Source organism: Budorcas taxicolor, chromosome 6 (assembly GCF_023091745.1).
Source record: "Budorcas taxicolor isolate Tak-1 chromosome 6, Takin1.1, whole genome shotgun sequence".
NCBI lineage: Eukaryota > Metazoa > Chordata > Mammalia > Artiodactyla > Bovidae > Budorcas > Budorcas taxicolor.
Window position 1 is genome coordinate 112793852 of NC_068915.1, and position 143864 is coordinate 112937715.

At 48.4% G+C, this 143864-nt stretch overlaps 3 protein-coding genes across 3 annotated transcripts; all 3 read left to right on the forward strand.

Moving 5' to 3' along the window:
* The first annotated feature begins 758 nt into the window (after positions 1-758).
* Positions 759-60694, forward strand: LOC128049769 (epididymis-specific alpha-mannosidase-like). The gene is made up of 20 exons (XM_052642082.1): positions 759-896; positions 4318-4464; positions 7341-7446; positions 16248-16420; positions 16801-16889; positions 17662-17839; positions 29421-29619; positions 32701-32891; positions 44094-44232; positions 45089-45222; positions 46808-47082; positions 52516-52707; positions 53197-53449; positions 54550-54660; positions 54738-54930; positions 55651-55794; positions 57856-57863; positions 58385-58489; positions 58829-58949; positions 60597-60694. Exons 1-20 carry the CDS (start codon positions 759-761, stop codon positions 60692-60694), a joined length of 2994 nt encoding a protein of 997 aa, XP_052498042.1.
* Positions 60695-72954: 12260 nt separating this feature from the next.
* Positions 72955-75073, forward strand: LOC128049593 (MORF4 family-associated protein 1). The gene is made up of 3 exons (XM_052641842.1): positions 72955-73003; positions 73123-73556; positions 74056-75073. Exon 2 carries the CDS (start codon positions 73160-73162, stop codon positions 73541-73543), a length of 384 nt encoding a protein of 127 aa, XP_052497802.1. The 5' UTR covers positions 72955-73003; positions 73123-73159; the 3' UTR covers positions 73544-73556; positions 74056-75073.
* A 41603-nt stretch (positions 75074-116676) lies between these two features.
* On the forward strand, positions 116677-118090 carry BLOC1S4 (biogenesis of lysosomal organelles complex 1 subunit 4). The gene has a single exon (XM_052642135.1). It carries the CDS (start codon positions 116708-116710, stop codon positions 117359-117361), a length of 654 nt encoding a protein of 217 aa, XP_052498095.1. The 5' UTR covers positions 116677-116707; the 3' UTR covers positions 117362-118090.
* The last annotated feature ends 25774 nt before the right edge of the window (positions 118091-143864 follow it).

Genomic DNA, 143864 nt, shown 5'->3' on the forward strand with positions numbered 1-143864 from the left:
GGTTAACGTATTGCTGAAGTCTGGCTTGGAAAATTTTGAGCATTACTTTACTAGCATGTAAAAATCTCATGGACACAGGAGTCTGGTAGGCTACAGTCCATGGGGTTGCAAAGAGTCGGACTCGACTGAGCGACTTCACTTCACTTACTAGTCTGTGAGATGAGGGAAACTGTGCGGTAGTTTGAGCATTCTTTGGCATTGCAACCTCGGGTTGTCAGGTCCTATTTGTGGGAGCCCACTTTTCTCCTTAAAAGGGAAATTACAATTGCTATTGCGAGGCTCAGTCTGGGGTTTCATGTGAAGGAGAGTGTATCACGGTGGGCGTCTTGGTGGTGGCAGGCCCCACACTGAGTATCACGTTTTGCACGGCAGTGTCAAGGAGCCAGTCCAGTGGGTTGGGGGCAGGGAAGGGTAAGATGCCCAGTGGGAAATACTGGGAGAGGCCTAAGGGAAAGGCATGAGGACAGGGGTGAGGAGAGCCAGGATGGCCAGAGGGAAGCTGGCTGTCCCCCCAGGGGAGGTGGCATTTGGGGTTTGTCTAAAGGTGGATGGTCAGGAAACCACAGATGGGAGCAGAGCGCTGCCAGGCAGTGAGCAAGTGCCACCTGCCTGCACTGCTCAGGTGACACCATCTGTGTGGGTGTCACTCCTGGTTTCCTTCCCACTGCATCCACCAAAGGGTGTGGCCCAGTCAGCTGGCAGGAGGCCGGACCCTGCAGGCAGGCAGACGTCCTCCAGCCCCTGAGCTGGCCGAGGAGATGGAGCCACGGGGCTGGCTGCCTCTGCTCCTGCAGTTGGGCCTGATGTGGCCCCTGGGGGCTCTTTCTGAGCCCCGACTGAGGGTATTTGTGGTTCCCCACAGCCACATGGATGTGGGCTGGCTGCACACCATACAGGTAGGTGCCCCAAGTGACCCCTGAACACCTCTTGAAGCTGCAGTTCTTTTTCCATCTGGACTCCAGAGTGGGTTTGTGTCCTGGGTCTCTGCCATCAGGAGTCTCAGCCTGGGATCCAGCACTACTGGGCTATGGACTGGCTGAGGGCTTCCCTGGTGGCTCGGATGGTGAAGAATCTGCCTACAGTGACAGAGACCCAGCTTTGATCCCTGGGTCAGGAAGTTCCCCTGGAGAATGGAATGGAAACCCACACCAGTACTCTTGCCTGGAGAATTCCATGGACAGAGGAACCTGGCGGGATATAGTCGATGGGGCCACAAAGAGTTGGACACGATGAGCAACTCACATGGGCTGGCTGTGGGCAGGGGTGAGAATGTGTCCCCTGCTGCAATGGGTGGAAGGTATTCCTCAAATATTCCTTGAGTGAACGAATGAAACAGAGCAGAGGAAAAGAGGTCAGGACTGATTTCCATAAGTTTCTGGGGCAGGTAACTGAAATGATTACCCAGGCCTGCCCAAGCTTTTTTCTGGAAGGAGGAAGGAAATAAGTGAATACGACCACTCTGTGATCATGGATACAATACTTTCCATGAGACGTTAATAAGTGAGGCACTCATTTTAAAGGGAGTTGGGCAGCAAGAGGCCCTGAGGCTGAAGGTTGAGTCTGGTCCCGGGTCACTGGGCAGCTGCCAGGGTCCAGCCCTGGTGGCTCCAGAGTGATTCGAAGGTGGGGACAGAGTCGGCATCCTTGGAAATAACTTATTTAACTACAGATAGAAAGGGATTAGAAAATTAGCAGAGAAAAAGAGGCTGAATAACTTGGTTTACATGGAATACCAATCACCATCTACGTGGGTCTTCCCATTCTCCCAAAGGAGAGGAGGCACTGAGGCCCCTCCCCCCGGTCTGATCTTAGAAGCCCAGGAAAAATTAGCAGGCTTGGTGGTTACCCATGCACCAGACGGGAATTCGGCCAGAAAATAGCAGGAGAGAAAAAGAGGCTGAATAACTGGGTTTACGTGGGATACCAATAAAATTCCAAGACAAGGAATTTGCACCATCTACGTTGGGCCACCAGCGCCACTTGAATATCGGAAGTGCCCCTCCTTGGGCTCCTTCTCACGTGGGCTTGAAAGCCGGGACAAGTAAGTAGACATGGCGAGCACCCACGCTCCAGATGGGAATTCAGCCAGAAAAAACGGGGAGCTAGAAAGAATGACACAGGGGGATCAGTCTTTCTGGAAACTGATCCAATTTCTTTATTTTGGGGTTTGCTTATATACCTTTTGTTACACATAGGAATGAATACAGAGTCATGCGGGGGTCAGCAGTCCTGACCTTTATCAAAATCAGGTGCTTTAAATAAAAAAAGATCTTAGGGGTTTTACATCATCTTCTGGCCATGAGGCCTGCTGACATTTTACAACCCTTTCTTTCTGATAACCAAAAAACTTATTTTTTCCAAGGGTGTTTTTTTCTTAAACCAGGCACCACCCTCCAAATAAAGTTACATTCCTATAGGGTGAGGGTGTAGTGAGTTACAATCAAGAAAGGAATTTATTTAACCCAAGGTTAAATTAATCTTAAAGGTTAATACTTATTTCTCCTATATGCTTAAAGGTTAATACTTATTTCTCCTATATGTTAGTTATATTCATCATAAGGGCAGGGAATATGGAGATTTAGCAGCAAACATCAGCCCAACAAATGAAAATCCTTTCACCAATGTTCCCCTTATGATCTATTTAGTCTTAAGATAGTGATAAAGTTACATTTTTACATAACAAGAACACAGTGATTTATAACAAAGTACAGTGATCTATTACAAAAGAGAAAATTCATTAACTCAAAAAGTCCAGTATTGCTAACCTTAAAAACTACTATATTTCCTTTTCTATATTCCAAATACATTGATTAATATATTCCCAGGTGCCTAAGGATATGGAGGCCTGGCGGCAATCATTGACTCAACAATGAGAAAAGCCCTATGCTAATTAAGATTCTCAAAATACTCCAAACTCTCTGTGCTGTTTATGGTTGAGAGGTAGTAAACAATCATGTGCATAGTGGCAGGAGTATGGATAATCCTGTCACACAAGCTAATTTGCTAGCAGAGAGGTTTGACCTGAGACACCCTTGTCACACCCAGGGCAGGGAATTAGCAGCAATTATTGGCACAACAAATGAAAAACCCTTCACCAATATAATTCCTAACCAACCCACTATACTAATAATTTTTAACTTCCCAAAAGAATTTGCCTTTAGTAAGCCTAAAACATCTCGTGCCTCTCAAGTTGGGAGGCTGTAAACAATCACATGTGGCCAGACAAGGCTATACAGGTGGGCTAGATAACCTTCAGAGGAGTTTGTAAGTTGAAACACTCTTGTCACTCCCAGGAATTTTTATTGACTTGGAGCTGCACGTTTACTCCTTCTCTGAGAGAACTGGTGGGGAACAGCCCCCCATAAAGTCAGGTGTAGGCGAGAGCATGAAACAGTAAAGTAGATAGACTCTGGTTTGGGGGCAGATGCTCGGGAACAGGGGGTTTCCTGAGGCTTGATCACGCCTTTGCGTATGCCAAGCCTCCTTCCTCATGACCTTTGCCGTGGGTGGAGTTCCTCATGCTGGCTCCCAGCAGGGAGCCTCTGTGGGTGGTCACCCACCTGTGTGTGGAACTGCTGACATGCAGGGAAGCATGCTCGTCACCCCCAGTTTAGAGAAGGGACACTGTAGCCTGGGCTGGGGTGCTGCCCAAGTCAGCACCCATCGCCGCCTTGCCCGCTCACCCCCTCCCAAGGCTCCTTGCATTCCTTTATCAGCATCTCTGGGAACCATGTTGAGCCAGCCTGATCCAGATGGGAGCAAACAGAGCTCCATCCTGGGAACTCCCACCCTCAGGGTGCAGGGGTAAATCGATCCAGAGAGATGCTTGAGCTGTCAGCTCCTCTCAGCCTCAGCCCTTGACACATGCTTCCCCATCATTTCATCCCAAGAAGGCCCATCAGGGTCCCTGGACCTCACTCCCAGGGCCCTGTTGTCGACTGGTCTGTCCTCCACGGCAGGAATGGGCAGCACGCCCCTCTGGGCTGGCCCGGGGCCTTGGCTGGACCGGCACAACCGTCTGTCACATAGAGTGTCTGTCTCCTCATGACGCTCCTCAGGGGCAGGCTCCCATCAAAGGGGGTCCGCCTGGGTCCTTGTCTCAGTGCAGGGCTCACCATGTGTCCATCAGAGTGGACACCAGGCTCCCTTGTTTGAGGAGCAGGGGCAGCCGATTGCAGGGCCTGGACAGGCTTGGGGGGAGCGCCAGTGGCCCCTGGACACCATGTCTCCCTGGACGTTCCCCCTCGGTCCCTGGTCCACGCCCTGTGGTTTCCCCCACGGGTCTGGAGTGATGGTCTCTCCCCCTCCCCACCCCAGGAGAGCATGCAGGCTTATGTCACCAATGTCTACAACTCCGTGGTGGAGGCACTGACCCTTGAGAAGAAGCGCAAGTTCATCGCCGTGGAGCAGGAGTATTTCCGGCTGTGGTGGGATGGCGTCGCCTCGGACGGGCAGAAAGGCCGGGTAACGCTGCCCTCAGGGCGTCCTCACCACGCAGATGAGAGCGGATGCCCTGGGGGTCCTGGGGACGACCCTTCAGGAAGCTCCTAGGTTGTGCTCCATGAGTCCGGGGGGGGGGGGGGAGGGGGGGGCGGTGCTGCATAAACCAGGAGGCCCCAACCTGGCGGGGCTATACCCAGGGTCCATTTAGTACAGGTTTGTGGTCATCCCCTTGCCCAGGGGACAGGTTTGTGTTTGATCCTGCCTTTCTGGTTTTTCCTGAATAACTGAAGCTCTGGCAGCCGAGCCAGGCACTCAGGTGGTGTGAATGGGGTCACCTCTGACACTACGCGCTCTGGGGTGACCCTGTGTCCACACCTTCTGACTTCATTTGTGGATCTGGGTGGCCCCCATGGGCACCAGAGCCCAGGACCTGCCAGGGGTGAAGGAATCCCTGTGGATTAGCCTCTGGGGCTGATTAACTCCATATCACAGGGGATCAGAGGCCCTGGTCCATGGAGGGGCAGCCTGGGGCCAGGTCCTCCCCGGTCCCTGTGTGGTCACAGGTGGGGCAGGCTCTGCAGCTGCTGGTCCCACATCTGGAAGCAGGAGTGACCTCCTTCCTCAGAGAGGCTGTGCCCAGAATGTGCCCAGGATGTAAGCACCTAGGGTGCCTGGGGCGTGGTCCCTTCCAGGCATCACCTGCCCTCAGAGCAGTCACTGATGGTAAAACTCAGAGGCCCAGCCACCTGCTCAAGGCAGAGAGCTCAGACGGTGAAGCCAGATGTCCAGCAGTTCCCCAGAGGGGACGTGACCCTGCAGCCTGTGGAGCCGAGAGGATGAGCCTCCCATCTGATGGGCTCTGCCGTGGGCCAGGTGTGGGCTCAGGTTTGTATAGGTTACTCAAGTGACTCCTCCCCACAGCCTGCAAGGTGAGGACCCTTATCCTACTGCACAGAGCTAGTCCAGGTTCAGAGAGGGCAGGCATCTGGCTCAAGGTCACACAGCTTATACCTGACAGGTGGGTTCTGGGTCAGTATTGTTAATCAAAGCATAGCTGTCTGGTGTCCCCTGGACAGTTCTTCCTTCTTTACATGGACAACCCCAGGCGCAAACTACTTAATCCTCCTCTCACAGCTAGGTGTGCTGGCTAAGACCTAGACAGGAAATTCAATAATATGTCCCTGAAAGTGAAAGTGAAAGTGAAGTCACTCAGTCATGTCCGACTCTTTGCAATCCCATGGACTGTAGCCTACCAGGCTCCTCTGTCCATGGGATTTTCCAGGCAATAGTACTGGAGTGGGCTGCCATTTCCTTCTCCAGGGGATCTTCCCAACCCAGGGGTTGAACCCAGGTCTCCTGCATTGTAGACAGACACTTTACCGTCTGAGCCACCAGGGAAGTCCCTGGAAACTAGCAATTTTCCGTGAGTTGTGTGGGCTGACTCCAGGTCCTGGATGGGGCCCAACATGAAGCAGGTGCACATTTGAAACAGTACGCAGCAGGTGTCATTCCACATTTCTCAAATGAACGGTCTGCAAAGACAGTCCTTTCAGATCAGATCCACGCCACAGTCTGCCAGGAGCATGGTGTGCTCAGTGTCACGGTCTCTGACTGTATTTATGCTTCTGCTCTTCCCTTCTTTCATGGATATACTTTATTTTTGTACCATGAGGTCTGTGGGTTGTTAGCTCCCTAGTTAAAGTAAAAAGGAAAGCAACTCAGTCATGTCCAACTCCTTGCAATCCCATGGACTGTATCCTGCCAGTCTTTTCTCTCTGCTGCTAAGTCACTTCAGTCGTGTCTGATCCTGTGTGACCCCACAGACGGCAGCCCACCAGGCTTCTCTGTCCATGGGATTTTCCAGGCAGGAGTACTGGAGTGGGGTGCCATCGCCTTCTCCGCCAGTCTTCTATGTACATGGAATTCTCCAGAGAAGAACACTGGAGTGGATAGCCATTCCCTTCTCCAGGGGATCTTCCCAACGCTGGGATCAAACCCGAGTCTCCTGCATTGTAGGCAGATTCCCCACCACCTGAGACACCAGGGAAGCCCAAGAAGGGATCAGAGTCACATCCTCAGCACTGAAAGTGCATCCTACACACTGAAGTCCCACGAAATTTCATTCATTCCTGCATTCTAAAATATTTGCTAGGCAGGCATGTGCCAAATGCAATTTGAAGAGCATTCTACAAACGTACTAGCCTGAAACCATAAAAAATATGAAACAGAAATGCTCAGGAAGTGTTGGAAATTAGAGGATAAACTCCAGTATTCTTGCGTGGAGAATCCCATGCACAGAGGAGCCCAGCAGGGCACAGTCCATGGGGTGGCAAAGAGTCGGACATGACTGAGAACCTGAGCATGAATGCATGCTCACGTTACTAATGTGAAATAGCCTGAGTGGTGATCATTCTAGAGCAGTTGCAATGATCTTTTTCTTTCAAAAATGACCTGAACTATTCAGATAAAGGCATACAGTTGCTAACTTGTACTTTCAAATGGCTTAGAAAAAACTTACTGTGTGTAATGACATGGGGGAGTGTTAACATAAAGAGCTAAAAAATATTAGCAATGAGATAATCTGGAAAAGGATTTATGGGAGTTTTTTGGTACAGTTCCTGCAAGTTTTCCATAATCTTGGCATCATTCAAAAGCAAAAGCTGTGAACATATGTACCTGTGTATACGCCTGACGAAGCAGCAGCCAGGGACGGGTGCTATTCTCGGAGCTGGACGCAGTGCTGACCAAGACAGACAGCGTTCTGCTTTTGCAGAATAAATGAGGCTGTGGAGTTTGAAGGAAGGACCATGAGATGCTATGGGCATGTGCCCAGAAAATACAACTGGCTCAGCCTGGGAGGTGTAACCTGGCCTTTTCTCTCTGCCCACTATGCCAAGGTCCGCCAGCTCGTGGCCGAAGGTCGCCTGGAGTTTGTCCTCGGAGGCCAGGTCATGCACGATGAGGCCGTGACTCACTTTGATGACCAGATCCTCCAGCTCACAGGTTCGATTACCCTTTCCCAGATCAGGGTCCCTGTGGCCTCCTGCGGGGCTGGGACTGGGTGTCTGAGCCCTCGTCCTGGAGTCCATCTTCCCCTCTCAGCAGGAGACTGACCAGTCAGCACTGTGACTGCTGGCGCCATGCCCACGTGTGCCTGAGTGCAGGCGCTGAGGGTGTGGATTCTAGACGAGCCAGCCTGGCTGGTTCCTGACTCTGCTAACTCCCAACCCTGTGACCCTGGCACATGATGCAGCCTCATTAGGGCTCGGTTCCCTCCTCTGTGAAAGTGCTTGATGGTGATGGAAGATCTACCTTAAAGGGGTGTCATCGAGATTCATTTCAGCTCAGTTCAGTCACTCAGTCGTGTCTGACTCTTTGCGACCCCATGAACCGCAGCATGCCATGCCTCCCTGTCCATCACCAACTCCCGGAGTTCACTCAAACTCACATCCATCGAGTCGGTGGTGCCATCCAACCATCTTATCCTCTGTCTTCTCCTTCTCCTCCTGCCTCCAGTCCCTCCCAGCATCAGGTTATCAAGATTAAATTGGGATAATTCCAAAAGAGCACATAGTGTATGGGGTGTGGGTCCCTAGTAAATGATCAGTAAAGGTCAGATGCCATCTCTGCCATCACCTCACCCACCAGCAACACCACCAGCACCACCACTAATAGCTCAGCACATCATTGCATCACTTCTAACACCAGCACCTCCAACACCATCACCATCACAACCATACCACCAACATCACTATCTACACTTGCACCACCTCCAAACCAGTGACACTACGACCACCAGCACCACCACTATCACCATCATCCCCTCCATCACCACTCACACTGGGGACTAATGGGCACATTCTTCTCCATTTAACAAATGTTCTCTACACACATCACCTCACTCACCACTAAAGGCAGGGTGTGCTGGGGGCATCATGGCTTTCAGACTCCTCTGCAGAATAGAATATAGAATAGAGAATACAAGCAGAACAGAGAATACAAGAAGGACACAGAGTCAGTGGATGAGCCAGGATTGACTGCAGTGTGTGCTGAGCTCTACCCACACTCACTCCACTAAAGAGGGACTGTGTGTAGGACATCACGATCGTATTGGGGTTTCCTTTCCTCCAAATGTGTTCCTTTTTATGGCTGAGTAATATTCCATTGCATATATGTATCACAACTTCTTTATCCATGTCGACAGATATCTAGGCTGCTTCCATATCCTAGCTATTGCAAATAGTGCTACAGTGAACATTAGGGGTACATGTGTCTTTCATTATTAGGGTATAGGAGTGCAAGGGATTTCAGTTTATTAATTTTAAATCCCATAACTTTACTATATTCATTGATTCCCTCTAGTAATTTTTTGGTGGCATCTTTAGAGTTTTCTCTGTATATTATCATGTTATCAGAAAACTGTGAGAATTTTACTTCTTTTCCTGTGTAGATTCTTTTTTTCTTCTTCTTCTCTGATTGCTGTAGCTAAGACTTCCCAAACTATGTTGAATAATAGTGGCAAGAATGGGCACCCTTGTCTTATTCCTCATTTAGAGGAAATGCTTTCAGTTTCTCACTGTTGAGGACAATGCTTGCTATGGCTTTGTCGTATACGTCCCCAAGTCCGAGGTCAGGGCGGTGGCCGAGAGGAGCTACCCTGCGTCCGAGGTCAGCGGTGGTGGCCAAGAGGAGCTACCCCACGTCTGAGTTCAGTGGCAGACCAGAGGAGACACCTCACGTCCGAGGTCAGTGGCGAACGGGAGGAGCCACCCCGCGCCCCAGGCCAGGGGTGGCGGCCTGGAGGAGTAACACAAGGAGCAGTGGCTGTGCGGGCATAGGAGGGCCTAGAGGAGCTATCCCATGCTGAAGGTCAGGAAGGGCGGTGGTAAGGAGATATCCCTCGTCCAAGGTAAGGAGCAGCGGCTGTGCTTTGCTGGAGCAGCCGTGAAGACATACCCCACGCCCAAGGTAAGAGAAACCCAAGTAAGATGGCAGGTGTTGCAAGAGGGCATCAGAGGGCAGACACACTGAAACCATACTCACAGAAAACTAGTCAATCTAATCACACTAGGACCACAGCCTTGTCTAACTCAATGAAACCAAGCCATGCCCGTGGGGCAACCCAAGACAGGAGGGTCATGGTGGAGAGGTCTGACAGAATGTGGTCCACTGGAGAAGGGAATGGCAAACCACTTCAGTATTCTTGCCTTGAGAACCCCATGAACAGTATGAAAAGGCAAAATGATAGGATACTGAAAGAGGAACTCCCCAGGTCAGTAGGTGCCCAATATGCTACTGGAGATCAGTGGAGAAATAACTCCAGAAAGAATGAAGGGATGAAGCCAAAGCAAAAACAATACCCAGCTGTGGATGTGACTGGTGATAGAAGCAAGATCCGATGCTGTGAAGAGCAATATTGCATAGGAACCTGGAATGTCAGGTCCATGAATCAAGGCAAATTGGAAGTGGTCAAACAAGAGAAGGCAAGGGTGAACGTTGACATTCTAGGAATCAGCGAACTAAAACAGACTGGAATGGGTGAATTTAACTCAGATGATCATTACATCTACTACTGCGGGCAGGAATCCCTCAGAAGAAATGGAGTAGCCATCATGGTCAACAAAAGAGTCCGAAATGCAGTACTTGGATGCAATCTCAAAAACGACAGAATGATCTCTGTTCGTCTCCAAGGCAAACCATTCAGTATCACAGTTATCCAAGTCTATGCCACAACCAGTAACGCTGAAGAAACTGAAGTTGAACGGTTTTATGAAGACCTACAAGACCTTTTAGAACGAACACCCAAAAAAGATGTCCTTTTCATTATAGGGGACTGGAATGCAAAAGTAGGAAGTCAAGAAACACCTGGAGTAACAGGCAAATTTGGCCTTGGAATACAGAATGAAGCAGGGCAAAGACTAATAGAGTTTTGCCAAGAAAATGCACTGGTCATAGCAAACACCCTCTTCCAACAACACAAGAGAAGACTCTACACATGGACATCACCAGATGGTCACCACCAAAATCAGATTGATTATATTCTTTGCAGCCAAAGATGGAAAAGCTCTATATAGTCAACAAAAACAAGACCAGGAGCTGACTGTGGCTCAATCATGAACTCCTTATTACCAAATACAGACTCAAATTGAAGAAAGTAGGGAAAACCGCTAAACCATTCAGCTATGACCTTAATCCAATCCTTTATGATTATACAGTGGAAGTGAGAAATAGATTTAAGGGCCTAAATCTGACAGATAGAGTGCCTGATGAACTATGGAATGAGGTTCGTGACATTGTACAGGAGACAGGGATCAAGACCATCCCCATGGAAAAGAAATGCAAAAAAGCAAAATGGCTGTCTGGGGAGGCCTTACAAATAGCTGTGAAAAGAAGAGAGGCGAAAAGCCAAGGAGAAAAGGAAAGATATAAGCAGCTGAATGCAGAGTTCCAGAGAATAGCAAGAAGAGATAAGAAAGCCTTCTTCACTGATCAATTCAAAGAAATAGAGGAAAACAACAGAATGGGAAAGACTAGAGATCTCTTCAAGAAAATTAGAGATACCAAGGGAACATTTCATGCAAAGATGGGCTCGATAAAGGACAGAAATGGTCTGGACCTAACAGAAGCCGAAGATATTAAGAAGAGGTGGCAAGAATACACAGAAGAACTGTACAAAAAAGCTCTTCACGACCCAGATAATCATGATGGTGTGATCACTAATCTAGAGCCAGACATACTGGAATGTGAAGTCAAGTGGGCCTTAGAAAGCATCGCTATGAACAAAGATAGTGGAGGTGATGGAATCCAGTTGAGCTGTTTCAAATCCTGAAAGATGATGCTATGAAAGTGCTGCACTCAATATGCCAGCAAATTTGGAAAACTCAGCAGTGGCCACAGGACTGGAAAAGGTCAGTTTTCATTCCAATTCCAAAGAAAGGCAATGCCAAAGAATGCTCAAACTACCGCACAACTGCACTCATCTCACATGCTAGTAAAATAATGCTCAAAATTCTTCAAGCCAGGCTTCAGCAATACGTGAACCGTGAACTTCCTGATGTTCAAGCAGGTTTTAGAAAAGGCAGAGGAACCAGAGATCAAATTGCCAACATCCACTGGATCATGGAAAAAGCAAGAGAGTTCCAGAAAAACATCTATTTCTGCTTTATTGACTATGCCAAAGCCTTTGCCTGTGTGGATCACAATAACCTGTGGAAAATTCTGAAAGAGATGGGAATACCAGACCACCTAACCTGCCTCTTGAGAAATCTGTATGCAGGTCAGGAAGCCACAGTTAGAACTGGACATGGAACAACAGACTGGTTCCAAATAGGAAAAGGTGTACATCAAGGCTGTGTATTGTCACCCTGCTTATTTAACTTCTATGCAGAGTACATCATGAGAAATGCTGGACTGGAAGAAGGACAAGCTGGAATCAAGATTGCTGGGAGAAATATCAATAACCTCAGATATGCAGATGACACCACCCTTATGGCAGAAAGTGAAGAGGAACTAAAACGCCTCTTGATGAAAGTGAAAGAGGAGAGTGAAAACGTTGGCCTAAAGCTCAACATTCAGAAAATGAAGATCATGGCATCCGATCCCATCACTTCATGGGAAATAGATGGGGAAACAGTGGAAACACTGTCAGACTTTATTTTGGGGGGCTCCAAAATCACTGCAGATGGTGATTGCGGCCATGAAATTAAAAGATGCTTACTCCTTGGAAGAAAAGTTATGACAAACCTAGACAGCATATTCAAAAGCAGAGACTTTACTTTGCCGACTAAGGTCCGTCTAGTCAAGGCTATGGTTTTTCCAGTGGTCATGTATGGATGTGACAGTTGGACTGTGAAGAAGGTTGAGCGCCAAAGAATTGATGGGTTTGAACTGTGGTGTTGGAGAAGACTCTTGAGAGTCCCTTGGACTGCAAGGAAATCCAACCAGTCCATTCCGAAGGAGATCAGCCCTGGGATTTCTTTGGAAGGAATGATGCTAAAGCTGAAACTCCAGTACTTTGGCCACCTCATGCGAAGAGTTGACTCATTGGAAAAGACTCTGATGCTGGGAGGGATTGGAGGCAAGAGGAGAAGGGGATGACAGAGGATGAGATGACTGGATGGCATCACTGACTCGATGGACGTGATTCTGAGTCAACTCCGGGAGTTGGTGATGGACAGGGAGGCCTGGCGTGCTGCGATTCATGGGGTTGCAAAGAGTTGCACACGACTGAGCAACTGAACTGAACTGATGCTCCTTCTATGTCTACTGTCTGAAGAGTTATAATAAATAAGTGTAGAATTTTGTCAAAAGCTTTCTCTTAATCTACTGAGATGACCAGGGAGTTCCCTGGTGGCTCAGAGGGTAACAGCGTCTGCCTACAATGGGGGAGACCCGGGTTCGATCCCTGGGTCGGGAAGATCCCCTGGAGAAGGAAATGCCACCCCACTCCAGTACTCTTGCCTGGAAAATCCCATGGACGGAGGAGCCTTGTGGGCTGCAGTCCATGGGGTCACAAAGAGTCGGACACGACTGAGTGACTTCACTTTCTTTCTTTCTTTCTTTCACTGAGATGACCATATGGCTTTTATCTTTCATTTTGTTAAGATGGCATGTCATATTGATTGATTTGTCTCTCCTGTAATGGTAATATTCTGTATATTGGAGAATCCTTGCATCCCTGAGATAAAGTCTACTTTATCATAAAGTATGATCTTTTTATTTTGTGTGTGTGTGTGTGTGTGTGTGTGTGTGTTTTTAAAGATTTTATTTTTACTTGATTTTACTTTACAGTACTGTATTGGTTTTGCCATACATTGACATGAATCTGCCACAGGTGTATATAAGCTCCCAATCCTGAACCCCCCTCCCACCTCCCACCCCATATCATCTCTCTGGATCATCCGCGTGCACCAGCCCCAAGCATCCTGTATCTTATATCGAACATAGACTGGCACTTCATTTCTTACTTGATAGTATACATGTTTCAATACCATTCTCCCAAATCATCCCACCCTCTCCCTCTCCCTCAGAGTCCAAAAGTCCGTTCTATACATCTGTGTCTCTTTTGCTGTCTCGCATACAGGGTCATCATTACCATCTTTCTAAATGTGTTGCTCGATTCAGTTGGCTAGAATTTTGTTGAGTATTTTTACATCTGTTTTCACCAGTGATATTGGTATGTATTTTTCTTTTTTGTGGCATCTTTGTCTGGTTTTGTTATCTGGGTATGGTAGCCATGTAGAATAAACTGGGATGACTTTTTCCTGTGCAATTTTCTGGAAGAGTTTGAGCAGGATAGGTAACAGCTGTTTTCAAAACTTTTGACAGAATTCACCTGTGGAGACATTCTTTTGCCCTGGGTGTTTCTCTGTTGAAAGATTTTGTGAATACAGTTTTGGGAATCTGTGCTTGTGACTGGCCTGTTCATATCTTCTATTTCTTTCTGCTTCAGTTTTGGAAAGTAATATTTTTCTAAGAATGTGTACATTTCTTCCATGTTGTCCATTTTATTGGCATATATTTCCTCATAGTAGTCTCTTATGATCTTTTGTATTTCTGTGTTGTCTAACTTCTTTTTCATTTTCAGCTTTATTGATTTGAGTCTTTCTATTTTTTTTTTTTTTTTTGGATGAGTCTGGCTAATGATTTATCAATTTTGTTTAGCTTCTCCAAGAATTGATTTTTGTTGTACTGATCTTTGCTATTGTCTATTTCATTCCTTTTTCATTTATTTCTGTTCTGATGTTTATGATTTCTTTCCTTCTACTAACTTTGGGGGGTTTTGTTCTCCTTTTCTGTTGCTTTAGTGCAAAGTTAGATTGTTTGTTTGATGGTTCTCTTGTTTCTTGAGGTAGGCTTGTCTTGGTATAAACCTCCCTCTTAGCACTGCTTTTACTGCATCCCATGGGTTTTGAATCACTGTGTTTTCATTCTCCTAGGTCTTGATAAACACTCTTGAGACGTTGTTTCAGATATAATATCGCTATGAGGGGGTGGCAGTTTTCCCAGCAGCTCAGAGGACAGGACGAGCTAAGTGTGGGCAGCAGGCTCTGGGGATGCGAGCTCATCCCCTCCCTGAAGTGACACTTCCCAGCTGGGATTCTCAGCAGAGGCCTGGAAGAGAGGTGGGACACAAGGGGGTGTCCCCAGCCACCCCATCCTCTGGGAGGGAGCCCAGCTCAGGTCACATGGGGGCTGGGGCTCCCCTAACTGCAGTGACAGAAGCAAATGTCTCCAAGAGGGAAGGACACGCCTGGGACAGTCCTGCGAGGACTCTGCTGTCCTGGTTGTTCCTGCCCCAGCTCTCAGCTTGTGCCCACCCCCTCCCCCTCCCAATACCAGTAATCCCCTGTCTCCTGGGTGCCCCTCTGTTCCACTGCCCTGCTTCTCTCTGACTCCTCCTCAGCAGAGTTAAAAACTGCTTAACATTCTCCTGAGGAGGAAGGAGGCAGGTCTCTCCAGCTGAGGCGGAGACCACAATTCCAGTGTCCCCTTGGCCTCTCAGGCACCTTGGCCCCTGCACTCTGGCCCTGCCCTCCATTACTGGGCAGGGATCCTGACCTGGTCTTTGTGCTCATTAGGACGCTGGCTCAGCTGCATGAAGGTGACTGAGTGACAAGGACTCGAGCAAGAGGGAAGGTTACTTCTCTCAGCACAGGGCTGGGGCGTGGAGTCCACACTGCGGGCTGTTCTGGGCCTTTGGGGTCACTGCTCCATGGAGCAGTGAGGCTTCCAGCAGTGGCTCTGTTTTGCTCGGCCACCCTATATGGTGTCCCTGCCTTCCTTGCGAGGCTGAAGGTGCCTCACTCCCCTGAAATACCATATCAGTTGGGAAGGGGAGGGGAATGAAGGGAAGAGGGCAGCGCATCCTCGAGAACGTGGCCCTGAGCTACCCTCATCACTTCTGGGCACAGCCACTGTTCAGAACTCATCACGTGGTCTGTCATCGTCAGGAGGCAGGGGAATGCAGTTTCCTGCCAGGAGTCTATTACCCTGTCCTAGTTAGGAGGGGCTGTGTGGTTCTGTTCCTAAAAGGCAGAGGGGAGAGTATATGTTGTACAAAGATTAATTGTTTTATGCGTTAATCACCTGTTCATCTGGACCTCAGGAAGGTTTTCTAACAGTGTTGAGAAAACCTGAGGTACACTGAGTTGTCATTAAGATATTTACTGCTTCCTTACAAAGAAGGAGGAGGATTTAGGGACTGATTCTGCAGCCCACTGATGTTTCTCATATTTCTTATATCCTTTCCCACATGACCACAGAACGGCTGCTACAGCTCCAGTCATCAGGAAAGGAAAGGGGTACAAGGGGACATTTCTTGCTGAATCTTTTTAAAATAGAAAATGTGCAAAGTGTTGCCCTGAAACTCAGGCCGGTTAAGCCCATACATCTTTTCAGCTATAACTATTTGCATGCCCACTTCCAGTTCCCACAGAGGTGGAGAAAACAAGAATCGGGCAGAGGTGGATGTTCTTTCCATGACCTGTGGGACCAGTGCTAAGTCATCCCTTGGGTCTGGGTCAGTGTTCCCTGATTGAAGCAAGGATTCTGAGTGTGGAACTAGGGGCCAGCAAATCAGCAGCCATCAGACCTGCCCCCCTCAGGCAGATGATATGGGGACAGGATGTGCCCTCCACAGATTGCTGAGCCCCCATCTCAGACCCCAACCCCTAGTCTTCCCCCTCTTCTGCAGCTGCTCCTCCCTGGCCTCCTCTGCTTCCTGAGCCCCCTCTGCTGTTCCCACTGGTCCCTGAGTTCTCAGAGCCCACCCCAAGGCCAACCACCTGGCTGTCTCTTTGCAGAAGGACACAGCTTTCTCTATGAAACATTTGGGGTCCGGCCGCAGTTCTCCTGGCAGGTGGACCCATTTGGCGCATCCTCCACAACCCCCACCCTCTTGGCCCTGGCAGGCTTCAATGCCCACGTCATCTCCAGGATCGACTACAACCTGAAGGAGGCCATGCAGGATAACCGGGTGAGTGGTGAGCGCATCTACTCATCCACTTTCTCATCGTCAGAACTGCTGCACCTATAGTGATCCATAACGAGCTCCCCATGTCTGGGGACATTCAAGCCAAGTTACAGACAGCCTGGCTGGCAGGCCCTGGCAGAGAGTCCTGCCCTGAGGAGGGTCAGATGAAGGTGCAGAGAGGCACCGTCTGGAGGGCCGATTCCTCCGCCTCCTGTGGCTTTGGGAGGTCAGGGGGAACACTGAGGAGGGGGCAGCAGAGGGGGATCTTGACCTGAACCCCTGAGGGCAGCGGGGGCGGTGAGGAGACTCAGGCAGGACCTGGAGGGGGGGAGCCAGAAGCCACGTCACCCCTGGGCACTCACTCCATCCCTCTGGGTTTGCAGCAGCTGCAGTTCGTGTGGCGAGGGTCCAGATCCCTGTCGGCGCAGCAGGAAATCTTCACACATGTCCTGGACCAGTTCAGCTACTGCTCGTGAGCACCCACCTTGGGCCAATCCCCGTCCCAGCACCCTCCCTGGACCACCTCAGCCACGCCCTTCATGGCCAGCCCTGAGGGCACGCACTGAGCACCCATCTTACAGAAAGAACAACTGAGGCCTGGACACCCAGCCAAGGTCCCGCAGCAGCAGCTGTACAGCAGCTGCACTGGGCTCTGGAGGCAGCACCAAGGCCTCCGTGTCCTCAGTCTCCCTGAGTCTGAGGATTTTGTAATACTGCCCTGTCTTTATATAGAACTTTATGATTCTGTTCATCACGATGTTTTTTGCATTATTTTATTTGAAAAGTGTGAAAATCTCATTATATTGTTACTGAGATTTTTACAAGTGCAGAATTTTGTGTGAAGGCAAGTATCTCACTTGCCTCATTCTGGTTGCAGCCCTGCTCAGGGTTCTTGGAATCAGAATTGAAGGGCACAAGGATGACCTGAAGAATGAGTGATCACATGAATTGCTCCTGATCCACGTGGAGGAAGTGGGGCCCGGAGGTTGTGGGCTCCACGGAACAGCTGAAAAAATACGGGCTTGTAGGGTCATGTGCCCAAGGTCCTGCAGGGCTGAAAGGTGACACCTTCTGTCCACATAGCTCTCATCTGCCCACTGCCCTCCACCCTCTGATGGGAGACAGAGGCCCCGAGCAGGGTCTGCAGGCACAGTTGCTCTGGCCTTGCTAAGTCCTCCCGGCCTCCTAGGCCTCGGGCTGCTGCCTTTCTCAGAGCTGGTCCCTAACACTCGTCTCTCTCTCAGTGAGGGATTTTACTGGGATGGTGACCCAGTCTTCCCAGGCCCACCCACGGATGGCCTGTACCCCAGCATGGAAATCCCCGTCACTGAGGACACCATCCCAAGCTTTTCCAGTCTCCTGGTGAACAACGTGTTGGCTCGAGCCACCTGGTTCCGGACACCACACGTCCTCTGGCCCTGGGTAAGTGGGGGTCCCTGGCCCTGATCGCTCAGCTCTGCACAAGGGCTGCTCTCACGTGTCTGAGCCCAGCAGCTGGGGCCACCCCAGGACTGTGTGTCCTGTTCTAATCAGGCCCGTGTCCATCCAGGCAGTGGGCCATCCCAGCCCCGGCTCAGTCCTCCTTCCCTGCACCCCGAGTCCTCACCCAGTCTACCAGCTCCTCGCCCCACCCTGGATCACCCCAACAACCTCTGCCTCCCGTGCAGCCCCTCCCCCACGCAGGCTCCAGCCTCTCACCAGCTCTCCCCTCCTTTCTCCTTCTCAATGCTGGGAGCAGAGGCTTCGGCCTGAATCCTGGCTTCTTGCTCAGGGGCTGTGAGACTGGGGACACTCTGAGCCTCACTTTCCTCATCTGTGAAATGGGGATGGTGACAGGACCTGCTCCATAGGCTGGATTTGAGGTCAAGTGGGAAAGACACCCCCAGGGGACAGTGCCCAACACCCAGTCACCATTGTTGTCACAGCTAAACTATATGGAGCACCCCCTGTTTTATGGGATGTGTGTGTCTCCCCCATTTTCTCTGCCCCACTGAGCGTAAGGGCAGGGCCTGTAGTGTCCTGTCTACTCATAAGGGACTGAGAACCAGAGAGGTTAAGGAATCTTCCTGAGGCCACATTGGTACTTAGCAGGGCACCTAAGAAAGTGGAATTTGTGCTCAGAGCCGTCAGAAAGCCACCTGTGCATGCATTCAGCATACTGCGCATTACATCCTCTTGAAAGGTTGTTGTTGAATTACGCCGCCGGGATTCTTGGCCCCCGGAGGAGAAGAATTCAGTCCGGGGCCAGAGACGAGGCTTGATCGCTCAGAGCTTTTGTGTAACAAAGTTTTATTAAAGTATAAAGGAGATAGAGAAAGCTTCTGACATAGGCATCAGAAGGGGGCAGAAAGAGTACCCCCCTGCTAGTCTTTAGCTGGATGTTATATAGTTATCAGCAGTCTGTTAATGAAAGAAAGGAATGTCTCAAAACTTAGAATGGCACCAGGCCCCTCACCCATAGGATGTATTTTGGAATAATCTTGGCTCCAAATGGTTCATCTTGGGCCATAAAAGGATTAACTTGAATCTTGAAGAAGGGCAGAGCACCATACAAATAGTGTCGTTTGCATAGATTAGAGGAACAGTATCAGGATATAACATCAGAGTTTGGGGTAAATGCATAGTACATTAGCATAGCCTAAGATAAACATTTCCACAAGAAAAGGCATTTGTTAACTTCAGGTGAAACCAGCTGTCATGGCAACACAGAATTTTAAGAGAAACCTCCTTTTAAATTTGTATAGAGAAGGAAAAATATCACTACTTTGTTTCCTCCTGCTGCTTAAGAGAGAAAAAAATGTCTGACATTTGCAGGCTATTTCCTCCATTTGGAGACTTCTGGCTTTCCTGCCTGTTACCCTCTCACTCTGACTTGTTTCTCAGATGGAAACATAACTTCTGACCTCCGTCAAGCATTTAGCCTACCCTGCAGCCCCTGTCTTTGGATCTACCCATATGTTCTCTCCATACATGACGTTATTGTCCACGTATTTTCTGTTTTCCTTTAATTCACGTATACCTGAGACCATATAGTATTTCATCTTTCCTTGTCTGACTTGTTTCCTGAGCTTAATGCCCTGAAGTTTCATCCGTGCTGTTGCAAACAGCAGGATTTCCTCTTTTCATGCTGAATAATACTGTGTACGTATATGACATTTTCTTGATCTCGTCATCCACTGATGCACATGTAGGTTGATTCCATAGTTCTTGCCGATTATAAATACAGCTGCAATGAACATAGGGTTGCAGAAGTCTTTTCAAGTTAGTGTTTTTGCTTTCTTTGAATAAATACAAAGAAGTGGGATGACTGTGTTAGGACCAAACTGAAGCCAGGACAGGCTCTAAGGGGCAGGCTAGGCCTGAGGTTTAGTCTCTAGGAAAGCTGAGGCACTGGGAACTCCTGCAGGCAGTGTAGTTCGACCAATCAGAAAAAAATCCCCGTAGCCCCCCACCCGCGCCAAACCTGAGCCAATCCAGATAGGGATGCGAGGTTTAAAAGTCCCACACGCGTGTACGGTTTAACCAATCAGCTATGCTGTTACAGGAACAAAGAACCGTCTGTATAAAAGTAGATGTGATTCAGAGCTCGGGGCTCTCATCAAGACTCCACTGCACTGGATGAGACTTGAGCCTTAGGTCGAGCTAGCAATAAACCCCTTTATGCTTTTGCATTGCTGTGGATGTCTTATTCTCTCAGTTTTGGGGACTCGGACACTGGGCATAACATTTGGGGGCTCGTCCGGGATCCCATTAACTGGGAAGAATAACACTCTTCCGGCAGAAGGGGTTTCCTCACTAGGAGGAGAGATATCTAAACACCGCTGTTAGTTCTGGTTAAGACCAGCATAAGGCCAAGGCCCGGCGTCGTGCTGGGGAGGCGGCTGGCTCTGTGGACGCCTTGTTGGGTGCAAAATCTATCGTTATTTGTGAAAAAGCCGAGACTGACATCCTGACCACTCGGGGTACTCAGGGGCCAGCTTGCCTGCCAATGGACCAGACCCAGCGTCCGCAACCGGGACCCTTTTGTCCCTGGTCTCCTCCTGACGCGGACAACTGGCCAGAGTGCCCCGACTGATCAGATGCCTCATGACCTGCAACCAGGACTGGAAAAAGACGTAATTTAAGGGACTGTCTCCAACATGGCTGGAAGGACTTTTTTATCAGGAGAAACTACACTACACCAGGATGAGAAGACGACGACATCAGAGGGAGACAGCTTCCCCGAGATGCTGGACCTGATTTGTACGATCATTTATGTTTTCTTGACTTCTTAGACCTTTGCATATAAGTCAAATGCTTTTCTATCATAGGCCTGATCCTATACTAGTTTTAAAAATCAATCCAATTGTTGGGTTTGTGGCCAATTACCTGTGTCCAGTTCTGGGTTACCTTGGTAAATTTCTCTTCTACCAGACTCTAACTGGTTGGCCCTGAGAAAATTTACTTAAAAAATTATAGTCATATTCAGGTCACTATGGTATTACTAGATAGGATCCCCTCACCAGGCCAATTAATAATGCCTGCTCTGACTCTGGATATAAATTTGAGCTTTTTCTACTACCCAAGCTCAATCAGAACAAGAAAAGTTTCCACAAAGACGGAAAAAATCTCCCACAATTATGGGATGGATTTATATAGATAATACCAGGCTACAATAATTTAGGTTTAAAGTCTCCTCTGTTGAAAAAAATAAATAAATAAGTAAATCATACTGAAGATAATCAGTCTAGTAACACTAAAAAACTGGGCTATGTGCCTTATAGATGGTGCCAATATATAGTTTCCCTGGAAGATAAAGATTCTACAGGACAGACTAAGTCAGATGACCTGAAGATATACTGGGCTACATCTAATGAAAGTTCTTAACATAAGTCTTACTTGTGACTTTACTAATACTGCTGGCTATGTTATTTGTATTTCCCCTGTCTTACAAAATTGCTGTTTCTTACACTGTCAAATGTGTGTATGAGGCCTCTAATAGAATAACATAGTCCCATATGAGATCGATGATGGTAACAGTGTAACTCTAGATATGGCAAGAAGCAACAAGAGGGAATATTTTCCTGGACCAAGAAGCTAATAAGACAGGTGGTCCAGAAAATTTTGGATACTGTTTTATGGCCTAGTCCAGTAACAGCACATTGAGTGGCCTGTCAACAGAATCTTTACCAAACCTGAGAATGGACATTCTCAGCACCATGGGATAAAATGATCATGAAGTGCCCCCCCCCCCCATAATCATGGTCAAGTTTATGAGCAAAAAGGGGCTCTGCCAACTGAAGACTGACACTCGCTATCTGCATCTACAAAGATTAAATCATAGCCGCCGCAACAGCCAACTTTCAACGCCCCTAAAAAGAGTTCAGGGTGAAAATCAGGAATGAGGCACTCTGTGCTCTGAGAAAAACTGGCAGAACAGGCCATCAGATAGTTAGATCTTTTCAGGAGAAGATTTTATGAGTCCCAATTCTTGCATCTTCTCATATCTAGAGAAACACTGACGTCATTAACAGTAAAATCTGCTTTGGCTATTAAGAAATAGTTTACAATTAAAAGTCAAAATAGAGTAGCTACGGTTCAGATATCCTGGAAAATAACTAGGTGATGGTATGGGTGTACTTTCAGATTAGAGCCTGTATTGCTCCAAGCTGGGGCAGTCCTATGCCCCATTTGGACAGGAAGTTATCATTGTCATTGTTGCCTAGTTCCCTAAAATTAAAACTGAGCGGGACTCTGTGGGGCTCTCGAGTACAGATCTGCTCTGTGTTCTCCATTTCTTATCTATAGGATATAGACTTTGTTCAGCCTCCTTGGCCTGAATCCATGAAAGCATGGATTCAAACAATTGCTAATCAGGAAAGGGAGGGGATACAAAAACAGAAACAATCAAAGGTTGGTACAGCCTCCAGACAGAGTCCTGGTTCCTACTCAAAGAAATATGCATAACAATGTCTTTGAGCCCCCACCCAGGTGGAAGATGGTAACTTCAGACTAAACACAAGATTCTTGGAGCACTGCTCTGTTGCCTCACCACCAACCAATCAGAAGGGGTCACAAACCCTGTAACCCTCACCCCAAATGTTGCCTTCTGTTTCCGGGGACCAGAGATGACCATCCTGTTAGGTCTCCTGTTTGGCCCTTGTCTATTTCATCTCTGAGAGGGGCCAACTAAATTGCTGCAACTACAAGGGTAGGAGCTGGTTTCAGATGTGGAAAACCCCAACTTAGATCAGGTAGAGAGACTTCTGCTCTGCTAGGCAGGCCTACGCCCATGCACAGCAGGAAGAAGTTACAGGAAAAAGAGACCTCCACCCCAATTCCCAAAAGGTATCTTGAGTATAAAGTCTCTCAGGGGGCCTATGTGCTGTGTTAGGGGAAGAACATTGTTTTTATGTGAATCACTCAGGGGTAATCAGGGAGTCCCTGGCCAAGATAAGAGAAGGGCTAAATCAGAAAAAAAAAAAAAAAAAAAAAGAAAGAAAAGAAAAATGTCTCAAAATTTATTTGAGTCCTGGTTCCAACAGTCTCTGTGGTTAACAACGCTAATTTCCACGCTGGTGGGCCCTCTAATAGTGCTACTATTAATACTTACTTTTGGTCCATGCATAATAACTAAGCTTGTTGCCTTTATAAAAGACCGCGTCAATACGGTCCAACTGATGGTACTGAGGCAACAGTATCAGGCTCTGCCCCAAAATAAAGAGGAAGATTCCTCTATGTAGCTGAAGACAGGGGGGAATGTTAGGACCAAACTGAAGCCAGGACAGGCTCTAAGGGGCAGGCTAGGCCTGAGGTTTAGTCTCCAGGAAAGCTGAGGCACTGGGAACTCCTGCAGGCAGTGTACCTCGACCAATCAGAAAAAAATCCCCGTAGCCCCCTGCCAGCGCCAGACCTGAGCCAATCCGGGTAGGGATGTGAGGTTTAAAAGTCCCGTGCGCGTGTATGGTTTAACCAATCAGCTATGCTGTTACAGGAACAAAGAACTGTCTGTATAAAAGTAGATGTGATTCAGAGCTCAGGGCTCTCATCAAGACTCCACTGCACTGGATGAGACTTGAGCCCTAGGTCGAGCTAGCAATAAACCCCTTTATGCTTTTGCATTGCTGTGGATGTCTTATTCTCTCAGTTTTGGGGACTCGGACACTGGGCATAACAACTGAATCATGTGGTAGCTCTATCATTAGTTTTTCAAGGAACCTCCACACTGGTTTCCATAACTGCTGAAACAATTTACTTTCAAATCAACAGTGCATGAATGTTTAAATTTCTCCTTATCCTGATGTACATTGGTTGTTTCTTTTCACTTAGACAATAGCCATTCTAATAGGTGTGAGGTGGTACCTCTGTGTGGTTTTGATTTGTTCAGCATCTTTTCCTGTGTCTGTTGGCATCTTCATGTCTCCTTGGACAAATATCTATTCAGGACCTCTGCCTATTTTTTTTACCTGGATTGTTTTCATTATTACTACTAATCTTTTTTTCTTTTTTAATGGAAGTCTTTGAAAAGACCAAACTTATTATTTTGGTCTTTTATTTATTTTTTTTTATTTTACTTTACAATACTGTATTGATTTTGCCATACATCAACATGAATCCACCAGAGGTGTACACGTGTTCCCCATCCTGAACCCCCCCAACTCCTCCCTCCCCATACCATCCCTCTGGGTCATCCCAGTGCACCAGCCCCGAGCATCCTGTATCCTGCAATGAACCTAGACTGGCGATTCATTTCTTATATGATATTATACATGTTTCAGTGCCATTCTCCCAAACCATCCCACCCTCTCCCTCTCCCTCAGAGTCCAAAAGACTGTTCTATACATCTGTGTCTCTTTTGCTGTCTCGCATACAGGGTTATCATTACCATCTTTCTAAATTCCATATATATGTGTTAGTATAATGTATTGGTGTTTTTCTTTCTGGCTTACTTCACTCTGTATAATAGGCTCCAGTTTCATCCACCTCATTAGAACTGATTCAAATGTATTCTTTTTAATGGCTGAGTAATACTCCATTTTGTATATGTACCACAGCTTTCTTATCCATTCATCTGCTGATAGACATCTACGTTGCTTCCATGTCCTGGCTATTATAAACAGTGCTGCGATGAACATTGGGATACATGTGGCTCTTTCAATTCTGGTTTCCTCAGTGTGTATGCCCAGCAGTGGGATTGTGGGGTCATAAGGCAGTTCTATTTCCAGTTTTTTAAGGAGTCTCCACACTGTTCTCCATAGTGGCTGTACTAGTTTGCATTCCCACCAACAGTAAGAGGGTTCCCTTTTCTCCACACCCTCTCCAGCATTTATTGCTTGTAGGCTTTTGGATCACAGCCATTCTGACTGGTGTGACATGGTACCTCATTGTGGTTTTGATTTGCATTTCTCTGATAATGAGTGATGTTGAGCATCTTTTCATGTGTTTGTTAGCCATCTGTATGTCTTCTTTGGAGAAATGTCTGTTTAGTTCTTAGGCCCATTTTTTGATTGGGTCGTTTATTTTTCTGGAATTGAGCTTTAGGAGTTGCTTGTATATTTCTGAGATTAGTTGTTTGTCAGTTACTTCATTTGCTACTATTTTCTCCCATTCAGAAGGCTGTCTTTTCACCTTGCTTATAGTTTCCTTTGTTGTGTAGAAGCTTTTAATTTTAATTAGATCCCATTTGTTTATTTTTGCTTTTATTTCCAGTATTCTGGGAGGTGGGTCATAGAGGATCCTGCTGTGATTTATGTAGGAGAATGTTTTGCCTATGTTCTCTTCTAGGAGTTTTATAGTTTCTGGTCTTACGTTTAGATCTTTAATCCATTTTGAGTGTATTTTTGTGTATGGTGTTAGAAAGTGATCTAGTTTCATTCTTTTACAAGTGATTGACCAGTTTTCCCAGCACTGATCTATATGTGTTCTTACATACTTTGTGTATTATACCTTTTCAGATTTATGACTTGCAAATGTTTCTTTTCATAGGCTGTCTTTATTTATGAAGTTTCTTTGCTGTGCAGAAGCTTTTAGTTTGATGTAGTCTTACTTGTTTATTATTCTCTATGTTCTCTTTCCATGTGATGTCAAATCCAAAAACTCATCATCAAGATTGATGATGAGGAATTTACAGTGTATGTTTTCTTCTGGAAGCCCTTGTAGTTCCAGGAGTTACAATCAAGTCTTTAATTAGCTTGACTTACTGTTTGAGTACCATGTCCGGCAGTGGTCCAACCTCATTCTACACCTGAGGATGTTCAGTTTTCATAAGACCATTTCCAGTAGAAGATGTCCTTTCCCCAGTTTATATTCTTGCCCTTTTGCTTTAATGTGATTACCATATACACACAGCTTTATTTCTGAGCTCTCTATTCTATCCCATTGATCTATCTGTATCTTTTATTGTCGGTACCAGACTATTTAGATTGCTATGACTTTGCAGTGAAGTATGAAATCAGGGTGTACGATGCTTCTGGTTTTGTTTTTCTTACTAAAGATTGCTCTGACCACTCATGGTCTTTGTGGTTCCCATAAATTTTAGGATTGGTTGTTCTGTTTCTGTGAAAAACGTCATTGGAATTTTAAAAGGTTTTGCCTTGAATCTGTAAATTGCTTTGGAAAACGCAGCCCTCCTCTTGCAGTCATGAGCTCAGAATATTTTCCCACTTAACTCGTGTCTTCCTCCATTTTGATCATCACAGCGTCGTCTAGTTTTCAGTGTGTAGGGCTGTCACCATCTCCGTGAAACATATTCTTAGGCATTTTACCTTTCTGATGGAACTATCAAGAGGATTGCTTCCTTCACTTCTCTTTCTGATGGTTTGTTGTTAGTATGTGGAAACACTAGTCAGCAGGTGACTGTGTCTGTTTATGTTCTATCCTGCAACTTTACTGCTGTTATTCACTTAAGATTAATGCAGCCACTATGGAGAACAGTGTGGAGATTCCTTTAAAAAAACTGGAAATAGAACTGCCATACGACCCAGCAATCCCACTTCTGGGCATACACACTGAGGAAACCAGAATTGAAAGAGACACGTGTACCCCCGTGTTCATCACAACACTGTTTACAATAGCCAGGACATGGAAGCAACCTAGATGTCCATTGGCAGACGAATGGATAAGAAAGCTGTGGTACATATATACAATGCACTATTACTCAGCCATTAAAAAGAATACATTTGAATCAGTTCTAATGAGGTGGATGAAACTGGAGCCTATTATACAGAGTGAAGTAAGTCAGAAAGAAAAACACCTATACAGTATACTAAAACATATATATTGAATTTAGAAATATGGTAATGATGACCCTGTATGCAAGACAGCAAAGAGACACAGATGTATAGAACAGTCTTTTGGACTCTGAGGGAGAGGGCAAGGGTGGGATGGTTTGGGAGAATGGATTAAAACATGTATATTATCATATGTGAAACGGATTGCCAGTCCAGGTTCAATGCATGATACAGGGTGCTGGGGGCTGGTGCACTGGGATGACCCAGAGGGATGGGATGGGGAGGGAGGTGGGAGGGGGGTTCAGGATGGGGAACACATGTACACCCGTGGTAGATTCTTGTCAATGTATGGCAAAACCAATACAATATTGTAACGTAATTAGCCTCCAATTAGAATAAATAAATTTATATTTTAAAAAATTTTAAGATTTGTCTCTAGGGTTTTCTATAGTCACTATTTTTATGACATCATTACAGCAGCCATTAGTGAGAATTTTATTTCTTCTGTTCTGATTTCCATGCTTTTTCATTACTAATTGCTGCAGCTCTGATTTATAATACCACATTAAATAAGTGGTGAGTGGGATCATCCTTGTCTTTTTCCTGATCTCCTGGGAATAGTTTTGCCTTTTCTTCCTTGAGTTGGTGTTAGCTGTCAGTTTGTCACATATGGCCTCTACTATGTTGAGGTAATTTTCATCCACACCCACTTTGAGGAGAGTTTTTATCACAAATGGAATTTGAATTTTGTCTTATGCCTTTTCTGCATCTGTTGAGATGATCATATAATTTTTATCTCACATTTTCTCACTGATTGATTGAAGGATGTTGATCGATCCTTACATTCCTGGAATAAATTCCTTGCATTTTGCTTTATGATGATGCAATATCGTCTTCAATACTGTTGATTTTGTTTGTTATTATATGTTGAGGATTTTTGCATCTATGTTCCTAGGATACATTCAGCTATAATTTTCTTTTCTTGAGGCTTCTTTGCCTGGTTTGGTGTCAGGGTAATCTTGGCATTGTAAAATTATATTGAAACCTTTCAGTCCCCTTCTAGTTTGTAAAAGAGACCAAAAAGGATTTGTATTCCCGAATCCTTGATGGCAATACCAGACCAGCTTACCTGCCTCCTGAGAAATTTGTATGCAGGTCAAAAGCAACAGTTAGAACCGGACATGGAACAATGGACTGGTTCCAAACTGGGAAAGGAGTAAATCAAGGCTGTATATTGTCACCCCGCTCATTTAACTTATATGAAGAGTACATCATGCACAATGCCAGACTGGATGAAGCACAAGCTGGAATCAAGATTGCCTGGAGAAATATCAGTAACTTCAGATATGCAGATGGCACCACTCTTATGGAAGAAGTGAAGAGGAATTGAGGAGCTTCTTGAGGAAACTGAAAGAGGAGAGTGAAAAACCTGGCTTAAAACTCAACATTCAAAACACTAAGATCATGGCATCTGGTTCCCATCACTTCATGGCAAAGAGATGGGAAACAATGGAAACACTGAAGGACTTTACTTTATTGGGCTCCAAAATCACTGCAGATGGTGACCGCAGCCATGAAAATAAAAGATGCTTGATTCTTGGAAGAAAAGTTATCACCAACTTAGAAAGCATATTAAAAAGCTGAGACATTCCTTTGCCAACAAAGGTTCATCTAGTCAAAGCTATGGTTTTTCCAGTAGTCATGTATGGATATGAGAGTTGTACCATAAAGAAGGCTGAGCACTGAAGAATTGATGCTTTGGAACTGTGGTGTTGGAGACAACTTTTGAGATTCCCTTGGACTGCAAGGAGATCCAACCAGTCAATAGTAAAGGAAATCAGTCCTGAATATTCATTGGAAGGGCTTTTCTGAAGCTAAAGCTCCAACACTTTGGCCACCTGACGCAAAGACCTGACTCATTGGGGAAGACCTTTATGCTGGGAAAATTTGAAGGCAGGAGAAGGGGATGACAGAGGAGGAGATGGTTGAATGGCATCACCAACTCGATGCCATGAGTTTAAGTAAGGTCTGGGAGTTGGTGATAGGCAAGGAAGCCTAGTGTGGCGCAGTCCATGGGGGTCTCAAAAAGTTGGACACAAGCGAGTGATTGAACTGACTGAATAAGGATTTGTATAAATTCTTCAACATTCGATAGACCTCGGCACTGAATGTTGATCTTTGCTTTCTTGAGAAGTATTTGGATCCTGGCTCAGTTTGGTTCTAGTATCCATTTGTTCAGGCTTTCTATTTACACATAATTCAGACTGGGCAGGTTATATATTTCCAGAAATTTATCAGTTTTTCTACTTTGACATCTTTCTGAGGATGGGATTAAGGTCAGTAAATTCAAGCAAGCCATTCTGCTTTTTATTCTTGTTTAGTATCTTATCATAATCAAGCTTATTGATAACTAATAGCAGTGCTGGGATTCAAGAAATTGTCAGGAAATGGAATCTGTCAGACACAGAAAACCAAAACCTAAATCATCACACTTATGTGGAATTTTACAAAACCAGTCTCATAGAGAAAGAGATCAGATTTCGGCAGCCAAAGGTGGCCCTGGAGAGTGTGCAGAATTGGGGAATGTTGTGAAAGGGTACAAACCTGCAGCTGTAAGACAAGCCAGTGCTGGGGAAACACCCTCAACATGGCAGAGAGCAGACACACCCAGCACAGGGCCCGGGATCCGTGCCCGCCGTGGGGAGTGCGGGTGGTCATGGGGATAGGAGGGGCTCTCCCCGTGCAGGCTGGGCTCTGCACCCAGAAGGGCGTTGCTTCTGTCCCCGGGCCTGCAGGGATGTGACAGGCAGTTCTTCAACGCCTCACTGCAATTCACCAACATGGACCGTGTAATGGAGGAGGTCAACAAGTTCACATACCAGCACGGCATCTCGGTGCAGTACGCTACGCTGGGCAACTACTTCCAGGCTGTGCACGCTTACCAGCTCTCCTGGAAGGTCCGAGACCACCAAGACTTCCTGCCTTATTCCTCAGGTAGGAGCCTCTGGTGGGGGATCAGGGAGGGATTCGGTGCCAGGGAGGAAAGGGGCCCCCAAACTCAGTGCCTGCTCAGGCCTCTGCTTGGAGCCTGCTAGGGGCCCTGGGGGAGGTACAGGCCCTGACCCTCCTGCCTGACGCCCTCCACACTCTGCCCACTTCCTAGCTCCCAGAGCCTCTCACGGGGTCCACACGCAGCAGGTCCCGTCTCTGCCTTTTATTGCAGTGCTGCCGGAGGACTGGCCCGTGCCCACCTCCTCTTCCTGCAAAGCCCCAATTGTCCTGTAGTGTCGCCTCCTCTGATCCCCACGTGGTGCTTGTGGTAAAGAATCCACCTGCCAATGCAGGAGACGCAGGAGATGCAGGTTGGACCCCTGGGTAGGGAAGATCCCTCAGAGGAGGAAATGGCAACCCGCTCCAGGATTCTTGCCTGGGAAATCCCATGGACAGAGGAGCCTGGTGGGCTACAGTCCGTGGGGCCGCAGTGTCGGACACGACTGAGCATGCATGCATGCATGTCACCTCCTCCAGGAAGCCTTTCCTGACCTTAAGTCTCGATCGGCTGTCTCCTCTTCCCCTCAGGGCCCTGCTTTTCACCTATTGCCACAGAGGCATTATTGGGGGACCTTGTCTCCCACAAGCCTGTGTCCTGGAGACCAGGACGGGTTTGGCTGTGGCCGGCAAGGCTCAGGGTGAAAGGTTGTGGACTGAGCCTTGTGGTGGGTTGTGTGCACCATGGAACCATTCTGTGTCAGGAAAGCGGGGACGTTCATCTTGGTTAGCGCATCCAGTGTGAGAATGAAGTGAGATGAGGCGAGCCCTTAGCCTAGTGCCTGGGCCAGAGCCAGAGCTCAGCAGATGCAGCTGTTAACACTGACAGCAGCATCTCCATCCTGGGAGGCCAGGTGCCATCCTGGACATGCTGTGGGCACTCCATGCTGAGGAAGCTAGCCCGGGGCCTGATGCCCTGAAGGAAGCCCAGCATCAGTGCCTCTTCCCTGTCCAGCCCCACCCACCTCCAAGCAGACCCTCTAGAAGGTCCAGCTCCTCTATCTGTAAGCCAGACAGGAATTATTCACACACAGCCTCCCACTGACAGCTGGGGAAACAGAAATGCCCTCCACAGCCCAGTCCAGCCCTTGCTCAGGGCATCCACGGGGGATGGTGTTGGCCAAATTATTGAACATCTGATACCCTTACTGCAAAGAATGCCTGAAAACCTTGAAGAATCCTTGTTGTCCTGCTCCCCTTTTCCAAAAAAAAAGAGGAGCTGAGGGGTATCAGCATGGGGGGACCCCATGAACCAGGGCAGCCCAGGGACCCTGAGCAGGCCCTACCTCCCAGCCAGGTTTGCCCAGCCATAGGTCCACGGTGGGATTACTCAGCAGGACAGGTCATTTTAGAAGGGAGAGGTGAGGTGTCTGTCTCCATGGACAGTTAGGAGACCCAGGCTCACAGCAGCATCCACTGGCTGAACATCCTCCAGGGGACCAGGGTGCCTGAGCTGCGCCTCTCCAGGGCCTGTCCCCTGCCCACCCTCACCATTCAGCAGGCACAGTGTCTCAGCAGGGCTGGCCCCAGGCGGTGACTCAGATGCTCACCTGGGTTGAGCTCGCAGCTCCTGCCCCCACCGGCTTGGGTGGCTTTGGGTAAGTGACGTCTGAGGCTTGGTTTTATCATCCATAACATGGGTTTTCAGAGGACTGGAGGGACGCTCACATGGCAGTTCAAATACAACCTTCTCATTTCCTTCCCTTCCGAAGAGACAGCAGGATGGGCCTCCAGCTGCAGGGCTGGTTCCGGGCTGGGTGCCACCCTGACTGCCCCAGACCTGGATTTGCAGTGCCTCTCTGGCCTTGATCTTCTGCCTGAGTGGTGAGAAAGGGGAGCTATATACCTCTCAGGACACTTCCCTTAGGACCTCATCAGACTAGGGGAGGGCTGGCTCCTGGACTAGGTGAGAGGGGCTACAAGAATGTGGGTAGGGTTCCAACTGAGGTGGATGAGACACTGCTGTGTGGGCGTGGTCACACTTGAGGTGGGAGGAGATAGAGAATGTGGGCCTGGTTACAAGGAGGCAGGAAGGAGTGTCTGTGTCTGGGTGGGAAGGTATGCTGAAAGGTCCAGTGAAAAGCAAGGTGGGTGTGGCCACTTAGCCTTCCTCTAGAAAGGCACCATTTAGTCAGAGACTAAAGTTCAAGGAGGAGACTTGGTCCTGATCTGAGTGCAGGATTATCTTGGTAGCTTGGTCTAGTTGGGTCCCTGCTTAGAGCTGAGGCTGTGGTGAGCCGGTGCCTGACCTGTGTGCTCAGCTTCCGGGAGGAGCTGCGGAGGGCTCCTGTGTCTGGCCCCTCCAGCTGTAGCCTTTCCTCAGTCCTCCTGGCTTCCCTTCCTTGTCTAGCCAAGGTTCTCTGAGGGAAGAACAGAGAATGGAGGCACAACCCAGGCTGGGGAGGAGGCGGGAGGAGGGAACAGTCAGGAACCCTGAACCACCTGCTTAGACACATCCCAGCCCCAAGGTGCTCAGACTCTCTCCCCTTCCACCAGCCTCACACTCTGAGTCCAGGGTCAGGACAGAGGCTCCAGGGCTCTCCCAGCTCCCACCCTGCTGCCATCCTTCCCTGTTGAGCATCCAGAGAGAACTGCTGAAATGCATGCCTTCCAGGACCCACTTTTTCTCCAGAGGCACACAGGGGCTGCCAGCACTCCAGTTCTTCCCCTCTGGGTCCCTCAGCCCTCGCCCTCATCCCTCTCCCTCCTCCCCTGAGGTACTCAGGGCCTTTCCCCACAGGCCGTACCAAGGGTTCAGGTGCACACTGAATTCTTGTCATCACTGTGCTTCAGCGCCCGGACCTCAGCCCAGCCTGACCCTGCCAGCTGCGCAGCCATCCAGGGATCTTGTACCATTGCTGACCTGGCTGGACCAGGAGCCCTGAGATCACTCCTCTGCCCTAGGCTGTGTCCCTGGGGACCCAGGCAGATCTGTCTCTGACCTCATCTTCCTCAGCATTTCCCAGATGAGGCTCAGGGGCCTCCGTGGGCAGGACCTCACACCCACTACTGACCTTTTGCTTCTAGAAATATTTCACGCCTGGACCGGATTCTACGCCTCCCGAAGTGGTCTCAAGGGGCTGGCAAGGAGAGCCAGCGCTCTGCTGTACGCCGGGGAGTCCATGTTCACACGCTATGTGCTGTTGGCTCCCCACCGGTTCCTGGACCCGGCCTGGGGCCTGCAGCAGCTCCAGCAGCTCCGCTGGGCGGTCTCCGAGGTAACTCAATGCCTCCCAGAGACAGGACAGGATTGGATCCTGCTGGGCTGTGTGCTTCTCCCTCCCTAGGTCAACACACCTCCCAGTCCCTGGTCACTACAGGTCCACTTTACAGATGAGAATACTGAGGTCGCCTTGGTCACAAGACTTGTACATGTTGAAGCTGCCCCAAGGCTAGGACCATGGCCTGCCAGGGTTCAGCTTGTGGTTCAGTAAGATTCAGAGCCGGATTGACCCAGAGGGGAAAGGGCAAAGTGGAGTAGCACTGATGTCCAACGATCCAAGGCTGGGCTCAAATCTCAGCTCAGTTCTGTGACCTCAGGCTACTGAGTTTCCCTCTCTGAGCTTTGTTGCAGAAGCCAGTACTTGAGAAACCAAGCACCACACTCAGAGAGTTGGAGAAGTCAGGTTTACTATGCTGGCAGGCCTGGAGGAGTTAGCGCTCTAAGCTGTGATCCCCAAACAAAGGGGTTACAGAGTTTTTAAACATGGACAGGAATGACTCTGTGGGTTTGCAGGGGCTGGGAGATTGCAAAGAGCAGGACAAGAGTGAGTGAGATAAGATCCAGTTCCTAGTATTGTGAGTCCCCACTTTCTGAGACTACGTGACCTGCGTGATCCAGACTTTGCAAGGAGCAAGCTGAGTTACAGAGGCAGGAGGAGCAGGAGGTTATGTAAAACTTGAACTTATCCTCTGCATTCCCCCACCTGGTGATGCTTCTATCATTCATTGTAGAAAGCATCATCTCGTGTTTTGGTAGGATATTCAAAGCTCCCCATTGTTTAGGGGGTATATTGAGCTATTACCATTTGTAACTTTATGGACTCAATTCTAGAGGTTATGAGCTGGGTAATAGCACTGAGAATATGAGGGCCAAACAAGAGTGCCACAAAGAACATGAAAAGAGGACGGGTTTAAGGGAGAAGCCATGATGTCCAGCCCCATATGTGGTTCCAATGACCCCAGGAATTCGCTCGTTCCTCTCTCTTTTTCATCTTTCATTCCCTTAGATATTGGGCTGTGTCCCTGACTATTCCTGGTTGGTTTACATAAAAGCAGCAGTCTTTGTTCAAGAAGAGGCAGAGTCCTCCCTTTTCAGCTGTTAGTAAATCTAGTCCTCTCCTATTCTGTAAAGCCACCTTAGCCAGAGAATCTGTTTGGTCCTGTAAAGCCACTACAAGATTTGGCTGCTCTCTCAATGTTGTCTGTGAAGTCCTTGCATAGTGTATGGTAGGAGGTGGTTGATGAAACAATTCCTCCTGCTCCCGTACCTATCCCAGGAGTAATTGCCAGACCAGCTAGTAGAGGTATAGACTGGATGGCTCTTTTTGACCATGTCTTTGCTGCCAGAGGTAAGGTGGAAGTCTGGCTGTTAGGGGCAATATTCATCGGCGGAGTGAGGAAAGCTAAGATGCAGATACCCATCCAATTGACTGGTAGGCATAAGTAAGCATCTGTCCCACAAAGAAAAGGCCTTGATGGGGGCAGCACCATATTGTGTTTGTGGGAGGATGAGTGGGCCACTCACCTTTTAAAGGTTGATTACATTGGTCCCTGGCTAAATTGCCTACAGGTTCAGTTCCTGCATTATTTGTAAAGCATTCTGGAGCCTTTTGAGTTAACTCAGTCGTCCTTAAGACTGGCCCTTGTAAGGGTGAACACATGGGAGGTCCCATGGCTGTGGCATTAGTCAATGGCATGGCTGTGGCATTAGTCAATGGTACTGGTGGAGCTAAGCACCGTGGCGCTCCTTAGGATAAGCAAAGCCAGCAATCCCTGACCAGCTGGAGGATGGTGTCTTTGAGAAGGCGATGGGTTGCATTGAGAACCTGGTACAGACGAGGGTCTAAAGGGGAGTTTACTCTGTAACCTGAGTCATACTGAGAGCCTGAGTTTTCAGGGCAAAGTCGGTCTGTGATTTTGTCTGTCTGCATTATGGTTGCTGTCCAGTAGGTTTTTCCATTTATTTGCAGACACACCTGTTCTCTTTTATTACGTCTGTGTGGTGTTTGTGGGTAAAGGGAGGCATGGGGGCATGATGGCAATGGCATGGTATCATGATACCCCTGGGGCTTGGACCACCTGGGAAAGGTAGCAGCAATGGGGGACATGAATGGAGAACATTTTGGTGCCCAGGCCTCTGGATATACGTCACATGGTTAAGAAGGCAGTAGGTGACCAACCTATAGGATTGGCTATCTATACATTGTTCAAGCTGATGATTAAGGAAGCAGTTTTTCAAGGGTTGACTGTAATGTTGACCGGTGCGTGATGGGTAAGGAATGGCACCATCTGTTACAGCAAGGGACAGAAAAAGGTTGCAAAGCAGCCTGCACATAACAGATAACTGAACACTAGCAAAAGGTTTTCTCCCCATCTTTGGGTTGTCATGGCTATAGCAACTGAGCCTATCGTGAAGGGGGTCAGCTATACTGTGAGTGATTTAGTTAGTAGGGAGAATTGATCATAAGAGACGTGATCTCTGAGGCTTCCCACTCAGTGAGATAACAGACAGCCAACTGCAGCTTCTGACCCAAATCCCAGTCCTGGAGTGCGACTGAAGCTAGTCCTGGAGTGAAGAGCACAGCAATAACTCCAATCAGGGATAAAGACCAAGGTTGACAGTGAAAATCCATTGATATTTTGATAGCCAGATCCTCAAGCTTCCACCGGGGGTGACCAGTCAGCTGTCGGAGTGTGGCTGGAACAATCCTCAAGCTTCTGCTGTGCGTTGACTAGTCAGCTTCTGAAGTGGCTAGGGCAGAGCTCAGCGCCCTTTGTGGGTGAGGGCCACTGTATTTGGAACCGACCTTGAGGGGATTTTCAGAGTCCTGAACTGCTTTCCAAATGTCCTCATCACAGGAAGCCACTGCTTGACTCTGGTGTGGGGGATCCAAGGGATGAAGTCTGTAACTTTAAGAGCAGTAAGGGTTGCCAGGACAATAGTGGGAGGGCCTGCCCGATCTTGTGGAAGTGGTTCTTTTTCCAGTCTTTAACCCATAGCTCATCTTCGGGCTGATAGAGATGAATCCAATTGCCTGAAGGGATGGGGGTCCCTTCTAAGCTTTCTTGGGCTATATGGTGGAAGACTTTTCCCAGAGCCTGGATGTGTCAGTACACCTCCAGGTCAGCTGGTTGTTGGGGGTTTCCCTTGAGTTTTCCTATCACTGGGGGCATTTTCCCATATAAGATCTCAAGGAGAGAATTGCCTGAGGACCACAAGATACATCTGACTCAGACTAAGGCTAGCGGCAACATGTCGACCCTCGATAACTGAGTCTCCTGACAGTGTTTGGCTAATGTAGTCCTGAGGGTCCGATTCATGTGCTCAGCTTTCCCTGAGCTCTGTGGCCTGTAAGTGGTGGGACCCTTCCATTCGATTCCCAGTGTCCTGGATAAAGTTTGCATTATCAGACACAAAAGCTGGCCCATCGTCAGACCCTATGGAGCGAGGCAGCCTGTATCTCAGGATTATGTCTCTTAGTAGGGCCTTGGACACTTCTTGTGTCTGTCCAGTGCGTGTGGGGTAGGCTTCAGCCCATTCCTAGTAGGTGCAGACTACCACAGGTAAATACTAATAACCCCTATACTGCTTGACTTCAGTAAAGTCCACTTCTAGATCTTCAAAGGGCAGAGTCCCAACAATCTGCACCTCTGGGTTAGGGCTTGGTCCTTGGCTGACGTTGTTTTGTGTACAAATCACACCTCTAGTACTGATCTGGGCACACAGGATCGGGAGCTTAAAAATGAAACAGTAGCAGCTCAGTAAGCTCTCCAGCACAGTTTTTCCTAAATGAGTTGTCTCATGATGTTGTTTTACCAGCTGGACTGCATGATTGCTGGGGACGAGTCTTTGGTCTGGGAGCGCCCACCAGCCCGCCTTTTCTTTCATTCCTCCATCATTTAGAGCCCATTGGTCTTCTTTCTTCGTATATCTCAGGTACAGAGGCATTTCTGGTGCCAAGAAGACCTTAAAGGTGGCCTCAGGGCTGACTCTGGGGATCGGTTGGGTCGCTGCCTCCCTGGCTGCCTGGGCAGCCGACCAATTTTCCTTTGCTGATTGGATCAGTTCCTCGCTGACGGCCTTTACAATGGATGACTGCTATTTGGAAAGGCTTCCAGACTGTGTCTAACAACTAAAGGATTTCTTTTTTGTTTTTAATCTCCTTTCCCCTGCTGTCAATAGTCCCCTTTCTTTATAAATGGCTTCATGTACACGTAGAATATCCAAGGCATACCTTGTATCAGTATAGATGCTGACTCATCTCCCTTTGGTGTGCCTTAGCACCTGGGCGAATGCCCGTAGCTCAGCCCGTTGTGCTGACCACCCTTGTGGCAAGGCCTCAGCCTTCACTTTCTCGGCAGTTGTTGTTACGGCAGAGCCTTCTTCGTGCTGCCTTTCTTGGATGAAACTGCTTTTGTCAGTGAGCAGTTCCAGTTCTGGGTTCTGGAGGGGAAGATCCATCAGGTCCGGCCTGCTCGAGTGAATTTCATCTGTGACCTCCTTGTAGTTATGGTCGGGGGTTCCCACTTACACAGGTAAAATGGTGGCAGAGTTCAGCGTCCGCACAGTCTCGAGTTGTACCTGTTTGTTTTCCCAGAGCTGTCCTTTATAGTGAATCATCCTAGAGTTGGTCAGTCACTTATGGCCCTGGCTGTTCATCAGGGCAGTAACAACATGGGGAACCTTTACTTTCATATTTTGTCCTAGAGTAAGCTTATCTGCTTCTCTGGCCAAAATCACAGTGGCAGCTAATGCCCGGAGGCATGGTGGCCATCCCACATTCGCTGGACCCAGTCGCTTTGACAGGTATGTGGCCGGGCACTCCCGTGGCCTAACTGTTTGTGTGAGGAGCCCCACTGCAGTGCAATTTTTCTCATGTACAAGGAGGTTAAAGTCCTGTGTCACATTTGGCAGCCCTGATGCAGGAACAGTGGTCTAGAGTCTCTTTATCTCCTTGAAGGTCTTTTCCTGTTAAGGTTGCCACTCCAGGGGGTCCTTACCACTCTGTTGTGGCTTTCAACAAAGGCTTGGCAATTTCAGAGAAACTCAGTATCCAGATCCAGCAGAATCCAGCCCGAGGAACTCACGGACTTCTTTCTTGGTGTTCTGCCGAGGTAGTGAGCAGATGGCCTGCTTCCTCTCCGGTCCCAGTGCCCGATGCCCTTTTCAGATGGCAATCCCCAGGTACTTGACTTCCTATATACAGATGTGACCTTTTCCATGACATCTTGTACCCTGTGCTGGAAAGAAAAGTCAACAGGGATTTGGTGCCTTTCCAGCAATCCCCTGGGTGAGACTGGCTAGCCACAGGACATCCACATACTGGAGCAGGGTGCAATTGAAAGTTTCTCTGTAAAAGGCAGCAAGGTCTTCAGCCAGGGCTTTACCAAACAGGGTAGGTGAGTTTTTGAAGCCTTGTGGCAGTCGGGTCCAAGTCAGCTGTGTCTTCCTCCCAGTAGGCGGGTCTTCCCTTTCAAAGGCAAAGAAGGGCTGGCTGGCAGGCTGGTGAGAGCCAGAGCCAGAAGGATGTAGCCTTGTGATCGAAGCAGGTGAACCAGCCTGTGTGAGAGGGCAAGAGACGCAGGAGAAGGTAGGGATCTGGGACCACTGGATGGATGGTGACCACTGCACTGGTGATGTCACAGAGGCCCTGGACGGGGCGGTAGTCATTCCTTCCAGACTCTTTGACTGGTAAGAGCGGGGTGTTCCAGGGACACTGACATTCCGTTAGGATCTCGGCACCTTGTAGGCACTGGATGTGGTCCCGAATTCCCAGGCATGCCTCCTGTAGGTACTGGATATTATTTGTAACAAGAGCGGCTCCTGGCCTCAGGTCCACTACAATGGAGGCATTGTTTGTAGCCAAACCTGGGGATTTCTTCTCTTCCCAGACATCAGAGATTTCTATTAGCAAGCTGGTGGGATTTATTTTTTCCCTCCGTAAGTTGCAGAGATTCCATTCATCTTCCCTGGGCATAGTCACGGCCTTCATCAGAGCTGATTGGCTCCCCAGAGTGAGGCTCGCAGGCTTTCCAGGGGCAAAGGTGATTTGTGCCCCCAGGTTTGTCAGTAAGTCTCTACCCAGCCAGGGAATGGGGCGTTCAGGTAAGTAGAGAAATTCATGAGTCACCAGATGGCCCCCTAGCTGACACGAATGGGCCTTGCAAACTGAGCAGGCTGCCATGTCCCTGTGGCCCCAGCAATAGCTGCTGTTCGGCCTGTGAGGGGAGCCAGAGGTGTGGTTACCATGGCGTGTTCAGCTCCAGCATCTGCCATAAAAGTCATTGATTGGCTTCCTACTTTCATCGTGACCAGGATTAGCGAGCTCTGTCTTCCTTAGTCTGATTCTGCTCCAGCCAGGCCAACAAGGTTATGGAGAGCCAGCTCAGGCTGGTACCTTTCTTTTTGGATTGACCAAACTTCTTCGGCCCTTTAGATGTCCTCTGTGACTGTGGCACTCAATCCTGCAGAGGCCAGTCTCTTTGCAATGCACTGGTCGTGGTGTAGAGCTGGTCTCTTCTTAGTTTCCCCTTTCCGTGAGGGAACATTCTGTTTCGCTTGATCTGAGCTCCTCAATGATGCTGCTAGCAGGGCTGCTTTCTGTTTCATTAATTTATCTGATTCTCGTTGGGCTTCATGGTCTAGGTTCACAAAGACTTTATTTGCTACCTCCAGTCGGTGTGAGGGGTTCATCCCAGTGAAGCCTTCCAGCTTTTGGAGCTTTCGCTGGGTGTCTGCACAGGATTGAGCCACAAGGGCAGCGTTAATCATCGGTTGATTCTCTATTGTCTCGGGGACGAATAGGTTGTATGTCCGGAATGCTTCACACAGTTTTTCGTAGAAATTGGTGGGAATTTCATCTGCTTTTTTGGACGGGTGTTGTAATTTTGGACATATTAGTGGGCTTTTTGGCTCCTGCTTGAAATCCATGTAGAAAGGTATCACAGTAGTGACCCAGGGTTTCTTATCCTTCTCTGAAATTGAAATCCCAACTAGGCCTCATCTCTGGCATCAATTCTCATGCCCATCCTTCGGCATCTGAGACCTCTGTGGATACTTGTCCTCGGAGCCATTTTTGGGCATCTGTTGAGATGAGTCACCTTTCTTCAGTGGTGAAGAGAGACATAAGGGACTGGTGACAGTCATCCCATGTAGGCTGACGGGCGTGGAAAATGGACCCTAGGAGGTCAGTCATAGCCAGTGGTTTATCAGAGTATGCTGGGTTATGGTGTTTCCAGTTGAGGAGATCAGTAGGGCTGAAAGGCTGGTGATAACAGGAGGGAGCATCCAGGCTGGACTGAGCCTCATCCACTTGTTGAGGACGCTGAGTTTCTTGCAGTGGTGTCTCATGGGCTGTGGCCAGCTGGTTAGTTTGTTTGGCCAAACGGAGCCACTTCCCTACTGGCTCAGGGCTGGAGTCTTGCTCATGAGGTGGTGCGGAGGACATGGAGGGAGGTGCACTGTCTGGCAATGGGTCTGGTGCTGACTGTGCCGGGGCATCTGGAGTCAGGGGAATGTATGGCGGGGGTAGCTGTGGGTCTTTCACTGGATCTCCCTGGAATATATGTTTTTTCTCTTCTTCTTTCTTTTTCTGAGTTCTGGTTGGGGAACAAATACCCTACTCTGTCCCTATCCGTTCATGCAAAATTTTGCCCATGGGGGCAGGATCTGTGCTATTAGAAGCCAGGGTTCTATGTATGGGGGCTTCCTTGGTGGCTCAGAGGGTAAAGCATCTGCCTGCAATGCAGGAGACCTGGGTTCAATCCCTGGATCAGGAAGATCCTCTGGAGAAGGAAATGGCAACCCACTTTGGTACCCTTTCCTGTAAAATCCCATGGATAGAGAAGCCTGGAGTCCCAGTGACCTCCTGGTTCACTGCTTGGACAGTGGGAAGGTCAGGATTGCCCTCTGGCAGCCATCCAACATCAAAGCATAGCCAACTGAGCTCACATAAGTTAAGTTTCCTGGGGGTCATCTTGACTCTGTAATCTCCTGCAAAGCCCTTCTTAAAGTTCTTTATCATGCAATTTAATACTGTTGCTTTAGAGGAACTGCCACCTATGTTGACAAGTGTAATCTACCTGGCAGGATTTTGAGGAAAACCTAATCTCTTACCTGTCAGCTCAAGGAGTCAGTCAACAGAAGAAAAACCAGTAACTAATAATTTCTCCCTTACTGTATATCCCTCCCTGAGTCAGTGGTGCAAAGACAAGCAAGGGTGGGTGGCCCATCAAAAGAGAATGCCATTCAGGTGACTGCTTGGCTGCGTCCCTGGGGGGAACTTAGGTGCCTCTTAGCATTGGCAGATCAGTATACGCCCCTGATCCAGTTCTGTCTCACAATGAGGAACTGGGTCCCTCAGAGCAGACACCGCCTTAAGCCACATGAGGTCACCACGGAACCGCAAGTTAGGGCCCACACGGACTCCGTAGCCATGAAGGCTGTGAAGCCACGCAATTGAGCCGGAAGCACAAGCGAATCACATTCATTCACATTCCTGTCTCATCCTCCTGGCTGCTCTCTTGAGGGAGATTTAAGGTGCCTCTGAACTTTGGCAGGTCTGTATAAACTGCCAACCCAGACCAGCCCCACAGGGAGGGATCAAATCCCCCACAGGCTGGCCCTGCCTTTCAGCCTTGTGAGGCCATCACAGAACTGCAGGTTTTGAATGCTCTCAGGCTCTGTAGTCCGAGGACTGCATAGCTCACTTCCACTTCCTTCAATCAGCAATCATGCATAGACAGTAATTCAAGAGGTTATCACAATACCTCCCTTCTCCTGAGTCCCCAGGTCTCCCTATCTGATGCTCGCTTCCTGGGATCTCCAAGGAGGTGATCAGTCTCCTCTTCTCCCCGTTAGGGTAGGGCCTAACTGGGGACTGGCCATGGGGCCTTACTTAATCCTGTGGCCGTTCCTGGTGAGTTGGTCCATTCCTCCAATGAGTCCGGTCAGGGCTCAGCCACCTGGAGAGTCAGAACGCTGGTCCGAAAGAGAACCCAGAATACCATCAAGTGGTGTGCCACCTCGTCCGTTTCGGGGCTCCTCCACTCCAACCCAGCTGAGCACCCAGTCTGGTGGCTCAGGGGATGGAATGGTTGCAATCTTGCTGGGGCCTCCAGAAATGTTGCAGAAACCGGTACTCGAGAAACCAAGCACCACACTCGGAGAGTTGGAGAACTCAGGTTTTCCAGAGGAGTTAACACTCCAAGCTCTGAACCCCGAACGCGGGGCATACAGAGTTTTTATACACAGTGACAATTAAGTGCATTTTCAGGGGGCTGGGTGATTGCAAAGAGCAGGACAAGAGTGAGTGAAATATGATCCAGTTCCTAGTATTGTGAGTCCCCACTTTCTGAGACTACATAACCTATATGATCCAGACGTTGCAAGGAGCATGCTGAGTTACAGGGGCAGAAGGAGCAGGAGGTTACGTAAAATTTTAACTTTTCCTCTTCCCCTAGGTCAGCATACCTCCCAGTCCCTGGTCACTACACGTCCACTTTATAGATGAGAGCACAAAGGTCGCCTTTGATCACAAGACACATGCATGATGAAGCTGCCCCAGGGCTAGGACCATGGCCTGCCTGGGTCAAGCTTGTGGTTAAGGAAGATATACAGCCAGATTGCCGCAGAGAGAAAAGGGCAAAGTGGAGTAGCATTGATGTCCAGCAATCCGATGCTGTGCTCAGATCTCAGCTCAGTTCTGTGAGCTCAGGCTATTGACTTGCCCTCTCTGAGCTCTAATTTCCTCCTTGGAAAATGAGAACCCTATATCCAAATCAATAATACACATAAATTGTTGGGCTCTGTGCTGCCACAAAGGAAGTTGTTTGTAACTCTGCATCTTACTTGTCCCCACTGTACAGATAGGAAAACCGAGGCTGAAGATCTCCTACAACATGTCTCTTCACTAGTCAGAAATGGGCCACACTGCTCATGACATTCATAGGCACTAAAAAGAATTGCTGCCAGGACTAGTCATGGTGCGGGGGGTGAAGGGATTGACTTTAGCATCCATCAGAGTGGGTGGCCATGTGGCTTCACCTCACCGGGACTCAAGTTTCCCTTCTGTGAAGAGGAGGTCATCCAACCCTACATGGTGCAGACAAGTAATAGGCCGTGTATGGGGCTTTTCTGGAGCAGGCTGTCAGCACTTATTGAAAGGTTGTTGCTGAACCATGAAAAACACTGGATTCTTGGCCTCTGGAGGAGAATTCAGTCTGGGGCCAGAGATGAGGCTTGATCACTCAGGGCTTTTGTGTAATAAAGTTTTATTAAAGTATAAAAGAGAGAGATCAGAAGGGGGCAGAAAGAGTATCCCCCTGCCAGTCTTTAGCTGGATGTTATATAGCTACTAGAAATCTGATAATTAAAGAAAGGAAATGTCTCAAAACTCAGAGAATGGCACCAGGCCCCTCACCCACAACATTCATTGAGATAACATTAGCACCAGGTGAGTCATCCCGGGCCATAAAACAATTGACATGAATCTTGAAGAAAGGCAGATTTTCATACACATATACAGTTTCATTAACATAGATTAGGAGAACAATGTATGAGTATAACGTACTGGTTTGTCGAGTGGGTTCTGAGTCTTTAGGGGGAACCAACTTGAAGACAGAGTCTAGGATAAATACATAGTACATTAACATAGCTTAAGACAAACATTTCCATAAGAAAAATGCATTGGTTAGCTCAAGGTTGGAGAAAAGTTAAGTTCAGGTGGAACCAGGTGTCGTCATGGAAACACAGAATTTTAAGAGAAACCTCTTTTTAAATTTGTATAGAGAAGGGGAAAAAATATAACACTAGTTTGTTTCCTCCTGCCCCTTAAGAGAGAGATAAAAATGTTTGACACTCCTCCGTTTGGAGACCCCTGGCCTTCCTGCTTGTTACCCTCTCATTATGGGATGACTGGGTCATGGAGGGAAGCTGGGGATGGTCCTTTTTGGAAGTCAGTTTTCTGTCCAGAGTCAGGGATACAGTTATGTGTTTTCCCGAGGTGAAAAACACTTGGGCAAGTGCATCGACCTCTCTGACTTCAGTTTCCTCTTCTGTAAAGTGGGAGGAACCCCCAATTCTCCAGCAGCAGCTGCTGAGAGGGAAGGGGAGTCAGGGCCCAGTGGGTGTCAGGACAGCAGGTGCTGAGCAGAGGCCGGCCTGACCCCACTCTTGTCCTGTCCCTGCGGGGGCCCAGGTCCAGCACCATGACGCCATCACCGGGACTCACACCGTCAAGGTTGGTGACATGTTTGTGGAGCACCTGAGCACTGGGATGCAAGGGGTGCACAAGCTGATGGCCTCCATCATCCAGGACAGATCTCCAGCCCACTCAGGTATGCGAGGCCCCTGGGGGCACAGTGGGCCATGGCAGGCATCTGCCCGGTTGCACTGCCCAGCTCTGCCCTCCGCTCTGTGTCTGTGTGCAGTCCCATCCTACTTTCAGAGTCTGGAAGGACCCTGGGGACCAGGGGTGCAGCATCCAGGTGTTGGGAGGGGAAGACTTTCTCAGTAAGGGACTTAGAACTGGGTTCTTCCGGTTCCTAGTGGGGCTGGCTATTCCCATGAGCTCAGACGAGTGACTGACTCCCCAAGCAAGGTGTAGGTGGAGACCCCAGAAAGGCATCCAGCCATGGGAGCTGCCTGGGCAGAGGCCGGGGACTGGACACTGTGTGCGGTGTTCAGGGATCTGGGAGTCACTGGACATGCTCTCATCCTGGGACACATCTGGTGGAGGATGGAACAGAAAGAGAATCCCGGTTCATACCAAAGAGACCTCCAGTGCTGACCTTGGTGATTGACCTTGACCCTTCAAGCTCCAGAGAACTTGCTGTACATTTCCAAGCTCTCAAGCTTTGGCACCAGGCCTTAGAACATGGGTCATCTTGGACAGCTGACCCTTCTCTCTGCACCTCAGTGTCTGCACCAGTAAAGTGGACTGACAGGAAGAGATGAGTGAGGAGCTCATGGACCCTCATCTCTGGGTGGACGCTCTCCCACCCATCCTGGGAACCAGGACCCAGCTTGAACAGATGAGGAGGGGGTTGGACGTCAGAGCCCATGTTTCTGCTTGTCCTTCCCCTTGGACTCTGCAGAGCTGGTCCCACCTGCCTCAGTTTCTCTTGTTCTGAGGGGCAGCAGGGGTGAGGGGTGGGTGAGGTGGCAGCAGTAGAGCCTGTTCTCTGTGTGCAGGCCCAGAGCCTGGGGGTCACTTTGCGGTGGTCTACAACCCACTGGCCTGGACGGTCACCACCATCATCACCCTGACTGTGGGCTTCCCTAATGTCAGCATCTCAGACGAGACAGGCCGCGCTGTGCCTGCACAGGTAAGGGGGACATCCCATCTATGGTACATGCCCTGTTGCTGCCCCTGCTCTGCGCAGGGCCCCCAGAAGTGGGCATCTAAAGGGAAGAGGTGACACGCTACCCTCACTGTGAGGAGTGTCCTATGGCTCAGTCACCATCAGTGTCAGTGGACCCACCTGAGGACTGACCCTGGGCTTTGGGCATCTGAGTTGACCAGAAGTCTGCTCTACTCTTCCTGCCCTGGTAGGTCTCATGGTATCTTCAGCTCCATGGGAGGCATCTACCCACTGTCCAGCCTCCCATTGGGAATATATATATATATATATATATATGTTCCTGTGTACATTTCTACTTCTCATAGGGAAGCCAGCAATAGTCTTCATTGTACATCTTTATGGAGGTGCTGTCATAGGGGAAGGCCCCAGCTATGACACCCACATCCCGTGTGGTCCCTCCTCATCTCCTTCCCAGACCGGGAGGTAGACTTGGTTCTAGAGGTGACCCTACTGTTACCAAGCCAGCCATTTCTTGAAGAGGTGAGATAGACAATGCCATCAGTCCATCATTCCGGGCCCGGCCCCAGATGAATGCTCATCCCTGGACTCTGGAACCATCCTGGGATTCAAGAAACAGACACAGAAATGGACAGTTAAGGTGTGGGGTGATGACCTGGCAGGCAGGGCAGTGATCCTTAGCCGAGACAGAGGAGGAAGATTCCTCTATGCCAGGGTTGGGAGATATGAGGGTGTTGGGTTGAGTAGACCCAACACATAACATCCCCCTCCCCACCCAAATGCACCACCCACTAAACGCTCTAAATGCTCTTAAATACTACTGAACACCTAATATGTGCCAGGCATTACTCCAGGCACCGGAGAAACTTTAATAATCACGTAGACAATAATCCCTGCTCTCATGGGGCTTCTAGTCCAGTGGGGGATGCAGGAAAGAAGAAAATAAGAACGTGTAGGAGTGACAGGTGACAATTGTGGAGGAAATCCTTCAGGACAGGTTTGGGGTGTGAGGTGACAACAGGTGTCTTCATTAGCTCAGAGAAAGGCCGTGCTGGAGACTGTGAAGTGAACGTGAGATTCTTCATAGATTCCCCCAAACCCTCTGCACAGGACTCAGAAATGACATGTGTGCCCTAGAAAGTGAAAGACCTCCTGCATGGACCCAGTGTCCTCATCCAACTCCCTTCCTTGAATCAGATGACATGGAGATGGAGAAAGTCCTGCGGGATAATCTGGAAACCTCCCTCCTTGGGAAAATTGGAGGAGTAAGAGACAAGGGAGCCCCCTTCAAAGAGGTCAAGAGAACAGCATGAACAATGGCTCAGAGGCAGGAACAGGAGGGAATGTGCGAAGAGGACAGGTGGTTTGCAGCCCCGATGGAGAAAGAGGAAGGAGGGAGAAGAGGTCGAACCCTTTCGAGCAGGGAGGGTGCAGGAGGGGAGCCAGCTCAGCCCCGTGTTGAGTGACACAACTGTCTCTGTGCAGAGCAAGCACTCCGTCCGCCAGGTGTGCAAGCCCAGGGTTTCCAAGGAGACTGAGGCACCTTCCGTCCCTGGCATCCATCATTCATCTTGTCCCTCAGGCCTTTCAGGTCCAGAGTTCAAAGGAGATGCCCTCTGCCTATGACTTGCACGTGCTGACCACGATCCCAGGACTCAGTTACCAGCACTACAGCATCCGGCCCAGCAGGAGTTCCCAGGAGGCCACTGGGGAGACTGCACCCTTTGTGGCCAGCACCCAGCATTTTGGACACAGACTCAGGAGACGTGGCGGACAAGTGGGCTACCACCTGGTACCTGTGGAGAATGACTGCTACACCGTGTTCTTGGACACAGATACCAACCTGATGCACAGCATCTGGGAGAGGTGAGGTGCAGTCATTGCTGCCTCTGAGGCCAGGAGGACCCTGGACCTGGGCAGGTGATGCCCCACATGGGTCTCCATTTCCTCAGCTGCAGGGCGAGGGTGTGATGGTGGGGGGGCTCCCTGCAGTGCAAACAGGTTTATGTCTAGCTGTGGGAATCTAAGCCAGGTCCATACAGCCTTTCTTGAACTTGTTTATTCCAAAGATTTTAATCCTCGGAAAATGGGGTATTTACTAACACACCCTGGGAAAATATACTAATCATGAGATCAACTTTTTTAAAACTGAGAGCCACATGAAATCCATCTATTCACCCATGGTCCCACCCACTATGCACTCACACAACCACTTATCTACGCATCTAACCTTCCTGGTTTCCATCCATCATCCATCCATCCTCCATCCACCCAACCATCCATCCAGCCATGCATCATCCATCCATCCATCTGTCAATCCACCCATCCACTGAACTATTCACTCACCACCAGCTATTCGTTGGGAGCAGAGAGGGCAGCTGAGCCCCAGGAAAGGCCCCCAGAGTTTGAAGTCAGCACTGTCCATGGTGAGGTCACACCATAGGCAGTTTCGATACCTCTTCAGCTCTTTGTCCAATGCACCTACTTCTGTTTCTTGATGTGATCTCCTAACAGGAGCAGAAGTTTGCCAGGGAGAGGGGCAAGGAACCTGGGGGGGGGGGGGGGGGGGGGGGTGGCCGGGCACCGGGCAGAAAGTGAGGTAAGGAAAGAGAAGGAAGAGGCATCCAGAGAAAGGGAGGCGGACAGGGCACATTGGTCTGAGGTGAGTGTCACCTGCAGCTCAGCCCTGTCATCTGTCAGCAGTCTGCAGGCACAGACCTGGACTTGGGGCTCCCTCCTCCAGTCAGCCCACAGGTCCTTCTTGAGAGGGCATAAGGCACATAGTCAGGGCTGACTGCAGAGAGTGTGGCGGAGCAGAAGAAATGGGCTGTCACCCCAGCAGGCTGTGAGTGACTGCCCCCCTCCTCTGAGGGGTCATGCTTTGAAAGGTGGAGTCTGCAGGCCAGCTTAAGCTCTGTCATCGCTCAGGCCCCATGCCCCTTCGGCAACACCCCTGAACAGCCAGGCCCACCTCGCCACCCCATTCTTCCCTCCCTCAGGAACCCCGTCCCTAAGCCAGGACCCCACACGGCGCTCCCCAGGGGGAGGGCACATGTCCTGCTGGCCACCTTCTTTACCCTGTGTGTCTTCAGGTACTTTTGTCTCTGGGGAGGACAGCGTGTTCCTTATGGGGCCGTTCGACATCCCACTAGGGGAACCACCAGTGCCCGCTGCAGAGTCAAAGAGGGGAGGCTGCGGGGACTGAGAAAGGGTGGTGCAGAGTGGGCATGGCAGGGATGAGGCCCCTGGAGCCAGATGTGAGGCCGAAGGGCAGGAGGGAGTCTGTGGGTCAGAGGAGGGGGCAGTGGTTCCTGGGAAGGACCCACATGTGCAAAGCCTAAGGCAGGGAGCCAGCATGTGCACAGACCACCCCAGGGCAGTTTTGCGGGAGGAGGGCCTTTGTTCTTTTATATACATCAAGGGTGTTGCTGAAATTCACATACTGCCCGGGTCATCACTTTACACTGTACACATCTATGCTGTTCCCTGTGATCACAGCGTGGTACAGGCATCTCCACACAGGTTAGGACATTTACATCACCCCCAAGAGAATCCTCACATGTCGTCTTTTCACCTCCTTCTTCCCTGCTGGCTCAGGTGGTAAAGAATCCAGCTGCAATGCAAGAGACCTGGGTTCAACCCCTGGATTGGGAAGATCCCCTGAAGAAGGACACGGCAGCTCACCCCAGTAATCTTGCCTGGAAAATCCCATGGACAAAGGAGCCCGACAGGCTAGAGTCCATGGGGTTGCAAAGAGTCCGACACCACTGAGCAACTAAGCACACACGCAGGGCTACCCAGCTAGTGGAATCTTCTGGACTTGCTTAGCTTAGAGATTTCATTCAATGGAATCACACCCTATGGGGCCCTTTGGAGCCTGGTATCCTTCACACGGTTGTTGTTGTTCTGTCCCTACCGCGTGTCCGACTTTGTGACCCTATCAATTGCAGTGCCCCAGGCTCCTCTGTCCTCAACTCCCTCCGGGAGTTCACTCATATTCATGTCCATTGAGTCAGTGATGCCATCCAACCATCTCATCCTCTGTCACCCCCTTCTCCTCCTGCCATCCATCTTTCTCAGCATGAGTCTCTTCCAATGAGTCTGCCCTTCTCATCAGCTGGCCAACGTATTGAAGCTTCAACTTTAGCATCAGTCCTTCCAATGCATATTCAGGGTTGATTTGCGGTTTGATCTCCTTGCGGTCCAAGGGACTCTCAAGAGTCTTCCCAAGCACCACAATTTGAAAGCATCAAATCTATGCCTTTATGGTCCACTTCTCCCATCTTTGCATGACTATTGGGAAAACCATAGCTTTGACTATACAGACCTTTGTCGGCAAAGTGCTATCTCTGCTTTTTTAGTATGCTGTCTAGGTTTGTCATAGCTTTCCTTCCAAGGAACAAGTGTATTTAAATTTCTTGGCTGCAGTCACCATCTGCAGTGATTTTGGAGGTAGAAATTAAGTCTGTCACTGTTTCCATTTTTCTCTCTTCTATTTGCCATGACGTGATGAGACCAGATGCCATAACCTTAGTTTTTGAATGTTCAGATTTAAGCCATCTTTTTCACTCTCGTCCTTCACTCTTATCAAAAGGATCTTTAGTTCCTCTTCATTCTCTACCATTAGAGTGGTATCAGCTGCATATTGCAATGCAGGAGACCCAAGTTCAATTCCTAGGTCGAGAAGATACCCTGGCGAAGGAATAGGCTACCCACTCCAGTATTCTTGGGCTTCCCTTGTGGCTCAGCAGGTAAAGAATCCACCTGAAATGCAGGAGACCTGGGTGTAATCTCTGGTTTTGGAAGATCCCCTGGAGAAGGGAAAAACTACTCACTCCAGGATTCTGGCCTGGAGAATTCCATGGACTGTAAAGTACACGGGGTTGCAAAGAGTCAGACACAACTAGGGATTTTCACTTTCACTTTCATCTGCACATCTCAGATTGTTGTTCTGATGGCAGCTTGTGGTTCATCCAGCCTGACGTTTTGCGTGATGTACTCTTCCACGCAGCATCATATTTCCAAGTTTCACTCACATTGCAGTGTGAGTGAGACCCAGTTCCTCTGTGGGGCTGATTTATATTCCATTGACAGATATTCCTGGGTTCATTTATCCAGTCCTCAGCTCATGGACATGTGGGTGGTTTTCATTCTGGGGCTTTTGAAAATAAGTCCACTGTGAACGTGCATGTTTAAGATTTTGTGTTGACAAAAGCTTTCCTTTCTCTTGGGTCATTTCCTAGGAGTGAAATTGTTTGGTCACAGGAAACTATGTTTAACACTTTGAGAAATTGTTGGCCTGTGTCCCACCCAGCTGCACCGTTTTTCAATCTTATCCAAAACTAGGAGGGTCTGATTTCCCCATATCCCCCCTACATTTGTATTAGCTGCCCGTTCCATATAGCTACCCTAGTGCATGTGATGTGCTATTTCATTGTGGCTTTGATTTCCAGCCCTACGGGCTGTAGATGTTAAGCATCCATTCATGGGCCTCTTGGCCATTTGTGCATCTTCTCTGGTGAAATGTCTTTTTAGATCCTTTGCCCATCTCAAAATTGGGCCGTTCTTTACTGTGGAGTTGTAAGAGTTCTTTCAACTTAGGAAGAATTACTACGAACAAACCTTGTGAAGGTGATGGAATTCCAGCTGATCAATTTAAAATCCTAAAAGATGATGTTGTTATATTGCTCCACTCAGTATGTTAGCAAATTTGAAAAACTCAGCAGAGGCCATAGGACATTAGAAGGTCAGCTTTCATTCCAGCCCCAAAGAGGGGCAATGCCAGAGAATGTTCCAACTACTGTACAGTTGCTCTCATTTCACATGCTGGCAAGGATGTATCCAAAATCCTTTAAGCTAGGCTTCACTGGTATGTGAACTGAGAACTTCCCGGAAACAGAGGTCAAATTGCCAACGTATGTCGGATCAGGGAAAAAGCAAGGGAATTCCAGAAAAACATCTATTTCTGCTTCATTAATTATACTAAAGCCTTGGATTTGCATCAGAAGAAACTGTGGAGAACTCTTAAAGAAATAGGAACAGCAGACCACCTTACCTATCTCATGAGAAAACTGTATACAACTCAAGAAGCAACAGTTAGAACTGGACGTGGAATAACCAACTGGTTCAAAATTGGGGAAGGAGTTCCTCATGGCTATATAGTGTCACTTTGACTATTTAACTTATATGCACAGTGCATCCCGTGAAATGCCAGGCTGAATGAATCACAAAGGGGAATCTAGATTGCCAGGAGAAATATCAACAATCTCAGATATGCAGATGATACTACTATAAAGGCAGAAAGTGAAGGAGGAACCTAAGAGCCTCTTGATGAAGGTGAAAGAGGAGAGTGAAAAAGTTGGCCTAAAACTCAACATTCAAAACACTAAGATTATGGCATCGGATCCCATCATGTCTTGGCAAATAAAAACAGGAAAAATGGAGAGAGTGACAGATTTTATTTTCTTGGGCTTCAAAAATTACTGCAGCAGGTCATGAGGTAACATGAAATTAAAGATCCTTGTTCCATGGCAAAAAAAGCTATGTGAAATCTGCACAGTATATTAAAAAATAGAGATATCATTTTACCAACAAATATCCGTATACTTAAAGCTTTGGTCTTTGCAGTAGTCTTGTGAGGGTTTGAGAGCTGGACCATAAAGAAAACTGAGTGCTGAAAAATTGATGTTTTTGAAGTGTGGTACTGCAAAGGACTCTTGAGAGTTCATTGGACTGCAAGGAGACCAAACTAGTCAATCTAAAAGGAAATTAACCCCTGATATCCATTGGAAAGACTGATGCTTAAGCTGAAGCTCAAATACTTTGATCATGTGATGGGAAGAGCCCATTAATTGGAAAAGATCTTGATGCTGGGAAAGATGGAAGGCAAAAGGAGAAGGGGACAGCAGAGGGTGAGACGGTTAGATAGCATCACCAACTCAATGGACGTGAATTTGAGCAAACTCCAGAAAATAGTGAAGGGCAGGGAAACCTTGTGTGCTTTAGTGCATGGGGTCAGAAGATTCAGACATGACTTAGCAACTGAACAACAGCAACAACCAGGAAAGGGACAGGATCTGATGTCATATGAGCTCTGGTGGGTCCATACCGCTCTTCTCCAGACCAAGTGCATGAGCTTCACTGAGTGAGCTCACAAATGTCACTGCTGCACTTAGGAGGTTGTTTGTGTTCCCCCCTTGGCCCAGGCTGGCATCTCCAGAGGCTCTGTCAGCCTGGGTCCCAGAATGAGGATGAGATGGCCATGACGATGACACTCTTTTCTCTTTCCTTTCTATGCAGGCAGAGTAACCGAACAGTACGGGTGACCCAGAGTTTCATGGAGTATCATGTGAAGAGTGATGTCAATCATGGCTCTGTTTCAGACAATTATGTGTTTACACCCAGTGGTGCAGCAGAGCCAGCGTGGGAGGCTGTGAGGATGGAGATCGTGGAGGGGCAGCTGGTGACTGAGATCCGGCAGTACTTCTACAGGTGAGGGCGGCCCCCTGGTTGTGCTCAGCTCATGGAGGTGCTCACAGGCAGGGGAATGAGGAAATGAGGGCCAATCATGCTTCAGACACCCAGCTCCTGGATCTGGGCTTGGCACACGGTCCTTCCTCCATGGAAGTTTGATGAAGTCATGAGCTGCTCCAGTCTCTGCTGTCCTGCTCTGCTTGCCTGTGCTGTGTCACCTTGGTGGTACCTAAGTCCAGAGGCGGGACAGGAGCCCACAGTGGCAGAGATGAGAGCAGTTCTTGTATTTTCATGAGCAGGACAGATAGAGCCGCCCAGGTATGACTGGGTCATCAGAACCTTCAGAGAACTGGGTTGCTCCTGTTCTATTGCCTAAGCAAGCTCCCTGTATCCCTGGCGGCAGGAAGGATGAGGGAGGGAAGCAGAAGGAGAGGAAGGAAGAAAGGAGAAGGGCGGGGAGTCCAGAGGCTCCCAAGTCTTAACCCACCTCTCCTGCTTCTCCTCCAGGGAGGTGAACGACAGTGAGCCCACATTTGCCATCTTCTCCTGGCTGGCCCGCGGGCCCCAGGGCTCTGACGGGGAGCTGCTCTGCCATCGCATAGAACAGGAGTACCGGGCGGGCCCCTTGGAGCTGAACCGCGAGGCCATCCTGAGGACAAGCACTGATCTGAACACGGGGTGGGTCCTCCACTCGGACAACAACGGCTTCCAGATGCAGCGCAGGCCCTACCGGCAGAACGTGTGGAACACCATCGCTCAGGTACACCCTGAGCTGTCCTGGGGTGTGGCAGCCACAGATCCAGTCCTGGTGGCCATTTTCCAGAAGGCAGGAGAGCCCCCTTAGGACTAGAGCATCTCCCAGAACCCCGCTGCCCTGTGTCTGTCCCTAGGGGCTGCGGCCCAGGCATGTTCAGACCTGGTCTCAGAGTCTGGGGCCGCCGTGTGTGAGGTGTGTCCCTGAGGTTTCCTATGTCCACCGCAGGTCCTACTCAGTCAGTGGGTGACCCACTGGGGGTTGCTTGAGGATTAAGCACGTGGTATCTGGGTAGGCCTGAATGGGGTGTGACCCTTCTCTGCTGCTCTGAGCTGAGCCAAAGCCTGGCTGCCAGGGAGGGCTGAGCAGGGGCTGAACTCCAAAATCAGTCAGCTCCCAGGGCCTCGCCCTCCGAAAGCGTGACCTCGGCTGAGTCCCTGGGTGTCCCTGGGCCTCAGTGCTCTCCTGGGAAGTGAAGTGTGCTGAGCGCTGGGATGATCCAGGGAGCAGTGCCTTGCTGACCACCCCCTGAGCTTCCATCCCTGTTAGTTGTCTCTCCTTCCACTGGGGCCCTGAGAATGGGTGTGGTTCCTCCCTGCTCTGTCTTCCTTGAACCTCTGTCCCTTCAACTCTGCAGCTGTTCCTCACCCACTGTGGCCTGGGCTCCAGAGAGTCTGGGGAAATCAGCCCAGGACATCTTGCTGCAGTAGAGCAAACAAATAGAAAAAAAGGTTGTGTGAGCACTTTCCTGCCCAGACACCAGCCCCTTTCTATTTGGAACCCCTGGCTGGGGCCATCCCTGGCTGGACTGGAACAGATGCCTCATTGTCTCCCTGCACCAGGGGGACCTTTTGGGCACATTTTATAGATGGGGAAACCGAGGCTTGGCCACGCTGGGTCCCCCAGGGCATAAGGGCAGTGGAGCTGGATTTGAAACCCAATGTGTCCATCTCAAAAGTCAGAGCCGATCCCATCACTACTGTGCCACCCTGGGCTGCTGCTGTGCCCATGCAGGAGGCTGCCTGGGGCCAGAAGGAGACCCCAGACCTGCTGGCTGACCTGGCCCTCTGCTCCCACCACCAGCCTGCCAATGTTTCTGTCCACAGAATTACTACCCCATGGTCCAATCGGCTTTCATCGAGGACTTACCAAGCAGACTGGTGCTGCTGTCCGAGCAAGCGCATGGCATCTCCAGCCAAGGGAACGGGCAGGTGGAGGTAGGAGGAGGCCCCTCTGGTCACTCTCGGGGACCCCAGGGCCCAGGCAGGCCCAGTCAGACAGTTGTCCCCTGCAGGTCATGCTCCACCGGCGGCTGTGGAACAATGACAAGTGGGCCCTGGACAATGACCTCACACTGAACGACTCCTCGGTTGTCCACCCAGTGTTCTGGCTCCTGCTGGGACCCAAGACACTCACCAGTGGCCTGAGCCAGAGGAGCGGGCTGGCGCTGCAGCACCGGCCCGTTGTGATCCTCAGAGAGATGAACGGTGAGGTGGGGGATCCTTTCAGTGCACCTGTCATCACTGCCCAGGGTGAGGTGACCTGTCTAGCGCTGGAGCTGAGCTGGTGCCTGCAGGGATCTGGGCTACTATGGGGCAGAAACTGACCAGGGACCTCAGATCTAAGCCCCTCCTTGTAAACATGGGCATCCTGAGGTTAAAGAAGTTTCAGTGACTTGCTCAAGGTCATACAGCTAGTATGAGGAAATGAAACTCCTCTTTCAAGAGCAGAGATCTCAGAGAAAGGTTCTGATTGGCCCCAATCGAATCATGTGACCCGAGCCTGATGAATCCCTGTGGCCTGGGAACTGAAAGGGGATGACACCTCCAGAAGGAACCCAGAGTTGAATAGAGCATCTCCTGGAAGAGAAGGGCTCAGTCCCTCTGGGCAGAGGCAGTGATAGATGACAACACGGGAGCTGGCTTCCCAGAATTGTTCACAGAGCAGGTCTCTGTGTAAACTCGCTGCATTTTCTGGAAGAAATGGCATCTTCTCTCTGGTCTCAGTCTCCCTGTCTGCAGTTTTGAAAGAGCTGGACTAGAGATTCAGGGCACTTTGGGCATTTGCACCAGCAGGTGCTTCCGGCTGCCTGCGGTGTGGTTGAGGGAAAGAGATCAGATTAAATGGGGGCCTTAGTGTGGAGAGCTAATAATGCTGAGAGGGGAGTTTAGCCCAAAGCCTCTCCTTGTTGTCCATCTGCCTTGCAGAAACTGCCCACAGAGGCAGTTGGAATGGTTCTTGGAAGCAAGAGGCTGTGACACTCCCCTCAAGTGTCCACCTGCAGATCCTCAGCATCCCCGGCTGGAAATACAGCTCGAACCACACAGAGCACCTGCGGACTCTCCAGAAAGGTGAGGCAGGTGTTCAGGTGTCCAGACTCACTCCTGCCTCCACATGTCAGCCAGTCCCCAGCCCTTCGCTGTACAAAGGACTCTCCTCAGAGTCGTCCAGGCTCTGTGAGTTCACCTGGTTCCCTTATCTGCCCAAAGAAGAATCTGAGGCCCTCAGGGAGGCAGGTCACTCAGCAAGCAGGAACAAGGTGCATCTGGATGACGTCAGATGCTGTGACTGTGTACAGAGGGAAGCCCCCAGCAAGGGATCAGGGAGGGCTTCCTGGAGGAGGAAACAACTGCCAGGAACCCATTATTCATATTGGGGTTGCTGCACCTTATCTGCTCCCTTAACTCCATGCTTCTCAAAAGATGGACTGACTGTGCCTCAGCCACTCCCCTGCTCCAAGAGACCCACCAAGGACTGGCACACTCCAAGTGTCTGTGAAATGAGAAGGTGGAAAAAGGCAGAGGCCAAAGGTTATCTTTGTACCTGATAGAGGGGTGTTGCCAACTGTGGCTCAACTCTGTAGACATGAGAATTCTAACAGGGGCAGCTTGTGCCAAAGAGGAGGCCAAGGGGGCTGGGCTGGGCAAGTCCATCCTCCTAGAGAGACATTGGTAGAGACTGAATCAAGGGAGCCACAGGGGATGGCGTGAGGCCTGGTGCTTCTCATGATGCTTGAATGCTCAAGGTATCTCCACCAGCATGATCATTGCCATCATTATCATTGTCTTCACCATTATTGTCATCACCATCACAGTCATAACCACCACACCATCATCACCATCATCACCATCACCACATTTGCCATCACCGCCACCATCACCATCAGCATCACCATCACCATCATCACCATCACCACCATCATCACCATCAGCATCACCATCACCATCATCACCACACCATCACCACCATCATCACCATCAGTGTCACCATCACCATCACCAGCACACCATCATCACCATCACCAGCACCACAATCATCATCACCACAATCGCCATCACCACCATCATCACCATCAGTGCCACCATCACCACAATCACCATCACCACAATTGCCATCACTGCCATCATCACCATCACAATTGCCATCACCACCATCACCACAATCAGCACAATTGCCATCACCACCATCACCATCATCACCACAATCGCCATCACCATGATCATCACCATCAGTGTCACCATCACCATCAGTACCATCACCACAATCACACCATCATCACCATCACCACCATCATCACCATCACCATTATCACCATCATCACCACCATTGCCACCGTCACCATCACCACCATCACCATCATCACCATCACCATTATCACCATCATCACCACCATTGCCACCGTCACAATCACCACCATCATCACCATCAAAATCATCATCACCATCACCACAATCACCATCATTATCACCATCACCATCATCACCACCATCACCACCATCACCACAATCACCATCACCACCATCACCATCATCACCACATCATTGCCACCATCATCACCATCACCACCATCACTACAATCACCATCACCACCATCATCACCATCACTGCCATCACCACCATCATCACCATCACCATCATCACCACCACCACCATCATCACCACAATCACCATCACCACCACCATCACCATCACCATCATCACCACACCATCATTGCCACCATCATCACCATCACCACCATCACTACAATCACCATCACCACCATCATCACCATCACTGCCATCACCACCATCATCACCATCACCATCATCACCACCACCACCATCACACCATCAGGACCATCATCACCACCATCACCACAATCACCACCATCATCATCATCATCACGGTCATCATCACCACCATCACACCATCAGGACCATCACCATCATCACCATCACCGCCATCATCACCAACATCACCATGTTCATCACCATTATCCTGTTCAACTTCATGTTCTGCTCTGAGAAGTCCTTCCCTGATTCTAGAGCTCCAGTTCCTAATCTCAGCATTTGAATGAAGACAAGAAACATTACAGACCTCTTGGGCTGCAGTAACAAGGAGCCCACACGCTCTCAGTCCTCACACAGCACAGGTCATTTCGTCCCTGTGCTCTATGGGGTTGGCAGCATGGGTCTTCTCATTTGGTCACCGAGGACCCAGCAGGTGGAAGCTGTATTACAACACATTTCCTAGGTCTTGGTGGCAATGACCTGACACATTAACCCTGAAGATGGCGCCTCATCTTCAGGGTTATGAGGCCATACCACCCTTCAAAGTGGCCAAGCCAGAGAGAATCTTCCAGAGAACTGGAAGGTGGAAGGACGAGCCCAGTGAAGACCCCATCAGTGAATAAGAATCAGCGCCAGCTTCAGTGTGGGTGGCGGGAGGCGGTCACTTTGGTGCACCTCAGGTGGAATCCTGCCCCTTCCTTCTTTATGCACACCAGCTGCGTGCCTGGGCAAGTGCCCGTCCCTCTCTGAGCCTTGTTTGGTCATCTGAGAAGTGGGGCTGTGTTGGCTGCCTCCAAGGGAGGGTGAAGATGTGAAAGGGAGGTGAGAGTGTAAAGTGCCAGGCCGAGACCATGTCCTCATGCCTCCTTCTTCTGTCCCCAAGACCGAAAGCACGAGCCCAAGGCAGACCTCCGCCGTGTCCTGCTGCGGCTCCAGCACCTGTATGAGGTGGACCAGGACCCTGTGCTGTCTCAGCCTGTGACAGTGAACCTGAGGGTAACCTGCCCCTCCCATGTACTGTGACATCACTGAGTCAGGCCCCCAGGAGGAGGCACCCTTGGGAGACAAACCCTGGTGACTGGGTGTTTGCTGGGGCAGCCACACCTGCCTGCCACCTGCTGGAAGTGCTGATCCAGCTCGGCACTTCGGAGCAGCTCCTTTCGGCCTCAGTTCCTCATCTATAAAACGGGACTGCCCCTCCTCCCATGGGACTTCCACTACAGTGAACGTGGGGGATGCTGGGCCCGGGCCCCGGTGCGGCTGCCCTTCTTCGTCGGGTTCTCTGCTCAGATCTGCGGTCCGGGTGCTCACCCCGCCCTGTGCTCTGCCCTGCAGTCTGTGCTGGGGGGACTGGGCTCCGTGGTGTCCGTGGAGGAGCGCTCACTCACAGGGACGTGGGACATGAGGATGATGAGCCGCTGGACCTGGAGCACGAGGGACCCTCACCGCCACAGAGGTTCGGACGCCCTGGTCCTGACCACGCCCCGGGTCCCCAGCCTGACCCCCAGCCAGACCCCAACTCTGCCCCTAAGGCCTGTGTGAGCTTGAAGTGGTGCCCTCCTGCCCCAAGTCTAGGTCTTCCTGCATCTACCACAGAAGATTCACGAAGTCTTCAGGAGAGTCATCACACAGACTATGTATGTAGGTTGTGTGCATGAGTCCGAGGCCACACACCCTCTCCCTGCCTTGGGTGAGTGTCATCTTTTTTTTCAGATGAGCCTCATCTTGCAAGCTGGAGAAGGCAATGGCACCCCACTCCAGTACTCTTGCTTGGAAAATCCCATGTATGGAGGAGCCTAGTGGGCTGCAGTCCATGCGGTCGCTGAGAGTTGGACAGGACTCAGTGACTTCACTTTCACTTTTCACTTTCATGCATTGGAAAAGGAAATGGCAACCCACTCCAGTGTTCTTGCCTGGAGAATCCCAGGGACGGAGGAGCCTGGTGGGCTGCCGTGTATGGGGTCGCACAGAGTCGGACATGACTGAAGCGACTTAGCAGCAGCAGCAGCAGCATCTTGCAAGCGTACCCTCAGGGGTTCTGACATTTGCCCTGCTGTGCATTGCACTGTGACACACGGTTAGCTCCTGCAAACCTCCGCCTGCTTTACTACTCTGTCTGTGCTGTTCCCCTACCTAGAATGCCCTTGTCCCCTTTATGTGGGCATCTCCTCATGGGGCTCGTCCAGGTCCAGGGCCGAATCCAGGGCCTCCTCTGCTCTCCCCTCTGCCTTAGTTTGCTCTGACCCATTTAGCTCCTCTTTGTCTACTGCACACGGCATAGTCTGGCTACATAGGTAGACACTTTGTCAGTCTTGACAGACGGATTGATAGAAGGCTGGTTAGTTGGGAAAAAAGGGTATAAAGAAGGGTGGAAGGTAAGTGAATGCTGGACAGGTGGGTGACTGAGTGATAGATGTTTGGAAGGATGAAAGGAAGGAAGAAAAGAAGATGGATGGGTAATGGATGGGTAATGGATGGGTGGATGGGTGGATGGGTGGATGGATGAGGAAAGGAACGATGGAAGGAAGGAAAGAAGATATAAGATGGACTGTTGAGTAGATGGGGAATGGATGGATGATTAAACGATGTATGTTTTGATGGATAGATTGAGGCATGGATGGAAGGATGGACGGATGACCATGTTTCAGCCCAAGGAGGAAGCCTAAACCCCAGGGTGTGACCCCTCAGTGGAGTCCGTTGAGATCAAGGGCAGGGCCCACTAATGGCCTTACTGATAAAGCTCTTAGGAACTGAATTCCACACCCTATGGGAATAGGAGGCCAAGAGGGACAAGGGCCCCCTCATGGCCTCAGTGAGAAAGCTCTTATGCACATATACAGGGCCACAACCCATGGAGATATGAGGCCAAGTGGGGCCAGGACCCCCTGTACATGCCTTCACTGTGCTGTCCCTCAGAGGAGGCCAGAAATGAAAGAGTCCCCCAGCAGTGCAGTCCTGTCAAGAGGGGTCAGCTGAGGGTTATAACCACCGTGGGAGCCACAGACGCAGCAGGAGTCCTGTTGCCAGGGGGATGCTGGGAGGAGGGGACCTGGGGAAGCAGGCGGTCCAGGGGCCAGGCTGGACTGACCCTCTCTGCTCCCAGGAAACTCCAGTCGGCCCTTGCCACTGCCAAGAGGCCCCATGGTCACCATCTACCCGAAGGAGATCCAGACATTCTTCATTCACTTTCAAGAGCAATGAACCCTTGGCAGACTCTTGGTCCCAGGACACAGAAAAGCAGCCTAGAGGGATGAGGGGAAAGCTGCCAATCTGTTGGGCTAACAGCAGGAAATGGACGGATGGGGGGTGTTCTGACTTCTTAAATAAAATTGCATTAAGGACCTGTGTCTTCCCCTGCCCACTGGAGCCAGCCCTCTCTCTCCTCTCCTATCACAGGCGGTAGCTTCACACACGCGCACACTCCTGCTTCACCTGCAAGAATCAAAGCCAGGAAGTTCTCCCAAAGACAGAAGGAAATAATCTCCAGTGATACGAAAATGCCTGCAGCCTTGCTAGATCTCAGCAAGTCCACCAGTATTAACAGTGGCCTTGCTGTGTGACTAGTGACCTGAGGTGCCAGGAGCCAGCACGGTGGGGACAAGAGGACTTCACGGCCCATGGTTTCTGTGTTGGGAAAGCTGTGGAAAGGTTATTCCTGGCTGGATCTGTAGAAACACCTCACAGATACAGCTTGAGGCCTCCTCTTCCTGTAGGGTCCCCTGCATCCTGCACTGGGAAATATCATCTGCACTCCCTGCAAAAAAGAAATGCAGACAGGAAATCTATCATTGAGCTGGGGCAGACATATTGAGGAGTCTGTTTGGGGTGACAGGCACCCAGCAGAGGGCTTCTTGTGGTGGCCCCAATGCTCTCTCAGGTTGGATTTTTTCCCTAAACAGAACAAGGCAAACACAGCAGCTACATGCAGGAAGGTGCGTCCAGTCTCCTCTTCCAGAGGAGTCTTGAAAAAGTTGAGGATGGTTGAGAAAAGAGACCACTGGGCACTATCCTCTGGGAGGTGAGGCAGGCAGCTGTGATGGATGCTAAGCCTATTTCAGCATTATGAATTGTTGGGAAGGGTGATGTCCATGAGCACTCACGGGGCTGACTGAGGTCAAGGGGCCCTCTGATCTTTTGCTGCCTTGACCTGGAATTTCATTCCAAGAAAACCCCCAAAACTCCCATCTGGGCTGTTGGTGGAGCCAAACTCCCGGGTGCAGGGGATGTCAGGATTGTAGGGGGCTCTCAGGAGATATCTAACCAGGTCACTTCTAACAGGACACCTCACCTGGACCCTTGGAGGGGCACCTGGGGATGACACCAGATCACAGCCCACAGGCTGTCAGGATCTGTTTGCAACAGAGGTCCTCACACAGAGTCTGGGACCAGCCAGGAGTCCCAGATCCTACAGCTTCTTCAGATCTTAGAAAGAGATCAATGGTACCTGTCCTGTACCACAGAGCACCCAACAGTGGATCTAGGGCAGCACCCATGATCACGGGCTCAGTGTGTCTCCCCAAAATTTGTATGCTGAAGTCCTAACACCTAGCACCTCAGAATGTGGTTATACTTGGAGATATGGTCTTTAAAGAGGCAATTAACATAAAAGAAGTTATCTTGTTGTTGTTGTTCAGTCACTAAATTATGTCCAACTCTTTGCGACCCCATGGACTGCAGCACTCCAGGTCTCCCTGTCCTTCACCATCTCCCGGGGTTTGCCCAAGTTCATGTCCATCAAATCGGTGATGCTGTCCAATCATCTCATCCTCTGCCACCCTTTCTCCTTTTGCCTTCAACCTTTCCCAGCATCAGGGTTTTGTCCAATGAGTCAGCTCTTTCAATGAGATATTAGGGTGGGTCCCAAGCCAGGCTCACTGGTGTCCTTGTGAGAAAAGAAGACTAGGACACAGATGCACAGAGAAATGACTGTGAAGGCACAGTGAGAAGATGGTCATCTACACATCCAGGAGAGAGGCCTCGGAAGGAAACCAACTCTGTCCACGTCTTGGTCTTGGACTTCCACCCCCCAGAACTGTGAGATAACAAAATCCTGTTGACTGGCCCACCCAGTCCCTGTTACTTTGTTATGCTGACCCTGGCAAAGCCACACGAACACTTACATTTACACAGTGAGGACATGATATACACAGGAAGTAGCATGAGTAAGTGCTACGAATGCCCGCACACCCATCAGGCCATGTTTACCAGCAAAGAAGTTAAAAAGCAATGTTTCATTTCCAGAGCTTTTTAGGTTTCAGAACTACAGCTGAGCAGGTGTGGACCACTGTAAACTCATAATCAATTTAGAATAACTATTAAATCATAAAATGTACTTATTAACCTAAAGTCAATTCTCAGTTTCTACTAATATAAATTTTAGAGGATTTAGTTAACAAATCCCTCCAAGTATCACCAAGGAAGGGCAGACACCAGAGGGACACAGGAGCCTTGAACTTATTCATATCCATGATAAATCTCCAGGGGAAGACCTGGGAGGGTATTCTGAGCATCAGGCTCTGATGGACCCTGCGGGGAGGGACCCACTGATTGGCTTAGAAAAATGTGCTTCACACATCGTTGAAAGAAAAAGTGAATCCGAGTGTAACCAAAAGCAAAGATCCAGCTGCCTGATGCTCAAAAGCCAATCAAGAAGCAAGGATGGTGGAAAGTAAAACTTGCTTTATTTTGGAGCCCCAGAACCAGAGGGGTAGGGGGAGGACAGATGCCTGTCCAAAGGCTGACTCCCTGCCACTGACAATCAGTGGGCAAAAGCTTTTATAGACAGAGGGAAGGGGCTACATGAAGAAACAGCACAGTCAGCTCTGACCATCATCTTGAAATTCATTCATTAGCATCAGCTTGATTGTTTTAAGCACAGTTAATCTTCAGTTCTCGCAGTGGTTTGTTCCCATTTCCTTGAGGCCAGTTCTTAGAATTGTGGCCGCCTATGTCATAGCTACAGTCTGGTCATGTAGTTACCTTCTTCCACCCGGTGGGGGTTTCAGTATCTACGAGAAAGCTCACAGAATATGGCTCAGAATATTAGTCCTTAAGAAGGAACTAACGGTCCCTGGCTCTGCTTAATGACAAAACTATAATTATTTAGTCTGATTGGACTATCTTCCTTTGTTTCTGCATTTTCTCACTTCTGTGATTAAACTTGGCTAAGTGTTTCCACAGACAAAAGGCAAACAGAGGACATATAGGGAGGGGGATCATAGGGCCTGGCTCCATGTCAAGAATACCCTCACATTACTTTTCTTAGAGCTACTGTAACAGAGTACTTCAAACTAGGCGGTTTTAAAAAAAGAAAAAATGTAATTTATTTTATCACATTTCTGGAGGCCAGGAGTCTGAAATTACGGTGTCTGTGGGGCCAGATTCTCTGAGGCTCATGGGAAAGGTTGTTTCTCACCAGTTCCAGCTTCTGGTGACTTCCAGCAATTCTTACGTCACTTCCCATTCTTCCCCTGTTTTCATATAGCCATCTTCCCTTTGTGCACCCCCCACCCCTTCTTTTAAGGACATAAAAGCAGTCATATGGGATTAGGGCCCTGCCCTGTGCCATCAGGACCTCATTTTAACTCGATTACATCCACAAATATTCTATTCCCAGATAAGGTGCTGTTCACATACACAGAGCATTAGAGCTTCAGCAAATCTCTGGGGAGGTACAGTTCAAAGAACTGCAACCCTACATGGTAAAGTTTGTGTCCCTGTGGGTGTGGAGAGATTTCCAAGCACCAAAATATTCTGGGAGAGCCTAGTGAAAATTTCCAAGACATGCCCAAGACCTGTTTTTCAGGAACAGATGGGACTAACAGATCATGGTCTTTGTTTTTGAGCAAGTTGCGGCCTTGTTTGTGAGAGCTGTAAATTGTGAATAACCCAAATATCCCTTGACAGCCAGATGAGGAAAGTGTGCAGTTGGTCTCAAAGTGTGACCCCAAGACCAGCAGTAGCAGCATTGCCTGGGGAGCTGTGAGAAGTATAAACCGTCAGACCCTACTCCAGATCAAATAAATCCAAAACGCTAGAGTTTGGGCCCCAAAATATGTGTTTCAACAAGTTCTACCGGTTTTTCTGACGCACACTCAAATCTGAGAACTGCTGCCACAGAACACTCCCCACCGTGGTGGCGCTCGTGGTAAAGAACTCCTCTGTCAGTGCGGGAGACAGAAGAGACTCGAGTTGGATCCCTGGGTCAGGAAGATCCCCTGGAGGTGGGCATGTCTGAAGAATCCCACGGACAGAGGAGGCTGGTGGGCTAGAGTCCAAAGGGTCACAAGGAGTCAGACACAACTGAATCAACTTAGCACACATGCACGCACACACATACCTACCCACATCAACACAGGTGAGTCTCATATATAAAGCTGGTAAAAGAAGCAAGATACAAATAATTATGATTCCACTTATATGAAGTTCAAAGGGGGGGGGGGAACTATACCATATTATTATGATTACATTTATAGCTGATAAAACAATAAAAGCCAAAAATAAATAAATAACCAAAAGTCACAAAAGGGGTTATCTCTAATGGGGAGTGGGAGGGCTGGATGAAGAAGAGCTGTCTCATGACTTCCCTGGTGGCCCAGTGGATGAGAATCCACCTGCCAGTGCAGGGGACAGGAGTTCAATCCTTGATCCAGGAAGATCCCGCATGCCTCAGAGCAACTAAGCCTGTGCACCACAACTACTGAAGCCCTCCCACTCTAAAGTCCATGCTTGGCAACAAGATAAGCCACTGCAGTGAGAAATCTGTGCTCCAAAAAGAGTGACCCTTGGGGGGGGCGGTCCTAAGATGGCAGAGGAATAGAATGGGGAGACCACTTTCTCCCCCACAAATTCATCAAAAGATCCTTTGAACGCTGAGCAAATTCCACAAAACAACTTCTGAATGCTGGCAGAGGACACCAGGCACCCAGAAAGGCAGCCCATGGTCTTCAAAAGGAGATAGGACAAAAGATAAAAGATAAAGAGACAAAAGAGTTAGGGACGGAGACCCATCCGGGGAGGGAGTCGTTAAAGAGGAGAAGTTTCCAAACACCAGGAAATCCTCTCACCAGCGGGTCTGTGGGGAGTTTTGGAATCTCAGAGGGCAACATAACTGGGAGGAAAAATAAATAAAAAACCCACAGAGTGTGTGCCTAACGGCAACTCCCAGTGGAGAAGTAACCCAGACACTCGCACCCGCCACCAGCAAGCGGGGGCTGAACAAGGAGGCGCGGGCTGCATTGCTTAGGGAAGGGACCGGGCCTGAATGCCCTGAGGACAATCTGAGGGAGCTAACGTGACATAGCAACCTAAACTGTGGGATAGCCAGAGAGGAAAAAAGAGAGAGAGAACTTTCCCACGAAAAGCTATAAACTAAGGCACTGGCGGGCCTGCTCACAGAAGAAAGGACTGAGCGAATCCCAGAGGCGAGCTAGCCAGCTGCGGACCAGCCCTTCCCCCGCTGGAGGCAGAGAGGCAGGCGGCCTACAGCCAGAGCCAGAAAGGGGCAATCTCGTCCCCAGAGACAGCATCCTCTACCAAACTGCGAGCAGGCTCCCAGTTGCTAACCAAGTCTTCGTAGGATCCTGGATGGTTGACATCCACAGGGAGGGTCACAGTCAGAGATCAGCTCCCCAGAGGAGACATATGGCACACCTGAGACAGCGCTCCCCCAGGGCACCCAGGAAACCAAGCGGCTGTGACTGGGAAGGTGATAAGACACACCGCCCCACGGAGAGTGCACGCGCCAAGTACCTGGTCACCTGAGCTGCTCCAACCTGGAAAGGGCATGAAACGCAGGCCCAACCGAGTCTGCGCCTTTGTGGAGTACCCGAGAACCTGAACCTGAGTGGCTTAGACCTGGGAAGTGCACACAACCCAGGGCCCACTTTAGACAGTTCCCCTGCAAAGCAACCTGGACCCTGAGCAGTGTAGACTGGGAAAGCACACACAGCGTGAGCAGGGGCAAACCCAGTGTGGCCAAGACACTGCGAGCACTCCCCACACACGCCAGTGACATTTGTTTGCAGTGTTCCTCCCTCCCCACAGCACGACTGAACAAGCGAGCCCTAATAAGTAACCACCTTCACCCCCTTGTGTCACGGTGGAAATTAGACACTGAAGAGACTTGCAAACAGCAGAAGCCAAAATAAGCAGAGAGAACCACTTTGGAAGCGACAGGCGCAACAGATTAAAACCCTGTAGTTAGCACTGACTGCATTGGAAGGGGCCTATAGACCTTGAGAAGTATAAGCTGGAACAAGGAACTATCTGAAATTAAACTGATCTAACATTGCCCACAACAGCTCCAGAGAAATTCCTAGATATATTTTTACTATTATCATTTTTTTAGTTTTTAATTTTTTTATTTTTAAGTCCTTTGTTACTTCTTTAATTTTCATTTTTATAAGCTACTGTTAACTTGCAAGAAAGAAAACCTATTTTAAAAGCAAATTTCATATATATTTTTTATAATTTTTGTGATTTTTTTTTTTAATATTGTGTTTTTGAGAGTCTAACCTCTACTCTAGATTTTTAATCTTTGCTTTTTGGTATTTGATATCAATTTTCTACCTTTAAAAATCCAATTTTCAGTACCCATTTTTACCTAGGAGTGGGATTACTGGCTTGATTGTCCTCTCACCCTTTTGACTCTCCTTTTTCTCCTCTAGGTCACCTCTATCGCCTCCCTCCCCCTTCTCTTCTCTACCCAAATCTGTGAATCTCTTTGGCTGTTCCAGGCTGTGGAGAACACTTTGAGAACTGATCATTGGCTAGCTCTGTCTCTCTCCTTCTGACCACCCCACTCTCCTCCTAATGGTCATCTCTATCTCCCTCGTCCCTGTTCTCTTCTCCATGTAACTCAGCAAACCTTTCTGGGTGTTCCTCACTGTGGAGAATCTTTCACCATTAACCTAGATGTTTTATCATTGATGCTGTATGGATGGAGAAGTCTTGAGGCTACTGTAAGAATAAGACTGAAAAACAGAGGTTCAGTTCAGTTCAGTTCAGTTCAGTCGCTCAGTCGTGTCCGACTCTTTGCAACCCCATGAATCGCACCAAGCCAGGCCTCCCTGTCCCTACCATCTCCCGGAGTTCACTCAGACTCACGTCCATCGAGTCCGTGATGTCATCCAGCCATCTCATCCTCGGTCGTCCCCTTCTCCTCCTGCCCCCAATCCCTCCCAGAATCAGAGTCTTTTCCATTGAGTCAACTCTTCGCATGAGCTGCCCAAAGTACTGGAGCTTCAGCTTTAGCATCATTCCTTCCAAACAAATCCCAGGGTTGATCTCCTTCAGAATGCACTGGTTGGATCTCCTTGCAGGCCAAGGGACTCTCAAGAGTCTTCTCCAACACCACACTTCAAAAGCATCAATTCTTCGGTGCTCAGCCTTCTTCACAGTCCAACTCTTACATCCATACATGACCACAGGGAAAACCATAGCCTTGACTAGACAGACCTTAGTCGGCAAAGTAATGCCTCTGCTTTTGAATGTACTATCTAGGTTGCTCATAACTTTTCTTCCAAGGAGTAAGCGTCTTTTGATTTCATGGCTGCAGTCGCCATCTGCAGTGATTTTGGAGCCCCCCAAAATAAAGTCTGACACTGTTTCCACTGTTTCCCCATCTATTTCCCATGAAGTGATGGGACCGGATGCCATGATCTTCGTTTTCTGAATGGTGAGCTTTAAGCCAACTTTTTCACTCTCCTCTTTCACTTTCATCAAGAGGCTTTTTAGCTCCTCTTCACTTTCTGCCATAAGGGTGGTGTCATCTGCATATCTGAGGTTGTCGATATTTCTCCCGGCAATCTTGATTACAGCTTGTGTTTCTTCCAGCCCAGCGTTGCTTATGATGTACTCTGCATAGAAGTTAAAGAAGCAGGGTGACAATATACAGCCTTGATGTACTCTTTTTCCTATTTGGAACCAGGCTGTTGTTCCATGTCCAGTTCTAACTGTTGCTTCCTGACCTGCATACAGATTTCTCAAGAGGCAGGTTAGGTGATCTGGTATTCCCATCTCTTTTAGAATTTTCTACAGTTTATTGTGACCCACACAGTCAAAGGCTTTGGCATAGTCAATAAAGCAGAAACAGATGATTTTCTGCAACTCTCTTGCTTTTTCGGTGATCCAGCAGATGTTGGCAATTTGATCTCTGGTTCCTCTGCCTTTTCTAAAACCAGCTTGAACATCAGGAAGTTCACGGTTCACGTATTGCTGAAGCCTGGCTTGGAGAATTTTGAGCATTACTTTACTAGCATGTGAGATGAGTGCAATTGTGTGATAGTTTGAGCATTCTTTGGCATTGCCTTTCTTTGGGACTGGAATGAAAACGGACCTTTTCCAGTCCTGTGGCCACTGCTGAGTTTTCCAAATTTGCTGGCATGTTGAGTGCAGCACTTTCACAGCATCATCTTTCAGGGTTTGAAATATCTCAACTGGAATTCCATTGCCTCCACTAGCTTTGTTCGTAGTGATGCTTTCTAAGGCCCACTTTACTTCACATTCCAGGATGTCTGGCTCTAGATGAGTGATTACACCATCGTGATTATATTGGTCGTGAAGATCTTTTTTGTACAGTTCTTCCGTGTATTCTTGCCACCTCTTCTTAATATCTGCTGCTTCTGTTAGGTCCATACCATTTCTGCCCTTTATCGAGCCCATCTTTGCATGAAATACTCCCCTGGTATCTCTAATTTTCTTGAAGAGATCTCTAGTCTTTCCCATTCTGTTGTTTTCCTCTATTTCTTTGCATTGATCACTGAAGAAGGCTTTCTTATCTCTTCTTGCTATTCTTTGGAACTCTGCATTCAGATGCTTATATCTTTCCTTTTCTCCTTGGCTTTTTGCCTCTCTTCTTTTCACAGCTATTTGTAAGGCCTCCCCAGACAGCCATTTTGCTTGTTTGCATTTCTTTTCCACGGGGATGGTCTTGATCCCTGTCTCCTGTACAATGCCATGAACCTCATTCCATAGTTCATCAGGCACTCTATCTATCAGATCTAGGCCCTTAAATCTGTTTCTCACTTCCACTGTATAATCATAAGGGATTTGGTTGAGGTCATACCTGAATGGTCTAGCAGTTTTCCCTACTTTCTTCAATTTAAATCTGAATTTGGTAATAAGGAGTTCATGATCTGAGCCACAGTCAGCCCCTGGTCTTGTTTTTGTTGACTGTATAGAGCTTCTCCATCTTTGGCTGCAAAGAATATAATCAATCTGATTTCGGTGTTGACCATCTGGTGATGTCCATGTGTAGAATCATCACCTTGTAGCCATCATGGTCAACAAAAGAGTCTGAAATGCAGTACTTGGATGCAATCTCAAAAACGCAGAATGATCTCTGTTCGTTTCCAAGGCAAATCATTCAATATCACTGTTATCCAAGTCTATGCCCCAATCAGTAACGCTGAAGAAGCTGAATTTGAATGGTTCTATGAAGACCTACAAGACCTTTTAGAACGAACACCCAAAAAAGATGTCCTTTTCATTATAGGGGACTGGAATGCAAAAGTAGGAAGTCAAGAAACACCTGGAGTAACAGGAAAATTTGTCCTTGGAATGTCTAATGAAGTACGGCAAAGACTAATAGAGTTTTGGCAAGAAAATGTGCTGGTCATAGCAAACACTGTCTTCCAACAACACAAGAGAAGACTCTACACATGGACATCACCAGATGGTCAACACTGAAATCAGATTGATTATATTCTTTGCAGCCAAAGATGGAGAAGCTCTATACAGTCAACAAATACAAGACCAAGAGCTGACTGTGGCTCAGATCATGAACTCCTTATTTAGAACCACCTTATGACCCAGCAGTTCCACTACTGGGCACACACACCAATGAAACCAGAATTGAAAGAGACACGTGTACCCCAATGTTCATCGCAGCACTGTTTATAATAGCCACACATGGAAGCAACCTAGATGTCCATCAGCAGACGAATGGATAAGAAAGCTGTGGTACATATACACAATGCAGTATTACTCACCCATTAAAAAGAATACATTTGAACCAGTTCTAATGAGGTGGATGAAACTGGAGCCTATTATACAGAGTGAAGTAAGCCAGAAAGAAAAACACCAATACAGTATACTAATGCATAAAAATGGAATTTAGAAAGATGGTAGCGATAACCTTGTATGCGAGACAGCAAAAGAGACACAGATGTACAGAACAGTCTTTTCAACTCTGTGGGAGAGGGAGAGGGCGGGATGATTTGGGAGAATGCATTGAAACATGTATAATATCATATATGAAACGAATCACCAGTCCAGGTTTGATGCATGATACAAGACGCTTGGAACTGGTGCACTGGGATAACCCAGAGGGATGGTATGGGGAGGGAGGTGGGAGGGAGGTTCAGGATGAGGAACACGTGTATACTCTTTGCGGATTCATGTTGATGTATGGCAAAACCGATACAATATTGTAAAGTAATTAACCTCCAATTAAAATAAATAAATTTGTATTTTAAAATAGACCATGTCCATCGAGTCAGTGATGCCATGCAACCATCTCATCCTCTGTCATCCCCTTCTCCTCCTGTATGCAATCCCTCCCAGCATCAGAGTCTTTTCCAATGAGTCAACTCATCGCATGAGGTGGCCAAACTACTGGGGTTTCAGCTTTAGCAACATTCCTTCCAAAGAAATCCCAGGGCTGATCTTCAGAATGCACTGGTTGTATCTCCTTGCAGTCCAAGGGACTCTCAAGAGTCTTCTCCAACACCACACTTCAAAAGCATCAATTCTTCGGCACTCAGCCTTCTTCACAGTCCAACTCTCACATCCATACATGATCATTGGAAAAACCATAGCCTTGACTAGACGCACCTTTGTTGGCAAAGTAATGTCTCTGCTTTTCAATATACTATCTAGGTTGGTCATAACTTTCCTTCCAAGGAGTAAGCGTCTTGATTTTATGGCTGCAGTCACCATCTGCAGTGATTTTGGAGCCCCCAAAAAATAAAGTCTGACACTGTTTCCACTGTTTCCCCATCTATTTCCCATGAAGTGATGGGACCAGATGCCATGATCTTCGTTTTCTGAATGTCGAGCTTTAAGCCAACTTTTTCACTGTCCTCTTTCACCTTCATCAAGAGGCTCTTAGTTCCTCTTCACTTTCTGCCATAAGGGTGGTGTCATCTGCATATCTGAGGTTTATTGATATTTCTCCCAGCTTGATTCCGGCTTGATTTCAGCTTGTGCTTCTTCCAGCCCAGCGTTTCTCATGATGTACTCTGCACAGAAGTTAAATAAGCGGGGTGACAATATACAGCCTTGACGTACTCCTTTTCCTATTTGGAACCAGTCTGTTGTTCTATGTCCAGTCCTAACTGTTTGCTTCCTGACCTGTATTTAGGTTTCTCAAGAGGCAGGTCAGGTGGTCAGGCATTCCCATCTCTTTCAGAATTTTCCAGTTTATTGTGATCCACACAGTCAAAGGCTTTTGCATAGTCAATAAAGCAGAAATAGATGTTTTTTCTGGAACTCTCCTGCTTTTGCAATGATACAGCGGATGTTGGCTATCTTGGTCACTTCCAAATTTTAGCAATTATGAATAAAAGGGACTTCCTGGTGGCTCAGACAGTAAAGAACCAGCCTGCAATGCAGGAGACCGGGTTTCAATCCCTGGGTCAGGAGGATCCCCTGGAGAAGGGAATGGCAACCCACTCCAGTATTCCTGCCTGGAGAAGTCCATGGACAGAGGAACCTTGCGGGCTACAGTCCAAAGGAAAGTGAAGTCGCTCAGTCGTGTCCGACTCTTTGGACTGTTGTCTACCAGGCTCCTCTGTCCATGGGATTTTCCAGGCAAGAATATTGTAGTGGGTTGCCATTTCCTTCTCCAGGAGATCTTCCCGATCAACAATAACCACCACACACACACACACACACACACGCACACACACACACCCCACCCCCACCACCAGTCCAAAGGGGGGGGGGGGTCACAAAAGAGTGACACACACACACACACACACACACACACACACACACACACACCACCCCCACCACCCCCTTCAGGAGACACACTTTGGACCCAGGCCCAAAGCCAGCGTAGCTGCCGGATGGAGGTTTGGGGATGAAAGCGGAGCGAGACAAGAGGGAGTGTTGCCTGCCCCTGCGTGGGCTGCGGAGGCGAGCGCAGCGCGAGGGTAACGGTGGGGAGAAGCCGAGAGCCCACGTGCACACTGCGTGGGTTAGCAGCGGCGGGCCGCACGGGGGGAAGGGGGAGGGAGAGAAGGGAGCTCGTGCGTGTGCGTCCGCGCGTCCGTGTGTAACAGAAGGACGCAGCCCGGAGGCGAAGGGGTAGAGAGAGCTTGGATGTGCGCGCGGGAGGCCGCAGTAAAGCGAGTTGCGTCGCCCTCTACTGACGTGCGCGAGCCCGCAGCTAGTTCCACCAGCGGCGTGACCGTAAAGAGGCACGGCGGTGTCGTGAAAGGGGCCGCAACACGCAGCGCGCTGGTTGACGGCTGAGCCTCCATTTTGTCCTCCGCTTCTCTGCTCGTAAGTCGCTCGTCTTCCGTGGCTTCTGTGAGGCGAAAAGTTTAAAAGGGGTGAAAGTTTTAAAGAATATTCTGGAAGTGTGTTGATAAGCCCCGCGGGTCTCCATTTTCTCTCTGCAGCCGCCTCGCGTCCTGTGGTTCGGGAAGAGCGGGGAAGATGCGGCCCTTGGACATCGTGGAGCTGGCGGAACCGGAGGAGGTGGAGGTGCTGGAGCCCGAGGAGGACTTCGAGCAGTTCCTGCTGCCGGTCATCAACGAGATGCGCGAGGACATCGCGGCACTCTCCCGCGAGCACGGGCGGGCCTACCTGCGGAACCGGAGCAAGCTGTGGGAGATGGACAATATGCTCATCCAGATAAAGACGCAGGTGGAGGCCTCGGAGGAGAGCGCGCTCAACCATCTGCAGAATCCGGACGACGGAGTCGAGGGCCGGGGGACCAAACGGTGCGAGAAGGCGGAGGAGAAGGCCAAGGAGATCGCGAAGATGGCAGAGATGCTGGTGGAGCTGGTGCGGCGGATAGAGAAGAGCGAGTCGTCCTGAAGGAGGGTCGGCGGTAAGGCGGGGGGTGGGGGCGGCACGGGGGTCCCTGCGGTTGCCCGACGGTTGGGTCGGCCTCGGGGACGTTTGTTTACAGGGGATGCCCGGCGGGTGGGAGTTGGGAGAAGAGAACAGAATTCTACTCAAGTTTTTACGTTAGGAGTTGTTAGGGCGTACCGTTTGTTTACTCTTAAATTGGCAAATAGGGGGAAAGCCGGTTGGTTGGTTTTGACTTAGTAAGTGGTTGAAAGTTAAAATCACGGTTATTAGGATAACCGCTAGGGTAATAAACAACAAAAATCACAGTATAGGCCATCAAGCAGACGGGGACAGAGATAACAGAATTAGCAGAGAGAAGGCCATTATTGGACGGTCCCAGATTTTGCTGGAAGGAGTCAAATGGCCTCCGGAAGAGATGGTTTCCTGCGAGGCTGAATTCGTAATGTTATTAGGTTGTTTTTTTCCCCACTTCGGATTAACCTGTTAATGGTGAGTTTCTCCCATTTTCACTTTAGATGTACAGCCAATGGATTCTGGTCAACTGATGGAGATTGGCTGACACCCTGGAGAAGCTGAAACCAGAGAGCCTTTTGTTTTCTCTTTCTTTCTCCCCACCCCCCCCACCCCTTCTGTCTATACTCTGTTCTCACACTACGTTTCTGCTATGGTCTGTGGTTAATGACCTCAATTTCAGTTTTGACTGTTAAATGTTTTTGTTTGGGAGGTATCTTTTATTTGGAAAATGCACTCACAAGAGTTAGGGCCTAGATTGTAAGCTCTTGCAGCAGCCACATTTGTTCCTGGGCTTTCGTTGTTCCTAAGTTTTGAGGTGCTTTGCTGTTTCTTGCGTGACCTGATAGCTCCCTGGAACTTTGGGTCTGTGTGTGACAGATGAGACTCAAGAGTTGGGGTTCTCCGGCTCTGAAGGTCCTGAAGGAACTACATTATTTCTGGAAGATGAGTCCATGCAGCGATCGCTGAAGAAGCTGAAGAAGGGACCAGACTTCAACTGGGAATGTGACTGGAGCTGATCTGGCTGGGACTGATGAACCAGAAGAAGGGCTGGAGGATGATATTATGTTTGGGGACTTTGATTTCTGTGTGAGACCAAAGGAGGAGAAATGTATTTTGTTCAAAGTTTTAAGTTTTATGCGGCACACCGTCTGATGTAACCTGTCTGGTCAGCTCGTTCAGAAAAGGTAACTCAGCTTTATGTGACACGGAACCTAGAATAGGACACAAGCTAGGTCTCCGTATTCTCTGTAATGGTTGTGATACCCTGATACATTTCAGGGGGTTCTGGACATGAAAGCGATATTTGCAAAGGTCCTTAAGGGTCTGGGGAAGAAAAGCAAGGGCTGTTTTGGACCCTAAACTGGACAGGGACTAGGTATCTTCAAGATTCGTAAATTGTCTAGCTGTAAGTTCATTTCAGTAGCAGACCTGACAAGCATTTGAGGTCAAAACCCTACCGTGTGTTTAAAAAAAATTTACCATGTTAATAAAAGTATTCATTTGCTTGGAAAGACAAAAGACCTGAAAGATTATTGACTAAGAAGTTTTGTTTCTTTAAGAATGAAATTTAATGTTATCATCGCTTACGGTTTTTGAGGCTCTCAGTAAGCCTGGTTCATAGGGAAGTTTCATCGCTGCGTGTGACACACAAGAGTGCAGTTGTCACTCTAGCGGGTGGAGGGGGTGGTTCTAGGGCCCCCACCTTCCCGCAGGTCCAAATCCGGGGCTACTCAAGGTCCTTGTTAGGTGACCGCACAGTCGGCCCTCCAACCCTCAGTACCCACGATTCTGCATCCTGCAGAACTTAGCCGCGCTCCAGTCTTCACCTTAAAGTCTCATTCCTGGGGAATCCAGTTGATGGCAAGTATGAAACATTAGTAAACCAAGGGTCATAGCCAGATACAGTGCCTTAGAGCACTGAGGGAAGGAAGGTGAGGAAAGCACTTCAGAGCAAGTAACTGGTGAACTTGGCCTTGAAGGATGGGTGCAGTGTCCAAGGAGGAGACAATGAGAACATCCCACACACACGGAATAGCATGGGAAAAAGGCAGAGTTCTAGGAGTGGGGAAGCGTGGGCATGATGAATGGAGAACCAGGAAAAAGTCGCCAAAAATCTGCATTCGGTGCATTTGCCAGAACTAGGACGTTAATGCTGTACAGTACTGCTAACTAGACTACACCTCATTCTCATTTGACTGGTTTCCCACTAACGCTTTTTTCTGTCAGGATATCACATTGTATTTGGTGATTTATTTTTAAAAGAGGTAATATAAATGGCCCAGAATTCAAAAGAAAAGTGACCCTCTCCTTAGCTTCACAGTTCCCCTTGAAGATGACCATTCACTAGTGTCTTTTATCAGTCAGTTCAGTTCAGTTCAGTCACTCGGTCATGTCCAACTCTTTGCAACCCCATGGACAGCAGCACGTCAGGCTTCCCTGTCCATCACCAACTCCCAGAGCTTGCTCAAACTCATGTCCATTGAGTCAGTGGTGCCATCCAACCATCTCGTCCTCTGTCGGCCCCTTCTCCTTCAGTGCCTTCTTTCCCAGCATCAGGGTCTTGTGTAGCCTTCCAAATGTGTGTGTCTGAACATATACATATATAGCTCTCCAACCTTTTTATTTTGCGTAAATAGGAACACACTGATCTATGACTGTCCTTTGACTCTTTTTCCACCTAAAACTAGTTTGGCAGTTAACCCTAGCCAAACGTCCAGGCCTGCATTCTTTTTTTAAAGACTGGATTTTGTTCACTGAACTATGAAGTCAGAGGTGGTTTCTTACATACCCAGAAGTTTGAGAATTGTCCTAGATTATTTTCAATCCTTAACTCGTCTTTCTTGTGATTTCACTAACAGAGTGCAGCTAATAATTCCCAATTTCTCCGGTTGCTGAAATCAGTCCTGGCTTGCTAGCAACTGGAGCAATTCAGTCTTGCTTTTTCTAAGCAAAGAATGGTAAGAAGCCATCCTGACGGGCAGTCTGATAGGGCTGTATAATGTTAGACTCAGTCTAACTAGGGTTGCCAGAATTTTTACCATGGATCCATATGTCCGTCCTGGGCCCCAGGCTGTTCAGAGGTAGGTCATAGACAGCTGTGCAAAAAGGCTTGTTGGGGTCCTTGGACAGGTTCCTGTTTGCAGAGGCCCACTGAAGCTGGAACCTATCTTTACTCAGATGTGACCAGTGACCTTTTGTATCAAAGTGCTATTACAGAAAGAAGCATGAGGGCTGTGGGAGCATGGGGTCTGGAGAGGCATTCAGAAGGAGATAAACATGGTTATTTCGTAATAGAACATCTGATGAGAGGTGCAGAATGTTCAAAGTCTGCTGGTCCTACTTGATCACAGTCAGGCTGGGGAGATCAAAAAGTCGTGCTACAGAGGCTTTGACATCTGGTTTCATCAGCTGAGATGGCCCCAGGGAGGAAAGAAAATTTAATTCTAGTGGACACTACAGAAGTACTGGCAATAGCCAAGGACACTGTCAACTCTGAGGCAGGGTGTGTGGGGAGCATGAGTGAAAGTCTGACTCCAGGTGAAGGAAGGTGGGTCAGGTGTTTCTAACCTTGCCAAAGATAAAAGCTCGGAATCCAGGGGCTGGAGGACAGGAGACCTGGCTCCCAGTCAGCCCGCTGCCGCTCTCTGTGATCTTGGGCAAGTAATGGCTTGTCTGAGGTTTCCAGCCCCAGGTTTCTGTGTGACTCCCTTTTGTCATTCAGTTGCTCAGTCATGTCCAACTCTGCGACTCCATGAACAGCAGCACTCCAAGCTCCGCTGTCCTCCACTACCTCCCAGAGTTTGTTCAGATTCATGTTCATTGAGTCAATGATGCCATCTCATCCTCTGCTGCCCTCTTCTTTTACCCTCACCCTTTCCCAGCAGCAGGGTCTTTTCCAGTAAATCGGCTCTTCACATCAGGTGGACAAAGTATTGGAGTTAGCTTCAGCATCAGTCCTTCCTATAAATGTTCAGGGTTGATTTCCTTTAGGATTGACTGTTTTGATCTTGTTGTCCAAGGGACTCTCAAGAGTCTTCTCCAGCACCACAATTAGAAAACATAAATTCTTTGGCATAAAGCTCATCTGAGGTAAAGATGCATAGAGGTCCTGAGTACTGTTGAAATACATTCCAGTTCTTCACCTTGCGTGCATCTGGCCCCTGACAGTTATGTCGGGCTGTGTGTGTGTGTGTGAGTTGTGAGGGTGTGTATGTGTGTGTGTGTGTGAGAGTTGTGAGGGAAACATCCAAGCCAAATTCTCCAACATGAGACCCTCCAGAACTCTTTCTTCTGGCTCAGGGACACAACTTTCCAGATGGTGGTCGACGGTCAGCCTGTGTTCCTTGCCAGCCAATGATGAACATGTCACACAAATAAGGAAAAACTTTGCTTGTTTTAAGCCACTGAGATTTGGAAATTGTTAGGATGACACAGTCTAGACTGAGATGACTGATACTTTCATTATTTTCCTTTCCTGTGTTTTTATGAAAGCCTTGTCCTTCTCTCTGAGGCCTGTGTATTCACTTATCCTCACATCTCCCACTAGCTCAGGGCATTGTCCAGAAAAAAAAAATTATCTTTCTCTTTCTTTCCTTTGTAGCTGTTTGCTCTCCTCTGCTCTCTAATGACACCAAGGAAAATCCATCCTCCCCCTCCCAGGCAGCAGATAAACATGAGTTTTCACCATCTTCCAGAAACAAGTGGGGATTTGTTATCTGCTTAATGCTGTGGCCAGAAAAATCTAAGTCCAAACAGGGCTTGCTTCTGCTGCTGCTGAAAGTAAGCCCCACCCCTGATCCTTTCTATTTCCCTTTCTCTGTAGCTCTTTTCTCCTGATTTATATCCCCATTCCTTCTTCCTTCAAGCTCTCTGTGACTCATAAAATCCTCCATTCTGTTATTGCCAGACTCATCCATATTCTTTGACTCTTCAAACAAAGTTTCTTTACCACGTGTAACAGCTGAGACTGGACTCCCCCCCTCCCCCCAAGCCTTGGGCTTTCCTGCAGCCCCACTGGTGATGGTTCCAACATCCAGTCGAGGGCTGCATTTTTCAACAGAGAGAAGTGAAGGGCGAAAAGAGAAAAGGGGAGTAAGAGGTTGGGGTTACGACAAGGGTGTTATTTCAACCATGACCATGCACACTAAGTGGATGAGCAGGGGAGAAAGCTGTTTAAGTGAGCTGAGGGCCTGGTGAGGTTTAAAAAGGGTGCTGGTGGGGACTTCCCTGGTGGTCCAGTGGTTAAGAATCTGGCTTGCAATGCAGGGGACATGGGTTTGTTCTCTGGTGGGGGAACTAAAATCCCAAATGCCTGCTCACCGCAACTACTGAGTCCTTGCACCACAACGAAAGATCCTGCGTGAGGCAACCAAGATCCCAAGTGTCCCAACTAAGACCCAAGGCAGTCAAATAAATAAGGTAAAATGACACTATAGTGGAAATGGTGGAAAGGACAGGGTTGTGATCAGAAAGGACTGAGCAGGTACTAAGCAGGTTTGGGGGCAGTACCAAGCCTTAAGTCACGCTTAGGAGTGAGTGACAGAAGCAAGCCCTGTTTGGACTTAGATTTTTCTGGCCACAGCGTTAAGCAGATAACAAATCCCCATTGTTTTTGGAAGATGGTGAAAATATGTTTATCTGCTGCCTGGAAGGGGGAGGATGGATTTGCCTTGGGGAGAGCAAACAGCTACAAAGGAAAGAAAGAGAGAGTTTTTGCTGGGTTGGGTTTTTTTTTTTTTTTTGGACAATGCCCTGAGCTAGTGGGAACTGCTTATTGGATACGAAGAGACTGAGGACCTGGGGCCCCAGGTGTGGGATGGTGGCTGTGTGAGCATGGAACTCAGCTAGGATGATGGTGGCAGGGTATGGGGTGGGCAAGAGGGCCAGGGCCAGGTGGGAAACCTGCAGTGAGTGGGGGATCCAGGGCAGTGGGGGAGGGGGCTTGGAGGATGACAAAGGAAGACGACTGTCAGATGAGCAGCAAGCACTCCAAAGGCATGTCTGTCCCATTAGACGGGGAAGATAGCAGCAGTGTAGCCACAGCCAGGGGAGGGGCACACACGAGGACACAGGGAACTGAGCAGCTTTCCCTCCATGGGCCTGAGTACAGAGCTGGCACAATTCTCCGTGGACAGTCCAGCCAGGGGCAAGGTGGGGGTGGGGGTGGGGGTAGCCAGGTACATGCAAGCTGTGGCTCACCAGCTCCGACAAGCCCAGGAGAGGGTTTGGGGGAGGAGAGCTTTGTGGGAAACTTGTCAGACGAATAGCACCCGGGACTGACATCTACTTGGATCATCCACAGGAGAAACAGGGGTGACAGGCAGTCCTGAACTCTGCCTCCCTCAGGAAGGAGGGTATGCCCTTGGTGTGAACCCTATTGTTTAGTCACTAAGTCATGCCCCAACTCTTTGGGGCCCCATGGACTGTAGCCTGCCAGGCTCCTCTGTCCCTGGGACTTCCCAGGCAAGAATACTGGCACGGGTTGGAGTGGGAAGTGGGAGGGAGGTTCAGGACGCAGGGGACATATGTACGCCTGTGGCTGATTCATGTTGGCGTACGGCAGAGACCAGCACATTATGGCAAAGCAGAGAGTGAGCGCGTTAGTAGCTCTGTCACGTCTGACTCTTTGTGGCCTCATGAACTGTAGCCAGGCTCCTCTGTCCATGGGGTTCTCCAGGCAGGAATACTGGAGTGGGTAGCCATTCCCTTCTCCAGGGGATCTTTCCAACCCAGGTATGGAACCCCAGTCTCCTGTACTACAGGCAGATTCCTTACCATCTGAGCCACCATGGAAGCCCCAATCATCCTCCAATTAAAAATAAATAAAATTTTTTAAAAGTTAAAAAAAAATGGAATGGGTTACCATTTCCTCCTCCAGGGAATCTTCCCAGCCCAGGGATCAAACTTGAGTCTCCTGCTTGGTAGGTGGACTCTTCACCACTGAGCCACTGGGGAAGCCCCGTGAACAGTATGGTGGAGAAAGCTAAGCTGTGGTTCCAGAATAGCTTCCTTGAAGGAGGTCTAGGAGGCCACCACCACTGTCATTTGGGGTGGACAAGGGCAAGGATTTCTGCACCCCAACCTGAAACAGCTATAAGAGATGGCTCCAGAAGAAGTTGTCTTCCAGATGAGATGAGACCGAGGCCCCAAGATTTTTTTCAAGTGTCTCCTTTAAAGGTGCTTCCCCAGATGGTGAATGCCTGCCAAGCAACAAAGACCAAAGGATTACTGTCTCCTTCCTATCAAGGCCACTGCTTCACACAGACATCAGGGGGCTGAAAGAGTCGGGAGGGACAGGGCACAGAGACCCCTAAACAAAACCCAAGCGTCTTCATGAGATTTTTGTCTGTGATTACCTTCCCATTAGAATTGACCTGACTGGAAGTAAACAGGAAGCATCCTTGGGTATTGAAGACATGACATCGCCAAAGAAATTCCAGACCAGGTGTGCTAAACCCTGGAGGAACTCCTGAGTCTGGCACTTGCAGCAGCAAGCAGCAGGCTTCCAAAGCTACATTACCCCCCAAAAGGGTGCACTCCCCCAGGGTGTATTTCATCTGTGGCCTGAGAAGGCAAAAGACAAGGAAGAGCCTCCCTGCATAGGTCCTCTTACACAGCAAAGCAGGAGGCACTTGATGGCTGAGCTGGGGCTTTGCCCTCCTCCTGTGGACTCTGGTGGCTGTGTGCTGAACGTTCTTCCCTTTCCTGAATGGAACTTGTAATCAATGGTCTTTTACCAACTCCGAGACAGCAGGTTTCCCCCAAAGGGAGTGATCCCCGAGAGACAAGGAGAAAGCACAGGTGAAAATTGCAGTCTTTTATTTGTTTGTAACAGCACCTCGGGAACTCCTGGGATCTTAGTTCCCCAACCAGGGATGGAACCCAAGGAGATCAAACTAGTCCATCCTAAAAGAAATCAATCCTGAATATTCTTTGGAAGAACTGATGCTGAAGCTGAAACTCCAATACTTGGTCCACCTGATGTGAAGAGCCAGTTCATTGGAAAAGACCCTGATGCTGGGAAAGATTGAAGGCAGGAGAAGGGGGCGACAGAGGGTGAGATGGTTGAATGGCATCATTGACTCAATGGACATGAGTAAGAGTAAACTCCAGGAAATGGTGAAGGACAGGGAAGCCTGGCATGCTGCAGTCCATGGGGTTGCAAAGAATCAAACAGGTCTTAGCGACAGAACAATAACAACACCTGAGCAGTCAGAGCACAGAGTCCTAACCCTGGATTGCCAGAAATTCCCCCAAAGCTCCAGTCTTTTGACAACTCAGAATCACAAGTGAAATATACCATCGGTTCTGCTTTGCTCTGTCAGCAACAGGCCACAACAACATTCCAAGGAAAGGGGAATCAAGTTTCACCTCTGGGGAATTCCCTTATGGTCCAGTGGTTAGGACTCAGAGCTTCCCTTACTGTGGGCTGGGGTTCAATCCCTGGTCAGGGAATTAAGATCGCACAAGCTACATGGCACGGCCAGAAAAAAAAGTTCCACTCCTCAGCAAGGGAAATAGCAAGGAATTTGTGGACACATTAAAACCACCGCAGCTATTATCATTACAATCTGATGAAATGTTTTTAAGACATCATAGATTTGAAAGAGTCTAGAGATAAATTATCAGCATTAGTAGTAGAGTTTAGTACTTAGCAAGTAGCAAGTTTTCAAGTTTTCTAGAAACAAAATCAGTATTTAAAAGTAAGTAGTGTTTCTATTCACCACGAACAAAGAGAAAATATACTTTCTTTTCTTTTTTCTCTTTTTTGGCCACGCTGCATGGCTTGTGGGATCTTGAATGCAAGCCCTCGGCAGTGAAAACTGTGGGGCCATAACTACTGGACAGCTGGGGAATTCTCAAAGAAATATATTTTCTGAAAGGTATTGTGTGTAAAAAAAAAAATCCAAAAACAGTTTTTAAAATTTTTTATTCAAGTATAATTGATTTATAATACTGTTAGCTTCAGATGTACAGCAAAGTGATTCAGTTATATATAACTTTTTCAGATTATTTCCCACTATAAGTTATTAAAAATAGTTGCTTGTACTATACAATATATTGTGTATATATTGTATATGTAGTGGTGTGTATCTGTTAATCCCACACTCGTAATTTGTCCCTCTCCTCTCGCCACATTTTCCCTTTGGTTTTCTGTGTCTATGTTGGTTTTCTATGTCTGTGAGTCTGTTTCTGTTTCATAAATAAATGCAGTTATATTATTTTTTAGATTTTTTAGATTCCACATATAAGTGATATTTGTCTTTCTCTGTCTGATTTGTTTCACTCAGTATGATCATCTCTAGTTGCAACCATGTTGCTGCAAATGGCATTCTTCCTTTATTTTTTTATAGCTGGTCATGTTTCACTGTATATACGAACCACATCTTTTTTTGGTTTTCTCTTTTCTTTCTTGTTTAATTTATTTTTTTATTGAAGGATAATTGCTTTACAGAATTTTGCTGTTTTCTGTCAAACCTCGATATGAACCAGTCATAGGTATACATACATCCCCTCCCTCTTGAACCCCCCTCCCACCTCCCTCCCCATCCCACCCCTCTAGGTTGATACAGAGCCCCTGTCTGAGTTTCCTGAGCCAGACAGCAAATTCCCCTTGGCTACCTATTTTATATATTGTACCATATCTTTGTTATCCCTTCATCTGTTGTTGGGCATTTAGGTTACTTCCATGTCCTGGCTATTTTAAATAGTGCTTCTATGGGCACTGAGGTACAAGTATCTTTTTTAATTAGAGTTGTCTATTTATGTACACCAGGAATGGGATTGCTGGACTACGAGTGAGTGAGTGAAGTCGCTCAGTCGTGTCCGACTCTTTGCGACCCCATGGACTGTAGCCTATCAGGCTCCTCTGTCCATGGGATTTTCCAAGGCAAGAGTGCTGGAGTGGATTGCCCTTTCCTTCTCCAGGGGATCTTCCCAACCCAGGAATCGAACCCAGGTCTCCCGCATTGCAGGCAGACGCTTTACCGTCTGAGCCACCAGTGGCTGCACCAATTTACACTCCCACTAACAAGGTAGGAGTTTTCCCTTATCTCGACCCTCTCTCCAGCATTTATTGTTTATAGATCTTTAGATGATGGCCATTCTGACTGGCATAGAGTGATACCTCATTGTAGTTTTGATTTGCATTTCTCCAGCAATTAGGGATGTTGAGCATCTTTTCATGTACCTGTTGGCCACCTGTATGTCTCCTTTGCAGACATATCTATGTCTTCTACCCATGTTTTGCTTGGGTTGTTTGATTTTCTGATATTGAGCTGCATGAGCTATCTGTATATTTTGGAAATCAATCCCTGACAGCCATTTCATTTGTGAATATTTTCTCCCAGTCTATAAGTTGCCTTTTCATTTTGCTTATGGTTTCCTTTGCTGTGAAAAACCTTTCAGATTTGATAAGGTCCCACATGCTTATTCAAAACCATTTTTAACAATATATTATTTTCCTTTGGATACCATAATTGCCACAAACTGAGTGGCTTAGAATAGTACAGATTGGGGCTTCCCTGGTGGCTCAGTGGTGAAGAGTCTGCCTGCCAACGCAGGAGTCTCGGGTTCTATCTGTGACCCGGGAAGACCCCACATGCCTTGAAGCGGCTAAGCCGGTGCACCACGGGTTTGAGCCTGTGCTCTAGAGCCCAGGAGGCATAACTGCTGAGTGCACGTGACCCAACTACTGAAGCCTGAGCGCCCTAGAGCCCATGCTCTGCCTCAAGAGCAGCCACTGCATGGGGAGCCTGTGCATGCACTTAGAGAAAAAGCTCACGTGCAGCAATGAAGACTCGCCACAGCCAAAAATTAGTTAATCAATTTCAAATAGTAATAAGAATAGTCAATGATTCTCTCACAGTTCTGCAAGGTATAAATCAGAAGTAAAGATGCTGGCAGGGCCATGCTCCCTCCGAAGGATCTAGGAGAGAATCCCTCCGTGCCCCTCAGCTTCTGGTGACACTGGCACTCTGTGGCCTCCCTTGACTTGTGGCTGCCTCGGCCCCATCTCTGCCTCTGTTGTCACGTGGCCACCTTCCCAGTGTTTCTGTGTCTTTGCTTGGCCTTCGCACTGGACACACATCGTGGACTGAGGGCCCACCCTAGGCCGGTAAGATCTCATCTTGCCTCATTACATCTGCAAAGACCTGTTTTCAACACAGTCACATTCTGAGGGTCAGAGAGGATATGAATTTGGGGAAAGATCACTAATCAATCCAGCACAAATAGTAACTAGGAAATTTTAACCAAACGGATGTAACATCTTCATGCATAAAATTATAAAATTCTATGAAAATACATTGTTGTTGTTGTTGCAAGTAGAGAAAAGCCCATGCAGCTATGAAGACCCATTGCAGCCAGAAAATAATCACTTAACCTTTTAAAAGTCAGGACATTTCTAAGGAAGAACCAGGAAAGGAACTTGCCATACTTAACCAGATATCAATACCTACCATAAAGCTAATTTAATTGTCATCATTAAAAATAAGTCTACAAATAATAAAAGTTGGACAGTGCATGGAGAAAAAGGAAGCCTCCTACACTGTTAGTGGGGATATAAATTGGTGCAGCCACTGTGGAAAATGGTGTGGAGTTTCCTTAAAAAACTAAAAATGAAGTTACCATATGACCCAGCAATCCCACTCCTGGGCTTATATAAGGAGAAAACTCTAATTTGAAAAGACACATGCAGCCCATGTTCATAGCAGCACTATTTACAATAGCTAAGACCTGGAAACAACCTAAGTGTCCATCGACAGATAAATTAATAAAGATGATATGATATGTATACTGTTGTTCATTATTCAGTCGCTAAATTGTGTCCAATTCTTTGCAACCCCATGGACTGCAGCACGCCAGACCCCTCTGTCCTCCACTATCTCCCAGAGTTTGCTCAAATTTATGTCCATTGAGTTGGTGATGCCATCCAACCATCTCATCCTCTGCCAACCACTTCTCCTTATATAAATACACACATACAATGGAATATTACTCAGTCATAAAAAGAATGAACCGTTGCCATTTGCAGCAATATGGATGGACCTAGAGACTATCATACTAAGTGAAGTAAGTCAGACAAAGACAAGTATCATATGACATTACTCATATGTGGAATCTAAAAAGCAATTATACAAATGAACGTATTTACAGAACAGAAACCAACTCACATAGGAAACCAACTTATGGTTACCAAAGGCAAAAGGGAGGGAGGGCTAAATTAGGAGTCTGGGATTAGCAAATGCAGACTCCTATATATGAAACAGATAAAGATACAGCACAGGGAATGCGGTTCCATATCTTGTAACAAACTACAATGGAAAGAATCTGAAAAAGAATAGAATAAATAAATTCATATGTTGAACCTCTGACCCCAAATGTGACTAAGACTTTGTCTAACATTTGGGCTGTTATAACAAAATAGTATAGACTGGGTAGTTTATAAGCCACAGAAATTTATTTATCACAGTTCAAAGGTCACAAAGGGTTGGACACGACTTGGCAACTGAACAACAACAATGAAAGCTAAATCCTCAGCATTAGTTAAATCCTCCACTGGACCCTTTGGTTATTACAGCCATTTGATTATTACAGTCCAGTCCAGACAAGAGTAATAGAGTGGGTTGCCATTTCCTTCTCCAAGGGATCTTCCCTACGCAGAGATTGAACTCAGGCCTCCCGCATTGCAGGCAGACATTTTACTGTCTGAGCCACCAGGGAAGCTTCAGCATTAGTAACAGAGTTTATCTAGGTTTCTAGAAACAAAATTATCTGAAAGTCTAAGATCAAGGCACCAGCATGGTTGAGTTTTGCTGAGTCTCTTTTCCTAGTTTATAGCTAGAGCCTTCTCACTAAATCCTCCCATAGTGGGAAAGGTTAGAACATACTGGGTGGTCTCACTGATAACAGCATTAATCCCATTTACGGGGACTCTACCTTGCCAACTTTAACAATATAATAGTCAGCTATTTTACCAGCAGAACTGAGCTGATTTAAGAAAAGCCAGGGGAATTGCATTTGGAATATAGAAACTACGGTGTACCACAGGCAAATCCAGACAACAAGGAAGAGGAACTCACTTTTATAGGGGAAAAGGGATCTTTGGGAAAGGCTATAATAACCAGAGTCCAGTGGAGGATCCAGGAGTCCAGTCCAAAGTGTGGAGGTTTCTTACCTGTTGGGGTGCTACAGTCTCTGGTTGGCTGGACTGTCCTCTGGTGGAGAGAAGTTTTCTTCTTACTGCTGGATAGTAAATTAGGCAATATCGTCTTGTCTGAGAGGTAGGCATGGGTCTCTTCCTGTTTGGAGTTGTTGGCAATGCATGGTCTGTCCTGACTCCAGTTTCAGCTCAGGATTCTTTCTTTAATCAACTCCACAACCCTCATTACCTCCCTCCCAATTCTTTCATATTGGGAGTCAAGATTTCTTTTTTAATATTTATTTATTTGGCTCCATTGGGTCTTAGTTGCAGCGCACGGGATCCTGATCTTCACTGTGGCAGGTGAATTCTTAGTTGCAGCATGTGGGATCTAGTTCCTTGACCAGAGATTGAACATGGACCACCTGCATTGGGAGCGTGGAGTGTTAGCCACTGAATCACCAGGGAAGTCCCAGGACTTAACATTTCAACATATGGATTTTGGGAGAAACACAAACAGCCAGACCATGGTAACCAGGTAGCCTTTAAAGAGGTAGTTGAAGTTAAGCCCGGCTGCAACGGATCACGCGGCAGAAGCGCGCCGGCTCCGACGGACCTCACAGAAGCATGGACGAAAGGATCTACCCCATGTCTGAAGTCTGGGGCGGCGGCCAAGAGGAGCTACCCTGCGTCCGAGGTCAGGGGTGGCGGCCGTGAGTGCCGGGCTGTGACGGCGCAGAAGTGGCCAAGAGGAGCTACCCCCAACCTGAGGCCAAGGTAAGGAGCAGCAGCTGTGCTTTGCTGGAGCAGCCATGAAGAGATACCCCACGTCCAAGGTAAGAGAAACCCAAGTAAGATGGTAGGTGTTGCAAGAGGGCATCAGAGGGCAGACACTGAAACCATACTCACAGAAAACTACTCAATCTAATCACACTAGGACCACAGCCTTGTCTAACTCAATGAAACCAAGCCATGCCCTGTGGGGCAACCCAAGACGGGCGGGTCATGGTGGAGAGGCCTGACAGAATGTGGTCCACTGGAGAAGGGAATGGCAAACCACTTCAGTATTCTTGCCTTGAGAACCCCATGAACAGTATGAAAAGGCAAAATGATAGGATACTGAAAGAGGAACTCCCCAGGTCAGTAGGTGCCCAATATGCTACTGGAGATCAGTGGAGAAATAACTCCAGAAAGAAGGGATGGAACCAACGCAAAAACAATACACAGCTGTGGATGTGACTGGTGATAGAAGCAAGGTCTGATACTGTAAAGAGCAATATTGCATAGGAACCTGGAATGTTAGGTGCATGAATGAAGGCAAATTGGAAGTGGTCAAACAGGAGATGGCAAGAGTGAACGTCGACATTCTAGGAATCAGTGAACTAAAATGAACTGGAATGGGTGGATTTAACTCAGATGACCATTATATCTACTACTGCGGGCAGGAATCCCTCAGAAGAAATGGAGTAGCCATCGTGGTCAACAAGAGTCCAAAATGCAGTACTTGAATGCAATCTCAAAAACGACAGAATGATCTCTGTTCGTTTCCAAGGCAAACCATTCAGTATCACAGTAATCCAAGACTATGCCCCAACCAGGAACACTGAAGAAGCTAAAGTTGAACAGTTCTATGAAGATCTATGAGATCTTTTAGAACGAACACCCAAAAAAAGATGTCCTTTATCATTATAGGGGACTAGAATGCAAAAGAAGGAAGTCAAGAAACACCTGGAGTAACAGGCAAATTGGGCCTTGGAATGCAGAATGAAGCAGGGCAAAGACTAATAGAGTTTTGCCAAGAAAATGCACTGGTCATAGCAAACACCCTCTTCCAACAACACAAGCGAAGACTCTACACACAGACATCACCAGATGGTCAACACTGAAATCAGATGGATTATATTCTTTGCAGCCAAAGATGGAGAAGCTCTATACAGTCAGCAAAAACAGGACTGGGAGCTGACTGTGGCTCAGATCATGAACTCCTTATTACCAAATTCAGACTTAAATTGAAGAAAGTAGGGAAAACCACTAGACCATTCAGGTATGACCTAAACCAAATCCCTTATGATTATACAGTGGAAGTGAGTAATAATAGATTTAAAGGACTAGATATGATAGATAGAGTGCCTGATGAGCTATGGACTGAGGTTCGTGACATTGTACAGGAGACAGGGATCAAGACCATCCCCATGGAAAAGAAATGCAAAAAAGCAAAATGGCTGTCTGGGGAGCCCTTACAAATAGCTGTGAAAAGAAGAGAAGTGAAAAGCCAAGGAGAAAAGGAAAGATATAAGCATCTGAATGCAGAGTTCCAAAGATTGGTAAGGAGAGATAAGAAAGCCTTCCTCAGCGATCAATGCAAAGAAATAGAGGAAAACAACAGAATGGGAAAGACTAGAGATCTCTTCAAGAAAATTAGAGATACCGAGGGAACATTTCATGCAAAGATGGGCTCGATAAAGGACAGAAATGGTCTGGACCTAACAGAAGCAGAAGATATTAAGAAGAGGTGACAAGAATACACAGAAGAACTGTACAAAAAAGATCTTCACGACCCAGATAATCACGATGGTGTGATCACTCATCTAGAGCCAGACATCCTGAAATGTGAAGTCAAGTGGGCCTTAGAAAGCATCACTACGAACAAAGCTAGTGGAGGTGATGGAATTCCAGGTGAGCTATTTCAAATCCTGGAAGATGATGCTGTGAAAGTGCTGCACTCAATATGCCAGCAAATTTGGAAAATTCAGCAGTGGCCACAGGACTGGAAAAGGTCCGTTTTCATTCCAATCCCAAAGAAAGGCAATGCCAAAGAATGCTCAAACTACTGCACAGTTGCACTCTTCTCACATGCTAGTAAAGTCATGCTCAACATTCTCCAAGCCAGGCTTCAGCAATACGTGAACTGTGAACTTCCAGGTGTTCAAGCTGGTTTTAGAAAAGGCAGAGGAACCACAGATCAAATTGCCAACATCCACTGGATCATGGAGAAAGCAAGAGTTCCAGAAAAACATCTATTTCTGCTTTATTAACTATGCCAAAGCCTTTGACCGTGTGGATCACAATAAACTGTGGAAAATTCTGAAAGAGATGGGAATACCAGACCACCTGACCTGCCTCTTGAGAAACCTGTATGCAGGTCAGGAAGCAACAGTTAGAATTGGACATGGAACAACAGACTGGTTCCAAATAGGAAAAGGAGTACATCAAGGCTGTATATTGTCACCCTGCTTATTTAAATTCTATGCAGAGTACATCATGAGAAACGCTAGGCTGGAAGAAGCACAAGCTGGAATTAAAATTGCCGGGAGAAGTATCAATAACCTCAGATATGCAGATGACACCACCCTTATGGCAGAAAGTGAAGAGGAACTAAAGAGCCTCTTGATGAAAGTGAAAGAGGAGAGTGAAAAAGTTGGCTTAAAGCTCAACATTCAGAAAATGAAGATCATGGCATCTGGTCCCATCATTTCATGGGAAATAGATGGGGAAATAGTGGAAACAGTGGCTGACTTTATTTTGGGGGGCTCCAAAATCACTGCAGATGGTGATTGCAGCCATGCAATTAAAAGACGCTTTCTCCTTGCAAGAAAAGTTATGAGCAATCTAGATAGCATATTCAAAAGCAGAGACATTACTTTGCCAACAAAGGTCCATCTAGTCAAGCCTATGGGTTTTCCAGTGGTCATTTATGAATGTGAGAGTGGGACTGTGAAGAAAGCTGAGTGCCGAAGAATTGATGCTTTTGAACTGTGGTGTTGGAGAGGACTCTTGAGAGTCCCTTAGACTGCAAGGAGATCCAACCAGTCCATTCTAAAGATCAGTCCTGGGTGTTCTTTGGAAGGAATTATGCTAAACCTGAAACTCCAGTACTTTGGCCACTTCATGCGACGAGTTGACTCACTGGAAAAGACTCTGATGCTGAAGGGATTGGGGGCAGGAGGAAGAGGGGTCGACAGAGGATGAGATGGCTGGATGGCGTCACTGACTCGATGGACGTGAGTCTGAGTGAACTCTGGGAGTTGGTGATGGACAGGGAGGCCTGGCGTGCTGCGATTCATGGGGTTGCAAAGAGTCGGACACGACTGAGCGACTGATCTGAACTGAACTGAACTGAACTGAGGTTAAGTGAGGCCATAAGGGTGGAATCCCAATCTGATATGACTCGTGTTCTTAGAAGGAGAAGAAGAGATACTAAGGATGCTCGTGCACAGAGGAAAGCCATGTGAGGAAACAGCAAGAAGACGGCCATCTACACGCCAAGGAGAGAGAATCCAGAGAAACCAACCTGCCCTCACCTTGATCCTGGACTTCCACCCACCAGAACTGTAAGGGTTATAAATTTCTGTTGTTTAAACCACCCATTCCGTGCTATTCTACTGTGGCAGCCCTAGCTGACTATTACATACAACATATCCAGAAAGTGTGTGTGCTACATCACTTCAGTCACGTCCGACTCTTTGTGACCTCAGGGACTGTAGCCCACCAGGACCCTCTGTCCATGAGATTCTCCAGGCAAGAATACTGGAGTGGGTTGTCGTGCCCTCCTCCAGATCTTCCCAACCCAGAGATCAAACTCCCATCTCTTATGTCTCTTGCATTGGCAGGTGGGTTCTTTGCCACTAGCGCCAACTGAGAAGCCCATATCCAGAAGAGGTAAATGCAGAGAAACAGAAAGTAAACTAGTGATTGCCAGGGGATGAGGCGAAGGGGAACATGGGGTTATTACTTAATGGGTAATGAGTGTTCTTCTAGGGTGATGAAAAGTAGAGAGCTAAAAAAATTTTTAAGAAAACAAAAACAAAAAACTAGAGAGCTGGCAGTCACATAACATTGTGGATACACTAAACATCACTGAATTCTACACTTTAAACTGATTAACTGTATGTGACATGAATTTCACCTCAATTTTTTTTAAGCTAGGGCACACTAATTCACAGACACAGAAAGGTAGAATGGTGGCTACCAGCGATTGGGGGAAGTAAATTAGGAATTATTGGTTGATAGGTCCAATTTGGTTTTAATTTGGAAAGATGAAAAAGTCTAGAGATGGATGGTAGTAATACTTCGGCCACCTGATGGGAAGAACTGATTGACTGGAAAAGATGCTCATGCTGGGAAAAATTCAAAGCAAGAGAAGAAGGGGGCAGCAGAGGTTGAAATGGTTGGATAACGTCACTTACACAATGGAGATGAATTTGAACAAATTCCAGGAGATAGTGGATGACAGAGGACCCTGGCATGCTATAATCCATGAAGTCACAAAGAGTCAAAAACAACTTAGCGACTGAACAACAAATGGTTGTGTAACAACGTGAATACACTTAATGCCACTGATATGCTCACTTTTAAATGGTTTAAATGGCAGGTTTTATGTTATGCATACTTGACCATAATTTTTTTTTAATTTTTAACTACAATCTTGCATTTATCAAAGAAAACGTTAGAGTGAAAAGTTGAACCACATACTCTCTACTATCTTCTCAACTTTTCTGTAAACCAAAAAGTGTCTTATAAAGGCTATTTTTAAAACTAGTCAAATCTCAGTTGGGAGAAGATATTTGCCACATACATCTTAGCAAAAGAGAGAGAGAGGAGGGAGAGAGTCAAAGATAAGTGAAAAGAGAGGTCAGAGAATAATAAAGCTGTGAGAAGGCACGGGGGTGGGGGTGGGGGGTCTTTATTCACTTTCCTGTATCCTTAGGCTCATGACCAACTTTCTTGTAACTTCATACAAATGTTCCGCAGACTAAACATCTAGCCCCACTTCCAATAGCTCCCTCCTGCACTAGTTTTCTATTGCTGCTGTAACAAATTTCAAATTCAGCAGCTCAAAACAACACAGTTTATTTTAACAGTTCTGAAAACCCAAAGTCCAGGTCAATTTAGCAGTTTTCTCTGCTTTGGTTCTGACAAGATCAAAGGCAAGGTGTTAGGGGCTTTGCTGGTGGCTCAGTGATAAAAGAACCCACCTGCCGAAGCAGGAGACACCGGTTTGATCCCTGATCTGGGAAGATTCCATGAGTCGTAAAGCAGCTAAGCTGGTGCACCACAGCTACTGAGCCTGTGCTCTAGAGCCCAAGACCTGGACTACTGAAGCCTGAGCCTAGAACCCATGCTCTACAACAAGAGAAGCCGCCACGGTAACAAGCCTGTGCATGGCAAATACGGGAAAGCTCATGTAGCAATGAAGATCCTCCACAGCCAAAAATAAGTGAACAAAAATATAAAAAGCAAGGTGTTAGCTAACAGGCCTCTTATCAGGAGGCTCGGGGATGTAGGCTCATTCAGGTTCGTTCAGGTTGTTGGTAGAATCCCATCGGTCCTGAAATGTAGGACTGAGGTCCCCACATTCTTGCTGGCTGTTGGTTGGGGCCACCCTTGGTTCCTAGACGACTCTCTCATCCTTTTTAGCCTCTCGGGTTTTCAATAACAGGCATTTTTAGATCATTTGTAGGCAGTTACTGTTTCACTCTGATTCTTTCACAAATATGCTTCCTTTCACAAGAGATTCACAGAAAGAATTCTGGCACATACTGTAGAATATTAGTTTCTGATAAGGTTTTGGGTCTTACCATTGAACTGGGCATAGTGACAGTTTACCATCTGCAGATGATTAATCACTCCTGTAAGATTCCTCCTGATGAGGATCCATGTCTGTTTTGAAGACTTCCTATGACTCACTTTCTAAAATGACTCCTTGTTTTTGTTTTTACAACTCAGTTTTAATTTTTTAACACCAAAAACATTTTGTATTGGGGTATAGCAGATTAACAATGTTGAGGTAGTTTCAGGTGAACAGCACAGGGGCTCAGCCATCCATATATATGCATCCATTCTCCCCCAAGACGCCCCTCCCATCCAGGCTGCCATATAACATTGAGCAGAGTTCCATGTGCTATACAGCAGGCCCTTGTTGATTATCCATTCTAAATATTTCAGTGTGTACATGACCCTCCCCAAATCCCTAACCATCCCTTCCCCCCGGCAACCATAAGTTCATTTTCTAAGTCTTGAGTCTCTGTTTTATAAGCAAGTTCATCTGCATGATTTCTTTTTAGATTCCACATATAAGGGGTGTTCATATGATATCTCTCTTTCTCCGTCTGACTTACTTCACTCAGTATGACACTCTCTAGGCCCATCCATGTTGCTGCAAATGGCTTTATTTCATTTTTTTTAATGACCAAGTAATATTCCTAAAATGGCTGCTTGTCGTTCAAACGTGGCCATAAGCTCTCTAGGGGCACACCTCTCACACAGCACTGCTCTCTCTCCTCTGTGAGACATAACTCTCTGGGACTGAGCCTTCCCAGCACCAAAGGGAGAGGATACCAATGTCAAATACCCAAAAGATTGCTCACCAATGCTTTCTATGGAAAGATCTTGATCGAAAGGGAGAAATGTGAAAGGAAAAAGTCAAAATGGAGTCATTATTGCTCAGAGAGCTCTAAAATGAAGCTGGAGGCCATTAAGGAAGTGTGACTTAATGTGCACTTTGTAAGGATGGAACCCGACATTTGACCTGATGAAGTGTTCCAGAACACCTGTCAGAAACTCAAGATACTTATCAGAACCTTATCCTAAAGTAACTCGTGACAGTCCATCTACTTATCCAACCCTTAACCTGAAACAGCTTGTGATTCCTTAAGGATAAATATTTTCACATCAGAGCTGATCAAGTCTTGCCAGGCAATTTTTAACAACAAGCGTAAAGCTTTTTGTCCTTACAAGCCCCTGACTCTTTCTCTTCCTCAGAACACACTTTCAAGGTTACCCTGAACCTGTGTGTCCCAAACTGCAATTCTTAAGATCCCAAATGAAGTCTTTTCTTATTTTCTTATTGCAGTACTGTTTATTTTGGTTGACACCCTACCTGTGGCTGCTTGCATCTCAGACCGAGTCATGGCACCTCAAATCATTCTCATGCTTTAAATTTGTCCAAAGTCTCTCAGACGACAAGTTGTGAGGCTAACTAGAGCCAGCATCAGCACATCCGATTATCTCATGCTTGGGATATCTCTGATTCTTCCTGCTTTCCTTTTCTACCTCACTTCTTTAAATCCAGCCCCAAAACATTCTTTGCTTTAAAGGGCAGAGATTTCATCCACTCGGATGATCCAGGCCAGTCTCTTTATTTTATGATCTTTAATTTTAATTACATCCACAAGTCCTTTTTGCTGTGTAATATATTCATAATTACCAAATATGTTATGTAATTCATCATATATTCTCAGGTTCCAAGGATCAGGAATATGGACATCTTTGCGGGCCACTCTGCCTCCTACACTTCCCTAGAGGTCTTGGTTCCCAACACCACTAGGTACGAGAGGAGACACTGAGGCCCAGAGAGCTATCTTCCAGCCATTACCTAATTTGCCCAGATACTCCCAGCCAGCAAGTAGTGGGGTTAGGAACCAAACCTCAGATCTGTCTAAAGCCAACACTTTGCCCTCAACCACCACATTCTACAGTCTAACAATAATGCCACTTATCTGCCTCATACTGTAGCAAGTTTATGATGCACTTTTGCACCCATTTTCTCACCTAATCCTGTCAATAGCCCTGATGGGCATTCTGAAGTGGGAATACCAGCTCCACTTGGTTGTCAACTGAAAGAAAAGTCCTCAATGTAACATTGTGAGTTCAGTTTTATTCAGTCCCTTACTGAGGACTATAGCCCAGGAACCAGCCCCCTAGGATGGCTGAAGAACTGGTCCAGTGAGGCAACGGAGGCGGTAAGGCTATATATGAATTTTTTGCTCCAGGGGAGGGGGAAATCATGTTTCAAATATCAAAAGATACTGCTAATCACAAAGAAGAGACATATCAAGTTAATGAAAATTTTCCTTAGATATGCAACTTAACAATCTGGGAGTTGAGACTTCCCTGGTGGTACAGTGGTTAAGAATCTGCCTGCCAGTGCAGGGGATGTGGATTCAATCGCTGGTCCAGGAAGATGCCACATATCTGGGAGAAAGTAAGCCAGTACGCCACAACTACTGAGCCCATGCATCTAGAGACCATGCTCTGCAACAAGAGAAGCCGCTACAGTGAGTAGCCCCTGATACCAGCAACTGGAGACTAGCTCCTGCTCCAAGCAACTAGAGAAAGCCAGCACGCAGCAAAGAGACGGAGCACATCCAAAAGTACAATAAATTAATTTTTAAAAAATCTAGGGGTTCGTATATCCAAAGCACAAAATGCTTTCCATTTTTCCATCCTGAATTCCTCTCAGGGCACACCACAGTGAGGTGAGATGGCAACCAAAGGCCTTACCAGAACTGCAATGACAGGCAGCATTCATTTCCTTTACATGATTTACTAGGGCTTTCCCAGGTGGCACTAGGGGTAAAGAAACCACGTGCTGATGCAGGCGACATTAGACACGAGGGTTCCATCCCTGGGTCGGGAACATCCCCTGGAGGAGGGCATGCCAACTCACTCCAGTATTCCTGCCTGGAAAATCCCCTGGAGAGCAGAGCCTGGCGGCTACAGTCCGTGGCATCACAGAGTCGGACACGACTGAGTGACTAACATTTTCACATGATTTACTGGAAAACTGAGGCCCAAGTCCACAGCATTTGTGCAAACAGGATCCTCCACCCCACACAGAATATTTATTGTATGTCTGGAAGCCACGGGACTAGAACATAAACTTATCCACTTATTCCTTCCCAGTAGTTAGTTAGCGCTCTCCTCACAGACTTTAGTTTGGTAAGGATTTCGTTTTAATAAACTCTCCCTGAGGACCCGCTCTATGCCAGGTTTGGGCTGAGGCACCAGACCAGCCTTTGCGTTGGAGAGTTTACAGAGATGGGAAGGGAAGGCAGCCATGGGCTTCACAGCCCTGGCTTACCAGGGCTTGGTGTAACTCCGTTTCTGCTGTGGAAACATCACTTTTGCAACTCAGAGTTAAAACCCACGTCCTCAAGACCCAACCCAAACGAAAGGCCACAACTAGGAATGAGTGAGCACAGATGCCCATTTAAAATGCCTCACTCCAACCCGTACCCAGATAGGGGTGGCTCCGCGTTTCCACCCGGGGCGTGGCCGTAAAGGGGCCCCAGGGTGTCGTGAAAGGGGCTGCAAAGCCACACAGCGCCGGTCCATAGTGGGGGCCATTTTGGGTGTGGCTCTCGCTGCTTTGAGGCGAAAGGCAAAGCTTTATCAAAAAGCGAACAAAACTCAAGAACCTGTTGCCCGTCACAGTAGCGCTTCGCCGAGCTCAGCACCGCTCCCGCCGCGCCTCTCGGGCACGGCGACGGGACCCCAGGCCGTGGGGTGTGGCGGGCCGGTGCCGCCCGTGGGCGCGGACCCGGGCCGAGCACCGGAAGACGCCGGGGAGGGGGTGGGGTGACCCGCGCTCCCCGCCGCCCGCCGGGAAGTCGGCGCCCGCGAGCGCGCGCATCTGAGGGCGGGAGGGCGAGGGGTTGCCCGAGCGGGAGCGCGAGATGCGGGCCTCAGAGGCGCGCCCCGCCCCGCCGTGGTGTGCCTTAGCGGAGGAGAAAGTGATGCGGCTGTGGGAGGAGAGGGCGGAGGAGGCAGTGGAGACCCCGCTGACTGGGCGGAGGGCTGTGGAGCCACCCCAGAGGATGCGTGGGCGCTGGCGTGACTGGGGCCCTGGGGCGGGTGGATCGTGGACTGGGTTACCCTGCGTGGGTTGGCCCACACGGGGCGGTGGGCGAGCCAGGGTGAGACCTTACTGAGCGGCTCTCTTACATATCGGCTTCCATTTTCAACCTTGGCCGTGTGGACTTAAAAATATTCACAACCCAAAAGTTGAGAGTCGTGTTTTATTCAGTGGAAAATTTTAGAATTTCAAGCCCAGAAGACAGTAACTCAAGTGACCCTGAGAGAACTGCTCCAAGGAGGCAAGGTAAGGGAGCCAGGTTACATGGAAGTTTTGCAACGAAGGGCAGGTCGTCTGAATGTCAGAAGATTATTGTAAACTAAAGAAAACCAGACACCTCAAGTTAAGGAATGTAGTGCTTTTCTGTACTGGGGAAGATACAAGAGTCTGGGCTCACTGAACTCATGTGTGTGTTACACGCCTCACCTGTCTAGGGCCAGTGTACTGTGTTCACATCCTGTTTCCTCAGGGCTCTCTGGGTTGCAGCCCAATGGCTGCTACATGGCAGGTCTTCTTTCCTCCCTGAGTTCTCCCAGGCTGACCAGCTAGCTCACCATCCACAATGGCTGCAATCTCTGATGACTCTGACAACCTTTGTTTACTGATAATCCATTGCAGGAACCATCCCATTTCTCAGCAGTTAAAATAATTTCATGTGTTGTGAAACGTGAAGACCACTTCTAGTAAAAATATTTGCAGAATGTGGACTGGCTCAGGCTTCCCCAGTAGCTCAGCAGTAAAAAATCTGCCTGCAATACAGGAGACACAAGTTCAATCCCTGGGTTGGGAAGATCCCCTGGAGGAGGTAATGACTACCCACTCCAATGTTCTTGCCTGGAGAATCCCGTGGACAGTCGGATATGACTGAAGCAACTGAGCATGGACTAGCTCAGAAACTGGAGTGAAGAACCCTGGTCTCAGGGCCAAAAAAAAAAAAAAAAAAGGAAATGGGAGTGTTAGAGACCGGCTGCATGAGCCTACAGCTTCTCATATGTCCTCAGAGCAAGTGGTAACATTCTCAGGAGTGATCAGGGTTGCCTGTCTGCCTCTTTGAAAAGAGACTCAAGAATTTATGTTGTATTGATGAACTTGCCCCAGACTAGGTTACTGCTGGTCGACCCTGTTCAGCTGGTAGGGACTGACTTCTTGGAGAGGATGAACCAGGAGTCTTTTCACTTTCTCTCTCCACATTTCCGTCTGTGTATTCACCCCTTAAACACTAAATCTCCAGTACTAGTGTGGTAGATGGTTTCAGTATTAGGTTGTCATATGAGAGATTTGACTAAGTACATTTAGTTTGGGAAAGATCACTTGTAACTAAATAATGTTACATTAAGGAACAGGGCCTAGACTGTAAGCTGCTGTGAGGTCCTATTTTTGTTATTGTGATTTTATTGCATTTTTAAAGCTTGAACATATATTCTTGCAACTTCCCTGATGGTCCATTGGTTGAGAATCCACTTTGCAATGGAAGAAACATGAGTTCAATCCCTGGTCAGGGAACTAAGATCCCACAAGCCATGGAGCAGCTAAGTCCATGTATTCCAGAGCCTGCATGAGGCAATGAAGATGATGCAGCCAAATAAATAAAATATTTTTAATTAAAAATTTTTGAAAAGAAAGTATATTCTTACATTATGTTATTAAGCATTAAAGTTGCTTCCCAGAATTTGGGACCCAAGAAAGAGACTTGAGGCCAGAGTTCTTAAAGAAAAAAGGCACTGCTTGGCTACAGATGTGGAAGCAAGAACTGAGCCTTCACACCACAACTGGAGAATCCCTGCACCACAACTAGCACACCATCACAACACAACTAGAGAATCCATGCGGTACAACTACTGAGGCCTCACATCACAACTGGAGAATCCAGTCACCACAACTACTGAGCCCTTACGCCATAACTAGAGAATCCACGAACCACAACTTCTAGGTCCTCAGACCACAGCGTAGAATCCATGCACCTCAACTGCTGAGGCCTCACACCACAGCTGAAGAATCCATGTACCACAATGAGAGATCCCACATGACAACCAGGATCCCGCATGCCACGACTAAGACCTGATGCAGCCAAATAAATAAATGCTAACCAAAAAAAAAAAAAGTGATTCAAACAACAAGGGCAAGACTCCATTCGCATGTACTATTTTGTTCCTAATAAACACTTCACTTGTTTCACTGCTTTCCATCTCGTGGGAATTCATTTCTACACAGCTGACAGATCAGGGTCTCATCGCCACTGTCACTGGTGGTCTAGTGGCCAGGATTCAGCACCCTCACTGCTGCGGACTGAGTTCAGTCTCTGGCCAGGAAATCAAAATTCTGCTTCAAGCTGCAGCAGGCCAAAGTCACCTGAGATCAGGCCCAGTGCCCAAATGCCTAGGTCAGCCAGGTAGGCAATGCTAGTGGGCACTGGGTGACCAAAAGCCAAGCGCTCCCGGGGGGAGGACTGAAGGGGCATGGCCCTGGGTGAGGGTGAAGCTCTCTTGTTTCTTCCACTCCTCCTGACCATGTAACACCAATGTTTGACGATTATGGCAGAGCATGAACTGGGGTGGGCGGGGCTGGGGGGCATTTGTGCTGAGGCAGGAGCACTTTCTTTCCTAGATCAGCCTGCTCAGGAGGTCAGTGCTGGAGCAAGGGAGAATCATCCACTCCCAGCTCCTCTCTCAACTTCTCTCTGCTTCTTCACTGCTGTTACCCTGACACCCACACAGTCACACTGCTGCAAAGAAGACCTGGGGTGCCCAAGCCTGGAGGGTGGAAAGGAAAATACCCTTGACCTGGTCAGGGACACAAGGTTCCTTCTGCATGATGTAATTCACAATCTCCTTTTGGGAAGGAACTCACTGTCCAGATAAAAGTGGTTTCTGCTAAATTTTTAATAGAGTTCAGATTTGGTCTCGGAAAGTAGTTATCCACCCGCAGAGAGACGGTTGGCTGACAGAGGTCAGGCACTTAGTGACCTTTAACTGGGCGTTCTTTTCTACTTGTGTTCACACTAACAGTGGTGATCAAACCACTTCCATTCTAATCCCTGGAAAGATCTCCAGCAAGATAGGTCTTTCTGTGGGACCTCTTTAGCTTTCATAAGTTTGAGAACAAAACTTCAAACTTTGGGAAGAACACATATTCATAATCAAATTCAGGGGAAAAGCTTTTTTTCTTAGCAAAGAGGTGGAAACGGAGGTTGTGACTATGCTGCTGTGGATCAGCCCTGTGCAGGCACTGCCCTGTCCCTGGCTGCCACAGGTTTTCCTGTCTCCATGAAGGTGGCCCCAGACTCACCCCTTTCTGTCCCATGTCTTGACCCAGCAGGTCTGAGAGCTGTTCTGTGGGTCTGACAGACTCTTTTCTTGAAAGAACTTTAGTCAACATCCTCTGTTGTTGTTTATTTGCTAATTTACGTCTGACTCTTTTGCGACTCTAATACTTTGGCCACCTGACACGAAGCACCAACTCTTTGGAAAAGACCCTGATGCTGGTAAAGATTAAGGACAGGAGAAGGGGGCAACAGAAGATGAGATGATTGGATGGCATCATTGACTTAATGGAATTGAGTTTGAGTAAACTCTGGGAGATGGTGAAGGACAGGAAAGTGCTTCTGTTCGTGGGGTCGCGAAGAGTCAGACAAGACTTAGCAACTGAACAATAACAATGGACTGCAGCCCACCAGGCTCCTTCTGTCCATGGAATTTTCCAGGAAAGAATACTGGTGAAGAGAAGTGAAGTCGCTCAGTCGTGTCCGACTCTTTGCGACCCCCTGGACTGTAGCCTACCAGGTTCCTTTGTCCATGGGATTTTCCAAGCAATAGTACTGGAGTGGATTGCCATTTCCTTCTCCAGGCAATCTTCCCGACCCAGGGATCGAACCCAGGTCTCCCACATTGTAGACAGACGCTTTACCGTCTAAGCCAACACTGGAGTGGGTTGCTATTTCCTTCTCCAATGGATCTTCATGACCCAGGGATCAAACCCGTGTCTCTTGCATCGGCAGGTGGATTCTTTACCACTACACCACTAGGGAAGCCCCAGTGTTCTCTGAGCCCTCTTTAATGCTATGGCCTCAGGTTTCATCCTTCGATCTGCCTAACCCAACTGTAGCAAATATCAACCAAAACACTTAGAAAGGCTGCAAACAAGAAAAAAAAAACTTATTTGAAGTCTTAAGAATTACAATTCAGGAGATATATTCAGGTATTAATAAAACCAGGAGTGTTCCAGGGGCTTATACAGGCAAGGCCACAGGTGGCTAAAGTTGCTTGGTGAGGATGTTGATGGATTCTGATAGAAGTCATGGAACATTTGTCCTTAAAGGAATCACAAGTTGTTTTTGGACAAGGTCCGATAAGCAGACAGACTGTCAGGAGCTATTTTACGAGTTACTTTAGTGTAAGTTTCAGATAAGTATCTTGGGTTCCTGGCAGGTGCTCTAGACGGCTTCCTTAGGAAAACAAGTGCTCAGAAGGTCAGATTCACCCAGGCTGAGACGCATATGTCACACTTCCTCAGCGGCCTCTCTGCTTTGTATTACAGTCTCAGAGCAATACCAACTTTTTTTAAAAATTATTCATTTTTTAACTGAAGGATAATTGCTTTACAGAATTTTGGTTTTTTCTGTCAAACCTCAACATGAATCAGCCATAGGTACACAAGAGGGAGGAGATACATGTATACCAACTCTGTTTTGATTTTCAGAGTTGAGCCAGTCTCTCTCCCCGATTGCAACAGACCTTCCTTCCATTTTAACAAGCATCAGAATCTTTTCTTCAATGGGCCCTCTGACACGAGGGGTCATCTGTAACCCTTTCTTGGGAGTGCAGGCCCGTCCTCTGAGGAGGGGCCCCGGGGCGGGGGTGGGGTGGGGGGCAGCACCCATTCTTGTCGGGCTTGCTGGTGAGTTACTCCAGCAGGAGCCGCCCTGGTGCCTGCTGACCCTTCAGGGGTGGGGAGCCGTTCTCCCCGCGATGTCTTGGCCCTCCTCCCACAGTCACGGAGCTTAAAGTGAGTGATAGAGTGTCAGTGGTGGGGCTTGGCTGTGGAGCGAGCACCTTCCTTTTGTGTTGCTGATCGGGTCCCCAGTTAAGGCGTTGCTTCCAGAGGTTTGTCCTCCCCAGACCTCACCCTATGAGGGAATCAGTCATCCAGCACGTGAGTGAGGCTGACCTTTCCCTGCTCCCCAAATGATCACCAGCAGGGCCACACTGAGCCTCCCTCACAGGAGACCTGGGAAAAGGCAGCTCATCCAAAGAAGAACCCTGGGAAGCACCAGGCTGGTGCTGAGTAGGTCGCCTGAGTTCATCTCCCCATCACCCTGACCTCCAGGTCCCATCCAGGCTCTCCCTTGACATCCAACGTTGGGCAGCTGGGGCCCTGCAGGCTTTCCCAGGAACAAATGCCTCCCCCACTGGGGAGGGGAGGAAGTGTGCAAACCTGGCCTAGATCCTATGATCAGAAGCATTCCTGGGAATGCTCCTGCACTGTAGGTGGGAATGTAATTTGGTACAGCCTCCATGAGAGCAGTATGGAGGTTTCTCCAAAGACGAGAACTAGAGCTACAGTCCCAATCCTGGGCACATATGACCAGACGGTCCCAATCCTGGGCACATATGACCAGACGGTCCCAATCCTGGGCACATATGACCAGACGGTCCCAATCCTGGGCACATATGACCAGACGGTCCCAATCCTGGGCACATATGACCAGACGGTCCCAATCCTGGGCACATATGACCAGACGGTCCCAATCCTGGGCACATATGACCAGACGGTCCCAATCCTGGGCACATATGACCAGACGGTCCCAATCCTGGGCACATATGACCAGACGGTCCCAATCCTGGGCACATATGACCAGACGGTCCCAATCCTGGGCACATATGACCAGACGGTCCCAATCCTGGGCACATATGACCAGACGGTCCCAATCCTGGGCACATATGACCAGACGGTCCCAATCCTGGGCACATATGACCAGACGGTCCCAATCCTGGGCACATATGACCAGACGGTCCCAATCCTGGGCACATATGACCAGACGGTCCCAATCCTGGGCACATATGACCAGACGGTCCCAATCCTGGGCACATATGACCAGACGGTCCCAATCCTGGGCACATATGACCAGACGGTCCCAATCCTGGGCACATATGACCAGACGGTCCCAATCCTGGGCACATATGACCAGACGGTCCCAATCCTGGGCACATATGACCAGACGGTCCCAATCCTGGGCACATATGACCAGACGGTCCCAATCCTGGGCACATATGACCAGACGGTCCCAATCCTGGGCACATATGACCAGACGGTCCCAATCCTGGGCACATATGACCAGACGGTCCCAATCCTGGGCACATATGACCAGACGGTCCCAATCCTGGGCACATATGACCAGACGGTCCCAATCCTGGGCACATATGACCAGACGGTCCCAATCCTGGGCACATATGACCAGACGGTCCCAATCCTGGGCACATATGACCAGACGGTCCCAATCCTGGGCACATATGACCAGACGGTCCCAATCCTGGGCACATATGACCAGACGGTCCCAATCCTGGGCACATATGACCAGACGGTCCCAATCCTGGGCACATATGACCAGACGGTCCCAATCCTGGGCATATATCCAGAGGAAAACATGGCCTGAATAGATCCATGCACCTCAGTGTTCATTGCAGCACTGGTTACAACAGCCAAGACGTGGAAGCAATCTAGACGGCCGTTGACAGAGGAGTGGATAGAGAAGGTGTGGTGCACATATACAATGGAATATCACTCAGCCATTAAAAGGAATGAAATCATGCCTTTCGCAGCAACATGGATGGACCTGGAGAGTGTCACACTGCGAGAAGTATGTCAGACAGAGAAGGAGAAATAGATGACATCCCTCATGTGTGCAATCTGAAAAGAAATGATACAAATTAACTTACAAAACAGGAGACTCACAGACTTAGAAAAGGAGCTTATGGTTGCTGCGGGGAGGGGATAGTTAGGGACTTTGGGAAGGTCATGTACACACTGCTATGTTTAAAATGGATAACCAACAAGGACCTATGGTATAGCACATAGAACTATGCTCAGGGTTACGTGTCAGCCTGGTTGGGAGGGGTTTTGGGGGAGAATGAATACATGTGTATGTATGGCTGAATCCCTTTGCTGTTCACCTGAAACTACCACAACATTGTTCATCAACTATACCCTGCTACAAAATGATTTGATGTTAAAAAATGAAATTAAAATTTAAAAAAAAGAAAAGAAGTATTCCTGACACACACAGAGCCCCAAGGGAGGCTTGCTTGTCTGACCCTGCAAGTACTGTGGGTTTAGAGAGCATCACCCAGGGGACAAGCTGGGGGGCTCCATCCGGGGCAGGACAGGCTTGTTGGGGGAACATGGAGAGGGTTAGGGAGGATGGTGGGGGCATGAAAAAGAAGGTCTAGAAGGCAGAAGGGACAGAAAGGGTCAAGACCCTGCTGCTCTGAAAGAGCCAGCCCTGGGAAGGGAGGCCAGTGAGCCCAGGACTGGAGCCAGGGGCTGGGGACCAGGGGCTTTCGAACAGGGAATGGCTGTGGCCAGGTTGACCCTGGTAACATGGAGTTGGAGCCCCAGTTTGCCCGTGACCCGGATTCTTCTGCAGGGGGCCCATGGGGGAGAGAGGGGTGGGAACCCCAGAGCAGGCCTGGGGACACAGGGACCAAAGCCAGGAACCTCTCCAAGGCCCCCTCAGAACCATCCCTCTCCGGGGCTCCCTGCCCTACCATCTGCCTGCCGCCTTGCTCCTGGTTCCCAGGCTGCCTGGTGCTAGCAGGACTGAAAGGAGCAGTGACAGGAGGAGGCCCTGTCCCGGCACTTGTCTGCCCACAGCTCTCCAGCCTGGAGCCTACAAGGGCCGCCTTCCTCCACCTCCCCTCCCACCTCCCCGCCCCTGCCCTTTCCTCACCTCCCTCCTCCTCTCCACTCTTCCTGCTCTGGGCCCCTTCCTCACCCCTCCTCCTGCCCCACCACACTCCACCTACCCACCCTCTAAGGGGACTAAGCTGAATCTTGCAAATGGAAGCCTGAGATTTTCAGCCTAAAGTGTCACTTCAGAGACTGAGCACAGGGCTTCCCTGGCAGTCCAGCGTAAGAATCCGCCTTGCAATGCAGGGAGCATCAGTTCAACCCCAGGTCGGCTGCACGTGCTGCGGGTGACTAAGCCCGAGCGCCACAGGCACTGAGCCTGTGTGCTGCAACTGCTGACGCCCACATGCCCTGGAGTCTGTGCTCTGCAGGAAGCCCCGCAGTGAGAAGCCCACGCACCGCAACTAGAGAAGAGCCTCTGTGCAGCAACAAGGACCCAGCACAGCCAAAAATAAATATACAGCCACGTGGAGGGAAGATGTGCCCCCGGTACAGACTCTCCCTCTCCCTTGCATCTTTTCCCCGTGCAAAAGTTGATGCGATTGAACTAATTTATATGCAATTTAATTTCTTTTCGAACTCAGTATTATTACCTGCATTCTCAAGCTCTGGCGCTCACTGAACACCCCATGCCATGCAGGGGAATCCCAGGAACACATTTTGAAAACCTGTGGATGATTAAGTATTCTCAAACTCGGATAACATCAGAAGCACTAGAGGGACTTCCCTGGCGGTCCTGCCATTAAGACTCTGAGCTTCGGCTTGGGCTCAATCCCTGCTGGGGGAACTAAGCTCCTGCATGCCACTGGGGTGTGGCCCCAAAAAAGGATAACCAGGTAACTTGGATTAAAAACAAAAAAAAGTAAGGGGTCAGTGACAAATCATTCAGTCATGTCAGACTCTTCAAGACCCCACGAACTGTGGTCCACCAGGCTCCTCTGTCCATGGAATTCTCTAGGCAAGAATACTGGAGTGGGCAGCCATTCCCTTCTCCAGGGGATCTTCCCGACCCAGAGATTAAACCCCAGTCTCCTGCAGTGCAGGCAGACTCTTGACTGTCTGACGCACCTGGGAGGCCCTTCAATACACCTGGCCTGCAGCTGGTGTTGAAGCCCAGGACAGCCGGAGGAGCTCCAGGCTCAGCAGTGCCCAGAGCCTTGTATGCAGCCCAACGCCTGGCACAGTCAGAGCTTCATGCATGCTGCTGACTGCCAAGCTACAAACTTCCACAGCCTCCCTTCCCAGGTATCCTGCCACGTGGAGACCCTGCTCAGTGTACCGTGGAATTTGTGGCTGCAGGACTGGGCCGGCAGTGGCCCCTGCTGCTGCTTTCCGGATCTGCACCTTGGTGGTGCTTGGCCCTCACTTGCCCACTGACGTCACAGGAGCAGGCTATCAGAGGCACCCCCACCACCTGGCCTTCCAAAGACCCTGGGGCCCACGAGCTGGGTGCCTGAGCAAGGCAGAGAGCAGCCCTGGGCCTTATTTACTTCATCTGTAAGCTGGGGTGATGTCTGTTCCCTGCCAGGTAGTTGTGAGGAATAGAGCTAGCTTGGTGCCAGCAGGAGATGGGTGCTCAATAAACCTAACGCAGAGAATTTTAATGAAGTAACATCCACAGAGCGAGTGGCACACCAATGACAGAGGACCGAGGGGGCGCGCGTCCTGGGAATACTCATGTTACAGCATGTCGTACAGTCTAAAGGCAATCCCCTTCCAAACATGAAGGTTAAGGTAAATATTGCGTCCTGCACTGCAAAACACAATTCAAGTTTGGCCTAAAAACAAGCAAACAAACAAAAAACCCTATAGATTGCTTCCTGTGACGTCACAGACGTCAGGGCGGCTCACAGCTTCTCAGAGTCCCAGTGCTCTTTTAGGGTCCTGGCTCCAAGTCCATGTGACGGCAAAGACAGCACAAACTCTGCCAAGGCCCAGCACTGCCCAGGCATGCTCATCGCGGACGCCAAGCCCGTCTCCTCTGGACCAGAAGGTACAGGGATGCTGTGGGCAACCGGCCCAAGGACCCGGACACACGGATGGAGGCCGTGAGGTGGACTTTGGCCAGTTCACAGCATTGCAGCTGCGCTCCAGCCAGCTGTTCCCAGGCACTTTGAGCAGGGAGAATTCAACAGATGCCCTGAAGATCCAGATTCCTGAAGGGTGACCAGGCAGGATCAAGCAGCAGGCCCCGGCTACCGGAAAGCCCTTGTTGATAATTATTTCCCTGGGCTGAGCCCAATGATGCCTCTCTGATTAATAAAATCCTCATGAAATAGCACTGGTCTCAGAGAAACTGATGGTTTCCTTAAACCTCGGTGTTAGGGGAAGCACGCTGACTGAAACCGCCCACCCTGGCCAGGCACCATAGTAACCAATTGCATGAGTTGTTTTACCACAGGAGCTCCTGGTAAGGAACATGGAACTAATAAGCCACCACCAACGGGAAGAGTTCGGGGAAAGGTCAAAAGGAGACACCACGTGTCCAACAACCTCCCAGAATCCTTCTCTCTGGCATCCATCTTGGCTGAACAAGGTGTGCACCACCAGGAAGGACTGAGTCAGAATGATTGGCTAAAGACAACCCAGAAACTAATCCCATCACCATAAAACCCAAGACCTCAAGCCATGTGGCAGAGCTGTTCTCCTGGGTTCCCTTACCCTACTGCTCTCCATCCAGGCGCCCTTTCCCAATAAAGTCTCTTGCTTTGTCAGCACATGTGTCTCCTCGGACAATTCATTTCCAAGTGTTTGACAAAAGCCCAGTTTCGGGCCCTGGAAGGGGTCCCCTTTCCTGCAACATCAGCACCACTCCCAACACATACACACAGCAAATAATCCGCTGATTTATCACTTAATGCTCACTGCCTGCCCAGCAGAGAGACAGAGATACAAACAACACAGAATCCACTCACAGGTCATTTCCCGAGTGCCTGCCATGTGCCAGCCTGATGGCGGAGGTACAGTCCCTAGCTTTTGCTGATTCATCAGCACAAAGTGAGCACCACGCTGTACTGAACCCAAGGGAAGCACATGGAACCCAAGTACATCGATCTAGTCAGTCAGTCATGTAGCCACTCATCAAACCCTGGCCCCTGCATCTCTCCAAACACGTTTTTTTCAAGTAACATATTCTTGGTACAATACTTTTTTTTTTTTTTTTTTTGCCACCAAAACCATAAAACACAATGTGTATGCTCAGTCATGTCTGACTCTTTGTGACCCCATAGACTGTAGCCCACCAGGCTCCTCTGTCCATGGAATTCCCCAGGCAAGAATACTGGAGTGGGTTGCCATTTCCTCCTCCAGGGGAGCTTCCACAATAACAAAGAAATGAAGAAATGAATTACAAGTGAGGATTAAAATCACCAGTGAAAAACTGCCCAGATAGGTGCCTTTACAATTTTATGAAACTGTCTTTAGAAAGTAACCCATGATGCAAGTGAGCTTTTGGGTCAATAATTTACCCTGGTTTTGAGATTCCTTTTTTTTTTTTTCCTTTAAATACCCAGCAGCTGAAGTCTATTCGTAACATTTGAAGACATATTCACCAGAGTAGAGATGATCATCACCGAGAGATCCTGGACTTGGTTGATGAACTAGTCAAATCTGAGGCTTTGGTTAATTCCTCGATTGGGAAGGGATGGCCCCTGTTGTCATTGTTGTTATTATTTATTTACCCTGGTTGTATCAGGTCTTAGTTGCAGCATACAGGATCTTTGGTTGAGGTGTGTGTGGACTCAGTAGTTGCGTCGTGGGCTTAGTTGCCCTGAAGCATGTGTAATCTTAGTTTCCCAGCAAGAAATCAAACCACATCCTGTCCAGTGGGTTCATCTATGAAATGAATGGTGGCTGCTTGTTTTCCTAAGCTCGATGGTGGAGAAATATCTGATTTGGGTTAAAATTTTTTTTCATCTGTTAGCAACCCAAATGTCCATCTACAGATAAATAAATAAGCAAAATGTGGTCTGCTCACATGATGGACTGTTACTCAGCCTTCAGAAGGAAAGAATCCTAACACATGCAGCAAACTGAATGAAGTGAATGAAGCCTGAAGACGTTATTCTGAGTGAAACAAGCCAGTCATGAAAAAGACAAGTTCTGTGTAATTCCACTTACATGAGGTCCCTAGAGTCATCAAATCCACAGAGACATAAAGTGGAGTGGTAGGGGCCAGGGGCAGGAGTGATGTTGTCTAATGGGTTTAATGCATCCGTTTTGCAAGATGAAAAGTTTTGGAGATTGGTTGCATGATGATATGAATACATGTAACAATACTGAACTGCATGTACTCTTAGAAATGGTTAAGATGGTAAATTTTATTTTTTTAATCACAATAAAAATTCTCCTTTGACCCAGTAGTCTAAGGTTAAAAATGGAATTCACTTCTGGGAAATTATCTGAGCACAAACAGATGATGATAATAGCCTGGGATTATAAATGTGAGACCCCAAATCTGTAATTTGTAATCCTACCAGTGGGGTGGATGCACTGCCCAGGACCCTTTTCCCAACTGGGACTCCAAATTGCTGTTACTTGGGACTTTCTAGCACTATTCAAGTCTGAATATAGAAATTGGCCCAATTTGGTGCTGTATATACGCTATCACTTCTCTCTGTGGTTTCAAATCTGAAATGAAAGTAAAACTGTTGGCAAAACAACTGAGTTGGAGAAAGTCTAAGGCACTGCTCTCCTTCACAACTTCCTCACCCAGAAACAGCCAATTATAATTGTTACAAGGCAGTTCATGGAGATATTTGATGCCAAATGTTTTGGAGTTGGACAAATCCAGAACTGGTTCCTAGTTCCTCCAATTAGTTGCTCAGTTGTCCAGTTACTTGGACAAGTTGGTTAACCTGAACACATCTCTCTGGATCTGAATGTCCACCTACCACCCTAAGGCGGGCATGAGGCATATGATCCTTAGTAATCGTAGTATGATCCGCATGGTTCATAACAATTGTATGGCATAATTTATCCTAGATTTTACACCTCTTGTCTTCATGTGATTGTTAATAGTGTCCCGTTTCACTCCCCAAACTTTCCTAGTTTGGTAAATTGGACTTTATTAAAATTACGAACTTCTATTTACCAAAAGACACTATTAATAGAAGGGAAAAAAAGTCACCACTAAGAGAGTGAAAAGTCACATTGCAGAGTGGAAGAAGATATTTTCAATAGATATTTTTGACAAATGTTGCTGTTGTTGTTTAGTCACTAGGTCATGTCTGACTCTTTGCCACCCCATGGACTGCAGCCTGCCAGACTCCTCTGTCCATGGGATTTCCCAGGTAAGAATATTGGAATGGGTTGCCATTTCATTCTCCAGAGAATCTTCCCGACCCAAGGATCAAACCCACGTCTCCTGCATTGACAAAAGATTCTTTACCACTGAGCCATCAGGGAAGCCCTATTTTCAAGCTGTATTGAGAATTTCTACAGATCAATGAGAAAAAGAAAACTCAATATTTAAAAGGTGGAAAGACTTGAACTGGCACTTCACAAAAGGGAATATCCAAATAGCCCATGTTTTAAAAGGTTTAAAATGTTTTAAAAGGTGGGCTTCGCAGGTAGCCCTAGTAGTAAAGAACACACCTGCCAATGAAGGAGGCATAAAAGATGCAGGTTTGATCCCAGGGTCGGGAAGATCCCCTGGAGGAGGGCATGGCAACCCACTCAAGTATTCTCCCCTAGAGAATTCCATGGACAGAGAGCCTGGCAGATTACAGTCCCTAAAGTAGCGAAGACTTGGACGTGATGGAAGCAACTTAGCACACAGGCATGAATGTTAAAAGGTGCTCAACTTCGTGATTCAACAGGGAAATGCAAATTAAAACCACAATGAGACAGTGCAATGCATCCACTAGAATGGATAAATGTAAAATGTTGACAATTCCAAGTCATGCCAGTGGACGGAGGTTGTATAAGAATTTCCAGTCCCAGAGTATTGCAGAAAGGAGTGATTTTATTAAGAACAAAGAGCAGAGACTGTGGGCACTGGAAGCCTTGTGGGTGAACACGTCCTGATAGGCCAGGAAAAGTCAATGCTTTTTGTGGATCAGTAGACAATTTTTAGCCTCAAGACAAAAAAAAAAAAAAAATATCCTGCTGGAAAGTTGACATCAGGTGATTGATTAGGGCACTATAGGGTAAGTACCAGGGTGGGCATTTTTGCCTAATTTGGGGTCAGGAAGTCTGTTGGTGATGATCACGGCGGGGGGTGGGGGGGGGAGGGACAGTGCTTTTGGCAATGGTTACAGTACATTCAGCAATACGTGAACCGTGAAGTTCCTGATGTTCAAGCTGGTTTTAGAAAAGGCAGAGGAACCACAGATCAAATTGCCAACATCTGCTGGATCATGGAAAAAGCAAGAGAGTTCCAGAAAAACATCTATTTCTTCTTTATTGACTATGCCAAAGCCTTTGACTGTGTGGATCACAATAAACTGTGGAAAATTCTGAGAGAGATGGGAATACCAGACCACCTGACCTGCCTCTTGAGAAATCTGTATGCAGGTCAGGAAGCCACAGTTAGAACTGGACATGGAACAACAGACTGGTTCCAAATAGGAAAAGGAGTACGTCAAGGCTGTATATTGTCACCCTGCTTCTTTAACTTCTATGCAGAGTACATCATGAGAAACGCTGGGCTGGAAGAAACACAAGCTGGAATCAAGATTGCCAGGAGAAATATCAATAACCTCAGATATGCAGCTGACACCACCCTTATGGCAGAAAGTGAAGAGGAGCTAAAAAGCCTCTTGATGAAAGTGAAAGAGGAGAGTGAAAAAGTTGGCTTAAAGCTCAACATTCAGAAAACGAAGATCATGGCATCTGGTCCCATCACTTTATGGGAAATAGATGGGGAAACAGTGGAAACAGTGTCAGACTTTATATTTTTGGGCTCCAAAATCACTGCAGATGGTGACTGCAGCCATGAAATTAAAAGATGCTTACTCCTTGGAAGAAAAGTTATGAGCAACCTAGATAGCATATTCAAAAGCAGAGACATTGCTTTATCGACTAAGGTCTGTCTAGTCAAGGCTATGGTTTTTCCAGTGGTCATGTATGGATGTGAGAGTTGGACTGTGAAGAAGGCTGAGTGCCAAAGAATGGATGCTTTTGAACTGTGGTGTTGGAGAGGACTCTTGAGAGTCCCTTGGACTGCAAGGAGATCCAACCAGTGCATTCTGAAGGAGATCAGCCCTGGGATTTCTTTGGAAGGAATGATGCTAAAGCTGAAGTTCCAGTACTTTGGCCACCTCATGTGAAGAGTTGACTCACTGGAAAAGACTCTGATGCTGGGATGGATTGGGGGCAGGAGGAGAAGGGGACGACCAAGGATGAGATGGCTGGATGACATCACGGACTCGATGGACGTAAGTCTGAGTGAACTCTAGGAGATGGTGATGGACAGGGAGGCCTGGCATGCTGCGATTCATGGGGTCGCAAAGAGCCACACACGACTGAGCGACTGAACTGAACTGAAGACTAAACATATACCAAGCCTGTGACCTAGCAGATTTAATGCCTTGGTTAAGATTCAAGACAATTTGAGCACATGTGTCCAGAAAAAGATATATAGAAGAACATTCATAGCTGCTTTATGATAATTTCCCTAAAGCTAAAACAACATAAATGTTCATAGGTAAGAGAATAAATAAATAAAACAAATAAATTGTAGTATACTCCTTCAATGGTAAGTTAACCATCTATTGCTGTAACAGATTACCCCTAAAGCTAGCAGAAGAAGACAACAGATATTTATTATCTCACATAGTTTCAGCTCAGGACATTTAATTAGGCTGCAGTCAAGGTAGCAGTTAGGTCTGAAGCCATCTCTCGGCTTGAATGGGACTGGAGGATCCACTTCCAAGATGGCTGACTCCTGCGGTTATTGGAAGGAGGCTGTTTTTTGCTGGCTGTTGGTAAAAGACTTCAGTTTCTTGCTATGTAGATTCCTTCATAGATATCCACAAGAAGTAAGAGCAAGTGATTTGAGAGTAAGAGATAATGAGACGAGCTGGGACCTGGGACCATTTGCTGCAGAGCTTGCACCTGGACAAATGGTCTCCTCCAGCAACAAAGCATGAAGAAACCATTTGTTGCTATTGTTTAGTTGCCAAGTCATGTCCGAGGCTTTGTGACACCATAGACTGCTGAACGCCAGGCTTTCATGTCCTTCACTTCCTCCGAGAGTTTGCTCAAGTTCATGTCCATTGAGTCAATGATAACCATCTCATCCTCTCCCACCCATTTCTCCCTTTCTATAAGGAACTAAAAATAACTGTGTACGTGAGCAGCTGGGGCAAATGATGCACAACAATATACAGAAGAAAAAAAAAAAGACTCAAAGTCCAACTGCCACTTTTGAAGGGCAGGAAGCAAACACAGGGTGTCAAGAGCAAAAGCAGGGCATGCCCGGCACACAGCACCACTGGAGGGGTGGGCAAACCACCTGAGCCAACCCCTGCACAACAACCTTCTAAAGACCCTACTGTCTGACTGTGAGGCTCTGAGAGGCACACAATGGACCTCTTTAAAATGCTGTTTTTCTGGCTGAACAGTACATTGAGTGGCCATCTTTTATTTTTCTGAGTTTTTTTTTTTTTTTTAAGATTTTACATCATTTGCCTCTCTGTTTTCTAAGTTTTCTCCATTCAACACGTGATGATTGAGCAACTGGAAAATGGGGGAAATTTTTTTAGAGAAAGATGATGTTTTCTTATTTGACAATAAATTAGGCAACAAAAGGGGAGGTGTTTGATGAAATACAATTACTTTTAGGTCAGGACAGAAAAAAATTTAAATACAGTTTGGGCCACTATGTCTATTTGGGCCACATTCGCTCTTCAGTGTGCACTGCGCCTCTGCACTGCACATTAACCAGACTCCCTCAGAAGACACGGGAGTGCCTGCTTGCAAAAAAGAAAAAAGAAAAAAAAAGTAGTTTTTTCCTGTCACAAGCAAGGTAACTCTTTAGGAAAAAACATTCTTTCTCAATACTGTGAGGGGTCAGGATGACCCACAACTTGCCTTGCACGTGCAGATCTGGACTATGTAAACTGTGAATATGTTACTTTGGTGTAAATCCTTTGTCTCAAAACTAAATAATTGTGCTTTTATCTCTTACTAGTGGAACAATCCTCAGAGCTTTCTGAAAGACTGTCTCCCAGGTTATAATATAATCCTTGGGTTGGCTTGAATAAAATTTTCCATTTATTTCTTTGGTTAACTATCAATTAAGAGGGATTTTACAGTCTCAACTCCGTATTTTTTTTTCCTTGAGGCAGGAAGTAGATGGTCCCCCCAGAGTAAAGCGACTGTAGACTCATTCCATGTGGATCGGAACTCCAAGACAAGAATAGCATGAGAAGGGGTGAGATGGGAGAAGGCTGGGCCCTATCTAAACCACATAGCTCTCATTCCCGAAGCCAGGAGACCGCTTCAGCCACACACGTGCAGAAAGGCTCCTTGGAGGCCGAAAGGGAGTGATGCTAACAGAGGCTGTACCCATACGGCTCTTCGGGGGAATACATCTTGGCTAAGAGATGCATGTGCACACGTGGAAGGATCCTGAGATATACCAAATATGGACTGTGAACCAGGCAAATCAAAATGACTGCCCAAGGAAACCCAGAGGAAATGCCCCATAAAAGTAATTCAAACTGCCATGAGGTCTCGACTCAGTGACTCTCTGAGTCCACTCCTGTCTATCCACATGTACACTCTTTTTCATCCTCATAAATACTTGTTTCACTACTTTCCATCTTTGCGTGAATTCTTTGCAAAGCCGAAGGGCCAGGGCCCTTGTCCCTGACACCTGGTCTAGTGGCCAGGATCTGGGGCTCTCATCCAAGTCCTGATTCAAGACATTGCAGGCTGAGGCCACCCAAGATCACCCTGGATGTGATCTTTGCTATAAAACCATTCTTAATTCTGCTTATTCTGGTTTCCCTGATAGCTCAGCTGGTAAAGAATTCACCTGCAATGCGGGAGACCTGGGTTTGATCCCTGGGTTGGGCAGATCCCCTGGAGGAGGGAAAGACTACCCACCCCAGTATTCTGGCCTGGAGAACTCCATGGACTGTGTAGTCCATGGGGTGGCAAAGCGTCCGACAGTGACTTTCACTTTTCTTTTGCCATTTGGAAATGCTGAGAATTTTCAAAGTCACAAAAATAGCAAAGTTTGGACTTTCCTGGCAGTCCAGTGATTAGGACTCTGCCATTCCATCGCAGGAGGCATCAATTCAATCCCTGGTCAGGGAACTAAAATCCCACAAGTCTCACAGCCAAAAAAATAAAAGTCAAGGTTTAACAGACCTTCACTTTGCTTATCTGACTTCTCTTTCATTTAACTATAAACAGCAAGAAGCTAGGTAAATGAGGGGGAAGACTATCATGGTTCCTGGACATGTTCCAAATCTTGACCTGGATGGAGGCTACTTGGCTATCAGTTCAGTTCAGTCGCTCAGTCGTGTCCAACTCTTTGTAACCTCATGAATCCCAGCACACCAGGCCTCCCTGTCCACCACCAACTCCCGGAGTTAACTCAGACTCGCGTCCATCGAGTCAGTGATGCCATCCAGCCATCTCATCCTCGGTCATCCCCTTCTCCTCCTGCCCCCAATCCATCCCAGCATCAGAGTCTTTTCCAATGAGTCAACTCTTCACATGAGGTGGCCAAAGTACTGGAACTTCAGCTTTAGCATCATTCCTTCCAAAGAAATCCCAGGGCTGATCACCTTCAGAATGGACTGGTTGGATCTCCTTGCAGTCCAAGGGACTCTCAAGAGTCTTCTCCAACACCACAGTTCAAAAGCATCCATTCTTCGGAGCTCAGCTTTCCTCACAGGCCAACTCTCACATCCATACCTGACCACAGGAAAAACCATATCCTTGACTAGACGGACCTTAGTCGGTAAAGCAATGTCTCTGCTTTTGAATATGCTATCTAGGTTGCTCATAACTTTCATTCCAAGGAGTAAGCGTCTTTTAATTTCATGGCTGCAATCACCATCTGCAGTGATTTTGGAGCCCAAAAGAAAAAGTCTGACACTGTTTCCACTGTTTCCCCAAAATTTTTTAGAGGTTTAAAAAATCTTTTTTAATTACAGGCCAAAAGGGAGTGATGCTAACTGATGCTCTACCCATACGGCTCTTCGGTGGAGAGTCTTTTTTTATTTTTCCCAAGATCTTCTGTTGTGGTTTTTTTTTGTTTTGTTTTTTTTTTTTTAAGATTTCTGAGCCTGAGCACCTGCGCGCAGAGACCGCAGTGCGCGTGCACGCCCGTTCAACGGCTGGAAGCAGAGATGAGTGCGCATGCGCGGGCGGTGGGGGCGGTCCCCTAGAAAGGGCGGGTGTACGTGCGGGTACGTGCTCGCGCAGGGGCCGGAAGTAGTGCCGCGCGTGCGCAGGTGCAAGCGCGCGCCAAGCCCAGAAGTGCGGCTGTCTAGCCCGGCGGTCGCGGGCTATGGAGGGTTTCCCGCCGAGTTGCGGGCCGGTTGGTGAGGAGCCGGCCGAGGAAGCCGAGGCTCAGGTGGCGGCCTGGAGCGGGGACAGCGGCAATGTGTCGCAGAGCCACAGCAGCGCCTCGGGGCCGTGGGAGGACGAGGGCCCGGAGTCGGGCGCGCCGAGCCGGGACCCGCCGCTGCTGCGCCGCGCCGCCGAGGGCTGCGCCTCCTGCCTGCTGCCCGGCGCGGGGGCGCGGCCAGAGATCGAGGCGCTGGCCGCGAGCTTGGAGGACCTGCTCACCAGGGTGGACGAGTTTGTGGGCATGCTGGACATGCTGCGCGGCGACTCCTCGCACGTAGTCGGCGAGGGCGTGCCCCTCATTTACGCCAAGGCCACCGAGATGCGGCGAGTCTTCAGCAAGATCGACCGGCTGGAGGCCTTCGTGGGCGTGGTCAGCGCCAGTGTGGCCAGGCTGGAGGAGCAGGTCGCCAGGGCTGAGGCCGAGCTGGGGACGTTCCCCAGTGCGTTCAGGAAATTGCTGCACACGATTAACGTGCCCTCCTTTTTCCACAAGGCGCCCCCCGGCAGGTCCCAGCTGACCGGCTACGAACCCCCCGTCGTCTTTCGGACGGAAGACCACTTTCCCTGTTGCAGCGAAAGACCTCAGGTCTGAGTCTGCCGGACAGCGCTGCAAGAGGACAGGTCTGAAATTATCTCGACTGTTAATCAGATCAGTTGAAATTCCTGTTACCGGACACCTCTGATGTTGGCGTACGGAATTGTAAAGTTTGGGTTTTGCACATTTGATTGGCTCACTCTCCTCATCATTTCAGTGGAATGTATGGTTTTCTGTGTCTTCCAGTTCAAACTTGAAACACGAAAGCTGCTTGGTAGGGGAATCCCGGAAGCAAAATGTATGAACTTACCTGCACACTGTGGCAGAACTGTTATTTTTAGGCATTTTACAGCTCAACTAACAGTATTACCTTTTCAACATTTGTATATTTGCAATACTCTTAGGAAAACTACTGAGCCCTTAAAGCCTTGTTAATTGGAGCCTAACAACTTATTGACCAGAGACGTATTCATACGTCTTTTGTTACCCAAACTATTGCCTGAAGACAGTTCGATATTCTCTTATAGAACAAATCAACCGCCACAGCTGTTAATTTCTGCACACATCTCCCAATCAATAAAGTGCTGATAGTGATTCACATTTCTATAGCATACGTTAGGGTAGATGGTAAATTATTTTAAATTATATTAAACTTTCCATATGATGGATTGTAAACCAAAGGAAATCATACAATTTTTGAGAAAATGTTTTTATTGCAACTCATTCTGAAGTTGTATTTGAAAGTATAACTACAGTCTTAATTTGTCCAAAGCTAACATGTCTATATATGATTACCAACGTTTGATTTGTAATTTTAAAATTAATAAAATGTAAATTTTATTGGAAAAGCTTTCTGTCTGAAAAGGACTTTACATGTTTGCTTTTTGTTTGTTCGAAGGTAGACATGTTGTGTATGTAATTTTAGGAGTGGGATAAAGTTCACAGCTTTAGATATTTCTTTCTCCTCAAAATGAATATTTAAATCATTTGTGTGATGATACAACTGGTCTTAGGATTTTATTCTTTCACCCTGAGGACCTGGAATCTTAAACATCCCTTAAAGGGACAGAAGGCTAATCTGTTTTATAAGGTGGTCCTCCTAGTTGCTTGTTCAGCCTCTAACTTGTGTGCAACTCTTTTTGCGACCCCATGGACTAGGCTGCCAGGCCCCTCTGTCCATGGGATTTCCTTGGCAGGAATACTGTGAGTGGGTTGCCTTTTCCTTCTCTAGGGAATCTTCCTGCCCAGGGATCTAACCTGTGTCTCTTGCATTGGCAGGCGGGTTCTTTACCACTAAGCCACCTGGGAAATCCAGTCTTGCTAGGTAATAGTCCTCAAATAAGCATACACCTTGGTTGCTTTTGTGTCATTTATCATAGATGTTTAAGGTTCGTGAAGTAGGTATATTCTCACTTAGCTGTGTATTATGAGAAACTGTGTAATCTTTAACCGTAGCTTTCGTGGACCTTGTCTGTCACATATTTACATTTTTTTTCACGTAGTTCACTAATTGCAAACTAAGAACTCCTGAATTTAGAACTGGAAAAGAACAAGTAACCAACATGTAGTAATTGGTGACTTGGGTACCTGCTGTAAGTAATTGGTATAGGCTTCCCAGGTGGCGCTAGTGGTAAAGAACTCACCTGCCTGTGCAGGAGATGTTAGGAAATATGGGTTCAATCCCTGGTTTGGAGGAAAATGGCAGTCCACTCCAGTACTCTTTCCTGGAGAATCCCATGGACAGGAGCCTGGCGGACGAAAATGGCAGCCCACTCCAGTACTCTTTCCTGGAGAATCCCATGGACAGAGGAGCCTGGCGGGCTACAGTCCATGGGGTCATACAGAGTTGGGCATGCCTGAAGCAACTTAGCACTGCGCATGTGGCATATCCACTGAATATGAAAATAGCTTCCTTACATATCTATTGCTAAAATATTTTTTGTTTGTGGTTGATACTTTTAAAGTAGTAATTAAGATAAATTATAATAATTTTGTGTCTCGGCCACACCTCTCAGGTTTCAGGATCCTAGTTCTCTGACCAGGGATTGAAGTTAAGCCCTCCACAGTGAAAAGGGTGGTACCCTAACCCTGGACCACCAGGAATTCTAAAAAAGTCCTGGTTTAGGAGATAATTTATGTCATTATCTGTGCACCTTATGCCTAAAGGGTTCTGAAATCCTCTTAGTCATTTGGTGGTGTTTCTGACGTTTCTGCACAGAGATTAGTGCAGGGCCTCATTTGGAATGGCGACTTGAAGCTGGTTTGCATAGTGCGAGACAGCTATTAGACCACGGTTACTTTTGTGTCTTCAGAATGGAGGTTGGCGAGCCAGACACACCCTGCCCTGTTGGGCACTGCCGCCTTCAAACCTCCCGGTTCCCTCCTCTCCCCACTTCCGTCCCCCCGACCATCTGGAGAGTTAAGAGGGCCCTCCTGAATCATAAACCTGATCTTTCTCCCTCTTGCTAAGTCGGTAACAAGCTGGGAGGGAGGCCCCACTGTCACTCCTGGGTGACCCCTGCAGACCATGTCTGCTGCTGGGGTCTAGAGCTCCCTTACTTTCTAGAAGAATAATCAGGGTTTGGGATGGGGTCTAATAAAGGTTGAGGGGAGCACCCCACCAGTCACCCTGGAGTCAATTAACTTGTTCTTCATTCCCACACCCGAGAGCACAGGAACCACTTAGCAGGTCGGGAGTATCTGGGACATTGTCTCATCTACCCCAGGACAGCCTCGGGCACCCAGGAAGTCACCTTGGACACACTCATAAAATTGGGTGCTGATAATTCACACGTAGCAAGTTCACACATGTGAAATGAGGCAGTAAGCACCTGGCCGCTTATCCTCCAAGCTAGAACTTTAAGGAATACGAGCCTTGGCCCATGTCCTGGAGTCAGCTCGCTGTGGAGCTGCTGACTGAGCTAGGACAGGGGTCCACAGAGTCCTTAAAGGGCCAGTGAAAAGAATTGCAAACCACCTGGTCTCACAACTACTCACTCCATCCTTGTGCAAAAACAGCCATGGACACATGCAAACTGTGTGTAATATATACATAAATACATAAGTAAAACTACTTATAAAAACAGGTATTTTTTGGGCTTGCCTGGTGGCTCAGTGGTAAAGAATCCACCTAGCAATGCAGGAGACACAGGTTCAGTCCCAGATCCGGGAAGATCCCACATGCCTCGGAGCAGCTAAGCCCACGCCCCGTAACTATTGAGCCGGTCCCCCTCCTGAGCTGTATTCTCCCAGTGCCCAGCACTCTCAGACGCCTGTTGAATGAATGACTCAGATGGCGGAAGGAACGAACAGCTAGATGAAAACCAGCGCCTCCTTGAGGAATGGGAAGCAGGCAGATACAGTAACTCAATCACATGTTTGCTGGAAAGTCAAGTCAGTCACCACAGGAGGACTGAGGACCCCAAGGAAAACAAGAGCTCCCAGGAGCTCAACAGGCCAGTGGGAGAGAAGGTCAGACACCAACCTAGACCAACCCGTCTCATGAACTGAACTTGTTATATCTGTACAAGCAATGCTATGGGATCCAAGAAGGCCGCATTCTTAACTGTGTCTGAGATGCAGGTACAGAACTTTAGGTCTATCTTTCCAAAGAGACTTCTTTCACACATCAAAAAATTTAAAAAAAAATTTTAAAGCATTTTCCAAAGTGACCTAGATCCCAGTAATAAACAAGGAAATGCATTTCTTTTAGAATGAGAGATTTTTCTTTATGATTTTCATCCTCAAAGGGGAGGGATCAGTCTGTGGTCACATGAGACCCTGGGAGGGGAGGAAGGGAGTAACTGGGTAATGTTGCCACAGTGGTAAAGAATCTGCCTGCCAATGCAAGGAGACCAATCCAGTCAATCCTGAAAGAAACCAACCCTGAAATGGAAGGACTGATGCTGAAGCTGAAACTCCAATACTTTGGCCAGCTGAGGCGAAGAGCCGACTCATTGGAAAAGACCGTGATCCTGGGAAAGAGTGAAGGCAGGAGGAGAAGGGGATGACTGAGGAAGAGATGGTTGGATGGCATCACCGACTCAATGGACATGAGTTTGAGCAAGCTCTGGGAGACGATGAAGGACAGGGAAGCCTGGTGTGCTGCAGTCCGTGGGGTAACAGAATCAGACTCGACTGAGGGACGGAACAACAGTGCAGGAGATGCAAGACACAGGTTCGATCCCTGGGTCAGGAAGATCCCCTGGAGTGGGAAATGGCAACCTTGTCCAGTATTCTTGCCTGAAGTAGCACACGGACAGAGGAGGCTGTCAGGCTACAGCCCCTGTCGTCCACCTGTTGCCAGGGTAACTGTGGGAGTGCCCTAAGCGGCAGAAACAGCTTCTGACCAGCAGGGGGCGCTGTGGGAGCAAGACCAACCTTCAGAAAACAAACACGCCAGCATCTGGCAGTCAGAGCCACCAGCTGCTGTCCAACCCGGGACTCACGATGTGAGGACCACAGCGTGCTCCAAGGCAGAGCTTGTTTGTTGTCCTCTCTGCTCTTCTCTCTGTGGGAAGGAAGCTTGTTTATTTATGTGCTTGTCTTGTCTTTCTTTAACTTTCAAAAAGAAAGGAAAATGTATTTCTTTTGCTGCGCTGGGTCTTAGTCGTGGCACACTGGATCTTCAAGCTGCCTTGAGGCATGTGGGGATCTTCTTTGTGTGTTTTTTGTCTCCCCTACTAGGGCACAGAGAGTGGTCTCTGTCCATTTGGTGCAGCCCCAGATCCGTGGCACCTGGCACAGTGCTGAGCACATCTAAGTTGTAAATGTAAGTATTAACATTTTTTTACCAAATTTTTAGTTCAATCATTATTTTTGGTTTCTTCCAAAAAAAAAGAGTGGTAAAATGCAAATAACATAAACTGACCACTGTCACCTGTTTTTCAGTGTTCGGTTCAGTGGCATCAAGTCCGTTCACATTGCTGTGCCATCAGCGCCATGCATGCCCACAGCTCTTCTTGCAAAACCGAAACTCTGCCCGCATGAAACAACTCCCCACTCCCTCTCTCCCAGCCCCTGGTGACCACCGTTACCGTTTCTGTCTCCTTGAGTTTGACAATTCTGAGGACTTCATACAAGTACACGCAGGCACGCTGGTGCTCAGTGATATCTGGCTCTTTGTGACCCCATGAACTGCAGCCCGCCAGGCTCCTCTATCCATGGGACTTTCCAGGCAAGAATTCTGGAGTCGGTTGCCATTTCCTTCTCCAGGGGATCTTTCAGACCCAGAGATGGAAACCGCGTCTCTTGCATTGGCAAGCAGACTCTTTCCCACTGAGCCACCTGGGAAGTCCACACAAGCGCAGTCACATAGTGTCTGTCTTTTTGTGACTGGCTTATGTCACTGGAGAAGGGAATGGCAGCCTGCTCCAGTATCTTTGCCAGGAGAAATCCATGGACAGAGGAGCCTGGTGGGCTCCATGGAGTCGCAAGGAGTCAGACACGACTGAGCGACTAACACTTTCACCTATGTCCCCGAGCGTAATGTCTTCAAGCTTCCTCCCTGTCATAGTGTGTGACAGGGCCCCTTCCTTTATAATAAAGGTGGAATCATATTCCCTTGTATGGATAAGCCATACTTTGTTTATACATCCATCTGGGGGTTTTGTTTCTTGGTTTTTTTGGCAGTGCCACATAGCTTTTGTGATCTTAGTTCCCCAACCAGGGATTGAACCTGGGTCCACGACAGTGAAAGCACCCGGTCGTAACCACTGGACGGGCAGGGAATTCCCAGTATCCATCCATCTGTTGATGGGCCCTTAGGCTGCCTCCAGCTTTTGGCATTTATGAATGACACTGCTACAAACATGAGGGCTTGAGGCCCAGTTGTCAATTCAGAGGTGTATATACTCAGAAGTGTGCTTGGGCTTCCCTGGTGGCTCACCCTGCAATGCGGGAGACCTGGGTTCGATCCCTGGGTTGGGAAGACCCCCTGGAGAAGGGAAAGGCTACCCACTCCAGTATTCTGGCCTGGAGAACCCCATGGACTGTCACAAAGAGTCGGACATGACTGAGCGACTTTCACTTTCCACTGTCTTATTCTCCGAAGTGGAACTACCGGACCAAGCGGCGGCTCCATTTTCACTCTTTTTTGAGGGCCCGCTATACTGTTGCCCACAAAGTCCCAACACTGTCATCCCCACCAGCAGTGCGCGAGGGTCCCAGTGCCTTCACAGCCTCACCAACGCTTGCTATTTTCAGAGTTTCTGGACAATGGCCACCCTGATGGTGACCATTCAGAAAACTAAGATCATGGCATCTGGTCCCATCACTTCATGGCAAATAGATGGGGAAACAGTGGAAACACTGGCTGACTTTATTTTGGGGGGCTCCAAAATCACTGCAGATGGTGATTGCAGCCATGCAATTAAAAGACGCTTACTCCTTGGAAGGAAAGTTATGACCAACCTAGACAGCATATTCAAAAGCAGAGACATTACTTTGTCAACAAAGCTCTATCTAGTCAAGGCTCTGGTTTTTCCAGTGGTCATGTATGGATGTGAGAGTTGGACTATAAAGAAAGCTAAGCACCGAAGAACTGATGGTTTTGAACTCTGGTGTTGGAGAAGACTCTTGAGAGTCCCTTGGACTGCGAAGAGATCCAACCAGTCCATCCTAAAGGAAATCAGTCCTGAATATTCATTGGAAGGACTGATGTTGAAGCTGAAACTCCAATATTTTGGCCACCTGATGCAAAGAGCTGACTCATTTGTAAAGACCCTGATGCTGAGAAAGAGTGAAGGCAGGAGGAGAAGGGGATGACAGAGGATGAGATGGTTGGATGGCATCACCGACTCAATGGACATAGGTTTGGGCGGACTCCAGAAGTTGGTGGTGGACAGGGAGGCCTGGCGTGCTGTGGTTCACGGAGTCACAAAGAGTCAGACAAGATTGAGCGACTGAAATAAACCCTGACAGCATGAGGTGGTGAGGAGGTAGAGGTTTTTCAGGGTTGATGATGATGGTGATGATGGGGCAAACGCCAACAGGAATAACAACAACCGAAGTTGACACTCCATCCCCCTCTCTTCCAGTCCACTCTCCCCACCACCACCCAGCAGGAGGAGTCATTTATCTGGGTGCTGAGTGCAAGACTTGGGCACCTCTGGTTCATTTCTCAGCCAGGTGGAGTTACTGAATTACAATCACTCTGACCAGAGTGAGACAAGATCTCCTTGTGTGTTTGACTTGCATTTCCCTGTGATTGGCAATGTTGAGCGTCTTTTTATGTGCCTATTGGCCATCTATGCTTCAGTTCAGTTCAGTGGCTCAGTCGTGTCCAACTCTTTGTGACCCCATGGACTGCAGCACACCAGGCCTCCCTGTCCATCACCAGGACACCAGTTGGTGATGCCATCCAACCATCTCATCCTCTGTTGTCCCCTTCTCCTTCCGCCTTCAATCTTTCCCAGCATCAGGGTCTCTTCAGATTGAGTCAGTTCTTTGAATCAGGTGGCCAAAATATTGGAGTTTCAGCATCAGTCCTTCCAATGAATATTCAGGATTGATTTCCTTTAGGATGGACTGGTTGGATCTCTTCGCAGTCCAAGGGACCCTCAAGAGTCTTCTCCAACACCACAGTTCAAAAGCATCTATTCTTCTGCGCTCAGCTTTCCTCACGGTCTAACTCTCACATCCATACATGACCACTGGAAAAACCATAACCTTGACTAGACAGACCTTTGTTGGCAAAGTAATGTCTCTGCTTTTGAATATGCTGTCTAGGTTGGTCATAACTTTCCTTCCAAGGAGTAAGTGTCTTTTAATTTCATGGCTGCAGTCACCATTTGGAGCCCCCCAAAATAAAGTCAGCCAGTGTTTCCACTGTTTCCCCATCTATTTGCCTTGAAGTGATGGGACTGGATGCCATGATCTTAGTTTTCTGAATGTTGAGATTTAAGCCAAATTTTTCACCTTCCTCTTTCACTTTCATCAAGAGGCTCTTTAGTTCTTCACTTTCTGCCATAAGGGTGGTGTCATCTGCATATCCGAGGTTATTGAGATTTCTCCTGGAAAAATTCCAGCTTGTGCTTCTTCCAGCCCAGTGTTTCTCATTATGCACTCTGCATATAAGTTATAAGTTACTTAGTTTTAGGTAACTTATCAGTTACATCTATGCTTACTTTGGATTGAATTTGCTCTTCTTTTTCTAGAAGCTGAGATGATTGATTTTAGATAGTGTCTTCTGCGGCTAAGTTGCTTCAGTCGTGTCTGACTCTGTGCGACCCCATAGACAGCAGCCCACCAGGCTCCCCCGTCCATGGGATTCTCTAGGCAAGAACGCTGGAGTGGGTCGCCAGTTTCTTCTCCAATTCATGAAAGTGAAAAGTCAAAGTGAAGTCGCTCAGTCATGTACGACTCTTGGCGACCCATGGACTGCAGCCCACCAGGCTCCTCCATCCTTGCTATTTTCCAGGCAAGAGTACTGGAGTGGGGTGCCATTGCCTTCTCTGACAGTGTCTTCTAGTAGATGCATTCAATTCTATAAGTTTCCTTCTATGAACTGCTTTCACTGAATCCCACAAATTCTGATAAGTTGTAGTTTCACTCTCATTTAGTTCAAAATGTTTTAATATTCTCCTGAAATTTCTTGACTATTTAGAAGAGTGTTGTTTAATCTCCAAGTCTCTTGGGGGTTTCCAGCTATCTTTCCATTATTGCTTTCTTTTTTAATTCCAGTGAGGTCTGAGAGTATACAATGTATAATCTGTGTTCCTTTTTTTTTTATTAAAAACTTTTTTTTTCCTGCCTGTACCATGAGACTTGCCAGATCTTGGTTCCCTGACCAGGGATTGAACCTATGCCTGCTGCATTGAAAGTGTGACGTTTTAACCCCTGGACCACCAAGGAGGTCCTAATCTGTTTTGTTTTAAATTTAAGTTGTGTTTTATGGCTTGTTTTAGATATGATCTATCTTGGCGAATCTTCCATACGAGTTTGAGAAGAATGTATATTCTGTTGTTGGATGAAGTCGTATTAATGTTTTTTACTTTGAAGTAGTTTTAGACTTGCAGAGAAGTTGCAAAAATTTAATTCAGAGAGTTCATATGTGCCCTTCACCCTGCTCCCCATGACAGCATCTTACAAAACTGTAAGGCAATGGCAAGATCTAGAAATTGACACTGGCATGAAAGTGCTAACGAAACCACAGAATTTATTTGGATTTCTCCCACTTCTCCATACACTGAGTTTTTCTCTTTGTATATACTCCTGTGAATTTCGTTGCACACAGATTTGTGTAACCACCTACCCAATCAGGATACAGAGCTGCCCCACCATTCTAAAAAATTCCTTTATGCTATTTCCTCTGGCCATCCACCTCCCCATCCCAGCCCATGGAAACCACTGATCTGCTCTTCACAGTTTTATATACGTATATATATACACATATATATCTTTAGTTGCTAAGTCGTGTCTGACTTTTGAGACCCCGTGGACTATAGCCTGTGAGGCTTCTCTGTCCATGGGGTTCTCTAGGCAAGGATACTGGAGTGGGTTGCCATTTCCTTCTCCAAAATATGTATATAATTTTGTTGTAATGTTGAGAGCCTTATGTAAATGGAATCACAGCATGCCATCTTTTGAGAGTGGCATTGTCCACACAGCACAGCCCCTGAGCTCCATCCAGGCTGAGTCCAGGATTCATTCCTTTTGGTCTCTTGCTGTCTCTGTTCCTGCCTCAGGAAGAGCCTTGACCCCTTTCCTCTCCCCCAGGTTCCAGGCTCCATGCAAGCTGGATGCTCTGCTCCAGGCAGGAGGACCCTGAGCTCCCAGGGACCCTTGGGCAGTGATTCCCCTCTACCTGTCTCCACATTCAACAGCCAGCATAGACTCCATCAGGTGAGGACCCAGAGTTGACCCCCACGGACTCCCACGTTTCAGATGGGGAGCAGAAGCACAGAGACGATGTCGTTTTTTAATAATCTATGTTGTGTATTTGTGGTTATGTCGAGCCTTCGCTGCTGCTGGCAGGCCTGCTCTAGCTGCGGCCAGCACGGCCACTCTTCATCGGGGCGCAGGGGCTTCTCACTGCAGCGGCTTCTCTTGCTGCGGCTTCTCACTGCAGCGGCTTCCCTTGCTGCGGCTTCTCTCTGCAGTGGCTTCTCTTGCTGCAGCTTCTCTTGCTGTGGCTTCTCTCTGCTGCGGCTTCTCTTGCTGGGGAGGGCAGGCTCTAGGTGCTCTGGCTTCAGTCGTTGTGGTGCACAGGCTCAGCTGCTCCGTAGCATGTGCTATCTTCCCAGACCAGGGATCGAACCCGTGTCCCCCTGCATTGGCAGGCGGACCCTTATCCACTGTGCCGCCAGGGAAGTCCCTGTCATTTGCTTTGAACCTGGCTGTGAGCAGAGGCACCCTGCACGCTGGACACCCAGCCCCGCCACGCCCACAGACCACCACGCCAGCCCGCTCCCCATGCGGGATGCTCTGTTTCCATCCCCAGGATAGTCCAGGATGAAAGACCTCTGGCCAGAGGAGGCATCCACACTGAGACTTGAGCCAGGAGAGGGAGGCAGCCCAACTTGATCAGGAGCAGAGCAGCTGTGGCACCCAGTGCCTCGGTGAGTTGGGGATTCCACTTCCTGGCCATTCATCCCAACTCTGGCTGGGTAAACCTGAGCCGATCACAGTGGAGCTCACCCAGGACCATTGCACAGAGAGAGGACAGGAAGCCACGTTCTTTCAAGCAGAGATGCTTGCGCAGCTTGCACACGTGTGCATGGACGTGCATGTATGTTGAGACACAGTCCACTGCTTACCGACGTAGAGAGGAGTGTGGGGGCTTCCGGAGACCTCAGCCATGGAGGGTGAGAGGCTGAATCTCCGGAAGACAGGGAACGGCAAACAAAGGGTGGTCGTGAAGAGGCTGAGTGACCGGTTCAAGGGCCAGACTTGTTCAGTCGCTAAATCGTGTCCGACTCTGCGACCCAATAGACTGCAGCACACCAGGGTTCCCTGTCCTGCACTATCTCCCAACGTTTGCTCAAATTCATGTCCATCAGTGATGCTATCTAACCATCTCATTCTCTGCCACCCTCTTCTCCTTTTGCCTTCATTCCTTCCTGGCACCAGGGTCTTTTCCACTGAGTCGGAAGGATTCACTGGAAGGACTGATGCTGAAGTTCTAATACTTTGGCCACCTGATGGGATGAGCTGGCTCATTGGAAAAGGGCCAGAGTGTGTGAGTTCAAATCGCAGCTCCACCACTTTGCAACTGCCTTACCATGGGAAACAGTTTCCCCATCAATAGAAGGTCTATGATCATACTCATAAAGGACCACGTGAGGATTCAGTGAGATAATTTAATTTCAGAAAGGCAGGATCCACATGTCCCGGAAGGGAACAGGGCGTGGACCTGGCCTCAGTCACACCCTACTTTGTCGGGCTCCGTTTCCAGTGCTCTTTCTTCCTCTATCTCGGTGTTCCCATCGTACTTTATACATTTTCATGTTTCCTCCCAGTGTTAGAAGCAGTTCAGTTCAGTCGCTCAGTCGTGTCCGACTCTTTGTGACCCCATGAACTGCAGCATGCCAGGCCTCCCTTTCCATCACCAACTCCCACAGTCCACCCAAACCCATGTCCATTGAGTTGGTGATGCCATCCAACCATCTCATCCTCTTTTGTCCCCTTCTCCTCCTGCCCTCAATCTTTCCCAGCATCAGGGTCTTTTCAAATGAGTCAGCTCTTCACATCAAGTGGCCAAAGAATTGGAGTTTCAGCTTCAACATCAGTCCCTCCAATGAACACCCAGGACTGATCTCCTTTAGGATGGACTGATTGGATCTCCTTGTAGTCCAAGGGACTCTCAAGAGTCTTCTCCAACACCACAGTTCAAAAGCATCAATTCTTCGGCTCTCAGCTTTCTTTATAGTCCAACTCTCCATCCATACATGGCTACTGGAAAAACCATAGCCTTCACTAGACGGACCTTTGTTGGGAAAGTAGTGTCTCTGCTTTTGAATATACTATCTAGGTTGGTCATAACTTTCCTTCTAAGGAAAAAGTGTCTTTTAATTGCATGGCTACAATCACCATCTGCAGTGATTTTGGAGCCCAGAAAAATAAAGTCTGACACTGTTTCCACCGTTTCCCAATCTATTTGCCATGAAGTGATGGGACCAGACGCCATGATCTTCGTTTTCTGAATGTTGAGCTATAAGCCAACTTTTTCACTCTCCTCTTTCACTTTCATCAAGAGGCTCTTTAGTTCTACTTCACTTTCTGCCATAAGGGTGGTGTCATCTGCATATCTGAGGTTATTGATATTTCTCCCGGCAATCTTGATTCCAGCTTGTGATTCTTCCAGCCCAGCATTTCTCATGATGTACCTTGTATATAAGTTAAATAAGCAGGGTGACAATATAAAGCCTTGACGTACTCCTTTTCCTATTTGGAACCAGTCTGTTGTTCCATGTCCAGTTCTAACTGTTGCTTCCTGACCTGCATATAGGTTTCTCAAGAGGCAGGTCAGGTAGTGTGGTATTCCCATCTCTTTCAGAATTTTCCACAGTTTCTTGTGATCCACACAGTCAAAGGCTTTGGCATAGTCAATAAACCAGAAATAGATGTTTTTCTGGAACTCTCTTGCTTTTTCCATGATCCAGCAGATGTTGGCAATTTGATCTCTGGTTCCTCTGCCTTTTCTAAAACCAGCTTAAACATCTGGAAGTTCATGGTTCACGTATTGCTGAAGCCTGGCTTGGAGGATTTTGGGCATTACTTTACTAGCATGTGAGATGACTGCAATTGTGCGGGAGTTTGAGTATTCTTTAGCATTGCCTTTCTTTGGGATTGGAATGAAAACGGACCTTTTCCAGTCCTGTGGCCACTGCTGAGTTTTCCAAATGTGCTGGCATATTGAGTGCAGCACTTTCATAGCATCATCTGTCAGGATTTGAAATAGCTCAACTGGAATTCCATCACCTCCACTAGCTTTGTTTGTAGTGATGCTTTCTAAAGCCCACTTGACTTCACATTCCAAGATGTCTGGCTCTAGGTGAGCGATCACACCATCGTGATTATCTGGGTCATGAAGATCTGTTTTGTATAGTTCTGTGTATTCTTGCCACCTCTTCTTAATATCTTCTGCTTCTGTTAGGCCCTACCATTTCTGTCCTTTATTGAGCCTATCTTTGCATGAAATGTTCCCTTGGTATCTCTGATTATCTTGAGTAGATCTGAAGTTGAACAGTTCTATGAAGACCTACAAGGCTTTCTAGAACACCCAAAAAAGATGTCCGTTTCATTATAGGGGACTGGAATGCAAAAGTAGGAAGTCAAGAGTAACAGGCAAATTTGGCCTTGGAGTACAGAATGAAGCAGGGCAAAAAATAGTAGAGTTCTGCCAAGAGAACGCACTGGTCATAGCAAACACCCTCTTCCAACAACACAGGAGAAGCCTCTACACATGGACATCAGCAGATGGTCAACACCCAAATCAGATTGATTACATTCTTTGCAGCCAAAGATGGAGAAGCTCTATACAGTCAGCAAAAACAAGACCGGGAGCTGACTGTGGTTCAGATCATGAACTCCTTATTGGCAAATTCAGTCTTAGAATCAGCTGGGATTAAACAAAAAAATACTCACTGCTTGATGAAAATGCCTGTATAGAACCTGGCCAACTCCTTTCCGACTCTCCAGCCTTTGAGATGACTGAGACCCAGAGAAGCCAAGGAAACTGCCTAAAGCCACACAGCCTGTAAGTGGTGGAAAATGGAAGTTGGACCCAGGCTGGCTGGCTCCAGCATCTGAGCCCTTGGCCACACCCCTGGATGGCCTCATTTATACATGAAATTCTTGATTATTCACCCAACACTGTTTTGAGTTCATAATAACATGTTGGGTACCGGTCTGGACATGGAGTATACAAAGGTGAATAAGACCCAGTCCCTGACCTCAAGGTACAGCAGGGGGCAGAGACTGCTAAAGAGTCATCTAGTGGTCATGAGAAAAAACCTTGACCTTCTGCATGAGGTCCGGGATTGGAGTGGGCAGTCAGGGATGACTCCCTGGAGGACGTGATGACTGAGCTGAACCTTGCCGATGAGTTGAAGTTTGCCCGAGAGAGATTTGAGGGGAAGGGCACTCCTGGCAGAAGGAACAGCATGTGCAAACACACAGAACATGAAATAAAGTGGGGTCATCACTGTGCAATTAACTTATGGAAAATTCAGCTTGGCAAACAATTTTTACATGTTTTTTAAAAGAGATGGGAGCAAGGAACCCACAGCTGGGCTATTGGTCTGACTCCCACAGGCATGCAGAGCCTGGGCCTCTGCTGACGGTGGACTTAATTGGTGGGAACCTCTGAGGGCTGACAGTTTGAGTCTGTGGTGGGGGGTGGGGCAGAGACTGGGTGAGGCCTCCCATGACATTTCAAAGACTGTAGCCTTTACTCTGGGGACCATGGGAGTCATTGATGATTTCTCCCTGAAGGCTCAGATGGTAAAGAATCTGCCTGCAATGCAGGAGACCTGGGTTCCGTCCGTGAGTCAGGAAGATCTCCTGGAGAAGGAAATAGCAACCCACTCCGGTATTCTTGCCTGGAAAATCCCACGGATGGAGGAGCCTGTGGGACTACGGTCCATGAAGTTGCAAAGAGTGGGACGTGACTGAGCGACTAACACTTTCACTTTCACCAGATGAGTTAAGAGTGGACTTTAACTCTGTGGCCATTAGGCCAGCCACTCAGCAGGCAGCCGTTCCAGTCTGTACCATACTGTCCCCTAGTGGAGATTTCTAAGGGTGTCACTGGTGACAGTTTGGGTCACTAGTTGGACCAAGCCTGATGACATAAATGTGCATTGACCCCACTCTGTGCAGAAGCAGCCAAGATTCAAGAGTCTTCCTACTTGTCCAGGAAGGGCAGGGCCAGCCCCCCGCCATCCACACAGGTTCTCAGGCCTCGGCTAAGGGACATGCCGCCGTCACTAGAGGGCGGAGTCCTGCCGCTGAACCGGCATCCTCAGAGCTGAGGGCCTTCAGCAGGTTCCCTGGGCCGCAGTTCCCTTTTCTGGAAGCTGCAGCGGAACTACGTGGGCTTGTCCTTCGGTCACTCAGTCCTGTCCGACTCTTTGCGACCCCATGGACTGCAGCACACCAGGCTTCCCTATCCTCACTGTCTCCGGGAGTTTATTCAAACTCATGTCCATTAAGTTGGTGATCCATCCACCCATTTCATCCTCTGCCCTCCCCTTCTCCTGTCCTCAATCCTTCCCAGCATCAGGGTCTTTCCCAGTATGTGGGCTCAACAGAGTAACAGAAACATCCAGAGCACCTGCTGGGGGGCCCTGTGCCTTCCTAAACAGCTACACAGCTCCCTCCCTACACAGCTCCCACCAAGCGGTGGGGAGCCCCCTCCTCTAGGAGCACCCCTCCACCTGCCTCCATCTTTGGGGTGCTCACTCTGGGGGAAGCTGGCCCCCCTGCTGGCCCACACCGAAGGCCTGCTTGGACAGAAATGGAGCCCCCACTAGACAGCCGGCACCGACCTCTCGACCTGATCAAACATTCAGGGGACTCCGGCTCTGGCTGAAGCCCCCAAAGAGCTCAGACTCCCAGCTCATGAAATTTGTGAGCTCAAGACGTGGCTGTAACTTGCCGGAGTAATGGCCACCCCACCCCCACCCTTGAGAGGGGAGCAGCCCAGGGGTGGTCACTCATCTCCACGGTGACCAGAGCTGGGCAGGGGAAGTGCACGGGCCAGGAGCTGGGGTGGAGCCTGCAGGAGCCTTGGAGGAGGGAGAGGCCCCTGCCCTGCCAGGAGGGCCCTCAGGGGGAGGATGCCGGCACAGCATCCCAGGAGCATGTGTTGGGGGGGGAGGAGCGGGGCAAGGAGAGCGACTTGAATGCAAACGAGTCCAAAGTCAGGGGAGGCGGGAGGCAGGGGGAGTGAAAGGGCAGGCCCAGCAGCCTCGGAATCTGTCCTCAGACAGCTCTGAACCTGCACCAGGGGAAGGGCAGGTGGATTTGACTGAAAAACTCTCTGACGGGGGATGGAAGCGGTATGGTGGGAATGGGGGGGGGGGCGGGGTCAGAGGCCAGTGTACCATGAGGAGGTCACATCCCCAAAATCACTGAATCCCCCTTCCCAAGCAGGTGGGCCTGCCTTAGGGTGGGAGGTACCGCAGACCCCTCCCCTCCCTTCCCCCTCCTCCCTTCCCCCTCCTCCCTTCCCCCTCCTCCCTTCCCCCTCCTCCCTTCCCCCTCCTCCCTTCCCCCTCCTCCCTTCCCCTTCCTCCCCTCCTCCCCTCTCTCTGGTGCTCTGTTTCCCTTTCCTGCCCACCAGGCTTCCAGGGGCCGACCCAGCTTCCCAGAACTCTGACCCCATGAAGGAAATGCCCCAGCCTGAAGTGGACACTCTGTTCTGGTCACCGGCAGAGGGCATTTCGAGGGTACTTTACCCTGACAGTTGCAGTGACTAAGCCCACGCTGCGTGTCCTGACCAGGTCAGATTTCTGAAGGAACACCCAGACCTCACACACACACACACACACACACACCCCACCAGGACGGTGAGATTACACGGGTGCTGGGCTCAGACAGGCCTTGGCTCCATCCATGTCCATCTGTTTCCAGCCGTGAACCTGGCCGAGTCCCTGACACCTCTGACCCTCTGCTTCCTCAGCAGCGGCGTGGGGATCACTAAGGCACCTGCTCCACTGGACTGTTGAGGATCCCTGAACCGGGGTACACAGGCCCTCAAGTGGCACCAGCCAGCCCCATCGTGTAAAGAAGTGAAGTGAAGTCGCTCAGCCATTGCGATCACATGGACTGTAGCCTACCAGGCTCCTCTGTCCATGGAATTCTCCAGGCGAGAATACTGGAGTGGGTTGCCATTTCCTTCTCCGGGGGATCTTCCCGACCCAGGGACCAAACCCAGGTCTCCTGCACTGCAGGCAGACGCTTTACCATCCGATCTACCGGGGAAGGCCCAGAGTGTAAGAATTGTTTAAAATGTCTCTGTGCTAGGGGAGAGGGGAGAAGGAAAGGGGGCCGGGCACCCATGAGAAAGAGAGAGACTCTGTGTGTATGTGAGTGCGTGTGTGTGTGTGTGTGTGTGAGCCCCCCATGAACCACAGATTAGACTCGCTTTGTCTGCACACGCCCATGACTCTGTGTCCAGTCCCCAGTCCCTGGAAGCCTCTGGAAGCCTGCAGATGGATGGCCCAGAGTGTGCTCTGGTTCAGGCTGTGCCCGGCCTCCCGTAATAAAGACCTGTTTCTTCCTGGCCGCACGCTTGGCCTGGAGACTGAGGGCTCAGTGGGCAATTCTGAGCTCCTGCCTGCCCGCCCTGGACACACTCGGGCCTTCTGTTCGCCCCACGCCCTCCTGTGGGATGCTCACAATGCGGCCCTGTTCTCCCCTCTGCCAGCCGCCCCGGGAGGAGTCCGTGCCAGCTGCGGGGAGGCTGCCTTCGGTGGTTTCCAGGAAGACATGCGCACTGTGTGTGGCCGGGGACGGGGGCACCTCCTCGCTGGCAGCCCTTAGAATTAGGGGCGATTTGTTAGGAGCAAAACCCGTGTTCATCAGGCAGGGCTGCTGTTCACTCGCTTGAGAGCAGGCTTCCCCTCTGAGCCTGGCGCGCGCTGAGTCCCCTCCGGCGCTGGGCCCTCGTGTGGGCTGCTTCTCCCTGGTCTTCCTGGGGCTCCTCCTCCTCGCCTGGAAGCCCGAGCTTAAGTGATTCCTCCTGGAGCTGGGATCTGCCGCCACTGACCACTATCTTTCAGCCCTGTTTGATTTTCCACGTGTATTTAGCATCTATCTTGTCCCTTGAGAGGGTAAGCTTCATGGATCAAAGCGGTGTCTTTTTCATGCCTGGTCCCCAAAGCCCAGCACAGTGCCTGGAAGGCCACGGCTGAACCTAAAATATGACATGAAGAACTTATCTACGAAACAGAGGCCTTCCCTGGTGGCTCAGACTGTAAAGAATCTGCCTGCGATGCAGGAGACCTGGGTTCAGTCCCTGGGTCAGGAAGATCCCCTGGAGAAGGGAATGGCAACCCACTCCAGTATTCTTGCCTGGAGGATTCTATGGACAAAGGAGCCTGGCGGGCTACAGTCCATGGGGTCGCAAAGAGTCGGACACGACTGAGTGACTAACACTTTCACTTTTCATGAAACAGAAACACACTCACAGACATAGAGAGTAGACGTGTGGCCACCAAGAGGGAGGGGGATTGGGGAGGGATGGAGTGGGAGCTGGGGTTAGCAGGTGCACACTGGTGCGTATAGAATGGATAAACAAGAGGTCCTACTGTATAGTACGGGCAACTTGATTCACTATCCTGTAGTAAACCATATGGAAAAGAATATGAAAAAGAATACATATATATATTTGTATAACTGAATCACTCTGCAGTACAGCAGGACTTAACACACATTGAATCAACTATTGTTGTTGTTCCAGTAAGTCACGTTCGACTGTTTGCCGCCCCACGGACTGCAGCATGCCAGACTTCCCTGTAGTTCACTGTCTCCTGGAGTTTGCTAAAATTCATGTCCACTGAGTCAATAATACCATCCAACCATCTCATCCTCTGTCGCCCCTCTGCTCCTCCTGCCCTCAGTCTTTCCCAGCATCAGAGTCTTTTCCAGTAAGTCAGCTTTTTGCATCAGGTGGCCAAAGTATTGAAGATTCAGCTTCACCAGTCTTTCCAAACTATACTTCAATAAAATTTTAAAAAAGAAGGCCGCAATCAAGATTTGCTAGATAAACCAATGAATAAACCAACCGCCCTATTGAGAAATCAACCTGTGAGTCAGGGAGTCCATGAGTCAATGGATCAATTACTTGGTTCACAAGATAAGGGCGGGTGCACAGGCAGAAATCCTTACCTAATATGTCTATCTTGAATCATCTGATCTTCCCCCACTAGCTTCTAAGCCCTTCCAGGGCAGTAGTGGGACAAAGGGATGCAGAGATGGAGCTAAAGCCCAGAGTGAAGGAGACAGGCAGGAAAGAGGCCAGTGCTCCCATGAAGAGGGACCTGGGACAGACTCTCTTGGGCAGAGCTGGTCAGGGAAGGCTCCCTGTGGGTGGAGTCCCAAGAAAGCTACTGCCAGGCCACAGGGAGTGGGAAGTGCGTGAGCAGCCCTCTGAGGGGACGTGGGCCTAGCCTGGGGCTCCGAGGACTGCTGCAGGAATGGGATCTGGCTTTCCTCTGCACAGTCTCGAGAGCCAGGGTTGGGGTGCAAGCCCAGGAGGATCGATCATTTCAGTTCAGGGGAGCATGTCCCAGGGCAGAGCCATGCAAAGATGGAATTGTTGCCAATATCATGGCTCACTGGGCACCAATGCCAAACAGAGATACAGAGACAGAGTCGTGGAGGAGAAGGAAGGAGAGGCTTTATTACTTTGCCATACGAAGGGGGAACATGAGGGCTAGCGCCTCAAGATGGCAATCCCCTCCAGTATCCCTGACCCACGGACAGAGGAGCCGGGCGGCGGAAAAAGCTCGTACACAACTGAAGCAACTTAGTGTGCAGAGCCTCGGGCCTGTGCGCCCTTGCCTGGTGATTAGGGAGAAGTCAGGCGGGCTTCCCTGGTGGCTCAGATGGTAAAGACGCTGCCTGCAATGCAGGAAACCCAGGTTCAATCCCTGAGTCAGGAAAATCCCCTGGACAAGGGAATGGTAACCCACTCCAGTATTCTTGCCTGGAGAATCCCATGGACAGAGGAACTTGGCGGGCTACAGTCCGTGGGGTTGCAAAGTGTCAGACACCACTGAGCAACTAAGCACACACATATAGTCAGGCAGGTTCAGTTCAGTTCAGTTCAGTTGCTCAGTCGTGTCCAACTCTTTGCGACCCCATGAATCGCAGCACGCCAGGCCTCCCTGTCCATCACCTTCTCCCAGAGTTCACTCAGACTCACGTCCATCAAGTCCGTGATGCCATCCAGCCATCTCATCCTCGGTCGTCCCCTTCTCCTCCTGCCCCCAATCCCCCCCAGCATCAGAGTCTTTTCCAGTGAGTCAACTCTTCGCATGAGGCGGCCAGAGTACTGGAGTTTCAGCTTTAGCATCATTCCTTCCAAAGAAATCCCAGGGCTGATCACCTTCAGAATGCACTGGTTGGATCTCCTTGCAGTCCAAGGGACTCTCAAGAGTCTTCTCCAACACCACAGTTCAAAATCATCAATTCTTCGGTGCTCAGCTTTCTTCACAGTCCAGCTCTCACATCCATACATGACCACTGGAAAAACCATAGCGTTGACTAGACGGATCTTAGTCGGCAAATTAATGTCTCTGCTTTTGAATATACTATCTAGGTTAGTCATAACTTTTCTTGCAAGGAGTAAGCGTCTTTTAATTTTATGGCTGCAATAACCATCTGCAGTGCTTTTGGAGCCCAAAAAAATAAAGTCTGACACTGTTTCCACTGTTTCCCCATCTCTTTCCCATGAAGTGTTGGGATCAGATGCCATGATCTTCGTTTTCTGAATGTTGAGCTTTAAGCCAACTTTTTCACTCTCCTCTATTACTTTCATCAAGAGGCTCTTTAGTTCCTCTTCACTTTCTGCCATAAGGGTGGTGTCAGCTGCATATCTGAGGTTATTGATATTTCTCCCAGCAATCTTGATTCCAGCTTGTGTTTCTTCCAGCCCAGCGTTTCTCATGATGTACTCTGCATAGAAGTTAAAGAAGCAGGGTGACAATATACAGCCTTGACGTACTCCTTTTCCTATTTGGAACCAGTCTGTTGTTCCATGTCCAGTTCTAACTGTTGCTTCCTGACCTGCATACAGGTTTCTCAAGAGGCAGGTCAGGTGGTCTGGTATTCCCATCTCTTTCAGAATTTTCTACAGTTTATTGTGATCCACACAGTCAAAGGCTTTGGCATAGTCAAGAAAGCAGAAATAGATGTTTTTCTGGAGCTCTCTTGCTTTTTCCATGATCCAGCAGATGTTGGCAATTTGATCTCTGGTTCCTCTGCCTTTTCTAAAACCAGCTTGAACATCAGGAAATTCACGGTTCACGTATTGCTGAAGCCTGGCTTGGAGAATTTTGAGCATTACTTTACTAGCATGTGAGATGAGTGCAATTGTGCAGTAGTTTGAGCATTCTTTGGCATTGCCTTTCTTTGGGATTGGAATGAAAACGGACCTTTTCCAGTCCTGTGGCCACTGCTGAGTTTTCCAAATTTGCTGGCATATTGAGTGCAGCACTTTCACAGCATCATCTTTCAGGATTTGAAATATCTCAATAGGAATTCCATCACCTCTACTAGCTTTGTTCGTAGTGATGCTTTCTAAGGCCCACTTGACTTCACATTCCAGGATGTCTGGTTCTAGGTGAGCAATCACATCATCGTGATTATCTGGGTTATGAAGATCTTTTTTGTACAGTTCTTCCGTGTATTCTTGCCACCTCTTCTTAATATCTGCTGCTTCTGTTAGGTCCAGACCATTTCTGTCCTTTTTCGAGCCCATCTTTGCATGAAATGTTCCCTTGGTATCTCTAATTTTCTTGAAGAGATCTCTAGTCTCTCCCATTCTGTTGTTTTCCTCTATTTCTTTGCATTGATCGCTGAGGAAGGCTTTCTTATCTCTTCTTGCTTTTCTTTGGAACTCTGCATTCAGCTGCTTATATCTTTCCTTTTCTCCTTGGCTTTTCACCTCTCTTCTTTTCACAGCTATTTGTAAGGCCTCCCCAGACAGCCATTTTGCTTTTTTGCATTTCTTTTCCATGGGGATGGTCTTGATCCCTGTCTCCTGTACAATGTCATGAACCTCATTCCATAGTTCATCAGGCACTCTATCTATCAGATTTAGGCCCTTAAATCTATTTCTCACTTCCACTGTATAATCATAAGGGATTTGATTGAGGTCATACCTGAATGGTCTAGTGGTTTTCCCTACTTTCTTCAATTTAAGTCTGAATTTGGCAATAAGGAGTTCATGACCTGAGTTCACGACCTGAGTTCACGACTTCCCTGGTGGCTCAGACAGTAAAGCGTCTGCCTACAATTCGGGAGATATGGGTTCAGTCCCTGGGTCATAAAGATCTCCTGGAGAAGGGAATGGAAACCCACTCCAGTGTTCTTGCCGCCCTCCAAAAAAAAGGGCCTCAAAGAAGTACAGGCAGAGAAGGTATTTATCAGGTAATATCCATATACTGCTATATAAATATGCATACAGATGATCATCACAGTGTCTTTTTTTTTAATAATGAAAAGCATCATTAGTGTTGTTTAGTTGCTAAGTCATATCTGACTCTTTGTGACGCCATAGACTGTCGCCCTCCAGGCTCTTCTGTCCATGGAATTCCCCAGGCCAGAGTACTGGATCGGGTTGCCGTGTTCTTCTCCGGTGGATTTTCTGACCCAGGGATGGAATGAATCTGTGTCTCCTGCATTGGCAGGTGGATTCTTTACCAGCTGAGCTATCAGGGAAGCCCTCCATAAAGAAGGCTGAGGGCCAAAGAATTGATGCTTTCGAACTGTGGTGCAGGAGGAAACTCTTGAGTGTCCCTTAGACTACAAGGAGATCAAACCAGTCAATCTTAAAGGAAATCCACCCTGAATATTCATTGGGAGGACTGATGCTGAAGCTGAAGCTCCAATACTTTGGCCACATGATGCGAAGAGCTGACTCATTGGAAAAGATCCCGATGCTGGGAAAGATGGAAGGCGGGAGAAGAGGGCAACAGAGGATGAGATGGTTGGATGGCATTACTGACTCAATGGACATGAGTTTGAGCACACTCTGGGTGACAGTGAAGGACAGGGAAGCCTGGGGTGCTGTAGTTCCTGGGGTTGCAGAGTTGGGCACGTTGTAGGACTGAAAAACAACAGCCATAATCTGCATATCTGAGATTGTTGATATTTCTCCCTCACCTGTAAGAATGCTCAACGCAATGTTATTTGTAACAGAGAGAAAAATTGGAGACGGCCTGGAAGTTCATTTATATGTTTACTTTCTGGCTCCCTGTAAGTTGAGCTCCAAGAGGATAGGCCCTTGTCTATCCTCTTCACTGCTCTATCTGCCAGATCTAGTGGGTAAATCAAATACAGGACATATTTTTCTTGTATTTTTTAATAACAAGAATGGGGAGAGTCTAGAGAAATGCAAGAGATACATCAATGTTAACAGTAACTGTTTCTGGGAGATGGAATTAAAGGTACTGTTTATTTTCTTCTGTGTTGTACTATCTATAAAAAATGTATTATGCTTCGAGTGTGAAAATTTTTCAAGAAAAAATAGAATGACATCAGGGTAAAAAAGAAGGAGAGAGAGAGAGAGGGAGGGAGCTTGATTTGCTGAACTCTGAGAATGGATTTTTAAAGGCAAACTGAATCATGTAAGACTATCAGAAGGTCCCCAGTGGCAGCCTTTTGCCATCTGGCTAGGATGACACAGGAACAGCCCAACTCTGCAGGGTGGGAAAAGAAATAAATTTCAGTTCTGTGGTGGCCAGCCCTAAAGCCACCCCCTCCTCTCGGGGTGGCTTTTCCATAACCTCCTTTGGGTGCAGACTTGACATTTATCTGTGCAAACAAGGCGTCCAGGCTCTTTGGGTGTTCCCAAGCACTTCTGCTCAAGGAAGATAACAAAACACAGATAACTCCACTGACAGGACTCTGCCTTTGAATTTGTCTTCCGGAACAAGCAAGCTCTCTCACTGCTGGGGAGAAACAAGCCTGTTTTGAATTGTTTAAGACTGTGAGATGGTCCTCTCCATTTCTCCATGACCAAAGGGAGTTAGCCTTCACTGCAGGGCTGCTCTTCAGAATGGTGGCCACCCACTGGAAATCATCATCCCCGTTTATCACCGGGAAGGTAACTCTTTGACACTGTACGTGTGAAGCAAGACAGGGAAACCCCTTGTTGGGGGCATTATGTGGGGAATTCGAGGGTCATGTTAGGGGCAGTGCCAAGGACTGAATAGTGTTCCCCCAAAATCCATATTGAGAGCCCCTTGGACAGTGAGGAGATCAAACCAGTCAATGCTAAAGAGAATCAACCCTGAATAGTCATTGGAAGGACTGATGCTGAAGCTGAAACTCCAATACTTTGGCCACCTCATGTGAAGAGCCAACTCATTGGAAAAGACCCTGATGCTGGGGAAAATTGAGGGCAGGAGGAGAAGGGGATGACAGAGGATGAGATGGTTGGATGGCATCATGACTCAATGGTCATGAGTTTGAGCAAACTCCAGGAGATGGTGAAGGACAGGGAAGCCTGGCTTGCTGAAGTTCATGGGGTCACAAAGAGTCAGACATGACTTAGTAACCAAACAACAAACCCACGTGTTGGAGCCCTAGCCCCCATACCCCAGAATGTGACTGTATTTGGAAATGTGCCTTTAAGGAGGTGATCAAGTTAAGATGAGGTCACTGAGCTGGGCCCTAAATCCACCAGGTCTGGTGTCCTCATGAAAAGGTCAGATCAGGACGCAGATGTACACAGAGAAGGTGACGTGGACACCAAGGAGAAGACAGCCATTGCAAGCCAAGCAGAGAGGCTGCAGGAGACCAAGCCGCCCTCACCCTGACCTCGGACTTCCAGCCTCCAGAACTCCAAGAACATAGGTTCCTCTGTGTAAGCTCCATCTCTGGCCCTCTGTTATGGCAGCCCTGGCACAGTGGGTGCCAGTGTCTCAGCTGTTCTGGTGAGAAAGCCACACTCAGAGGGGCGAAGGGAAACTCCCAGGGTCCCATCGACACCAGCAAGTCCAGATTCCAGTCCAGGCGGGCCTGCCCCAAGCCTTCCCACCGGACCTATAGTTTGCCATGATGGTCACCGGGTAGTCATTTGTACAAGATTCTAGAGGAAGGGGGGACCCAGGGAAGCCTTCCTAGAGGTGGTGGTAGTGGTGGTGGTTTTGTTGCTAAGTCTTTGTGACCCTATGGACAGTACCCCACCAGGATCCTCTGTCCATGGGGTTCTCCAGCAAGAATACTGGATGGGTTGCCATGCCCTCCTCCAGGGGATCTTCCCGACCCAGGGATCAAATCCAGGTCTCCTGCATTGCAGGCAGATTCTTGACCAGCTGAGCTATGTGAGAAACCCCTTCCTAGAGGAGGCCTAGCTTAAGCCAGAGCTTGGAGGGGTGGTCAACCCTCACAGGGGAGAGGAGCAGATCACCACCCTCGAGAACAAAACAGGACCTTCCAGTCCCAGGGCTCGACTCCGGGGAGCATGTGCCTGTGTGGGCGTCCTGGCAGCTCCCACCAAGGGATGCACGTGCAGGCATCACCCACCCCGGCAGAGGGCTCCCGGAGTTCTGAATCCTGCTCTGAGGAGTGTGGTGTCAGTAGCTTAGCTGTGTCTGGCTCTGTGCGACCCATGGACTGTAGCCCACCCTGGCTTCTCTGTCCATGGGATTCTCCAGCCAAGTATACTGGAGTGGGTTGCCATTTCCTTCTCCAGGGAATCTTCCTGACCCAGGGATCGAACGCGGGTCCCCTGCATTGACAGGTAGGTTCTTTACCATCTGAGCCATGAGGAGGCCCGGTTCAAATCCCAGCCCTCCCCCTTTCTGGCTGTGTGCTTTTGGAGAAGTTACACAACCTCTCTGGGAAAAAAAAAAAAATGTTGAAAGTTGTTGGAAGAGAACTTTCTTCCCAGGACACATGTATTCCTCCACTGAATATTTCTGGAGCACCTTCAAGGTGCCAGGCGCTGCTGTAGGTACTGAGGACAGGGCAGGGAACAGACCTATCACCCTCGCGAAGGACACACGGGAAACGGGGGAATGCCAGCACAAGGTCAGAGCGGTCTCTCTGCAGGGGGCGCCTGTTGCAGCCAACACAGAAATGAGTAAAAAGCCTTTGGTGCATATCAGCCACACAGGCCTGCAAGAGTTGAACAATCTTGGTTATTCCTCAGCTGGTACAACTGGCAAACACTGGTAGCTGGACTCGCCCTGCAGAAGGCTAACTACTCTCTGAGTCCGTATGCTTTCTACTCTGCACCTGGCATTCTCCACCACCTCACCCACAACACCCCCCACCCCCACTCTTGTCGGATGCTGGCATCTCAGAAGGGAGACACAGCGGATAACTTCAGGGACACCAGCCCGGGTTGCTGAGCCGCCTGACCCCAGAGTTTGGGCCGTAAACTTACAGGGAAAAAAAAAAAAGTACAAGACCTTCATGAGGATATAAAATGTGTCCCTATTCCCCTGGGCTTCCCTCATAGCTCAGTCGGTAAAGAATCTGCCTGCAGTGCAGGAGAACTGGGTTTGATTCCTGGGTCGGGAAGATCCCCTGCGAAGGAAATGGCAACCCACTCCAGTGTTCTTGCCTGGAGAATGCCATGGACAGAGGAGCCTGGAGGGCTACAGTCCATCATGTTGCAGAGTCGAACATGACTGAGCGACTAAACCGCCACCACCACCATTCCCCTGGGGAGGGGGCACAGTTCTTAAGGCACTAGCCTGCTGTGTATTCCCCTTTGCCAAGCAAAGACAAGGCAAAGGAAATAAAGATATTTCCTCCAAGCTGTCTCCCAATTTTTTTTTTTTAATTGGCACCGGTGGTCAGGCAGCCAAGATTTTGGCAGCAGTACCCTGCAGAAGTCTGGGAAGGAGACTAGCAACAGATGGCGTCGAAG

Coding starts and splice junctions, on each gene's coding strand:
- LOC128049769 (XM_052642082.1), top strand. CDS start 759: ATGGAGCCACGGGGCTGGCTGCCTCTGCTCCTGCAGTTGGGCCTGATG. Junction 47,083..52,515: donor ATGCACAGCATCTGGGAGAG/GTGAGGTGCAGT, acceptor CTTTCTATGCAG/GCAGAGTAACCGAACAGTAC. Junction 53,450..54,549: donor TGTGGAACACCATCGCTCAG/GTACACCCTGAG, acceptor TTCTGTCCACAG/AATTACTACCCCATGGTCCA.
- LOC128049593 (XM_052641842.1), top strand. CDS start 73,160: ATGCGGCCCTTGGACATCGTGGAGCTGGCGGAACCGGAGGAGGTGGAG.
- BLOC1S4 (XM_052642135.1), top strand. CDS start 116,708: ATGGAGGGTTTCCCGCCGAGTTGCGGGCCGGTTGGTGAGGAGCCGGCC.